The sequence below is a fragment of the Larus michahellis genome, chromosome 21 (assembly GCF_964199755.1).
Source record: "Larus michahellis chromosome 21, bLarMic1.1, whole genome shotgun sequence".
Classification (NCBI taxonomy): domain Eukaryota; kingdom Metazoa; phylum Chordata; class Aves; order Charadriiformes; family Laridae; genus Larus; species Larus michahellis.
In genome coordinates, this window is record NC_133916.1 from 2,535,392 (window position 1) to 2,650,262 (window position 114,871).

At 48.4% G+C, this 114,871-nt stretch overlaps 6 protein-coding genes across 16 annotated transcripts; 1 reads left to right on the forward strand and 5 right to left on the reverse strand.

The window, feature by feature from the left end:
- Window positions 1–25,772: 25,772 nt before the first annotated feature.
- PNPLA1 (patatin like domain 1, omega-hydroxyceramide transacylase) lies at window positions 25,773–38,662 on the reverse strand. The gene is made up of 9 exons (XM_074564151.1): window positions 37,971–38,662; window positions 34,334–34,566; window positions 33,183–33,248; window positions 31,640–31,852; window positions 31,248–31,308; window positions 30,992–31,132; window positions 30,584–30,683; window positions 29,980–30,090; window positions 25,773–29,419 (listed from the first exon to the last, which is right to left on the reverse strand). The coding sequence occupies exons 1-9, from the start codon at window positions 38,170–38,172 to the stop codon at window positions 29,416–29,418; spliced, it is 1,131 nt and encodes a 376-aa protein (XP_074420252.1). The 5' UTR covers window positions 38,173–38,662; the 3' UTR covers window positions 25,773–29,415.
- A 4,865-nt stretch (window positions 38,663–43,527) lies between these two features.
- On the reverse strand, window positions 43,528–46,463 carry LOC141733801 (uncharacterized). Its single transcript, XM_074564704.1, has 5 exons — window positions 45,745–46,463; window positions 44,903–45,037; window positions 44,463–44,524; window positions 43,934–44,197; window positions 43,528–43,575 (listed from the first exon to the last, which is right to left on the reverse strand). Exons 1-5 carry the CDS (start codon window positions 46,436–46,438, stop codon window positions 43,528–43,530), a joined length of 1,203 nt encoding a protein of 400 aa, XP_074420805.1. The 5' UTR covers window positions 46,439–46,463.
- A 6,695-nt stretch (window positions 46,464–53,158) lies between these two features.
- On the reverse strand, window positions 53,159–60,093 carry ETV7 (ETS variant transcription factor 7). Of its 3 annotated transcripts, XM_074564503.1 has the most exons (8): window positions 59,950–60,093; window positions 57,869–57,986; window positions 57,415–57,579; window positions 57,020–57,127; window positions 56,005–56,196; window positions 55,551–55,693; window positions 55,094–55,194; window positions 53,159–54,184 (listed from the first exon to the last, which is right to left on the reverse strand). In XM_074564503.1, exons 1-8 carry the CDS (start codon window positions 59,953–59,955, stop codon window positions 54,073–54,075), a joined length of 945 nt encoding a protein of 314 aa, XP_074420604.1. In that variant the 5' UTR covers window positions 59,956–60,093; the 3' UTR covers window positions 53,159–54,072. The 3 variants fall into 3 exon arrangements, with proteins under 3 accessions (XP_074420604.1, XP_074420605.1, XP_074420603.1); XM_074564504.1 differs by lacking the exon at window positions 57,415–57,579 and having other exon boundaries at window positions 59,950–60,079; XM_074564502.1 differs by lacking the exon at window positions 59,950–60,093 and having other exon boundaries at window positions 57,869–58,124.
- Window positions 60,094–60,690: 597 nt separating this feature from the next.
- Window positions 60,691–90,451, forward strand: KCTD20 (potassium channel tetramerization domain containing 20). Of its 8 annotated transcripts, none has more exons than XM_074564736.1 (9): window positions 60,707–60,767; window positions 68,719–68,993; window positions 81,861–82,060; window positions 82,777–83,056; window positions 83,956–84,058; window positions 84,601–84,721; window positions 85,681–85,878; window positions 86,392–86,502; window positions 87,099–90,451. In XM_074564736.1, exons 3-9 carry the CDS (start codon window positions 81,910–81,912, stop codon window positions 87,389–87,391), a joined length of 1,257 nt encoding a protein of 418 aa, XP_074420837.1. In that variant the 5' UTR covers window positions 60,707–60,767; window positions 68,719–68,993; window positions 81,861–81,909; the 3' UTR covers window positions 87,392–90,451. The 8 variants fall into 8 exon arrangements, with proteins under 8 accessions (XP_074420836.1, XP_074420837.1, XP_074420835.1 ...); XM_074564737.1 differs by having other exon boundaries at window positions 60,750–60,784; XM_074564740.1 differs by having other exon boundaries at window positions 60,750–60,784; window positions 68,719–68,871.
- Window positions 90,452–91,441: 990 nt separating this feature from the next.
- STK38 (serine/threonine kinase 38) lies at window positions 91,442–107,834 on the reverse strand. 2 transcript variants are annotated; one of them, XM_074564732.1, is made up of 15 exons: window positions 107,587–107,786; window positions 105,739–105,871; window positions 104,309–104,511; window positions 103,342–103,393; window positions 103,066–103,188; window positions 102,405–102,488; window positions 100,499–100,622; window positions 99,469–99,623; window positions 98,237–98,339; window positions 97,567–97,628; window positions 96,897–97,014; window positions 96,575–96,698; window positions 95,739–95,834; window positions 95,391–95,485; window positions 91,442–94,739 (listed from the first exon to the last, which is right to left on the reverse strand). In XM_074564732.1, the coding sequence occupies exons 4-15, from the start codon at window positions 103,372–103,374 to the stop codon at window positions 94,609–94,611; spliced, it is 1,248 nt and encodes a 415-aa protein (XP_074420833.1). In that variant the 5' UTR covers window positions 103,375–103,393; window positions 104,309–104,511; window positions 105,739–105,871; window positions 107,587–107,786; the 3' UTR covers window positions 91,442–94,608. The 2 variants fall into 2 exon arrangements, with proteins under 2 accessions (XP_074420833.1, XP_074420832.1); XM_074564731.1 differs by lacking the exon at window positions 104,309–104,511 and having other exon boundaries at window positions 107,587–107,834.
- Window positions 107,835–109,810: 1,976 nt separating this feature from the next.
- Window positions 109,811–110,991, reverse strand: LOC141733802 (parathyroid hormone 4-like). The gene is made up of 2 exons (XM_074564705.1): window positions 110,903–110,991; window positions 109,811–110,213 (listed from the first exon to the last, which is right to left on the reverse strand). The coding sequence occupies exons 1-2, from the start codon at window positions 110,989–110,991 to the stop codon at window positions 109,811–109,813; spliced, it is 492 nt and encodes a 163-aa protein (XP_074420806.1).
- Between the last annotated feature and the right edge of the window lie 3,880 nt (window positions 110,992–114,871).

Consider the following 114,871-nt stretch of genomic DNA (forward strand, 5'->3'; position numbering starts at 1 on the left):
CAGGGAGGCTGTGAAGACACACAGACACCCAGCCTGGTCCCCTTTAGACACCTCCCTACACGCACACACGATCCCCGTCTCCTTCTCCAAGGCAACACGCAGAGCCCCGACGCCTCCCGACTTCTGTTCGTGTGCCTGGGGGGTGTGCGCATGTGACAGGCACAGAGATGTTTTCCAGAAAGCAGAAAACCTCACAGATTTCCCTGAGTCTTCCCCCAGACGCCTTCAGCTCCCAACCAGACTCTCTTACAGAGCCACATGCATTAAAATCAGATGCAAATCTCCCCGCTGCAGAAACACCCGACTGATACGAGCCTTTGTTCCTTCCCAGGCATAATTGCAATGTGAGGAATGCTCTCCTCTAAGAGAAATGTCTATTTAACCTCCGCATTATCTAGAGGTGGTTAAACTCCATATGTCCATCTGCAGCAGCTGATAGGGAAACACTGAAGGAAGCTGATAGCATCTTTCATTTCTCATCGGTAACCCCACGGCTAGCCTGCTGCCAGCCGCCTTATTTTCCATTGTACAAGGCACCAGCTGCATCCTTCCGGGTCCTAACAGCCCACTTTTATATCTATTCAGAGCCTGTCGTTTCTACCAACATCATTAACGACAAGATTTGGGACAAAATGTTTTGCACCTTGGTTTTTTGTTCGTTTTATAGTCACAGCTGGGAGAAGGAGGTTTGTTTTTTGCTTTGCAGAGGAAGCTGCTAGGAGAATGACAAGCCTTTGTTCTTCCTAGGGTGCTCAGAGAATTGGCACTTCCAGAATTCAAGTCCTTGGGAGGCCATTCAGACCCAAGGCTGTTAAGAAAATTGATTATAAATTCCATTAAGCAAGTCGAGGCGAACCGAAGCTGGCAGCACTGACTGCCAGCCCTGCTTGCCTCGAACCGACACTCCCAAAAGCCTGAGAAATCCAGGCATCAGCTTTGAGAAAAACCCTTTCTGCAAAGTTCAGCCAGGCAGCAGAATAGTCCTGACCCAGAAACCCCGGGGCCAAGCCTTAGATTTGGCCCCTGCATCTGTGATACGTCCATGATAGTCGTGCAGCATGAGGCAGCCCAGCTGGGGCAGAGCCTCCACCCAAAGCCATTTATCCCTTCCCAGATTAACAAAACATCTTGCAAACTCTCTAGCAAGAGCTGGGAAATGAAGGGCAGCAAACAAGCAAAGCCACCACCCATGTCCTCAGTAGCGAGCCTGGCACTGGGATGAAGATGGGGCACTGAAATAGCACTGAAATCCACTGCATCGGATGCTCCACGCTCCTGCAAGGACCCCGTACCAAGGAGAAACTGTCCCTCCTTGCCACAGGTCCTGGCCCACCACGAGATGTGCCCATAACTCCTGGAGAGCTTTTCTGGAGAGCCTGAGAAGCACTGCATCACCACCAGCAGCCAACATGCATCCCTAGCATGGTAAGGAGACATCTCTGGGCCTTTCATCAGTCCTGCAAGCCATGGGACAATCTCTTCCTCTTTGGGCTGATGCTGGTAACCCCCACCACAGTAAGTGCAGAGTGTATCCATCCTCACTCAATACTCAAAAGCCCTCCACCAGGCTCTGCTGCCCACTCTGTCAGGTCTTGCCTGCACACCTACCGAAAGACCACTTTTGTTCCAAAAAGCTACAGTTGAAAGTGCTAACTTTGCTCCAGAGACAGGACACTGAGGCACAAGGTTTCCTGCAGTAGCCTCATCTCAGGAACTATGAGCAGATCTCTCACATCTGACCTCAACGTCCCTGCCACTAAACCACAGCCACCTCTCAGCCCAGCAAGGCACACGCTTACAGCTGCCGGGGGGAACCGAACAGCAGCATGTTTTGGTTACCTTTGCACAAGGGCGGCTGAATTCTCCCCATTTCCATTGCTTATGCTGCAGCAGGATCTATTCCCAACCCAAGCGCCTGGCCAACATCATCTCACCAGGTGAGATGTGATGGGGGATGTGTGACGCACCAGTACGCCTCTATTTTAAGGTGCTGCTGTGCGACTGCTGGAGAGGTGTTTTTCTTTTTCCAAATCTTCAGCGGTGTGAACATAGCGTCAGGGAGAAGGTGGAGACGGCCACTCCATCAGAGTGCAGTCACGCGTTTTGCTGTGCAATGGGAATAACACTCACATTTGCAACCCTGAGTCATCACAGACACACAGAATCATAGAATCACAGAATGGTCTGGATTGGAAGGGACCTTAAAGCCCACCCAGTGCCACCCCCTGCCCTGGGCAGGGACACCTCCCACCAGCCCAGGTTGCTCCAAGCCCCGTCCAACCTGGCCTTGAACCCCTCCAGGGATGGGGCAGCCACAGCTTCTCTGGGCAACCTGGGCCAGGGGCTCACATGGAGAAAGCAGCCATCCCATCCCATCCCTTCCCAGCCAGCCCGGGGCATGGAGGAGAGCTTGGGATGGGAGAGCTGATGATTTCTCAGGGATGAGAGAATCGAGTGCCCAGTAACATGCAAAACTCTATCACCCCTTGGTGTCACTGGTGCCTGACGACAGCATCTTCAACCACTTCCATCTGGCCACCTAGAGACCACCACCCAAACCCACTGGCTAGGCAAGAGCAGATCTCAGTTCCCAGCTCAGAGCTGACTGTTCTGTTCCCATCCCTATTCCAGCAGCTCCAGTTTTCTTTCTACCCATTCCGCCAACTTACACACCCGGGCACGCAGCTGAACTCCCGGAGGGGAAAGGTATGTGCCCCACCAGCCCTGCCATGAGAAGACACATTGTGCTCAGGTCCCTTCCTGGCCCACAGTTATTTGTCTTCTGGCGTTTGGGAGGGTTATTAATACAGAAGCAAAACTAAGCAGACAATAAACGCACAGTGTTAGAGCAGCAGCACATGTTGTTTCAGGAAACTAAAAAATCCTGTCAACAGGGACTTCAGCCCAGAGGTGGCTAACCCCGGTCTGTTCAGCGGGGTTGTATTTATTTTTAATAATAATTCTTCTATTAAATCTGCCGTCATTGGAGGTTGCAGAGACAGGCAAGTAAAAAAAGGGGATATTGAACCTGGAAGCCCAGGCAGGGACCTCCACTGTTTTCCTTGTCCTCATCAAAATAATCCTAAAAACAAGAAAAAGCTTGTCTCCCCAGCCTCCCGTCCTTCCATTTGCAGGGGGGGTCCACAAACCCTTTGGCAGACCCGGTACAGCAAAGGAGAGAGCCCTATACACTGACCTGCCTCTAATAACCGAGTAAAACCACGTTTATGGGATTAGCTCAGATAATCCCCGGTAAATGCAGTTTTGTTGCACCGTGTTTGGATTCAGAAAACAACCGAGCACAAAAACCAGGACAAAAAGCAGAGGTTTATATATTTGGAACCCAACAGGGAGAGGCTGGGAGGGCAGGTGATGGTAAATGCTAAAATCCAGCAAGCAACTAAAAATTGAGCCTAGGGGAGAATTTACGGCAGAGGAAGGTAGTTGAGGGAAGGTTTCAGGGTTGCTGCCATTACACCTGGCTGTACATTTCATGCTCAACCCTGTGACACCCTCACACAGCAAGAGAAATGGGTCTGAAGGTGTCATTTTAGCTCAGATTGGACCCAAAACCCACCCGAAATAGGCTCAGATGGGGCTGTTATACACAACAAGATGCTTCCCCACCTCTCCATGGCAAACTTCAATGGGGAGACCAGCAATGCCCAGTACCCCAGTGCAGCACTGCTGCTAGTGAGAATGGATTTAATAACTCGGCTGATGGACCAGACCCCCTGGGGATGCCTCCACTCCCCCTCTACATGCTCCAACATACCCTGCTCCCTGCTGTGCCCCAAGCTGCGCTTCCCCCGTCAGGAAACCCGCAGCAAGGGATGCTCCTTCCCATCCTGACGCTGAGGACCTCACAATGGAAAGAGCATGACGCCATCCAGCGCGTCTGCAGCCCCATGAAGAATGCAAATCCCTTCTGCAGGCACGGCTGGACGTGTTTCAAACCCCACGAGACCTCGCCCCAGACAGTGCTTTCCTTTCAGGCCTGCAGCAACCGATTCTCTTGCTCTAATGCGACTTGACATTATTTTTATTTTTTATTTTTTTTTTGCCAGGTACACTGATTGTCTTTTCCTCTCTCTTTCTGATTTCTTGATCGCTGCAAAGCTGTCAGCCTCATCCCGCTCTGCAGCAGGGGCTGGCCCAGCTGTTTGGAGAGGGCAGAGCTCTGCAATACCAGGGCATATGGGGGATTTTCAGAGGAGGGAGAGCTCGAGATGCTCGTTTCTTCCCTTTAATCGCAAGAGGAGAGTCAGCCCCTGCTCCCTTCTTTCCCACAGGGCCAGCTCTTCATGGGGACTATGCATTTCCATAGCACCTTGCACAAGGACACCATGAATCACAGCTAGACCCAAAAAAAATCCAGACCCTACATATTTTAATGCAAAATAGGGTGCTGAATAGCTGGAGGCCTGCGGTGCGCCGCTGTTGCAACTGCTGAGGTGTGGGGTTACACACAGCAGTTCAAGACTCACGACTTGTACGGCTGGAGATTTGCTTTGAAGAAGACAAATGCCTCTCCCAGCTCCCATCCCCTTTGCCTCGTCCCTTCTCAGCAGCAACAGCCTGGCGAGCTCAGACTCGGCGTGGCAGATGGAGGACCTTCAGGCGAGCAAGCATGGTTGGATTTAATGTGCTGAACAATCCCGCAGAAATCCCGGGCCCAGATCCTGCATCTGCTCTGGTAGCCCAACAGCACCTGCAGCCAGCCTCTGCGGGGTTCCCTGCGTGTAGGGAATCCCGGCACGACACCGATACCCAGGGTGGTGAGAGAAAACAAGGCTCAGGCAGGGAAATCAAGCTATTCCCATAAAAGCACCTTGGGGACGTACTATGGTAATCTTAGAGCTGACTTAAGAGGCACGTGGGGCCACCAGCCAACGTCAAGGCCATAAAACAGGGCTGGGTTGCCACTCTGTGACGCAGGTGATGCAGGCGGGCTCGGATAAGGCTGAAAAAGCCCCATTCTCTGCACCCAGCTTTATGGCAACGTGCTGCAGACCCCCCCAAACCACACCTGGGGGGCCAGCGGCCAGCGAGCACCCAAGCCACCACCATCGCCTGCGTTTTCAGGCTCTATGTATGTGTTTTGTAGTCCACTGCAGCAGGGCAGAAAAGTCCCGGGAACTCCAGGTCTGGCGTCCTTCCAGCACGCCGGGAGACCCGTCGCGAAGGGAGGGCAATGGAGTTGTTGTGGATGCCGAGTGAGGCAGGATCCTTGATGCAGGCTACAGCGTGCTATCTTTAGAAGGAACACATGCTATGCTCAATTCCTTCTGCTCTATTTCCTACATGAAACCCTTCGCCGTGCACGCTCGCAGGGGCGCGGAGGGAGGAGGGGGTTCTCCATGTCCCACAGCTAGTGCTAACAAGACCAGTCAACAAGCACCGAGCAGGTTGGTATTTCAGCTACGATACCGTAATGCATCTCCTCCCACTGAGGACTTTGTTGTCACTTTATCAAGAGCCACAGCAGCACGTCACTCCAGTGGGGCACGGAACGGAGCCGCCTTCTGCACAGCCACCCTTACCACCCATGCCCAGCTCCGGGGGCAGGAAGGCTGGTGTACGCCCTGGCGCAAAGAGTATATAGGTTCCATCCTCAAACTCCTAGTCCAGCATCCAGACTCACCCAAGGCTAGGAGCTGGTGACTTCCATCCTTTTTTATACTCATAAATGTCAACCCTTTAAGTGACAGCTATACAAGCGTGCCCTATGGAAGTCTATAGGGCCAGTAGGTCTCTGCATGAAAGAACTACCCAGAAAATCATATAATCTGCTTGGAGTGGGTGCTGTTAAGTGAAGCCCTGCCAGTAAGTTTCTCCATCCTTGGTAGAGATGAATTTCACCACCCTCGGGCTGGGGTCCAACCTCTGCTTCCTGGTGGAGTGTTTTCACTGTTAGACGTTGCTATAAATGGGACAAGATTGTATCGCCTGCCTTGCAGAGTCTGCAGGAAATGTGCTGATGGTTTTTGTGGGATCTGGGTGTGATTTCGGTCTTCTACCTCATGGTCCTCCTGAGACTGAGTCATACAGTGCCCCAGTCTGCAAACCCCAAAGAGGTCAACGCAATGGAGAAGCTCTCAGCTCAGGCCAGTGTTCTGGTTTGAGAAAACCCATAACAATTTATTGTCATTTAGACAATTATTCTATCACGTGGTGACCCCTCCCCACCCGGAAAGGGGAATCGGGGAAAGCAAGGACACATGAGCGTTGAAATATAAATAGATTTAATAGGATAAGACTAAATAATTAACAATAACACTATAGAACCAGTATTAATCCCGATACTAACATAAAATACACAAGGGCTGTACTCAGCCCATTCCATCGGCAGGAGCCATGCACTCCCAGCAGGGACAGCCAATGTGGGACACTGCGAGCACTGCGGTTTTGGGAGGAAGGGAAGGGCTCAGGGATCCAGCACTGGGGCAACAAGTTCTCTGGACCGCTGCCATCAAGGGAGAGAGAAACTACACAGCAAACTTTCTAATTTATATCCAATGTGGCGTTCATGGTACGAAATAATCCTGTTGGCAAGCCTGGGTCAAACGCCCCGGTCTTGCTTCTCCTCATCCCTGCACCTGGCAAGACCCTGAATCCCACGTAGCCTAGCTGGCTATAAAGCAAATATTTTCACAAATTCAGACACTAGAGTATTCTAAAAGTGCAGTTTTCCCCAGCGTTAGAAGAGAAAGTAGTCCTGTGTTGCTCAACCCAGGAAAACAAGACAGCTTCACCATTTCCTCTGGATTTCTGGGGCTTCTATGCTTTATGGGAGTCTGTCCCCAAAACTTGCGTCAGGAGTAAATGGCAAGCATTTGCACCACCTGGGAAGGGGGACAGGAGAAAGAAATTCCCCTCTCGGGGACACATTAAACCCTAGTGCAGCCCCAAAGGAGAAACAGGAGAGAAGAGACACCCAGACTGTCCCTGCCCGCACGCTCCCGTCTCTAAAAGTCTCCTCAGTTTGCCCCCAGCTCCGGGGGTTACAATCTAGCCAAACCACGTGAAGTAGAAAGAAAAATGTTTGGCAAGGAGTCGGAGACTGCTCTTCTGGGCTGCCAAACCTCATCAGAGCTGCCTGCGGGCAAAGCGGGGGCTCTGCCACCTCTGTGCAGCGTTGCACACAGACACCCACCAGCCCCACCGCGGCCCCAGGGCAGGAATAAAATATGCTGCCAGTCGAGGTGAGCACAAACTGCCCAATACACTTGGCTCCCGACAGACCCAAGGCAGGATTTTTAACAGCGAGACTATTCTCTCTATTTAAAAAACCCTAAATAGTGAGACGGGTCATTTATTGTCTTCAGTGAATTTAAGCACAATCGATACCGCACTGCTGCGTGATTTATCAGAGGGGTGACAAGGCTGTCACCCGTAATAACCTTGCCCGTTGTGTGCTGACAGTCACCCAAGGCGGGAGCTCAGGCAGGGCTGGCTGACCGGAGAGACAGCTCCGATGACTTCTGGGCCATTGCATCAGCAGAGGGGATGCAATCACGGGAGCTTATTGCGGTGAGAGCTACTCGGCAGAGTTTAAATTCCTCTTTTGCAAGACGTTGCTCATTGCGAGGTGCCAGCTCCTGTTTACTTTGCAGGGGTTAAGACAGAAGGAATGCGGGAATCTTGCAAATGATTCCAAACTGCCCCAGTCTGGGGAGGGAGCAGCGTCTACCCTCCGTCCTGGCAAAGAGGGAATCTGCCTCATCCACTGCCCAAAGCTGTCCATGTAGAAGGAGTTCAGGGGGTTTAGCGGTTCCCCTGCTCTCTGGGCATCTGAAGCACAAGTCCAGTACACCTCATTTCTCACTGAGCCCAGGAGGGATGGGGAAAAGCACAAGGCTCCTTGCAGGTATTTATTTTTCCTTTCTAAGAGGAACAAGAACAAAAAAGCCCCCGCGGTCTCCTGCAGCAAGCAGCCCAGCAGATCCGCTGGCCAGGCAAGCAATTAACACATTGTCAAGGAAGCAGGAGAACAGCTCTAATGACTGCAAGTGCAGAGCAGCCTCTGGCTTCTTCCCTTTTATTCTAGAGCCAAAAGGAAAACAGCGGAAGGAGTCGCTCGCCCTGTTGGCCAAAGGTCCAGTTCGACTTGATCACATCCACACAAAGCAGCCTGATGCACCCTGATCACCAAGCCGAAATGGATGTAAGATGGCTGTGGCCAGGCAGCCAGGGCGCGAAAAGGAGCTCTCCTCTGCCTCTGCCCTGCCAGGGGACCTTAGAAAAGGCCACTTAGTCATCCCAAAATGCTCAGCGATGCCTCCAGCCAAGCGGGGTTGCCCTGACATTTCTTGCGGCTTTCCTCCACCCACCACCAGAACTCCAAAGGGATAAAAACAAAGTCTGGAGGTAAGAGGAGAGGAATCATTTCTCGAGACACTTCTACTGAAAATGCCTTTGGGAGTTCTGGTTTCAAATCTCTCTGGCATGAGGAAAGCAGACAGCAGACCTGTTCTCCTGGGGGACACCCAGTGCTGGCTGAACCTCTTCTTGTGGAAGGCATCTTGACCCACTCTGTTGCTAGCTTTAATGCCACGATCCTGCTCCATCTGACACAGAAACCCAGGCTGCGAATAGCGCTTCAAACTGTGATTTTCAATCTCTGCAAGCATAAAGAGCTTTTGGATTCACAGACAACACCAGGAGCAAGGAGAGGGCCGGGCTCACACCAGAGCGGGTGCTCTGACCCTTTGCACATTGGCAATAATAAAAGCAAAAGAATTACAGAGGCACAAAGGGATGTGTTAAGCCCCTGAGATAAGGGAGGTCACAACCCTGGGATGGCTTTTTAGATGGCACAACAGTGAGTTTGGCTCCTCCTGCTCAGGAACACACTTGAACTCAGCCGAAAACAAGGAGGAAAAATTAAACAGGGGAAGGGGGGTGCTTGATTAAATATTCATATGAAAAAGCATTACCCTCCTTCATAAATAACAGAAATGCGTTCCTCCTCGATTAATATGCATCACTACTAACTTCCCTAACGAAGCCAAGCTCTGTCCCAGGAACCGAACACTAATGCTTTCTGTCAGCAACATGCAGCAGCACTCGGAGATTATTTTTTCGTTGTTTTTTGCCCTGATTCTCCTCCCAAGGTTCTCAGCTTGTGTCTGTCCTGAACATCACAACCTAAGGACTCGTAGCCACAATACGTAAGAAAGCATCACGCTAGAAACACAGCAATGGTCACGCTGCACCAGGCAGTGCTACCCGTCCCTGGTGGGTGGGGGTTTTTTTTCTTAACTAGGAGTAGAAGCAATCCCTCTTGCTAGCCTATATTTGGACTAGGATATTTAAAGACGTGGAAAGAGGAAGACACAGAAATCCCCCTGCGGGAAGAGGCTGATATCAGAAAAGACGAAGGCTGGGGCCGGGGCAATATGTACCCTGTATTTCCCATTTTGCCCTCCCCCCAGGTGGATGATTAGGGGATGATGATGCTGCGGTCCTTACCCACACACAGCGTAAACCACCTCCAGGCAGCGCTGAGCTCCACCTTGCACCACTCAAGACCCTCACAGAGGATATTCTGGGACATGCCAGGGCAGCTGTGGGCCCAAACCTGAATGCAGACGGATTATGGTTCAGCTGAGACTCTGCTTCACGTCTCACTACAGGTCCTTCAGAAAGGTCCTTGACCAGCTGCTTGCTTGAATCCTTGCCCTGCATCTTCCACATTAGCTACACTGCTTCTCCCAGAGTCCCTTCTGATTGCCTGGGTCTGTCCTTTCACAAAAGGACAGTACGCTGTACTTGTGGCTCCAGCAGCTCTCTGCCCCCACCACACAACGCAGCCAGCCGACACCACCGTCTCTCACCTCCCTCGCTGCCGTATGTCACTGCCTGACTTCAATCACTGTCATTTGCAGCTTGTGCTAACGGGGCAGGCTGTGAACCGTGGCAGCAGGACGCAGACACGTGTGAGCACTAAGCTATCCCTCCTGCAGGGACAGTCACCTCCAGGCAGCCGGAAAGGTAGCTCCTTCCAGAGCACCAGCAAGATTCAGCAGAGCTGGGCTGTCAAAGCCTTTAAGCCCTGGAGATCACACCTGCTCCACATAGGTTCACTGATGTCTCCTTAAACCACCCTGAAACCTCCGTGAGTGCAACTCACAGGGAAAACTCCAGCATCTGTCCTGCTGGTCACAAATTCTCATTTTTTTGGCTGCAGCGAGTTGGCTTTGACAGACATCAAGCCGGTAAGCCATGCCCAAGAGCACATCACCAGGGGTCCCTGCTCTCCACTTCCATAGCTGCTCTGTCCTTCCTCTCTAGAACCCCCAAAACCAATTGAGAGATGTGATTTTAATCCTGGCCCCTCTCTGTGTCCAACTGCAGGCAGGAGGCACGGCACCAAACGCCAGCAATCGCAATCCATCCTAAGGAGAAATTTGGGGGTATTGTAGTCAAAGAGCAGCTGAAGGACCCCATGCAGCCTCAAGTCCATGAGCAACTTCTGAAACTGCCGTGCTGGTACCATCCTCCTCTTCTCCCAACTCCTGCCCCAGGGAGGAGAGCCACAAAGAGGGAGCGAAGAGGAGTGCCGCAGCCAGACGAGCTCACAGCAGCTTTGGAGATGAGTATTTGAGTGAGTTTCCCCATTTAACCCCTTAAAATCAGGCTTGCATAGCCAACGAGTGAGGCATAAGTCTAATTCCTACTGACAGTTCACACTACACGGCATTTACGCCACCACAGTGCCAGAGATGGTACAAATAAACAAGAAATAGCCCCCGGTTTAAAACCTCCTTACACAGATCCCATTCAGGAGGACCTGGAATTGATGGATCCCAAATTTTCTTTCACCAGGCTGGCCAAAACCTTGTATCTGCTTGAGAGAGCACGCGATGTTACACAGTAGGAGAGCCAAGAGCAATACTTCTAATCCTGCATTAACAAACATGACTCACCCATTTATTTTCACTGGTATGTTCATGGTTATTTTAAGCTTTGTCTAAAGAATGCCAGCTACTGTATAATAACTGGAATGAAAGATGGCAGTGTTTTTATTTTGCTTTACAACTAAAGATTTATTTTTAGTACCTTAAAAAAAAAAAACAAAACTGAAAAGTGAAACCGGCCTGTAAATTATTTTAAACGCTTCGGCACTGATTTCCTAAAGCAGACCTACGTGAGCAAGTCCCACCTCCAGGCCAGAGTCGCCACTGGGGAAAACTGGTGGTCCAGGTGCCACCAGCCCTGGATCTGGCTCTGCGCTTCCCTGGGAGTCAGCCTGGCTGCCAGGACATCCCAGGCAAATCCCACTTCACAGATGAGGGTTGAAGACATAAGACTTTGCTTTGCAGGATGTTTAGTTCATGTCTAGGTCCAAACAGCCCTGCTGTGTTTCCCCAGCCTCCTCCCAGCACTTAAGCAGGCTAAGATTAATTCTTGGTGAGGTGGATCCGTCCTTGCTCTGCTCCCCATTGTGCCGGTTTGCAACCCGGAGCACTCCCCACCCAGGGACTGCCATGTGGGGTTACACCATAAGCTCATTTTGGGCAACTGTCTGCTCCGCACAGCTCACCATCTGCTCCTGCGGCGAGTGGGTGGCAGCTGTCTAGGGGTTATGGGCAGCAGGGAGGACACCAGTCAGGGCTCCTGGGCTCTGCTCCTATTGACAAATCAATGGAGGGGAGCAAGAATATCCAGAGCCCAAGGCGGTCGGTCTCCTCTGCTTCAAAAACAGGGAAAAAAGGAACACAAAGCAAAACATCCCAGCCCCAGAGAAACCCATTAGCAACTAGTTAGAGCACAAAGTGCAACGAACTTGTTAGAAAAAGAGGAGTGAAAAATCAGCACTCCCAACTTCCTTCTTGTCACAGTTCAAAGACAATCATTTGACCCTGGCGCTGGAAGAAGGGCTCCCTGAGGCTCAGTCACAGCCTGGAGGAAAGGACAAGCTGGGACTGCTGGCTGCTCCTCCCTGTGGCACCAGACTAAGGCCACAGCATCCCTCTGTGCCTCAGCTTCACCAGCAAGGCTTGCTGGATGGACGCCTCAAAACACCACGTAACCCCTGTCCGCCAGGTGCTGGAGAAATGGGGGTTAGGGGCTTGCTCGCACGGGTGATGACTTTTAGTTTCGCACATACAAATTCCTCTTACAGCTTCCTCAAGGCTTGCAAACGTGGAGCTCCCCAGGGCCAAGGCTGGTTGCTTTGACCTGTCCAGGGCAGGGTTTTCCCTCGGCCAGACCGAAGCAAAGCAAAGAGCAGCCGCCCTGAGGGCCCTGTGCACGCTCCAGGCAATGGGTGTCCCCGGACACTCCACCGTGCACATCTGGCAGTGGCTGGAGGGTTGCATGCACCAAGAAGAACGTACATCTTCTCCCTCCATCACACCAATTACCAGGCCAGTGCCTAGGTGTTAACCATGATTCCTGTTTGGGAACTACTGGAAACAGGAGAAACAGTGTGTTTGGGGCAACAGGGGCTGAACTTTAAGCTGAGCAAGGGAACAGCTTGCCACACGGCCACATCCAGCCATCCCTTCTCCAACCTCCCACAACCTTGAGTGAACATCCTCCCAGAGCTTCATTCCTCCTCCCTGTTTTCCCCATACTGGTATCTGGAATAAATCCCCTTTGCCCTCTCCAGGAGACAGAGGGACGAGGGTAGCTGTGACTCTGCTCATACGAAATGCACAACTGTTCACACAGGGTACTCACGGCAGGAATGCTTCTCTTGTTTTTGCTCTCTGCTACGTGTTTACGCCAGCTCTCCTGGCAAATCTGCAACACTCTCCTGCCTCCGAGCAGACCAGAGCATCCCTCAGAATTTTCCATCAGAAAGTCACTGTCAGGCTTCCACATGCGTTTCCGCAGCCGTTTTCTGCCCTCTTGTGAAGCTCTGCAGAAATCCATGATTACAGCTCTGCAAACCCACACTCTGGTGCCAGGCTTGTTTCCCATGCAGAGACATGAAGATATGATGACTGTCCCCAACTCACATCACTAGAGATTTCCTGTGGGTGAATGAAGGGCTTTAAGGACCACCACCTCTCCCAGAAAAAGAGCATTGCTACCAGTTCTGCAACAACCTGCACTGGGCTCAACCCTATTTTATCCTAGAATCAATCACTTTTTAAAGCCCTGAGCCAGGAGACTCGCCCTTGCACTGCTCAGGCAAAGCTCTCGCTCTCTCCATCCAGCCAAGCACAGGCCTTCACCAGGATCCCATGGGATTAAGGGTGATCAATCTATTGATTATAAAGAGTCTGAGCATGTCTGTGTGTTCTTTCTACCAACAACTCCCCAGGTGCGTCAGGCAGTTTGTTGCAGGGTTTGTCCCTTGCTCTCCTTTTTATGACCTTATTTTGGGTATTGCCTCCATGGGACACCAGGATTTTGTGGTTTATCCCATGGGATATGGCCAGGAAAGGGCAGCGATGCAGTAAGCAGCCTGGGGCTCAGCATGTTCCTGCCTGCTAAAGACAAAAGTTATTTGTCCGGAAGGAGCAGGAACCTTTGGCTCTAGTCCACCTTTGGTGCCAGTGTAGGCTGTACCAGCATGGCCCAAATTTCCACGTCAATCCCATGTCTCTCGTATTGGCTGCATGTAGGGACAGAAGGGATGTGACTCATTCAGAAATGGAGACAGACCAGGGACAGACGGGGAGGTCTGCTGCCTTGCTGTGCTCGCTACCCTCCAAGCACACCCCCTCCCCTCCACCTGAAACCCCGCCGCCCCGCCATCTGATCAACAAGTCATTTTCTCGTTCACACAAAACAGTACATCTCGCACCAACCCGGCCAGATGGGTCCCTCCGTAAATCCATAGCCGCAACTCCCCCTGTGCCTACAGACCTGCAGTGTCCCCTCCTTTACAACAGGGAAACTGAGGCACAAAAAGGGCTGTGACTTGACAATAGTTAGAGACCAGAGGATTCACTCACATGCCCTGGCTAGGAAAGCCACTCCAGGTTAATCTCTGCCCAGCAATCGGCATTTTCCTCCTTCATGGAAGTGTCAGTGACAGATGCCAAGGGCTCCCTGGGGTCTTCTTCATCTTCCTGAGGCATTTAATGCTCTCATATAGATAGTTACTGGTCCCATCAATTACTTGACTTTGGCATGATGACGCAATACTAAATACATGCTGCACAGCCTGCTGGCTTTTAAATGCCATGGACATAAGGACAACAAACTCCATTTGGTCTCCTCTAGTCATTTGTCACAGCCATTGCAGGACTGTTCCTTAAAATGTAGGGTTTTATTCTGGATTGTGTGATTGCATCTGACGGCACAACACCACCACGCCGATTCTTTTCCCTTCCAAGAGCCGCTTTTCATCGCTTGGGCTCTGAACCAGGCAGGTGCTGCCAGGGAGCTGCTTGTATTGACGCCGGATCCATCCCAAAAGCTGATGATCAGCATGATCCAGCACATCCGGAGCCACGCGCCAGATGGCACGGCCACCCCGCTCCGCTCCCAGACAAACACTCAGCGACTCACAGCCCAACCTGCTCTGACAAGTGACACAGGAGGAAGGTCAAACCATCTGTTTGCCGAGAGCTCAGTGCCATATTTAAGTACAAAGTGTTTAAAGATTGGAAAGCTGATCTTAGACTTCCCTATAATTGCTTTAGTGTTACTTCTTCCAAGTCTCCTGGAGCTTACAATCGCTTTGGGTGCTGAAGCTGAACAGCCAAAACAGGAATAGGAAAGAACCCAACACCTATAAGGAGCATCAGGACCGTTGTCCTCATCAAACTGATGCTCCCTCAGTGAAACACTGTGCCACAAGACAGAGCCAGACCTGACTGTACGCCCAGAACAGGAAAAAGACTCAGTTTTGGGTTGGTTGGTTGTTTTCTTTTTACTATTTAAGTTCCTAAAACCTTTATTGCTAAAATATTTTGAATTCTCCCTACAGTTTCCATCCCTTCCCAGTGCAAAGCAGCTGGTGCCTTTCATGGCAAGCAGCTGCATTTCATGAGACTGTGACTATTGCCAAGTGTTTGAGGGAGCCCTCAGACACATGGGCCCACCTACTGAGGCTTATTAATTCCTCCTGCAAACAAGGAGACCTTTCTTTTTGAAGCCTAGCACTCCTGCACACCTAAATCAGATCTTGGTTTGATCCTCCAGCTCACATTGCTTTGACCAGGAGAGCTGGACAACACAACCCTCCTCTGAGAACTCTCAGCCTTAATTTTCCTGTTATTTCAAACTTTAAATAGGAAAAACCCTAAGAAGCTACTTGAGGCCTACAAGTCTGTTTGTTCTTTTGCTTTCAAGGAAAGCAGCTACATACAGAGAAGTGTCAGGCAAAGCTCCCTTTGCTCCCCTAGGCCTCTTGATGACCCTGGGACCCTCCAAGACCTGGTGAACAGCCCTGGCCTTTATACCCAGGGTACCTTAGATTTTGATTTCAGCCCACCTACACTACGCACAGAGGAGCCTAAGAATTGAGCTGAACATACAAGAGACACCATAGAAACAAATGCGGTTCGGCCCACAACCACCACCGCTCACACCCCATCACCTCACTGAGGCCCAGCTGCCCCCGCCCGCCTTTTCTACCCGCGGCAGGGGGCGGGGCCTCCTGCCCTCACTCTTGCCCTTCTCCAACATGGCGGGCCCGGAAAGCGCCGGCCTTGCGCGCGCACGCGCGCACCGGGAGCCTTTAAAAATGCGAGAGCCGGGCATCTTGAGGTTTTTTTTTGCCGCGAGCGGATTCTTTTGGTGTCGTATTTAATTCTCTCTGTGGGGTGCTGTGGGGCTAGAAGAGGGAGGGAGAGGGGTGTAGTGGGATGGGATTGGTGTGACGTCAAGGCGGTGGGAGCGAGGCTGGGCGGGCGGTGTGTGAGGGAAAGGGCGGCGTGGGGCCGCCCGGTTCCCTGTGGGGCTGGTTGCGGCCGGGCCTGGCCCCACACACCGGGGCCGTTCCCGTCAGTGGTGCTGAGGTGGGGCCTTCACCCCTCCGTCGGCTCGTGCCGCTTGGCCTCCCCTGAGGGCTCCCTCAGCCCTTCTGGGGATTTAACAGACCCCTCAGTCAGGCCTGGTCTGGCTGCTCCGAGGCGCTGCAGGTGCTAGCCCCTTCCTATACTCTGAGCCAGATGTCAAAGGAAAAGGCTGGGTCTCGTCATTAACAATTATTATCACTATGCTTAGCAATATGGTTTAATGATGGTTTTTGTCAGTGTTGGGTTGACGGTTGGACTAGATGATCTAAAATGTCCCTTCCAACCCAGGCAGTTCTATGATTCTAATGCGCACTAGGTGTTGGTGCTCCCAAATCATGGAGAGGTTTGGGTGTCCTGGCTTCTTAAATGGCTGCATTATTGGTATAAAATGCTAAATACGCCCATAAAGATGAGGAGGGTTTTCTGCAAGTTGTGGTTTTTCTCTTCAGAGCATGAGCTAGCTCTTTTTCCTAAATTGCCCATGTGAGATGCTCAGGTTCCGCCTCAGGGCCGGTAGGTTTCTGCACCCTTGCGCTGCTGAAGGGTCTTAAAACTTTAAAGTCTACCTTTTCTGTGGGCTTTTCTTTTGCCAGAATGTGTGGTGTGATGTCCTGGGTGGCAACAGCAACCCTACAGCCAAGAGCATGGAAAAGCTCCTTAGAGGTGTGGGCATAAGCGCAGATGGGGAACAGCCAGAAAGGCAGAGTGTCTCTGGCTGCCTTTCGACAGGGAAGCAGCTTGTCCCACCTCTTCTCCCCTACCTAAAAAGAGGAGATGATGCAACTTTGCTCTCATATCATGTAACATCTACAACTAAGGTAGGTGATCTTAACAGGTCTGCTAAGGCTAAAGAATCTCAGCTAGTCTGACGTGAAGTCGTGCCTGCCCTAACTTCTTCAGACTGGAGGTGATTTGCTTTGACTATCTCCTTGTCCTCAAAGCCCTGCGTGCGCAGCTATCAGCAGGAAAGCACCTCCAGCAGAGAGCCCCAGTCTCATGGCAGTCGTCTGTCTGTCTGCGAGCACCATATGCTACAGCCTTTGCCTGCAGCCGTAGGACACCTGTGAAGTCAGTGGTTTTCATCACCTTCAGGACAGTTCATCGGGCTGCTGTAGACAGTGACATCATGTCATGTGCCTGGATGAGATACTTGTCACGTGAGCAGGGGAAGGGTTTCTATAACTAATGGTAAACATAGTACAGGCTGGAGGTTTCTATGCCACATTCCTGTTATAAGAAAAAAAAAAAAAAACAAACAGTATGTTGGGGTACATTCTGGGAGCTGCCAAAGTCACAGAAATACCAATTTATAAGGCAAGGTCTAGGATGGATCATGAATCCATTTTGTTTTCTCTTTCCTACTTATAATAAAGGTTGTCAGTGAAATCAGTGGCAAAAACATTGATAATGTTGTGAACTCTTTTAAAATCAGTGTTTTGGAAGGAGGGCAGGCAGATGGGAGCACGGTCCCTGAGACCAGTGTCAGCCTTTTCTGGTGAGGAGGCAGCAAGTGATTTGTTTCCAGATCAGTGCTGCGTGCTGATATAACACTAGAGCTGGCTGAGAGGCAGGCGAGGTGCACGGGGGGAACACGGCACGCATTGCCAAGCTGGGAGAAACAGCATTTCCCCCAGCACGGGCGAGTTCAGACCACTGTCAGAGCCACACCTTTGTTCACGCTCATGTTTCAGTGCGCTAAGCTGGGGAGGTGCCAAGGAAACTCCTTGATTAATCACTTTACAGACTGTTCAGACACAAATAAAAAATGTTCAGCTCCCATGAAGTGAAAAGAGAGACATAAACTGATTTTTGCTGAGATTAGGCTCTTACACAAGAAGATTTCAACCCAAAATAAGCTGTTATCTTGAATTTCTGCAGTGATTTGTTTCTCTCCCCCAATCCTTTACTTTTTTCCTCCTGCTGTAGCTGTAGGGAATGCCTGGTTTCCCTGTTTTGGACTCTAGGGTGTCACGGGTTGCTTCTGGTTATCCACAGAAGCGTCAGGGCAATGGAGGCTAGGTGTGTACGTGAGGAAGGAGGACATGGGCTGTAGGCAAGGCTGATGAAAGCTTTGGTGTTGTGACAGTCTGGCTAATCTAAATGTGAAGCCAAAGCCAGAACTTGCACCCTTTTGTTCTAGGACGTATGACAGAGGATACAGCCCAGACTAATACCTGTGGATCCCAGGAGATAGGAAGCAGACTCCTAACAGCAAGGGGCTATCTGTCTGTGTTCTGGAAGTCTCGCAGGAGCTTTGATTTTTCTGGCAAGCTGTGAGCCCTCTCCAGCTCAACATCCTGAAGTCAGTAACTTTTTTTTCCAAGAGTCTTGGACATCAGCAGCTTCAGGGTTTAAAATTCTTTCTGGTCCTGTGCAGGATTTGTCTCTGTCAGGGATCCTCCAGCTGTCATGGGGCTTTTAGATCAGTGTTGGGCACTGCTACAAGTATAGCTGGATTAGGAAATTTTGGGAGGTGACTCAGCACACAGCTTGGGTGAGCTCAGCCCCTCCTGACCTCTGCCTCTTGCCCTAAACATCCTGCCTAGCTGAAAGCTTTCTCATCCAGGGTCATGCATGTAGAGTAGCCAGACTCTGTCCAGGGGAACGTCTTTGTGTTATACATGGCTGAGTGAAAAAAACATTCAGTTTTTTCCTTTTTTCTCAGTCGCAGGAGGTGATATTTCTGATCATTCAGTGGTCTGTGTGGGAAGCAACGCACCTACAGCTCACAGCGAGTTAAATCCCACAAGGCACAGCAGTACCAGCTCATCCGCTGCCCATTTAATGTCTTTGTCGAGGTACATGCTGGTGCTTGAAGTCTGACAAACTGCACATCTGATTCAAAGCGGTGAGGTGATTCATTGTCCCACAGAAATTAATTCCTCAAAGTCTTTCTCTTGAAATGACTCGCACATCAGAAACCCGATGTGGGTTAGGAACCCTACTGGATTCCCAGAACAGTGCAGCCCTGAGGTCACAGCTTTGTCATTGCAGAAGATCTGTGAAAGAAACATTTTGGCCTGGCATCAGCTCAAGGCTGAAATATGCCACCTTGGGGAGCCAAGATAACCTCTTGGCATCTGTCAGCCTGCTCCCTGCTGCGTCCTCACTAGGCTGCTGGGTCGGCTTCTGCTTTATTTTAATGCCATAGGAGGAAAATCCTATCTTGGGTATTGCCCTGTATTATCAGTCATTTTGTGAATGCACGTGGATTCCTTTGTTTCATTTGGCTACCTGAAGTGGTGCTTCAAAGTGGCCCAGCCTGGATGGCCAGTTTGCTCAAGGCCAAGCTTGGCTTTGTCCCCAAAGCTGGGATGAAGAAATGAGAAACAAATGAGTAGGGTCCCTCCGTTAGGGGATGTTTCTGACCCGGTGATGGAGATGTGACGCGTGCCAAAGAGCATGAGGGCATTTGGCCTGGCAAAACAACAGACCTGAAACTCAGGGCATCACGCGGGGATGCGCATGGTCTGTGTCCCAACTTGGTGCAGGGCAGAGATAGGCCAAGAAGCAGCTTGTGCATTTCCACAGCAGGATTTCTCAATTCCTGTTTATGCCATCTGGGTCACTCCTTTTCAGATCACCTGCGTTTCTTCTGCATTACAGGCCCCACTGTTGAGGTCTGGCTGCCTCTCACTGACACAAAGCCCACCCAGGGCTGTGTAAACAGGTTTGCAGTGGTTTTTTTTCCACTCTCTGTTCCTTTTGAAAGACACCAGGGACAGCCCAAGGGTTTGAAAGACAGGGGAAGATGGCACTACCTGCTAGTGATGGAGTAAGCAGGTGGAGACCTGGCTTCCCTGAACTTTTCCACTGCAAACACTCTTTACTTGATGCTGCAAGATTGGGTAAGAAGCTATAACAAATGGATTTACAAACTATCTCAATAATACAAAGATGCAATTGAGAGTAAAACATGGCCTGTGCAGCCTGATCCATGGGTTTTGTTTGTGTTTTGAGTAATACCAGCTGTGTTTGGAAAGCGGTGCAAGAATGTGGCACACTTTTAGCTGCCTGCTCATGCTGCTGACTTAGGGGAGGAGGCTTGAACCTAAGGCTTGAAGCAATGGGAATGTTGTTGCTTCTGCAAGGCTGGCTCTGTTTTTTTGCCCTTGTCCTGGAGTTGGGCGTCAAAGTTTTCTTTAATCTCAAGAGCTTCCTTTGTGTGGCTCCCCAGTGGGTTTCAGTTCCCGCTTGGATCTGATAAACAGCATGGAGCAGCTTCTAGAATTGGCTCTTCCTCATTGCAGTTAATTCTTAGGGATTCCTTACACTAAAGAGTAAAGCATCTATTCTCTTGACTAGGCATGGAATATATTTATTCCTCTCTTCCTGAGTCTTCAGTTTTTCTTTGCTCTTTTTCCTTTGCAGTTCAGCAGTGGGATCTGCAATGTTCATACAAGGTGTGTGCAAGGAGCTTAGTGCCTTGGCTCCTGGGTGGAGCTGGGTGGTGACATAACACCACTCCCATGTGGAATTGTGGCTGGATTAACACTGCTGATGGTGTTTAAACAAGAGTTTGGGGTTTAGCGGAGACCACAACCCTGTAAGCACCAGCATGTCCAGCACAGCTGCTACATGATCATCAGGGTTGCTTTGCAGCCCCCTTACATAGATCAGAGCTGCATCCAGCCACAAAACTCACCCAGCACTGCCTCGGCTCACAGCAAGAGGCCTAGGAGGTTTTGGGAGCCTTTTTACCTGAAAACATTGGGTAGATTTCCATGAATCTGAGAAGTATGTCCAAGTTCTTGTTTGTCTTGGACAGCTGTTTCTGCTCTTGCCCAGCTTTCAGTGCTGTTTTCCCCTGTAGCATTTTCCCAATGTCTTGCCTAGTTGCAAGGCTAAGAAGGCTTTGCATTTCTGGATGGATAGTCAGTAGATCACTGTGTTTGTCAGACTTTTTCACCCTCTTTATTTCTTTATTGACCTGCTCTACTGAAACATCAGCCATTTAGGAGGCAGTTGAAGCCACAAGTTGTTACCTGGACTCTGTATTTTTACCCTTTTGTAAGCAAACTCAAACCCTGGAATTGTGAAACTAGGAGAACAACTTGGCTTGTGATTTCTTTAATAATCCGATCACCTTCTCCAATTTCTGCACTCCCTGGAATAGGGTTTGGTAACATGTTACAAATGGGGCAAGACAGTTTTGAGCAGCATCTTGCAAGACTCTTGTATACCAGGGAATATTTGCTGATTCCTACATCCCAAGAGGCCCCAGGATACCACTGAAGCAGTGCACCAGCTTGGGGAACCAGCTTTTCTCTCTGGAGTGCTCAATTCTGAGGCGCTGCTGACCACCCCTGGTCTCACCAGTGCGACATGTGGCCCTCCACGTCACCTGGGGCTTTTACCCAGCAGCTAAGCGCACGCCTTAGAAACATATTGTGGTGTAGTAATTTTATTTTAATGAGTGGCCTCAGGTATTAAGACATCGCGTCATCCTCTTCTGCCCGCTGCTAATGTTTCACTGAACATTCGGCTTAGAGATCTGTGTCCAACAGAGATATAAGACAGCAAGAGTGTGGTCAGAAACAGAATCAGGTTGGGAACAGCCACAGCTAAGTATTGGCTGGCTGTAGAAAAAAACCTCTGGACTTGTCCTGGGCAGCTGCTTTCTTGTAGCTTGAGTGCTTGGTGTTAGCAGAGGTGATGAAGATAAATGGAAATGAGGGAAGACCTTTCTCTATACTGTTCAGAGGCTGCAGTTTCTTGCTATTATACGAAGCTGGAGTGTTTGCCGCTTTGCGGGACCTGTCACCTGACATACTGAAGTCTGCATCCAGGATCTATGGGGCATCTTCAGGATCGATTGTAGCTACACTTGGATTGTGTGAGTGTGATATAGGTAAGGGCTTTGAGCTTCTATTTATTCTGTGTCTAAAAAGATTGAATGTCTGGAAATTTAGGAGCTGCAAAAGATCTGTTGTTTTTTTTTTTAATTATCCTTAATCAGTGGTTAATTCCTCAGAATTTTACTTCATTGGCTTCTTTAAGAGTGGAAAAGTGAGTAAATTAACCAGCACAGAGAAAATAGACTAGATATAGTTATTAAATAAGTCATTGCATCTTATTTATTTGAATTAATGGTAAGCATATCTAATACAAGAAATAGGAATGCCCTCTCTAATAAGGCATTTGGGGTTGTTGGTGCATTCCTAAAACACAGAGGGCAAAGAAAATATTGAATATGGAGAGGATCCTTATTGCTGTTGCGTGAAATAAAAAGAAAATTATAGTCACAGAGCTGAGAAATACATTAGGGGATATAGATGCAGAGCCAACAGGAGGAAATATTACACAAAGGCTTCCTGTCGATTTTCTTCCATATCTCCGAAAAGTTTTAAGATGTCTTTTGGAGGAAACGGAGGGAAATGGGGAAAGAGAACAAAATATTGAAGATCCTTGGAAAACCTAGGTCCCCTCATGAGAGGTTCAGCCCTAATAAAAATAATGGTTCTTTATGAGCATTTACCAGCATGGTAAAATGCCCCTTTAGCAGGTGGAAGTGCAGCTGAGAAAGTACGTAAACATAAGGGGTTTCGAATGTTTGCTTTGCTTTAGATGTGATCAAGCAGTCCTTCTTTGATACTCTGAAAAACTCTTACTGGATGTGTCTTACTGGAGGAAAAATCCTTAAAATCTTAAAGGATCTCTTAAACAAATATCTGCCTCCGAACGCCCACCAGCTGGTATCTGGGAAGCTGCACGTTATCCTCACCCGGGTGTACGACTGGAGAAGCGTGACAGTTTCAGAGTTTTCCTCCAGGGAGGACCTCATTCAGGTGAGAGCAGCCACAGCCACCCTGCGAGGGGAGGTGCTGCCTGAGATTTACTGCCTGTCCATGCCCCACAGCATCCGCGGGGGAAGCCTGGGCCATCGCGAGTATTCCATGCCATGATTTCTGTCCTTGCCACCCTCTGAAGCCAGACAGGGTCACAAGCTGAAAATAATACACAAAGGAAATCATCCCTTTTTATTGCCGGCTGAATTATCTTTAATTAGGACAAGAGGAAATGGCCTCAAGTTGTTCCAGGGGAGCTTTAGATTAGATATTAGGAAAAATTTTTACACTGAAAGGGTTGTCAAACATCGGAACAGGCTGGCCAGGGAAGTGGCGGAATCTCCGTCCCTGGAGGTATTTAGAAGACGGGTAGACGTGGTGCTTAGTGATACGGTTTAGTGATGTTTTTTATCCATGTTAGGTTGATGGTTGGACTCGATCTTAAAGGTCCCTTCCAACCTAGACAATTCTGTCTACAGGGCCTGAGTATGCAGGGAGCAAAATGAGGCATTTCACAGCTTGCCTTCCTGCTTCTGCAACCCTGGCTGTGGATTTCAGGCATGGTCTGGTCCATGGTAGTCAGTGGTGCACAACTCAGCTATGAGTCCCCATTTTGGCATTCACAGATGAGCCACCATTCCCAAAGGCAACGCGGTTTTGTGGCTCTTTGCTCACCTCCATGCTTCCCGTCTCACCCCCAGGCCATAATGTGCAGCTGCTTCGTCCCTGTGTGTTTTGGGATTTTACCTCCTACGTACCATGGAGTGGTGAGTAGCCTCGTGGTTTGGAGACCCCATCCCAAGTCAGCCAAGGGCCCATCTAGCCCATATGCTTTCTCCAGTGGTGGCATTAAGCATGTTTATACTTGTGTTTGCCACCAAAATTGCTTGGTGATGTGTTCATGCAGTGTCTGTGCAGGGAAAAACTGAACCTAGGTGCCCCACAATTTCACCTCACTGCAGACAGAACTGATCTTCTCACAAAAGCATCTCCCTCAGCCTGTCCATGGGCTTAACTCAACTCCTTTCTGCTGCGCTTTCCCTCAATTTTATTAAAGAGTAATTTTTTAGCTGGAAGGGAAGAGGTGGTGGGTGTAGACCTGGAGCACAGGGGACAGTGGTCAGGGCTGTTCCCTGGAAAGGGATCTCTGTAGCCCCAGTATGTCACTCTAGTTTGGGACTGGATCATGAAGAAACCCCAAATGCATGCACATGTGACACAGCACTCTTCTCTCTGAAAAGATGAAGTCTCAGGGTTTCTTGTTTTCTCTCCTAGCGTTACGTTGATGGGGAACTTGGCATGTGGCGGGCCAACTTTGTGTCCCGGACCACGATCACCGTGTCTGGTTTCGCTGGCGAATACGACATCTGTCCCAGAGATGGCCCATCTGCCTTCTTCACTTTCCAGCTCTCTGACTGTATTTTACAGATATCAAAAAGAAACATTTGCCGCTTGCAGTATGTTTTTCAGCTTCCCCCACGTCAAGTGAGCTGCTTCTACAGGTACCCAGAGCCTTGAGGCTGCTATAATTGGCTCATCTGCCCTGACTGCCACCTCCCCCCTGCAGGTTCTGGACCAGATTTTTATCCGTGGCTACCAGGACACAGTCTCCTTCTTTAAAAGACTGAGTAAGTGATTGGGAGTGAGGAGCAGGTAGGTCGGGTTCTTCTCTTGCAACACTGGTTTGCTGACAGAAGGTAAGAGTTGCTGCCAGTCCATCTAGAGTGACTGGTGCAGAGAGATGGGGTAGACGTAGTGCTTACAGATATGTTTTAGTGATGGTTTTTGTCAGAGTTAGGTCAACGGTTGGACTAGATGATCTGAAAGGTCCCGTCCAACCTAGGCAATTCGATGATTCTATGATTGCCAGGATTACTTGAGTCCCATACTCTCTGTGGCCTCTCCTGAAAGCTCCCTGTTCCCTCCTTCCCCTCTGATGATGTTAGGTCCCCTCTGCTCTGCCTCACTGGGCATGGTAGAGCTTTCCAGGGAACACAGGTCCCCAGGACCTAGGCAGAAGAAGTGTAGGCTCAGGTGCTTGGTGTGGTGTTAGACTGATAACCCACTGATGCACAAAGCAGCAGTGTTTGATGATCCCTGACCCAGAAACCCAACTCAGATTAGCCATGCACTGTGGTCACCAGTCCCCCTGTTTTCCAGTCAACGCTGGTCATGCCTCACATTGCTGGAGCCCTGGTAGTTGAGCAACAAACAGTGAGAACTGGATTCTCTTCCCACCAGGTGAATTTGGTATAAATTACCTTGATGAGGACTTTATGTTTTCATTGGCCAATGAATCGTGTCAGAAAGGTGAAGGGACCCTGCACTGTAAGCCAGAAACAAGAGTACTTCGCTACAGAGCCACAGACCCTGAGGAAGTCACCGAAGAGAATCAGGGGACCATCCGGGCAGCAGATGAAGAGGAAGCCCCACACCACCTTCTCCACCATCAGAAAGGTAGAGGACCAGCACTTCCTTCACCCCATCAGTTTTCATTAGCTAAGTGACATTTGCCCAGGGCTCTCGCTGCCAAAAGAGAATGTCTGGGGTTTTTGTGGGCTCCAGTAGGTGAGAACATCAGGAACGGGAGAGAGCCCCCTCTTGGGTCAGTGGCTGTTTAGTGAAGCCTCATGCTGAACTTGTTTTGGGTGAGGTTTGGGGACTTAGGTTATGGCCAGGTCAGAAGGGCTCTTTGGAGAAGGATCTCTCTTATGAAGAAAACCATTGCAAGGTAATAACAGGTTCTGCCCACGAGTCATTTCATTAAGGATGAGGGAAGGAGCAGAGTCTCGATGGTCAGAGCAGGGTTTGCTGTGCCAGTCAAATCAAAGTTTCTACTGGGTTACTCTGGTGTGCAGCCATGTGCAAATATTTCAGTGCAAAAAAAAAAAAAGCTTATTAGACCTACAGGTAAACCTCTACCTGTGTCATTTTTAAGCAACATAAGGCAGCTTTAAATCCAAAACTTCTAGTTTTCTGCAATCCTATGCAAAATAATGCCCTCTCCCATTTCAGTTTGGACACAGAAACCCGATGAACCCTCAGCATCTCGGACTCCAGTTTGTCTTATTGTTACTAGCAGAATACAAAGAAGTATCTGGTGGAGTGCAACATTTCTTTCAGTTTTATTATTTATTTTCTTTCTGAGTCTTTCAACATTTCAGAATTTGTCAGCTTAGGAAACATCATAATGGTTTAAAATGTCACCACATAAATTAAAGAAATAGTGAAAAATGACCTGTATGTTGTTCTGCTGTAGCTACAAGGAACATACCAAATGAGGAATATAAAGGGGAAAGAACAGGACCGTTACCATTCCAGATCTAAAAATAAAAGTTTGGAAAACGTAAAATAAAAGCAAAGATGACATTTCCATTGAAAACAAAACAACTCTACCTATGGAAAGAGACCCACTATAGAAATGCAGGACACAGCGTTGGGCTGTACAATTTGTTTCTATGCTTGTGCTTTTTTAAAGGCTTCATCAGTCTGAACTATATGGAGCTTTTGAAAGCAACATAGTTGGAACCAGGTTCCTTTGGAGGTTAGTCAGGCTTTGGGCTCTCAGGAGTCTCTTGGTTTCTGGTTTGCAGCTGGGCTGCAACATTTTTCACCAACCTAAGGTCACCCGTGGAAGGAATCAAGACTCATTTGTTAGGCCAGAGCAAGCAAGAGGTAAGTCAGGGCTCTCAGTCTCCAGGGGAGAACCACGGAGGATTTTTCAGGTCTGGGAAGGAAAAGCCCTGATGATCTAGGCCAGGAAAAGTCTATTTTACTGGTTATCTGCACAATACTGTAATATCATTCATGTTACCAAATAAACAAGGGTATAAACCTCCACACAGCTTGCACCCATTTTCCTGAATAAGTCAGAATATCTCCAAAGGGCTGCTGCTGCGGTAGGGCCTGCACACCAGCAAGGCTCGGGCTTGCTCAGGAGTAGCAGGTTAACCACAAACAGTTGCATTTTTATCCATGTGCCCACCAGGAGAGTCGCACAACGAATTGCACCCATGTTAGAATCGAGACTAGAAGCAGAGTCTGGCACAAAGTACCTGCATCCAACAGCCAGAGACGCAGCCAGGGTTGGGCACGCGTTGGTTTTCATTTGGCTTGGCTGCATGGATCAGGCCCCAGGACCCCCCTTCCCTCTAGCTCTGCAGTGGGGTCTAGCTTTAGAGAGCTCCTGCTGACTTGGGTTGTCTCCAGACTCGCATCCCATCCACCTCAGGCTTTACATCTCTGCTGAGTTCAACGCAGACCAGGGCAAGCAACGGGACAGTGGTATGAGGGCAATATTTTAAGGAGGCCAAAACCTGCTTATCCTATTACCCTTTAGAGAACAGGAGGGAGGGAAGCAGCCCTGATCAGGTGTTTGAGTCCATTTTGTCTCACAAGAACCGCCAGAAGTGTCTGTCAGACTGGCAATATGGTTTTACTCCCCTCAGGTCCATGACAGCCACAGAAGAGCATTTTTGACCCCGCTGCTGCCTTTACCCCCAGTTCACGTTTTAGAGAGAGAAAGAGCAACTTGCAGCCCAGCCTGCAGGCAGACCCCGAGGTGCACTGAAGAGCATACAGTGGCAGCAATGTCACCAGCACAGGCAGGGCCACGACACCCATCTTATCCCCCACAGCCCCCAGGTGACTCCCAAGACCAGGCATTTCAGGCTGAAGACAGGCTCTATTGCAGCTGGTTTGAACTGGGTGCAGCTGGCTTTCCCAGCTTGCTTCCCTAGGGGTGAAACAAGCTGATGTACAAGGTGATTCGAAGAGATTCCCAACTTTGTCTCTCTCCATTGCCTCTGGCAAAGCCTCCTTTTGCCGTTAGCTCCAAGCTCATGCAGAGGAGACAGCATCAAGTGTGCTTGCTTGAAAAGATGGGGGATTAATAAAGCAAAAGACAGCTGATTTCAATTATGAGTCATTAAATACTTACATCTTAGCATGTCTCTGCAGATTTGGAGCAAGAGGGCTCTGTGCTCTGACCATTATTGTTTTGGATGTTCCTTGTAGGCTGCTTTTTTGTTAAAGTTCTCAAAGTTTTACTAACTTTTTATGAACAAGCCGTGTAGGGGCAGGTGGGATGCACTGTCTAGTTCAAACCATGCTCGTGTTTGTGGCTGAGATTTGCAGACAAATTTTAGCGGATTTGGATGTCCAGTTCCTATATGAGAATTTTGTTTGGGGGATTTTAATTCCCATTTGAATAGGGATAATGTACCTGCCTGAGGCTGACTGAAATGGTTAGACCCTGCCTGCGGTGGTGCTCACTAGGAGGGCCAGGAGCCTGGTAGAAGGGCTGTTGCAGAAGTGGGACTGACCCCATTCCTGCCCAGGGAGCGGTGGGTGTCTCTGCGCCCTCTCCACTGCCATCGGTGGCAGGAACAGTCACAGTTCATGAGCCGGTTTTGAGCAGCCCAGCTTTGGCTGGGGGTTGAGAGATGCAAATCCATCCAGGATGGAAGGAGAGACAGGAGAAGGTTTTGATGGATCCAGTGTAAATAAGCATCCAAGTTTTTTTTAGTAAGCTCATTGCTTACTATTCCCAGGTGATTGATTGCAAGCAGAGATAGCAGAACATATTATATTAACCTTTCACTGAGCATTCATAGTTAACTTTGAACCTGTTTACATCAATGCAGCCTTCAGCTATTCCCCACGTTCATGCCTGCAGTCTCTAGGGCACTTTGGATGAAACTTCCCTCTGTGCCATTTCCCTTTTTGTGATTAAACAAGCTGTTTATTCAAATAAACAGCTTGTGCTGTTGTGATCCATTTGTTGCCCATCGGGAACCAACAAACGGGGGGAGATAGTTGGGGTACAGCCAATCCATCAGCCTCTGATGAGCAAAATGGATTTGGGATGATAAGTGCCAACTCATTCTACATACAGACCAGCAACACGAGATGTATTTGTCTGAACCATACACTGTTCACAGCAGCGAATTACAGAAAACTGCATGGAAAGAACTAATGTATTTGTGAAATGTGAGCTCTCCCGGTGCAATGGGAGATGCAGTCTGCAAGACTGTGGCCTTTGAATTAAGGGAAGTTTAATCCTTAGGTTTCTCCATCCCTCTCCACAGCTGCAAACTCAGAGGGGTCCGAATGTGTGCCTACCTCCACTGGCAGGAGAAGCAGGTCTCCGAGGGTGTATGAAGCTCAAGAATAGGTAATTGGTAAAATAACTTCAAGAAACTGGATAAAAATGAGTTCCTGCTCAGTGTGATGCTCCCTAAGGCTTTTCCCTCTCTCTGTTTTCTGTTTGATGAATCTCTCTTAGAGTTTTTGGGTGGGAGGAAAACACTTAAAATGTGACATTTCCAGGCAAATTCTGCCCTGTAATCTGCATTAAAGCAGGGGGAGGGATGCTGCTGGTGATCGGCAAGCGCAGTGGCTGGGGAAACCGGTGGCTGGGCTGTAGATGCAAGTAAAGCTGCCCAGTGTCCCCTGCGCAGACTGCGGTTCAGCCATCACGTTAGAGCAGGTCGGGCCCGGGCAGGGAGACTGCAGCAGCAGCAGCAGCACTGGGAACAAAATCAGCCAGTTTCCCCAAGGGAAAAAAACACCCCCAAAATGCTCCATAAAAGCCAGCAGCTGTGCCACTGTGTGAAATGAACTGCGGTGTTGCCCACTGCTTCCCGGGGCAGCAGGATCGCGTGGTGTCGGAGACCCCCAGCGCCCATCCGGGATGGTTACCTGAGGGGACAAACTGGCAGTTAGTTGAGTCAGGGTCACTGATCCAACAGGGACAAGTAGCCCCAGGGACGTTTGATACTGAAGGGCTTTTTTGTGGCTGAGGAATTGTGTAGCTGCCTGCAGTATGAAATCATTCTGTGCAAGACTCTCTGCCAGCTGCACATGAAGTAACTTGCCAGCAGGTTTTAGGGAGGTACGGCTTAAAAGCTATCTGTGTGAAACAATTAAATGCTTTGAATCCATGAGAGTTTAGTGACAAAACGCTTCTCAGGATCTTGGGGAACATGCCTGATGTCCTGCTAGGACAGAGCCCAGCAGATAAATGCTCTGGAACAAGAATATGTTGCCGTAGGGAAGCAGCACTAAGCTAATTCGTAGCTTCTTTCAGATGTCACTAAATAAATGATATCACAGGGACAAAAATTAGCTACTTTTAATGTGGGGGTACCCCAGATTTGGAAATTGTAGCCACCATCAGCATCGATGACCCATGGGTGAGGTTCCCCCGGGGTTACCCTGCTCTCCCCCTGCTGAGGGTTTGCATCCCCCGAGCACCTCACCTCCTGGCCACGGCTCTCGTAGGCAAACCAGGCACCATGGTTTGGAGGAGCTTCTGGCACCATTTTACCATGGAGCTGATACCTTCCAGCAGCCCCCACAGCTTCTTCAGCCTGCAAAACCAAAATAAACAGGCAGATTTTAATGACCGGTAAATGCAGGAAAAGGGGGAGAGTGTTAACAGTAAATGAACACTGTAACACTCTCTTTTCATAACCAAGCAATCCTATGGTCTTCCTGCTAGCCATGCCCGCTCTCCCTGAGAGCTTGCCTTCAGGGAACACCGAATCCTCCGGCAGAGGAAGGGGATGCCGCTAAGCCTATTTATGCAGTAGATGTGCATCAGCTTGCCCTGCCCCATAGAAAAGGAGGGACTTGCCGCCAGCCTGCGCTGCCCCAGAGGCTGCCCCGTGTGTTTCCCATGGAGCTGCCATCTGAAGGATGCTACAGCCCATTGCACACCCTGACACTGGGCTTTCGGAGACACCTTCGTGCCTCCTGCTGATCTCATACCGTGTCCCTTCAGCTGACTCGCCACTGCTGAAGGCACAGCCACTGGTTTCTGCATCACTCTCAGCTTCAATGCCTCTTTTAAGATGTTCTTACCCCTTCCTGGCATAGGCTGGCAGCCTGTATGGCTGCAACAGGAGCTTTGACAGTGGATCCTGAAGTCCAGTCACCTGTTCCTTCTTCCACAGAGCCAAGCCTGTGCCCGTGAATGACAACAGAGAAGAAAATAAATACCAGTAATTAGAAATAATCCAATAAATGCAATAATTCCTCTTGTCCAACAACTCTTGCTGCAGCTCAGCCTGTAGGTGCTGAAGCTCAGGCCAGGATCCAGCTTGAGCTGCTCCTACAAAGCCTCTTTGCAAACGGCTACTGCAGATATTGAAATATTTACTATAATAAATACCTCTCTTAAATATAGTACTTCTCCTCTCAAAGACTGCAGCAGCCCTCAGTGGCCCCAGCCACCCCCAAAACCCCAGATCAGTACCCTGAATCCTCTACCTGGCAGGAAGCAAGGAGCCAGACGCTGCGGTACCCTTTTGCATAGGCCGGTGAACATCCCGGTGGATTGTGCAGAGTCGTTCTTCCCACACATGCTGGCGAAGCGGAAATTGCCATCAAAGTAGTTAAAGCCAAAGGCATCTGTGAGACAGGAAAAGAAAGGGCTGATTTTTGGCCAGTTGCATCGGCCATGTGATGCTGAGGGGCAGTGGGTCACACTTCTAGGCTGCCCTTTGGGTCTTGGGCTAACACTTACTGTTCCTGTACAGGAAAAGGGCAGTGTCCTGGTACCCTTGGGAGAAAATGTCATTCAAGACCTGCAAGGAGAAACACTTGAGGTCACTAAAGAGCCCTCCATCCAGGCACCAGCATGATCTATCCAAGGCTGTTTGACCAGAGTGATGGGATGGCCTGTTTGGGAAGGCAGCAAGCACAGGCTGGTTTCCAACCACCAAAGCACTGGTGGTGCTGGTTGTCAAACCCATCCCAGTTGGCCACCCATCAACAGCGTCCACCAAAAAAAATGCATTGCTATTGAAATCTGATTAGTTAACAATGGAGACTGAGCTGAACCTTAAAGCTTGGGAAGGCAGGTCCAGCATTAATTTGTTTTAACTAAAAGCTGGGAAGAAGGCCTGGTGGGCTTACCATGGTGCTGGGTGGAAAGAGAGCATAGCTAATCCTGCAGAGGTTTTCTATCGAGATCTGAATGCTGCCGTTGAAGATCTGGAAGCAGAAGAAGATAGCGGGACAATCTCGTGGACAGATATCCAGCTCTCCCGTGAATGGGGACACAGTGATGACAGCTTCCTCCAGGCTGGAAACAGGCTGCAGGCCGGTGAATCCTCCATCGACGTATCGCTGAGGGGGAAGAGCAGAGGGAGGATTTGCATTGGGGATTGCTACAGCGTGTGTGTTAGGACAGTGTCACCAAGCAGAAAGCAAGTAGCTGCAAAGGCGACCTTTCCTGCCACAAGCCAGTCCCAGCACATCGTCTCTTCCCACTCGCAACAGCATCTCTTCCCAACCCTTGCTCTTTATCCTGGCTTTTCCCAGCTCCTTCTGCTGCCCTGCCTACGGCACCCAGCCAGCTTCTCAACCAGGTGCTGTAATCCACAGCGGTTATTAAAATAGAAATATAATTATTTTAATTCACAAAGCTTTGTCAAGTTGTTTTAGCAGTCATTAGCCAATTCAAACATCACTGAATTTACAGTGTTGTATAAATTTCAAGTCCTGAGCGCACGCAGTAGGGCTCCCGCATTTAATAATTGCCTGCAAATCCCCGGAGGATTACTCACTGGGCAAGGAAAATGTCATTTGCTGTATTCCAAAAGGAATCTGAATTTACCACCCACCTCAGTGGGATGTGAGGTTGCAAGGACTGCAGCTGATCAAATTAGATGTGAAATAACAGTGCAGGGGAGCCTCACACAGCAATGCTGCCGAGCTCTGGGTCCTGCAGACTCTATGGACTCTGTGGACAAGCCCTGGGGCAAGCTGGAGACCTGACCTGACAGCCAGGTACGGACGTCTGAGGACTCAATCAGTGCAGACCAACAAGAGTTAAGGGAAGTTCCTAGCTCTATCCCAGCCGCAAATCTGGTATCGTGGCTTTGTGAGTTTTGACACACAAGCGGGTGATGGTGCATCAGCTGCTCCGTGGTCCATCTGCACATGCTTCGTCGCCACGCTGCTGTGCTCCTCCTTCACTGAGGGTTAGCAACAAGCCAGCCCAAATTTGTTGACTTCGCTGCGGTGTTTCACAGAGTATGAATATGGACATGGTTGGGGGAGGATCCTCCCACAAACTTTTGATATTTCAGCCATGCAAGTCTGCACCTGAGCTAATGGAGACATCTGCACTGCAGACAGATCCTGCCCAGGATAACTGGATTGTGTGTCAAAGCCCTCGAGCGTGGGCGTCCTCTCCTCTCACTTTGGAGATCTGCAAGGCAAGATCTAGTCATCCAGGCTCTGTCCGTAGGCAAAGCAGGAGAGGGCTCTCCAGATGGCAGTTCCACCCGGCTACCATCTTAGGATGCGATGAAGGACAAGCTAAAAGGCTTTATCATCCTCCATTAACTACAGAAGCCTAGACATGTATATCCCTCTCTGCTCAAGGCAATGCGAAGTTTAAACACGTGGATGTACTGCTGGGAGTGTATGTTTTATGGGAAATATCACTCACCACACCCCGGTAGGACGGAGGGATGAATCCACAGTAGATAGGAAGAAAGCAGCTGCAGAGGAGAGCCTGGGGGAGGAGAGGGATTGCAAAAGTAAGTCTTCCTGTCAAAGTTTTCCTGGACAAGACCTGTCAACTCAGTACCTGCAAATTCAGGCCTGACAAATCATCTGGTGCCAGGCTGTCGGTACCACCTGGACTTTGCTCTTGACAGTGTCAAGAAGAAAGCTTTCAAGAAGGGGAAAACATCTCATTTCAATAAAGTTGAAACACTTCTCTTGAGAAGAACATAGCACTTTTATTTTCATAACTGCCAGCAATGTTAGAGTTGTATATCTATATGTCACTGTCCAAACACTGCCTTTTGATGGTGGCAAGGTGAAGCTTCGGGGTTATTTTTCATATTTGTGGGGGTTTGGACAAAAGCAAGACATCCTCACAATGCATTTCCATTCTGCTGGGATTTGTCAATGGCAAAGCCACTGCTGGGCCATTTGCAACCATTTCTCACCAACCTCATCAGCTGGGAATGCGCATCGCGGGCTCCTGGGTTGACCTAAGGCAGGTACCACAGGGTGAACTCCAGCATCTCCATGGACTTGCCATCCTTTATCATCTCCCCAGGACAAGCAAGCCCACGACCTCACGGTCAGCCTCATTAAAGTTTTACCCTGGGATTCCTTTCCCAGCAGCTAATTTACTGGTTAATCAGCTGCTTGTTGTTGGGCAGCACAGACGCCCAGGGAAGTGCTGAAGCAACAAGGACAATTACTGCCAACGGGACTTGGTCAAGAAGAGACCTGTCCAGAAAGCTGAGAGGTCATGTTAGCGTTAGCACAGCTCTCTGCAGAGAGTCATTAGCACTTCCTTGAGCTGGCCAACACACTGGCGTCTGCTTTTTGAGGCTAGAAACAAACGTTTTGCTTTTTTAGCATGATTTATTCCCAGATGGCTCTGGACCTAACAACACCTTCCTCCTTCCCTCCAAGCTGGATGAAGCTCACTGCGGTGGAACCACAGCTCTGGCAGAGCTTCCTGACACTGTCCCCATCTTGGGTAGAAAACAGGGCAGTTAAAGTCATCAACGCTTAGGTACCTCCACCCCAAGCAGTACGTAGAGATCTTCCTACGACATCAGAGGAAGATCCCTTTACCTGAATGAGCTCCTCTTTCGAGCTGAACTCAGAGGCCATGACGTTTTGGCCGTCCATCACCCGTGTGAGCGAGATGTGCAGCCGCCCTGAAGCCAGCTGGTAGGAGTCCTCTGGTAGCATCCGCTGCAAAACGGTCTTGATATTCGCCAGCAAACTGCACTTGGGGGAGAGAGGGCCCAGGATGGTTTTCCTGACCTCTGTTGCCATGGCAAAGAAAAATTCCTTTAGGTCATCTGACACGGAGCAGGGGGGAAAAAAGACAAGAGAGAAAGTCAATATCCCTGCTGCCCTAACAGTTATATTTTTAATCCTATTTTTAACACTCCCCACCAATAAAGCCTCTAGCAGCTCTGTGCATGACCCCAGGATGATACTGCTGCTATAATGGGGGACAGAAAGGGGGAGATCACCCCCAAGATGTCCTCAAAGGACAACATATTGCTGAGTGTGACTCCAGTGGTGAAATCCCCATCTGCACCGGAGATGGGTGCTCAAGACGTGCCTGGCCGGGGATTAGGGAAAGGCTCCAAAGAGCCCCAGGAAGGAGGATGCAGGTGCAGACACCAAGTTATCGATGCCAATGTGACTTGCACAACGTGTTCCTGCCTTCCACCTCCAATTTTGCACGTGGGCAGCCCCAGGCTTCCTGGGGGAGCTGGGAGGGCTCAAAGGTGATGAGGAGGGGCAGACCCCCACCTCCTCCACTTAAGGCTTTCCTGCAAGCCAGGAACCCCGGATGCACCATGCTGGGACTCCCCGCTCATCTGAGCTCCCCTGGTGACCTCCCACCCAGTGTTAATAGTCATTACATGTGTCTGCACACCCCAAAAACTGGATTAAAAGAAACAGAAATGGAGAGCCCCGGCCGAGGGCTCAGGAGGCACCAGGTTTTAAAGGCTGCACAGTGACGAGGGGGAGGAGGGGTACAGCAAACCCCACGGTCAGCCTGATCCTGGGGAGGGAGCTTGGTCCCTTTGCTGAAACGGGGAGCTCACCTGGGGCAATATCAAATGCTGGGAGGACTGGAGCCCCTCTGCTGTGGGGACAGGCTGAGAGAGCTGGGGGGGTTCAGCCTGGAGAAGAGAAGGCTCCGGGGAGACCTTCCAGCCCCTTCCAGTCCCTAAAGAGGCTCCAGGAAAGCTGGGGAGGGACTCTGGATCAGGGAGGAGAGCCATGGGATGAGGGGGAAGGGTTTTACACTGAAAGAGGGGAGATTTAGATGAGATCTGGGGAAGAAATTGTTTGCTGTGAAGGTGGTGAGCCCCTGGCCCAGGTTGCCCAGAGAAGCTGTGGCTGCCCCATCCCTGGAGGGGTTCAAGGCCAGGTTGGACGGGGCTTGGAGCAACCTGGGCTGGTGGGAGGTGTCCTTGCCCAGGGCAGGGGCGTGGAACTAGATGATCTTCAAGGTCCCTTCCAACCCAAACCATTCTATGGTTCTATGATTCTATGAATACCCCACCTTAACCAGTTAAACTCTTGCAGCAAAAAGCTTATCTGGCTCTTCAATGCTGCAAAAAGCCATCCTTGTGCCCAAGGGGGTTCCCCGGGACCCTGCACCGGCACAAAGTCATGGGTTTGCCTTAGCACCGTGTCTTTGCAGGGGCAGAAGTTCCTGAGCTGTCTCGTGAGATTGGTTTTAAAAGCACAGACAGACGGATTAGATGGAGCGTCCCGAAGGCAACTGGAGCAACACGGGCATTAAGAGGGGTTATAAATGTTTGAGCGGATGTTCAGGCCATGTGGTGTGATGATTAACACTTGATGGGTTCACGCAGGGTCCTCAGGGATGCCGAAAGAGCCGGAGACACCCCAGGCAGGTGTTGCCCCCGCCAGGCACTGTCTGGCTGCGCTGTGTCCTGGAAATGGGGGGAAGCCCGGAAAAACTGCCCGCACCCTGCCAGGTAGGAGGTGAGAGCTGACCCCGGCTTTGGGGGCTTTGGTTCTGGATGGGGCTTTGTCTCTGGGCGAGCAAGGGATGACCTTGGCATGCAGTACCGTGACTGTCCCCACCTACACCAGCTTGCTGGTGACAAGCATGTGCCTAGCAGGTCACCTGTGGGGTGGCAGGGGACAGCCTGGCTCAGAGGGCTCAGAGCTGCTCACCCAGCCCAGGTCAGGCTACACGACCGCAGCCACCCCACGGGACACCCCAGCAGCAGCCCAAGGCCACCTTTAACCCTCTTTTTGCCCTAATCCTCCCCAGTGTGAATTTGACAGAGTTTCTGCCACATTCATTTTCCTTATTAGAAAGCCAACCAGAGCCACCACTACCCAAAAGGTCTTTTCTTCCCCTGGGGAAGATGTTTTGGGCACAAGATCATCTCAGCGCCTCTAAGTGCATGGTCCCTACCACCCCCGGTGAAGCAGACCCCCATTTCAGCACTGGTGCCCACAGCAAGAGGAGTTACCAAACTGGTTTATGCCTGCAGGACAGCCCCAGCTCCATCCAATTACACCAGCATGAGGAATCAGAGAGGAAAGTTTTATGGCCCTTGCTGATTTGTAGAGGAATTCATTCCCACATGGGCAGAAAGGTACCATTCTGTTTTGTCTAAATATATTTACCAAAGTTTTGAATTATTTTTAGCTCCAGCAGAGTGGTTCTAGCTTCCACCAGAGGTTTCAAGAACTTCTTGTTTCCTCCCTGCTTCCCCTGTCATTATTTGGGCCCTAAAGCCACCCCCCTCCTAAATGTCCCCGTTGCTTGAGGCAGGGGTTGTATCAGCTTTTAAGGATTTAAGTCTTGTGTACGCTTGTTTACACATGGGCGCTAATTGGAAATATGGGAGGATGTGATTATTAAAAGTGGATTAACTGCTCTGAATTAATTCTACACATAGGTGATCTTTGCTGGGGCTGGGACTTTTTCCACAACGTCTAAAGAGGTTCAGACTAAAACCTCTTTTGCAGCAGTAAGAGAAACCCCAGCCCCAGGCTGGAGCAGGGACCGCTGTTCCCCCAGGCACATCCCGCAGGCGAGCCCTTGAGCTTTTGCCAAGGGAAAAGTTGCTCCGCAATCTGGAAACGGGAATCGTGCCACGTCTTCCCTTGTGCTGGAGAGGCTGAGTGGGACAAGCCAGAGCAACATGCAAACAGGGCTGTCAGCGCTGTAGAAACCTGTGTGTCCCTTAGGAGCTAAGGGTGCCGAGGGGACTGATCCACAGGGGACAAGGGGACTTTACTTTGGCATATGTGCCCACCGCAGTCACATAGACTTGCTTTGGGACACATCTCGGCACTTAGACCTCATAGCAGAAGAGAAGGAGATCTGCTCCTGCAGCAGGAGCAGGAAAATGGGCTAATAAAATACAGGTACATCCAGATTTAACCATGCAGTATCTACCCGACTATCTGAGATGATAGCGCTCAGGCAGTAATAACCAGCTTTTTCAGCTTACACCGCCCAAAATTGCTCCACGGTGGCTGCCGAAAGTGGCAACATCTGCAGAATTCTTTTATGTCTTGGGAGTGATAGGAGTTACACCAGTATCGCATCCCCACCGCTGCTTTAAGGCATTAGCTTCTCTATTTCTATTTTGAAATAAAAACAGCCCATTTTTCTATTTTGAAATTAAAAAAAAAAATCTATTTTGAAATACGCCCTACCGTAAGAAAACCCAGGCAGTAACTGTCTTACCAAGGCCGATGCCGCACACCACGGCGGCGGCGATGAGGGAGCCGGCAGAGGAGCCGTAGACCTTGCAGGCGGACTTGAGCACTTCGGGAGCCAGCTCCAGGAGGGACTGCACCACCCCGACCTGGTACAGGGCGAGAAAGCCACTGCCGGAAAAGGAGAGCGAGAAAGGGGTGCCGGAACCCCGGAGATCCTCCTCAGCCATCTCGAGATCAAATTGGCGTCTCCGGCTCGATGTCTCGGGTTGTCCTTTTTCACCAGGTGAACCTCAAGCTCTCGTCTCCTCTGCTTTCTCCAGGCTCATCTCTGGCTGCAGAAGAGTCCAGAAGATGGATTTTCTGCCTCCTTTTATGACAGCTCCCCGAGGTGTTTAGATTCACGAGCTATTTTAATTGCTGCCTGTGCTAAAAACAGAATTTTTCCCCTGATCAAAACAGCTCCCGTAATCCTCCACCACAGCCAGCTCAGATGCTCGGGGCTGAATCAAGGCTTCCCTTTTATCCCCAGGGATCTGGAGTGCCCCGGAACCCTCCTGGAGACGGTCCCTGCGTTACTGTGCCATCACACTTGGAGACATCGGTGCAAAATTTTCTCTTTGCTTCATGCTTTCTTCATCAAGGGTGTTTTCCTAAATTGGATTCTCCATCAATCCCAGCTTAGGCATAGCTCAGTACTGGGTGAGTAAAGGCTTGTATAAGACACTTAAAGCCAGAGGGTGTTACACAAGGGGTGGATGCAGGGCGTTACGCTGGGTTAGGTTTGGAAATTTCTTTTGTTTGCATATATTTGCTCCCTGTTGGAAGGGGTTTGTCCTTGCCTGCCTCTTGGATATCCTTTGGGAGGGATAAAACAGGGAGCTGGATTTGCTTTTCTCTTCCCCCCCAGCACTGGGCTCTATAAGGCCCCAGAAGGATGCCTGCAGCAGCACCATGTTTCCCAAATCTGGGGTTACTAATCCAAAATTGAACTGCCTTCGGGCTGTCTTCATTGGCTGGGTGATAGTTAAAAAAATAGGGAGAAATTCAGTAGATTTCTAGTGTCTTTTCCGCCTTAATAACCTAATCCTGCTGCCAACATGCAGAATAAAAATTGCCCTTTTAAACAGATGTATTTATTAAATATTACCAAATACTGTGCTGCTTATGTTGTCCAAATACATACAGCATGCACACTGTATAATGACTATTACATATGTTACATTCAGGGTTGTGTATACACACATAACATGGGCGTGCGTATAGTCACGGACAGGCTGAAGGCGAGAGATTTCACTCCCCGCGTTGGTGCACCAGGACAGTAGAAGAAAAGAGGGAAAGGTTCCAGCATCCTGACAGAACCTTTGCAATGCTGTTTCACCCCCGATTTTCATATGTTTTCCCTTGGCCTCTCCAACCATCGCTGGGTCACCGCGACGAGAGTTGTGTCCCCTGGGGGCAGAGACCCGCACCTCGATGGGCAAAATGTCCCTGGGTTGAGGTTTCACTGGTGGCTGCCCATCAGCCGGGGTACACTGCCCGCAAACCCCCCCAGAGAAATGTCACTTGTCATGGCCAAGGCTGTCCTCGATGGTACTGCCTGGACGACAGCACAAGCAGCAGCAAGCTGTCAGCTTGTAGATGTCTTGAAACGAGACCTCGACTATCCCGGAGTTGGACGACTGCTTGAATTAGGGCTTCTGCATGTGCCCACACCCTGCTGTAGGTACACGGCCTTACTGGATTTGGTCTTCTCATTTCTTGTCTTTCCAGTGTTTGATGTTGTTTTTACATTATACATTACGTTTACATTTACATTATCACGTGTGGGTGAGTCTCCCACACGTTCCAGCCTTTCTACCAGCCATCTGGTCATATCTGAGCTTTGATCTGTGTGATTCATGCCACTGTCTCCTCCAGGCCTTGGGAAAAAAAATCCTTTCATTTAAAGAATTTTCTTCCAGCACTGGGAAACATCTGCAGGTAGAACAAAGGCAAAAACTAGCATCTCTCACTGCGACTGATCCCAACACGCGAGTACATCGGAAGCACATGAGTGTTTGTGCACTGGAAGATATTGTTTCCGTGTTCCCCGTGCATTAACTCTGCCAATTACAGGCATCACGCCCCCGGGGAATTCAACAGGCACTGCACGGAAGAGGCATGGGATGCTCCTGCTTCACTCAGCACTTGCGTCTCCTTGGTGGAGCCCAGCCCCAGCCTCCAAGCTTGGGGAAAGCGATAAATGATCCCATGGGACCTGCGGGAACACGCTCCTCCATACAGTGTGTGGCAGGAGGACGGTTTCCTTGTAGGAGCTGGACTTGTCCAAAATGTGGTGCTCCGGGAGCACCTCGTGAGTGTAAACCCCAACTGAGCTGAGCCGGGAGATGTTCTCACCCCGGACTTTGGGCTTCTTGTAATAGTTTCTTCCCTTTGCAGCTGCCATGAAGTAACATGTTAAATGGGATTTTCCATTCCCAGAGCCAGATGATGAAGGATGGTGCGGTGGCCCTGAAGAAGCCGTTATCTCTGCAAGAAGACAAGTGAGCAGCTCCAGGGAGAGGTGCACGGTGAATGTGAGAAGGTCCCTGGGAAGGAGAAACCCCGTCAGACCGCACAGCCTCACGCCGAGGCAGGGCCAGCCCCGGGAGAGGGGCAGGGGACCAAGGCAGGACGGACAAGAGGATGAGTGTCCATGCACAGGGAAGGACAGGAGACGTCTGACCTGGCAAGGGGTGGGCAGCACCCCGAAAGTCGGCAGCTCAGACGTGCGAGGACTTCACGGCACACTCAGGTACCCTGGGCTCCCCTCGGGATCCTCAAAGCTCAAGAGGAGCAGGGCTTTGGGGGACACACCTGGGGGCTCTGCCAGCTGAGGGGGTGCAGAGCCACATCATAGCACTTCCCACAAATTGCCCTGTCCTGCAAGAGTTACGGGGGGCTTCTCAAGGCTGAAGGTGCAGGGGGGAGGGGATGCCCCACACCCTGTCCCACTCCAAGCACTGAGGCCCCGGGAGAGCATCCCAGGGGACAGCATCCTCCCTGGCCCGGTGCCACGCTCCCGTGAGATGAAACCTTGTCATCATCCTCTTACTGACAGCGAATTTTGCGTTAATTGGCTCATTAAGTGCTGGGCTGATTTTCTAAGCCGCCCTCCCCCACCTGGCGGTCAACAGAGCAGGATTAGTGGGGACTAACGACTTCAGAGATGCAAGATCCCAGCAGCAGCCTGAGATGCTTTCTGGAGGAGGCCCCTCGGCTCGCGCTGAGCTCTGGGCGGGCAGGGGGCTGTGCCCAGATGGCCGGTGTCCGTGGTCCCAGGGATTTTCGGGCGAGGTGATTGCCTGAGCTGTTTGAAGCCCCAGCAGGGTGTTTAGGGAAGGTAATGCCAAGAGTTGGAAATCGATCAAAACCCCGGGGCTAATAACTTGCACTTCTTTTAATACCTTCTTAATATCTTCAGTGGCCACAGGCAATCAGGGTCTCAAATTTATAACCAAAAGATTAATCTAAGACGCTGGAGTTGATCACGAGAAGGGACCTGGGCTCCAAGAGCCAACAGCCCCCAGGGTGCTGTGCCGACAGCAGCCACGGCTGCTCCCATCCTCATCCTCACCGTGCCAGGCTGGAGCAGCTGTGGGTTGGGTTGTTTGGGACCAGGAGCCCCTTGCACAAGGGGCTGCGCAGGTTTTGCTCCTTGTTTCCCCGGCGTCACTGCCCCGATGGGTGGGAAAAGGTCCAGCGACCACAGAAGGAGGATATTTGGTTCAGCCGTGATATTGGGAAAAACACAGGGAGAAGGGAATGGGAGAGACAGGTTGTTTTTCTCACTGGTGTTTTGCCTGGCAGGTGCATCCCACGTGCGGAGGGAAGATGATGTCCTCTGGGAAGTCAGTGAGGAGACAAAACCCTCTTCTGCTCCATGCAAATCCCAGCCCACACCCGGCGCCGCGTGAGCTCAGATGCAAAACAAGTAGGAACATCGCGTGATCCTCCTGCCAGGTCCCCACCGCATCCCTGACACCAGCTCGCCCTGCCCCGGTCACAGCCCCAGCACCGTCCCCCCACGCTCCGGGAAGGGACAGGAACGTCCTGATGACCGTAAAAAGGCGAAAGCGGTTTTGGTTTCTCCTGCAATAAGAGTCTCCCAGCTTGGTCCCCGGCCAAAAGGAAACACAGTGCTGGTGCTGCACTTGTTGCAGGCATTGTCAGGCAGGACCTAGGAGTGGGATTTGATGTTTTTCACAGTCCTAATTACCCTGGGCTAAATTAGAGGGAGCCCCTGCAAGGTGTGCCCCCTCCTTTTCAGCCCCAACGTGGTTCAACCAGTGGTTCAACCCTCTGCAGATCTATCAAACGTTTCCTTAAAGGCTTCACAATCAGGGGGCTGTTGGTCTGCGTGGGGAAGGGCTGCTGCCCTCCTAACGAGGGCTCTGCTTCCCCGTTTTGTTTTACTCGGGGGTTTTAAAAGGACTGAAAAGGTCAGATACTCCAGGAGAGGAGATGCTGGGCAGGCACAGGCTGTCACCAGTGGCCCCAGTGGACTGTCACCCCATGCATGGCACTGACCCACACCCCACTGGCTTGTTTGCCACCATCATCACCTTCAACCCACTACATCACCCCACCTCTTGCACACTGCAAGCCCCAAAACTTTGTCCCCTTCACCCCAGCCTGTCTCCGACCCTGGCAAGGGAGATGCTCCTGCTGGTGCCACCACGCCAAGCGCTGGCAAATCCCCCCCCGACCCCAAGCTGCCTTAATCCATGGTCCTACTTAGGGGTCTGGGCACAGATTAGCTGGGAACATTCCCAGCGATTAGGGTTTAATCGCTTTGACATTTCACATCTTCTTAGGCCTCGTAGGTGAGAGCCCAGCAGCTGTAAATCCCCTTGGTCCTCGAGGGAGCGACAGCGAGGGCAGCTCCTGCGCCACTCGGGAACAGGCTTTACCCGGTTCTTGGTGTCAGATCAAGCCTCTTTAGCTAATAAATCTCCTTCTGCTGGAAAGGGAATGGCTATAAATAGTAAAAAGTAGCGGGACCGTACCGCGTATCTGCTGTGAGACTCCCTTTGTGCCACTTTGCATCTGGCTTGAAAGGAGCCACCCACAGCACACGTTATTCCATGTAGAACGACTGTACACATCACCCATTAGACAAGCCTGGCTGTCATTTAGGAACCAATTTATTTGAGTTTTAGGGTTTTTTCCCTGAACCGGACACTTGGCTGACAGCAGAAGCTACAAAAATTATGTTTTACATTCACAGATACGTATAGAAAAGCAAGTAAATAAATACACATACACAAACACAAACAAACCATGAGGTTCAACACGTGCCCTTTGTAAGAGCTAAAATGCAAATGCAGGGTGAAATTCGGGCTTTGTTTGATTTACTCTTCACCCCCAGCCAGGTGGTTTTTAAGCATTTCGCGCTGCTGTGGCTCTCGCTGTGGTTTTCCTTAGATGATTTTAAATCCACAGCTCAGAAAATCACCCCACATCCAGGTCAGCAGCGGGGACTGTCCGCGCGTCAGTAAATCTGCATCCGTGGCTTCCCAGGCCCTTCGGAGCAGCCGACGTCAGTCTGGGCTCTCGCAGTTGTCTGTGCCGAACTTTTCTCTGTCCTGCTGAGATAGAAGGAAACATCCGTGAGGTCCCTTCCCAAACCGAGCTGGTGCTGATGGTCCTCTAAATGGGTTTAGGAAGAAATTCTCCCCGAGGAATTCTGTGGTTACAGCATGTTTCAGCAGTGCTGTGCACTGCAGGGCGTCTCCCGGCTGCACCTCTGCAGGCAGAGCGAGTCCTTCTCCTTGTGTGTGCAGAAGCTGCCCAAACAACACAGGGCAAGATCCAGCACCCCATCACCCCCCCAGTATAAGCCAGTATGCCTGCTACCCGCCCAGGTCTGTCCATCACCCTAAAAATACACCACTTGCCCTAACTTGCTGCTGGAAGCTCAGCCGCAGACTCTGTTCTCCTCCCTACCTGGAGAATTTTGCTGTAGGACAAGGGTGCAAACGAGTCTTCCAGGTAGCGGGTGCCGAAGCCCATGATCCTGTTCACTGCCTGGTTGCAGATGCCCGCCACCTTGGCGGTGAGGTGCACCGTGAAGGCAAACTGGATCTCTTGGGGATTAACGTCGGGTCTGCTGGCTGTCATTTCCTTGTGGACGTAGGCATCAGCCAGGTTCTTGAAGGAGCTGTAGGACATGTCTCTGAAGAACATCCGTAGCCGTGCGTCTTCCCTCACCTGGTTCGGAAATAGGTGAATAGACACGTTACAAGCGAATAACTCGGTGTGTCATCCTCGTGTCGATGCCTTCACTCCCCGCTAGGATTGCAGGGAGGGCAGACAGACAGACAACATCACACCCAGGCGGGGAATTAAAAGATACCATTTCCTTGATTTTACTCGGCGTTTCCCTGCCCCAGGGAAATCGATGCCGTTGCTCTATTGTACAGCAGTACAGAGCTTGGCCTAAATTCCCTCAACCCAACCGCAGCTCTCCTCTTACCTGCCTGTCCAGCTCATCTCCTACACTCTGGAGCAGGGCAACAATTCTCCTGATGTCTTCATCTGCAGAGAGAGATCCCGCGTTACCTCCAGCCCTTTCTTCAAGCCCCAGATGCTCTAAGGGGACAGCACTGCCTGTTTAACCCCCCCTAAAAAATTCCCCAGGCAACTTGCATCCACTTCCATCGCTCCAAACCCCATTTCAGCCTATTGCCAAGTGCCTTGTTATCCTCAGCCAGCAAAAACACCCTCCTGCCTTTGAATTTTGCTCTCCCAGATCAAGCCCTGATGCTGAAAATCTCCCCCAAAGTCTTCAAAAGCCCTTGGGTCAGGATGGAAGCAGGGTTTGGGTCCCACGCAGGCTCTGCGTGGGGACAAGTCTCATGCCCGTGTGTTTGCTATACCTGCCAGCGATGAAGCACTCGCAAGGGCAACACTCACCGGCCCCATTGGCACCAGATGGCTGTGGTGGCTCCTCACATCCACGTGCTCTGCTCCCCTGGCTCTCACTGCCCTGCACGATCAGCCCGATCTCTTCCGAGACTCGTGTGTAGTAACCATCGGGCTGCTCCACATCTGCAGGAAGAAAAACACGTATTCAAAGCGAGGGTTATTTTTTTGTTGGCCATTGATTGAAAGGGAAAAGCAGCCGCAGAGGTGACTGCATCCACGTGATGCTCGTGCCCAGCCTGGATTAGTGCATTCTGCTGGTGAACGATGGGGCTGCGCTGTCTGAACCGTAACCGAGCGGCTGTGACTTGCCCTGAATCTGCCAAAGCTTTGCAGAAATCCCCTCACCGGCTTTTCAGCAGGGGAAATGCTGGGGTGGGGACAACGGTGTCCCACAGACTCTGCCACTGTGCCACCACGGCCGGCTGCCTGCATCCTTCCCCACAGCAAATCGGAATCGGCTTAAACCCTTGAGTGGTTTAAGATTTAATCTCAGGTCTTGAATTCAGGTTTAAACTAAACCACTATGTCCCTCATTTGCCAGAGGGGGCAAAACCTGTGCCTAGATGGATGGTGCTTGGGGTAACTTGCTGCGCTCACAAGTCAGAGCAAAGACGTGCGCTCAAAGCATGGACACATTGACCCTTTCCTGGGGCAGCAGGTTGAGATCAGAATCTCCAAAACCTATACCAACCCCAGACAGCACCGGGAGGGTGATGCTTAGGGCTAGAAACCAGCACTAAACACTACTGCTTTCCCAAAGGAAGCCCAACGGAGGTCCCGTTGGCCGGAGGGTTGGGTTAGGGTCGGGTTGGGGGGGGTGGGAGTCCCACCTGGCGTGGCCGGCGCCTGGACGTGCCGCAGGGGAAGGCAGCTGGGTCGCTTGGCCCTCGCCCCAGCTGCTGCCTCTCCCCGCTCCTCCTCCGCATGCTTCTTGAAGGAGAAAACCTTCTTGAGGCTGGGTCTCTTCTTTAGGGCTCTGCCCAGCGGCGGGGACGTGCTCAATTCACCTCCGGATCTTTTAGCCCCTTCTGGTTTGGAGCTGTGAGGAGCTTTGGCATCTTTGTTCTTTGCTTTTTGCCCTGTGTTTTCTTTCTGGTCCTCAGGGCTCTTCTTGAAGAGAAAATTTATGAAACTTTTGAACCAGGTGCGTTGGGTTTTGCCCTGGGAAGAATTTTTTGTGCTTTTCCTCTTGGGCTCTGACTCCTCTTTAGGGACCTCCTCGGGAGCTTTGCTCTCATCATCCAGAGCTTCATCCAGGTCCGGCACTTTGGGTGCCTCCTCCTGGTCCTTCCTGGGGCTGAGTTTGGCACACGAGTACTTGCAGAAGTCACTTTTCGACCTTTGCAGGCCATCCGCCTTCCTCCCTCGCCTTCTGGATCCCTCCTGAGACCTCTTCTTGGCCAGCTCAGCTGAGCAGCAGCTCAGCGAGCGCCTGACGTAGATCTCCAGCACTTTCTTGGCCCCTTGCCTGTCCAGCGAGAGGATCTTGCCCGACGGCTGCCTTCCCGCATCCCACGGAGGCATCTCCGCAGCCAGAGCCCGCACGTTGCTGTGGAGGAAAACAACATTTTCAGCCTGATTTTTGCTTTCCCCAGGGTGCTGCATGGTCAGGTTGGGCACGATGGAAATCCCCCCCATTTTGGCTAACGCTGGAGCCCAAGGGTGCTTTGGGTGTCCGAGACTGTTTATGTTCCCAGTAAATGATCTACCCCTTTTATGGGTGTTATCTGAGTGCTCCTTACACAGGCTGCACACACAGGGTTTTATGATGGGCTATAGACACTGCTGATAAAGGAAGCGAAACTGCGGGAGGGGGAGATGAGCTGGGCACGTCTGAGGGGGGCGAACCTGGTTATCAGCCAGAGGGTTAGATCCTGCAAGGGTGTCATCCAGATACCGTGATCCTGCATCTTCCCATTGCAACGTATTCCCATACTACGATGAAAAACTACATGCCAGGAGCACCACCCCCGCAATGAATCGCACAACCCAGGTTTTTAGTATCTCCCCTTGAAGTATTGGCTGCTAAAAAAAAAACAAAAAAACATTCCATGGCAAGGCCGGGGGCTTCCAGCCCTCGGAGAAGCCAAGGGCAACGTGGGCTCTTGCAAATACCCTCAGTCATTGCCAATATTGGCTGAACACCGTGCAATGCTGCAGCCCCTCCACGAGCCGTCACCAGCGTAGGGCTGCGACTGGAGCGTGGAGCACTCGGTCCCTGCTTTTCCCATTGCCCTTTTCCTCTGTGTTTTCAAGCAAAATTGAACAGGAGATGCTACTATTGAAAAATCAGAGCTCTGTGCCTGTGCCTCGTGCTGACTCTACTTCTGAAACCAATTTCACCCTTCAGAAAACCAGACCCAAACCAAACTTCCTCCACCACTGAACAGCACACGGGAAGCCAACACCGAAACCCGGCACGCTCGGCTGTACACACCACCCTGGAGCCGGGCATCAGCCGCCGCTCAGTCTAGGTGAGCATCATCCCAACGCACAAGCAACCCGCCCACCCCAACTTGGCCTTTTTTTGGTCCAGAAGGCAAGTTTCCTTCATCCAAGCCAACACCAAGGCCACCCGACCACCTGATAATAAATCATTCGGTTGATAAATCACAGCAAAGCAACAACCCCCATCCTACTTCCATTGACTCCAGGACATTGGCCGCATCCTTCTTTCGGTGCTCTTTTGGTATTTACCTTTCCATCAGTATTTCTGCCCTTCTGGATATATGTCAAGACAAGGTCCTCGGCCACAGGTGCTAAGGGTTGTCAGGCTCTCCCGTGACGTGCCTTTTTTATACCCAAGGGGTGGCGACGGGCTGAGTTAAGTCCTATTTTTAGCAGCCATTCAGGTAAGAGAGCGGCCAGTGCTTCCGCCTGGGATCCCCACTATCACCTTCCTCGTGGCGGAAAACCAGCGGGCGTGAGTTTCACTGGAGGAGAAAGCAATTTCCTTATGACAAATAGCAGCAAAACAGCATAAAAATCACCTGTCACCTAGTGTAAGCACTGGCCTTTGAAACCAGCTATCTAAGCCAGGTCTTTGGCATGTGGTTTTGGTTGGTTGTTTTGAGGGTTTTTTTAATGGGTGTGATGCCATGTATGGGCTTTTCTGGGTTGTTTTTGTAAGGAGAAGTCATAACTTTGTCAGATAAATGGGTTTCAATGCAGCAAGCAGATCACCACGCTCACATTCCAGGAGCTTCCAGGAAAGTGGATATTGGGGGCTGCTGTGGGACCACAGACCCGCTGGGCACGGCGCTATCAGGCTGTTGCTTAACCCCGAGCACGGCTGGGCTGCAACGCCTTGGAAACCCACGCCGGGGTCCTTCAGACAGCCCACGCACCCACCCTAAAACATGAAACAGGACCAGCTTCATGACCCAAATCCTTTGTCCCCCCATGGCTCCCACTCAGCCTTGCCTCAGGGGCTGAGCATCTCCCAGGGCTGAACCCCCCCCATCACCCAACATCCCAACATCCGCAGCCTGCCAAACAAATCTTCAGCCTTTCTTCTTACGCCAGGGATCCAGTTGGCCCCACAGCCATCCCCTTGCACCCCCGTGCCTGTTGCACCCTCCCGCAGGCTGCTGCCTGCCATCCTCATTGCTATTTTGCCATCTGATGGCAATATTTCGCACTGCACCTTGCAGGGACGGTGCTGGATGCAGATGCATTTGCCAGGCGGCGGCTGCCGGCACACGGGCTTTGGAAAACCCTTTGGCAAGATTTCCATCTGAGCAGTGCTGCATTTTCTCCAGTTTTCAGCTGGGATGATGTTCTGCCCAGGTCCCTCCCGGCTGAAAATGGTCTTTTCCTGATAATGGTTCAGCTTGCAATTAAAACGGTCCAGGATTATTTTCCTTCTGTTTCTACAAACTTTCTGCGCTATAATTTCCTATAATTGGGAGAGATCCAGTCCATTTCCCTCCGTTTGTCCTGAGCCTACACCGATGAATCAGAGCCTGATATTGATTAGGAATTACCTGGCTTTGTTTTTCAGCTTCCCCATCTCCTTCTGATAAATAATTAAACCATCCATCAGGAGCTCCGTGCTGCTGACTAGCATGTGACCACGTCCTTTCATAAGCAGGTCGATTCCAGTGGGTGAGGAGTTTCACAATCAATTTTGTTTGTTTGTTTGTTTGTTTTCTCTGCAACATCCATATAACAAAAAACCCACATCCACTCTGGCCATGGGGTACAGTTTGGCCATCTCCAGTCCGGAGATCTTGCTACTAGAGATCATCCAAGGCTGAGTCCAAACGCCATCCCTGCTCAAGGAGGACTTCTCGTGATTATACTGGGAATCAGCATTGATTTATGGCCTCTTGCAGGCTTTTCCTCTGTGTAGGAGCATTTCTGGACACAGGGTGATGATGGGACACCCAGGTTGACCCAAATCTTGACCTGAGTTGTGATTCTGGATCCAAACCTTTATCCAAGTTCAGGTCCCTTCTGGGATTTAGGACATGATCAAACCTCATGGGAGAGAGATATATGAAAAACACATTTGTAAGAGACCCAAGACAAACCAAAAGCCCATTGCCAGAGTTGGGGAAAGAGGTCTAGATCCCAATTTGTCTGCTTTTCTTATCAATACCAATAGAGAATGAGGACGCTGGCTGGAAACCCAGTCATGCGGAGGGAGCACCCAATGTCGAGGTTGGTATCTTCAGGCCAGTGACGTTGGAGGGAAAAGCAGAACTAAAAGCACAGGGACACAGCAGCGGTAACTGGCCTAGTTATGGGAACTTGCTCCAGAAAGTGGAAAAAAACAAGGGAGAGGTATTCCTCCCACGGAGTTGTGAGGTGCGGGGGGTTTCAACAGGCTCAGAGGAAGACAGGAGTCAACACACCCAAATTTCTTGGGAACAAGACAGGCAGCCCACAGCTTGGGAGGTCGAGGTTGGACATCAGGAAAAGCCTCCTCTGCAGGAGGCCGGGACAGCATCAAATGAGTGTCCAGATGGTGGGGGATCACCATCCTTGGAGGCCTTCAAGATTTGGCTAGCCAAAGCCACAGTCAATCCAAGTGAGCTTTGGAGGCAGTTGTGTTTTAAGTGGACCACAAAGGTCCCTTCAAGCCAACACCAGCCACTTGGGCACAAAAATATCTGCAGTTTCAGATCTGAACCACGATGGGGGTGTTGAGGGCAGCCACTGCTCTGCGCACTGGCCATGGTTTGGACAGATGGCACAGCCAACACGTGGCCTTGATGGAAACGTCTCAGCCCACTTGCATGGTGCCTCTGATCCAAGAGGGTGGTGGGCACCAGCCCGGTGGCAGTGTGCTCCCCCCTTTTCCCCCTTTCGCCCCCTGCCGGCTCCTGCTCAAGCCATGACCATCAGCAGGAGTTGTTATGAGTTGCACTTGAACTATGGGGGATGGCTGGCAACACAGTCAAAACACTGTCTGGAGTGGGGACCTAGATAGAGTGTTCCTTTGTGAATACGACTATAGGTCAATTATCTTATTCTCTAAATAGCAGACAGCCCAAGAGCCCCTGGAGCTCTCCTGCACGGTAGCGGGCTACACGCTAGGATCTCCCCTTGAGTGGGGACACTTGCTTAAGGTTCTACTCCTCGAGGTTGAGAGACCCTGGCCTCTATGCAGTAAATAATTGAGTATACCCTGTCATCGAATCTCGTAAAACACTGTTGCATTCACTACTAACTTCTGCCCCTCTACTCTGCTCTGGTGAGACCCCACCTGGAGTACTGCATCCGGCTCTGGAGTCCTCACCACAAGAAGGACGTGGACCTGTTGGAGCGGGTCCAGAAGAGGTCCACAAAGATAATCAGAGGGCTGGAGCCCCTCTGCCGTGAGGACAGGCTGAGAGAGCTGGGGGGTTCAGCCTGGAGAAGAGAAGGCTCCGGGGAGACCTTCCAGCCCCTTCCAGTCCCTAAAGGGGCTCCAGGAAAGCTGGGGAGGGACTCTGGAGCAGGGAGTGTTATGATAGGACACGGGGTAATGGCCTCAAGTTGAGAGAGGGTAGATTTAGATTGGATATCAGGAAAAAATTCTCTATGATAAGGGTGGTGAGCCCCTGGCCCAGGTTGCCCAGAGAAGCTGTGGCTGCCCCATCCCTGGAGGGGTTCAAGGCCAGGCTGGATGAGGCTTGGAGCAACCTGGGCTGGTGGGAGGTGTCCCTGCCCAGGGCAGGGGGGTTGGGACTAGATGATCTTTAAGGTCCCTTCCAACCCAAACCATTCTGTGTTTCTGTGTGATTCTGTGAACTTTGTTAAATCACTGTTTTATGTTAATAAATATTTCACTATTTCTCTCTTACAAGTGAAGTTAATCACTCTGCCCGTGACGAGCCCGCAAAGCAAACCCTCTCTTCCTCCAGGGACAAGACTTTTAGCTGATTTTTAGCTGCTTCGCTCGGCAGATGAGCAGTGCGAGACAGCAGCGGCCGTGCACCGGCACTCGCTGCTGTGCACCACCATGCCCCAACCAGCGCCGGACCCAGGGCTGCCGAAGCGTGGGTGATGACCTCCAGGGAACGAAGCACCTGCAAACCCTCGGGAAAGCCCGCATGAGGCACCCACCTGCGTGGCACCGCCCCTGGACTTCAGCCATGGCAAAAGTCACCAACTGCCGGGTGCTCTCCCTCCCCACACACCCACGCCAAACACCCCGGCACAAGCGGCAGTTCCTTGGCTGTTTACCGAAAGGGCTGGGTCCCCGTTCCAGGAAAGCAGCAGGTTTCCAGCCCTCCTGCCTCAGTTTACCACAGGGAAGAGAGACACAATGACCCAGGAAGGAGAGGAGGACTTCCTGGGAGCATGGAAAGAGTTTGTCATTGCAGCTCATCCTTGCAAAGGTGCCCTTTGATTTTCACCCTCCAAGACCTCTCCGGAGCCACGGTGGCACGGCACAAGGAGGGTTGAGTGCTTTTGGCAGCTTCCCAACCAGGAGAGAAAATCCCCGTCCAAGTCCAGCGGGATCCTTAGTCATCGCTGGAAAAACAGGTGAAGGGCATCTCGCATGCTCCCTGCGAGCACGGCACAAGCACCGTGGTCACCAACTGTCACCTGCTCCAACAAAACAAACCGTGCAGGCTGGAGAAGTGATGAGGTGCTCAGGAGTCATCAGGGCTGCTTCCACAGCAAGAAAGTGGAGGGGATGTCTTGTTAGGAGAAGGTCAGGAAAAATGCACCCATGGGTGTGTATCCCAAGAGTGACACAGGGCCAGGATGGGACAGTTGCCGAGGAAGGAGGTCTGCTTTCCCACCAAGGCTGTCCCTCGGGGCTGGGCAGGACTTACACTGACTCTCTGCTGGATTTCACCTCAGGGAAGATCTGGCTTTAGTCTTCTCTGGGACAAAAATAGCCCTTTGTGGAAGGAAGGATGAGGTCTGGGTGCTTCACTGCACCTTCCTGGTATGGTGCATCCCCAGGCTGCAGCTTGGCTGGGTGCTGGGTAACCTCCAGCCCCTCTCCTAACAGAGATGTTGACCTCCCTTCCTAGCTAGGATGTCCCAAAGGCAGTGACACTATGCTCTTTTACCCCACTACAGCTTCTTGTTTCCTTCTCCTCCATCACTTGACTCAACAAGCACTTGTGTTTTGCCAACGAGCTGGTGATTTTTTCTGGAAGCGAAACTTCTCAGCCAGTGTTTCCGGAGATGTTGTACTGTTGACGTTTTGCCAACCAGCCACCACGTGTCTCACCACCGTCCTTTGCTGCGTACGGTCCACCACCATCTTCAGGCTCCAGCTAATGGGTGTAAAGTGGTTTTGGAGGAGCAACACCAGTTACAGCCAAAGGGACTGTAGTTTCAGGTTGGCAACAACCGGTTTTGGTGGAAACCTCAGTCACCGCCCCTTGCTAAAGTTTTTCACAAGACGGACATTTCCCAGACCCATTCACAGCATCGCTGCCCCAAAAGCCGATGCAGCTCTGAGACGGCACTTTGGGCTTGGGAAAGGGTCCAGAGCAAAAATACAAGGCAGCAGGAGAAGTTCTACAGTGGTTGGAATGAACTCACCTTGTCCTATCAGCCACGAAACACGACGTTGCCTCACGAGCTCTCTCTGTGCTTGTCCACGGAGCAAAAAACCACCGTGTCTTTGCGCTATGTTCACCCATCTGTGAGCAGCTCCGACTGTCGCACTCTGGTTTAGGGGCTGCCGAGCTTGGGGACAAGCTCTGTGCGCTCACAGGAACTGGTTTTAAATGAGGAAGGCTCGGATTTCCCAGTTTCAGACCTTCAACCAGCAAGAAGTGGGATTTTCAACTGTACAGAGTCACAGAATTTTATTTCCTCAATAAAAAGCAATCTGAAAATATTAGTGGATATTTTTGAATTTAAAAAAAAAAAAAACACCAACAACACAACGTACATTTTTCCTTCCAGGTCACTTACAGTGCCTGGGGTTGCAGGAATTCCTGCTTCGGGCTCCAAGCAAATACCCACGTGTCTGACGAGGAGCTTGCTCATATTCATTACTGGCTTTGTTTCTTTTCACATTATTTAGTCTGCTAATTACAAAAAGCACTACATGGAGGGAAAGGAGTTAAAACGAGACCCAGCTTAGGGCATCCGTGCAGCCCGGAGCTCCAACCAGGCCTGATCCAGGCGGATATTTCAGCACACTCCCACCCTTAATCACAGTTGCAACCCCAAAGGAGACAGTGAGATTACAGCGTAGGGCACATCTGCAGCGTAAATCCGGTCTCAAATCGGGGAAATGGCTCAGATTCAGAGCAGCGCGTTCACGCTTAGGGCCACCGCTTGCTCCTACAGCGCTTCGGGAGATGTTTGACCAGGAGCACGTGCTCCGCTGCTCTCCGCTCCGCACATCTCGCTGCAAGAACGGAGCAGTCTTTACCAGCAAGTTCAAACCTTGAAGACAAGCATCAAAATTTACAGAGCAAAAATGTCACGCTCCCTCCCCGAGCACCAAAGAGAAGCGAGCAGAAGCCCGGCCCACAGGTTTCGCCTGCGCTTTCGGGGCTGGGGGACGGTTTCTGGGTGTGTTTTGCTAATGAAGCCCCAGAGATGTCACAGCTTTGGCTCAGGGCAGGTTTTGAAATCCAGGACCAGCTCTGGGGCCTTCTGTCCAGGAGACGGAAGAGACACCAGCACTTCCCAGCAGAGCAGAAATCTGTCTGCGATGCGCTGAAACTGCCGCTTTCAAAGACTTCCTATGGTGAAACCTCCAATGGGTCTTCTTTCAAATCCTCATGGTCCTCGTTCTCCAGCTGCTCCAGTTTGCTGGATTTCTCATGGATGATCTCCCCAGGTGTCTTCAAAAATCTGCAATACGTATTTTTAAGGGCATGTCCAAGCCCAGCCCCAAACCAGGCTGTAAATGCTGCAGCCCTTGCCCTCATCAGCTGAGCTCTGGAGCTTGGCAGAGGGTATCTGCCATCCCTGGGCTCTGCTGGGGATCCCAGCTCTGGCTTTGCACCCAGGGTGCCCCAAGCCCGGGGAGACAAAGCTCGGCACTCATCGGCCCAGAGAAGGGGCTTTAAATCCAAACTAGCCCCAGGGAAGCAGCCAGCGCCGAAAACAGGAGGCTCACAACTTATTTCCACCCCTTCTTCTGTCTGGAGATGGACTTCAGACCTGGTGTCACTGGGGAACAGGAGGGAAGTTTCCAGCTCAGCTGGGCTTGGGGACAGGAGAGCGGCTGGATGCTGGCCCTGGGGCAGGCTGCTGGCCCACAGCCCTGGTGGGACCCAGAGCCGTGGTGGGACCTGGAGCCCTGGTGTCCCAGCTCCTGGCTGTCACAGGAGAGCAGCTGGACACAAACTCAGCGGGGTGCTGTGTTTGCAGGGAAGGATAAAAAGAAACAAGCCAAAATGCAACCACCGAGGTGTTGCAAAACTAAAACCAGCTCAGGCTTTTATACCTCAACACAAAGGCTGGTTCCAGCTCCGAGACACACACAGCCGCTGCGGGACACCTGGGTCACTGGGCCAGGCTGGGACCAGCCCCTGATCTCTTTTTGCAGCACCACAAACCCAGAAGACAGACCACGTCCCCAAGCTTTACCCCAACATACAGCAAAGATGCTGCAGCTGGACCAGCTCAGTCTGGACCATCGAGGAACCAGCAAGATGAAGCAGCTGCCAACATCTGGAGGCCACCAAAGCCACCACCTTCCTGTGCCCCATCCCCACTGTCCCAGGCAGCTCGTTTCTCTAATCTGCTTCATCTCACCTGAACAGCAGCTTCTGCCCTGGCTCCTTTTTGATGATGTTGAGTTTGTAGTAATGTCTGAGCGCTCGCGACATCTTTTCGTATGTCATGTTCATCCGGTTCTGGAAGAAGAAAAGAACTGGGGGGGAATCTGAGTAAAAGCAAGTGCCAACACCTGGCTTGGGGCTGTCTGCAGGAGGACCATGTGTGGGACATTCAAGGTGGGTCTTGGGCGTTGCAGGCTGTGGTGTGGGTCTCTAACCCAGACATGCTTCTGGGTCCACAGCTGTCATGGTTGGCTTTCCAGAGGATGAGAAAGCCTTCCTCTTTAATCACCCGGAGGTTGGCACCTCTCAGTAGCTCTGTGCCCACTCCGTCTCACCCTTTCCAGTCCCTGTGCCACCAGCTCTGGGGAACACATCATGAAGGCGACATGCAGAAGCCCAGGAATGACGAATTTGTTCTCAACTGCAATTACCTTGTGGTTCCCCCAGAGCTGGGCAAGTCCGTTTGGGTTAACGACCCGGAAGACCTTGGCTTCCTTGTCTTCCCATTTGATGTAAGGCTCATAGCGGCTGTCGGAGAGGAGCTGGTACACGTAATCCCACAGCAACCTGCAGTCTGAGCGTTAGTGGAGAATAAATGGTCACAGAGCTCCCACTAAGGCACCTATGCTCCAGTAAGGGTCAATCAGCAACAGGACTGCACGCGTTAGCGCTGATAATAAATGTAAGAAGAGCCCAGAGCTCACGCACAGCACGTCCACCGCTAAATCTCAAAACACCAGCAGGAACTACAGTTTTTCAGGTAGGGAAACTGAGGCAGGGAAGCACCCACTGATGCATGGAATAAATGGAAGGGAGACGGATGGGCAGACAGGACAAAGCACAATCTCCTTTCCCCAAGGAACCCGGCTATAAATTCAGATTTACCTGCAATTTTCCCATCCACCGGGGCTGACAGGGTCATCGGAAAAGAGCAGATGGCCTCTGCCCTGCCGCTGCCCTCCCAGCTGTGATGGGAGAGGTTCAGCGGCTCCGGGTAGCTGCAGGACACAGGCTGTTCCGCACAACCCAGGCGGGAGGAAACAGCAACTGGGGCAGCCTCAGCTCTACAGTCTGTGCCTGGGAAGAGGAAAAAAAACAACTCTATAGTGCACTATGGCAGGTCCCAGGAGACCCAAAGCCCTGAAACACATGGGGAGGGACAGCCCAGGTTGGCTGTCAGCCCAGAACCCGCCCAGCCAGAGGAGGCAGGTGCTGAGGAGAGCCCAGGATCTTCCTAAGGCAGGAGCAGCAGAAGGGTCAGAGGAGATGCCAAGTAAGGTGAGGGTCAGATACAGAAACGCTGGAACAGGAGAAGGCAGCAGAGTACAGGCACTCCCTTGTAAACCATTGTGGAAGCTTAAGATGTTCATCACCCTACACCTGAGCCAGCAGAAGAGCCCAGGAAAGCAGTCCCAGAGCCACCACACTGCAAAGCCAGACCTAAGCCCGCCAAGGCCTCACCTGGGACCTCTTCCCACCCCATCCATTGGCCCAGAAGCTCTATTTAAACTCAGCTCTGGCCTCTCAGCCCTTTCCCACCAGTGCTGCAGGAGGACTGCTCTCCAGCCATGGTCATGCCTCTGCCTGGCTATTAACCCCCCCATCCAGATCTCAACTCACAAATAGACTTCCTAGTGTAGCCCATGGCCCTGCTTGGTCACCGTGGACACACCTGGTGATCCCTAGACCTGATTCTGACCAGACCTGCTTCATCACTACAAGCTTTCTTGATGCCCTGGACTTTGTTGGACCTGGCAGCCATCTTCAGGACCATCCTGCTTGCCTTGCTGAGGTACTGTGGGATGGGTTCAGCTGGCTGAGCTTCAAGCCCTGGATGTGTGCGGCCCAGCGTAGCTGAGGGCAGGACAGCTTGATGGAGAGCTGCCATTCTCCATCATACCTTCCTCTGTGCTCCTGGCCTCCCTGAAGGGTGAGCTCAGCAGAGGGCTGCACACGAGAGCTCTTCTTTGAGTCTTAATGTACTGAAGTATTTCATACAAAACATCACCTGCAGGGAAGGAAAGTCTGCTGAGATGATTCTGTGTTATAGTGGAGACTCTCAGTTGATGTTGTTGCTTACATTTCTGGGCTACACAGCAAGAGGTTACTCCCCATCCCAAAGCATGTGCAGTCCAGGTGGACTAAAGGAAGGAAGAGGGTTGTCCCTGTTTCCAGCACCCAACTGGCCAGGTAGGGCTGAAGCCTGGTCTGCTGGGACCCATCCAGCCCCACTGAGCAGGGCACAGCTTGTGCCGTACTTGGATGGTCCTCAAACACCCTTGCACTCGGTCTAACCTGAGCTGGGAGCTCGGTATCTGAAGTCATCCTTGGTGAGGATGCACAGGGCTTTGCCGTTCATTTCAAACTTGCTTTCGTCCGTTTGCCGAAGGGAATACTCTTTCTCAGCCCATCTTAGCCAGTGGATCACGTCGTCCTTGCTCCACAGCGAGGGCTGGATTCCTGAAACCAGGGGCAGCCTCTGAAACAACTGTCTCCATCTTCAAAACTGCGGAGGGGCAGGGGGGGATACTGGTCTTCTCCATCACCAAAGTTTCCCTCTATATTAAGTACTCACAGGTCAAAACCCCAGAGAGAGAAAATGGACCCCGACGACTGGTCCGTCTTGTGCCCCTCGACAGCAGGGAACGGTCCCTGGGTGGGACACCACAGCTGTACCCACCACGTCCCACTCTGTGGGAGCTCCTTTTTTTTTTTTTAAGCAGCGTTGACTTGCTCAACATCTACTCACTCAGCCTGCCGGGAAGCGTGAAGATCTCCCCCTCGCTGATGGGAGTGTGCCTGGCCTGGGACGGGGCCGGTAACGAAGCTGCGACAACGGGGCTGGAAGAGCTGACTGCCACTTTACCCTGGGGAAAAGAGGTCAAACACATCAGTGGGGGAAAATTCCCAACTCCAGACCTGCCTTTGCTTTGGAGATGCCCCCACCGCAGTGGACACTGCTCAGATAGTTTCTAACTGGTTTCTCGGAGCAGCGTCTGCAGCTCTTCCACACTGGCTCTGGATCCTTTACCAGCTCCAGGATGAACCTCTGGTTGCCCAAGACAGTGTTAGTGGCCAGATCCTCCTCTCTTTATCCAGTTCTTTTCTTTAGCGGAGGTACCTGCCCTCATCCAGGCTCTAGATGAGGGTTATCCATCCCCACCACCCCATGGCCACAGGGAAGCAGAAGATGGAGCCAAGACTGGCAGAGCCCGCAGTGCCCGTGCTGGCTCTCGCTTCCTGCAGGGTCCTCAGATGCTCGTTGGACATCCAGGGGTTTAGGACAGCACTTCAGTTCTTCAGAGTTGTGAAAATACAGACAAAATTAGATTTTGTCTTAGAAAACTCTGTATGAAGGGATATCTCTAACTTTTCCCCTAGGGATCATTTGGGCATTGGTGGAAATGGCCATCCCCGGGTCCAGAGAGATGTCCACTCGTCTTGCTCTCCTGCCAGTAAGTCCCAGCTCTTCAAGAATTATCCTCCCTCTCAGTTGCTCATTAAGGACCCCCTCCAGCCCCACCGAACGGGTGAGATGGTCAGTGCCGGGAGGAGAGGCAGCCCCAGCACCTCGGCTGGCCTTGGGGCGGGGGGGGGGGGGGGTCAGCATCACCCCTGCTCTGGTCCCGGGCTCTCGACCAGAGCTCCCGCGCCAGATCCTGCTGTCAGCCCCATCTCGATCTTGAAACATTACTGGCAGCCAAGCGGGTAATGTTTCCCCTTAAAAATCTATTAAGGCGAATGCCAGCAATTTCTCAGCTTCGTTCTCTGGAAAATTAACAATTTTGCCTACAAATAGTATTTTCCGAAGCGCTTGCCACCTCCGGGCGCTTTGATACACCCTCAGGCAGACTTTCAGGGGTGGTTTGAGGATGGGGGGGGGGTGGGGGTGTCAAGGAGCCGAGAGCCCTGAAAATCAGGGGGTGAAGAAAAATCACAAGTGTGCAGGTGGTGGTTGGGCACATCTTAAATGCAAAGCTGGTGTCCCCAAAACCGGGAGCAGGGGAGATGGGAGCAAAACGCTCCGTCCCCCCTCCCAGAAAAACACTTCCCTGCGATGTGGGTAAGTTCTAGCGGGAGAAAGGGGGCATTTTGGTGATGGGCGAGGGGTTTTCTTCAGCCGGATGAGTGCTAATTTTGCTGCGGGTGGGGTAACGACTGCTGGCTCTCTGGGGGTTGGTGGCTTCAGCAGAACGAGGGGCCGTGTAATAGCGTGTGAGGGAAAGCAGAGAAACTCCAGTACAAACTCTGCGCGGGCTTGGTGGGCAAGGCGAACTCTTTCAGACTCGCTCTAAGCGATAAGCTACGGGAAAAATAAAAGTGAAAGAAATTAGCAGTGGATTTTGCCTAGAACTCCTCCAAAAGGTGTTTTGGTTTTCTCCCCTGGGCGTGACTCCCTTACAACGAGATTTAGATTAAAAGCAGACCAAATGTTTGATATTTTTCTTGCTTCTGCAGATTTCTAGGGCATGAGGCGCATTCTTAATTTGTATTACTTTGTACCAATTTTGTGTTCTTGCTTTTTTTTTTTTCCCTTCTTAGCTGCTTTCCCACCGTTCCGAGACGGCGCTTCCTTGCTTCACGGGGAAATATTGTCCTTGGAGGGTTCGAGTGGGAAAGCGAGAAAAGGGGGGTAAAAAGGGACCCCCCCAGACGTGCAGGAGCAGCTTTCGGCTCAGTCCCAAATGGGGGGGACGGAGCCCCCCAGTCCGCTCCCGGCTCCGTGAGGCGGATGGAGGGGTCACACACACACACACACACCCCCCGGGTCATTAACTTCCAGCCGCTAATTGAGAGCGGGGGGGACGGGACCGGGCGGGCGGCTCTTACCTGCATCCCCGGTGGCGGCGGGCGACCGCTCCCCGCAGCGGTGCTCGGCGCTGCCCCCGGCCCGCTGAGACCCGCGGCTCGGCGCTGCCCCGGGGCGGGCGGGTCCCGGCGCTGAGGAGCGATCCTTCCGAGAAACGAAATCGAAACGAACCGGAGCCCCGGGAGGCAGGAAAGCGGAGGGGGGCAGTGCCCGGGAACGTGTTGTTCCCTTCCCCTCCCGGTGCCGTAGCCCCGCGTCCCCTCCCGCACGGCCGCCGCCTCCGCCTCGGGGGGCCCGCCCGCTGCTGGGATCGGGACGGCGCCGGTAGCCGCAGCCGGCCCGGGGGTCCCGGTGTCCCTGGGGGTCCTGTTCTCAGACGCGCTGCCGGAGGACGGAGGGATCCCGGGATACGCCGGGATGGGCAGTTGGAATATTTGCTTTTATCCCATTTCTCCACCGGGAACGGCCGGGACCGGACAGCGCTGTTGCCAGCGGGGCCGCAGAGCCCGGGGAAGCACGGGGGGGCCCCGGGGACAAGGGGGAGCCGGCGGGGTAGGTGCACACCAGCCCGTGAGCACCGGGCCATGAGCACCAGGAGGCGCGCCACGGCGCGCGCGCACCGGGACACGCACGCCCACTGCCACAGCGCGCGCTCCGGTACGCACACGCCGCTCCGCGCGCGCACCGGTACGCCCCGCCCCCTCCCGCTCCCTCGGCTTCCCATTGGTCAGACGCCTCCCAGCTCGGGGCCAATCGGGTAGCGGCATGGTAGGGGGCGGGGCCTAGCGGCAGGACCCCGCCTCCGCCTGCCTGAGGGAGCGGCCTCGGCGGGGACGCGGTGAGTGAGGCCTAAAGGTGAGGGGGGGGGCAGCCAGGGCCCCTTCTTCCCCCTCCGTGGGGCCTGGGGTGGCCTATGCGGCCTTCCTGGCCCGTGCGTGGAGTTTGTGGGGGGCTTTAGGGGCCTTCCCCGCCCTCTGTGGGGCTTGGGGGGCCCTTTCCGGCCCTCTGTGAGCCTTGGGGGCGGGGGGGGCTTTAGGGGCCTTCCGGGCCCTCCCTGTGCTTTGAGGGCGGCTTATGGGGCTGGGGGCGCCCGTTGTGTGCTCGGGGGAAGGCGGGGGGCGCTCAGGGTTCGGGGGCAGGCCTTCCTTGTCCCCTGCCGGAGTTGAGGAGGATGTCGGTGGGGCCGAGGGAATGTCTGTGGGGTGCCAGTGGGCTCCGTTGTTCTGTACGGGCTTCTGCGGGGCTGCCCTTCCCTCCGTTTGGGACGGCGGGTGTGGGGCCTTCCTTGCGTGGACTGAGGGAGGGCCGTCTGTGGGGCTGGGGATGCCTCCCCCTGCCCCGCGTTTACTTGGAGAAGGGGCCTCCTCCCCCGTCCCTGTGTTTGGTGGGGGGGTGGGACTGTTATCCCTTGAGTTGGTGCTGCGTCCCTGCATCTTTGGCACCTTACCCCTTTTCCCTGTGCTGTGTGGGAGGCCTCGGGGCCTGCTCTGTGCCCAGTGCCCTTTGGTGAGGCTGCTACTTGTGACCACCACCCCTGGCACAGGAAACGTCCTTCTCTAAGGGTCCTGGTTGGTCACACTGCCCTCCTACGCGCCTTCTGGGGTTGTAGGCTGGTGCATTACTATTCTTAAGCATATTTTTAGTTTATCTTCCCTTTCCTCCCTCCTTTCTGGCCCCACTGTGCTTTGAAAGGGAGCAGGAGTTTCTAAGGAGTTTTCCCCTAAACAAGTGTAGTAGGTGAGACCTCAGCCTGCGTCTGTTTGTAGGCACCTTTTTGTGTCCTGACTTTTCCTGTCTCTGATTCTGCTCTCTCTGTACTGCCTTCTCAGTGACCTTAGGCTTTTCAGGGAATGGGTAATAATAATGCGAACAATCTTTGGGCATAAACCTGGGAGGCTGAGAACACACCTCTGTAGGGAGAGTGTTTTGGATTACTTTGTCAGGGTTGCTACAAACGCAAATCCTGTTGAAGCAGTAGGTTTATGGCTTTAAGGCAGAAAAGTCACTTGTGCTCCCTGTGCCTGTCTTATCCTCACCACAAAATCACAGTCCTTCCTGCTGGCATTAGCAGCAATCGCAAACTGTTAATCAGAAGGAGACTGTGTCCTAGGAATCAACAGAAAGGCTCAGCTCTCCCTTTTGAGGTGTGTCCTTGTTTACCCCCATGCCTGGACTGTGAGAGACAATCACCTGGATTTAAGGGTTATGAATACTTCTGCCCTCAGTTTGTAGAAGCATTTTTTGTGATGTAAGCATCAAAACAGTGAATTATTTGGCTCAAAAACCGTGGGCAAAGTTTTTGAGCCAAAAACTGGCAAAGCTGCTTGTAAGAGTTGGTAGTTATTATTCTTCAGACTGGATTTACACATACCTTTATTACAGTGGAGCAATTTTATTTAGTGAAACAGTCAATTTTTACTAAAATAAATAGACTGGTACCACATACAACCTCTGTGTCACTAAAAAAATGCTCACTTGCAAAGCAGCCTGTACAACGATTGCTTATACTGGCACAATTGTCTTTATTTTCTATAGCATCCACATTAGAGGGTCTTCTGTGGTCTGATCTTATGGTTGAAATGGAGCAGTTTATGTACACTAATCGTAAGTGAAACCTGTGCAGAAGATTGTGTCCAGACTTATTTCAGCTCCTCTTAAAGCAATTAAGAACAGGTTGAAGTAAGTTATGCTTTCAAGGAAATAAGTGTGTGCCAAGTTAGCTAAATAAGTGTTTGTTTTAAGATAGACTTATTTGCAGGACATGAAATGCTTTTTGATCTCTTTCAGTACTGTCTTTTGTTGCTAGGGTTGAAGGGCATGAGTTTTCTGTTTGATTTGGGCTTAAAAGGAATGATCTTTCTGGTAGGAGTTAATCACATAATTTTATTTTTGGGGAGCTTTCTGTTTTGTACTTATTCTGTATGTAGTTGAGTGGACTTCAGTGGGCCCAGTCAAACTGCAGGTGTCTACCTGGAAGAAGTTGTAGTTGAAAGGACCAAACTGGTTATTTATATACTTCTCAACAGTGGTGAGACACAAGTTACAGCAAAGACACTTGAGGTAGATTGCATGCACCTACAGGCAGTGAAGCTGGTTGGATTTTGGGGGTTTTGTTGATGGATTTGGTTGGGGTTTTGTTTGGGATTTTTTTTTTCTGAAAGGTTTTATGACAGTTCTTTGGGTGGAAGGTAAGATCGTAGTTCCAGAGCCTCAAAAATAGGAACCCTCCTCACTGGTCATAATTGTGCTAACAGAAATGTATCATCTAAGATCCACGTGAATGTGGTCAACTTTGTTGGATGTGTCCAGTATAAAATTACTTTATTTTTCTGTGCTCCAGAGGTAGCCTTACCTGAGCTATACACGACAGTAATCTTTGTTTCCTTCCCCAAGTATTTTCAACCATCAGAATAGAGAAACCTTCTTCTTTTAGCTGATTTGATCATAAATCTGATCTTGCCTCAGTCTTTTTGATGTGCCTTCATATCCTGGCATGTTCAGTCTTGCCTTCTCTGAGTCCAAGAGGTTTCATAACCACCTGCTTTGAGTTTTCTCTTCAGTATATTGTGACATTTTTTTGTGTGGCGATGCAGTCTGTCTTTACAGGTCATAAGAAGTGAGAGTCACGTCTGGTTTTATGAGTTGATGCTTTCAGCACAAAGTTTGGGGCATGCTAGGATGTGTTTGTCACTCGTTCCATGTGCCCGTGACAGGCAGCCAAGTGTTTAGTTCTCAGTGTAGTCAAAGGAAGCAGAGTATAATACTGTTTAAAAGTAATGCTATTAACTCCACTTTAAATACCTGAAAACCCTTAAGTAGAAAATTTGGGTGTAGAGAAAGGTAAGTAATACTTCACCCTTTGTAATGAATTTGCTCTAAGACTTTAGTGCTGTATAGCAATTAACAACACCTTTGTCCCCTTTTGCCAAAAGCTGTGATCATAAAGGAATACTGGCCAAGCAGTAGGTAGTAGTGGTATTGTATTAATAATTGCATCACAAAGTTGCAGTCCTGTTATGAAAGTCACTGCGTGATGACGAGCCGACTCAGCAGGAGAGTAACTTGTGAAGGGAGACTTGCAGAGCTACCTGAAGCAGCACGTACCCGCGCAGCCTCTCTGCGTTACGTGTTCTTGCCAAAGACGGTGTCAGAAACTCTTCCTCCTACTAGAAAGCAAAATCCTGTTTAGTAAGTGCAAAGTGAGCCTCCCTAAAACTTTAGCTTGGGAACAGGCTCTGGGACTGCTGCTTTCTGCATAAAGATCCCAGAGGACTGTGTGGATAATGAGCTCTTTCTTTACAGGAAAAATGCTGAATTGGTGCTTGCTGATAAAGGCCACTTCAGCTGTCTAAAGGATCTCCTGATTTTTAAATGAATTGCTTAATAGAAAGTAAATTTAGCTGGAGGATCAGTTTTTTGGAGGACTTGGCCAGGCTGCTGATGAAACCCTCTTTGATTTCAGGTTTCTGATCCCAGCATCCCCTCCAATTCCAACATTCCCAAATTTTCGCTTCTGTCCCATAGCCCAGACTGATCCCATCTGTGTTCTGAGGAGCTGAATGGCCTTCCAGTGCTTGTTTCTTACCAGTGTCTGTATAGAGGAGCTGGGACTCATAATCCAGGCAGCTCAGGTGAGATGGATCCAACCCCCTGTGCTCCAGGGTAAATAGGGAGTTCTTAAGTATGCCCTGTGCAGCCCTGCTTTATCTGGGGAGATAAAGCTGCTGCTTGGGGGGGGAACACCTAAAGGAGAGACTCCATCCAGCCTGCAGCGTGGAGGAAGGCAGATTAGCAGCGTGAATATCAGAACTGCAGTTTTTTGAGATGGGAATGGCTAGTGGCTGATCTCTTCTGTGGAGCCTGACATCCCGATTTTGGTGCCACATGTTCCTCGGAGAGGCTCGGGCAACTCACAGCTAAGATGGAGCCCTGGTTGTGTCTGTGCATGGTGAGAGGAGAGGCCAAGGAGCAATGGTTTTGAGGGTCGAAGGATATCCAGCTTTCCAGAGAAGGGGGTTATAACAGAAGGGCAGAGGTGAGGAATGTGTCCTGTAGTCTCGAGTCTAGAAGCAGCGGAGAGAAATTTTTTATCAAGGCCTTGTTAGCTTGTACCCGTGGAACTGGTGACTGGAATTCCTTTGCAGCAGGTTGGTGACCGAACTAGGCTGCGTTGTGTCGTAGCGGAACCACAAAGGCAGAGCAAAGTGGGCTTTCACACGGCTATGTTTCAGGAGTCTGTTACAGGGAAATAACTGCAGACCCTGTAGGTAACTTAAGTCCTGGGACTTGCCTTCCCTATGTCTCGTTTCATCAGCTTTCATGGCAGTTTCTCCTCCTGTCTCTTGTTCAAGTTCTAATTTGCAGTCGTGATGTGTCCTCTAACCTGAGCACAGACCATATGCTGACCTGTATGTTTTTTGGCTCTGCTTGTCAGAGCACAAAAGAGGGCTAGGACTTTTGAAGGGCAGCTGTTTGTGAGCACAGGCCTGAAACTGAGAAGTAAAATCAATGGCTGTTTGTCTTAGAAGGGGCATTTCACCATGGGCTGTAGTCACTGAAGTTCAACGTTCAGTAACTTTTTCTGCAATGGCTGGAATTGCTTTTTCCCTGGCTTCTGCCCTCAGAACAACCTCAAATATGTTATGTGCAGCTATTAAAATTAGTGTTAATCCACAGATTGCTCCTTAGCGTGGGAATGCTCAGTTACTGCATCAGTTTTGCTTCTGAACACGCAAATATAGTAATATCCTTGTGAACTGTAAATTGGAATAGGTCGTATGTATCCCCCTGTCAGAGTGACTGGAGAACTAGTCAGCAATTTACTCTGAGAATAAAAAAACTGCCTGGGATCCAATACTGAAATAGCCAAAAGAAGCAAAAAAAAATGGAACGAGGAAAATCGAATAAAGATAGAGAAATGAGAACACAGCTCTGTGTGTGTCAAGTCTGCCTCTGCAATTTGCAGACAAATAATATGGATTAAAACTTATTAGCCAGACTTTCAGTGTCAAAAGCATGTGTTCCAAGAACTGGGAAATGAATGCAGCTACCAACTAGCACTCGTAGAATAGTGCTACGTCCCTGACCCCCGTGTTGGGACGTAATAGTTTAGTCCCTTGAATCGGAGAGTTTTCAGAAGGAAGTAGAGCTTGGCAGCCATAAAAATAGCAGATCTGGACCTTGTGCCTAATGCTCGTCACAACGGAGCCGTGCGAGGACGTGCAAGTCTGGTGGCAGCCTGCTCTTGTGACAGCAGTAAGAAACGGTGTACACTAATTAGTGATCACTGCTGCCTGATAATGCTTCTTGTACGTAAAGTTTTGACAACATCGCTTGGAAAAACAGATTAGGCAGGCAGAAATAGCAAGGCCACATTTAATAAGAGAAGGATTTCCTTAATAAGTAGAATTCTGAGTCTAGAAAGTGTAGCTGGGTCTCTTGGAGCCCAGCCCTGTGGCTCATTCTACTAGGGCAACAAATGGTCACCTCTCCTCAAATTAATCTGTGAGATCCCATGATGCTGTAGGACGTCCTGTTAGCTGTCTTGATTAAGCACGTACCCCAACTTCAGTGATTTTCTCAGTTTAATAATAATTAACATTATCTTTCTCTAAGTGGTATCTGGTTTATAGCTTGAATGCCTGCAGTTCTTGCTTGGGGTGTTCTGATAGCCTGGAGGAACTGGAGTGAAAGGTCCACAAAGGAGGTGAGTGGGGAAAAGGCAGGGAGAGAGGAACTGTTTGTAGCCACTGGGTTACAGCAGCTGCAGCAACAGAGTTTCTGGTAGGGCTGGAAATTAGCTGGGTGGATTTTCCAAGCCTCCCAGTTTGCGTGTGGTTCATATCGTCTGCTAGCTCAACATAACTGGAACCAGTAATGGAAGAAAACATCATAAGGAAGCTTTAACGTATGTGAAAGCTAGCTAACTTCTTCCTCTGAGTTGAGTGGATTAAAAATCATGACGTTGCATAATCTCTAGCCATGGAAAAGGTTACGTCTGTCTGGAACGTTATCTGCCGTAGCAGTTGGTAGTTATGAATGAGTACCCTAATCCATTGATATAAATGTTCTGGCAGGCGCTTGCAAACCACCTCATACTCTAGTGCTTTTGGAGAAGAGTGCCCTTCATCAGGTGTTAGTGACTGATACAGGCTCAGGAGATGGAAGTTTACGATAGCAAAGGCCTTTTATACAAAAAAATAGTCTTTTTAGAAAAAGACTTTACGGCATTTGTTGGGAAAGAGTCTTTGGAGATTTTTCAAAACATTTGCCTTATTTTTTGTAACCGTATTCAGGAGGTCAACCAAGGAATAGAAAAGAAATAGAGATTATTTAATTTTTAGTGAATGCCAATTTGCAGTTACAATTTGACTTGTTACATCTGTGGAGTTTCTCTAATATACATGAGCACAATCTTTTTTCTTCTACAGTCTGTTTTTTATAGGATCTACTTTGTTCTTTTTCCTTTCAGACAGACTGAGTTGCAAATAAGAAAAACTAAGATTACTCAGTGATCTTCAAATCAGATGATTCAGGTGTATTTGTGAAATGGTTTAGCTTTAATATAAAGCACCTCAAAACCTGATTTTTTTTCTAATCTCCATAGTTTCTGTGAGATCCATTCTTACGGTGTGTAAATTAGCTGATGTTTGAGTCATTTTGGACTAGACAGGTTTTAGCTTTTACCCTTAATGCTGCTCATCTCTGGATTAAGCTGTACGGCACAGCAATTTAAAACCTTTTTGAGTATGATTGAAAGCCATCGATTTGGATGCTGCGCTAATGGAGAAAAATATTGATCGCCTGCATTTCTTGGGCGTGTGCGAGCAGCAGGTGGGAGAGGAGCTTTCTCGTTACCACCTTCCAGAATAGTCCCGTTTCCCATCCTCTAACGGGGCCTGAGCGTGTGTTGGCCACCCCTCCCTGCAGCAACCTGTCCCTTTGCAAACCTAGGGGTGAGCTGTGGTCAGACGGGCTCTTCTGGCTGCTGTTTAGGGGTACAAAAAGGTTGCTGTGACTCAGCTCTGCGTCATTTCTCCCAGCCTGCTTGGGATGGTCGTCCCCTCGCAGGGCCGCGTGATGGGGCTCTCTCGGAAAGACCTAAATGAACATATTCGATAGTGAGGAAATGCGTTGACGTGCAGTTTTGCTGTCAAGCTTGAGGAGTGGTGATAAACAGCTGGGTTTGAATGTGCTGCGCAAGATACTGAAGTGAAACCAGTCTAATTACGTCTGTTACCTAGTGTTGGGTGAGGAAGGGGGAAACTGGATTTCTGTTTACTGGTAATTATAAAGCCGTGAAGAGCTTAGTGCATTAGGGCTGTGCTATATTTAAATGGTACCCTGTTTGTCAAATGTCACTATTACAAAATGTCCTTTGCCAAGATCATGGGGTGAGCCTCTCCTTTTAAAAGCTGTTTTTGAAACTCTCAATTGTTTTCAGAAAATTGGTTAATATGCCATGGCTGTGGCATCTGTATCTGTCTTCACTTTGTGCTCTAAAGTCATTCCAAGACCATTTTAAAGGTGTTGTGGACATTTATGGGAAATGCCATTTCACCACTTGCAGAGTGGAATTATTACATTTCTGAGAGATGAAACTATTATTAATGCAGAAAATAGACTCTCCTCCAGTCTCTCACCCTGTGTGTTGCAGACACTTAGCGCTATCTTTAATTAGGAGACTGTCACAGCTGAATTAAAAATAACAATTCAAAACAAAACCTCCTGTGAACTCGGGCCAGCCAGATTGACAGCCGTGAGACTTACAAAGCTTTACTTATCCCCAGAGCGGCTGGAGCCCTGACAATGAGCATCCCAGCACCCTCGTGCTGGAAGAAGATTCACCCGCTGGTGTTGAGTGTGCTGAGGCTCCTGCCCATGAGAGGTTTGGTCCAGGTTTACCACCAAGCGGTTCACTGAGGGACGGCGGTTTCTGGGAAGTATCTCGTCGCGTTGACTGCCGTGTTGAAAATAGCAAACTCGGCTCACGCAGGCCACGTTAAGAGCTCTAAAATGTCACGGTTTTGGTCATGCCTGATCAGGATTGAGTTGAAATCCTAAGGTTAGAGAGAGCTTCTTGGTATATTAATAAGCCCTTTAATTAGCAGGCTATGCAGTAAGACCTATCTTGTTAAGGATTCATTAAAATCAGGCATAAGCTCCACTACTGGAATATGCTAATTTCTTTGTGAATCTCTTGCATTATTCAGCAGAAGAGATGAATATACCTCACAAGGACAGGCTTTGAAGGCTGTTTCCTTGAAAGAAGTAAATTTTTAAAAATCCTAGCCTTTCTTTTGCTTGCTGTCTTTGAGATAAACACTCACAAAGCCAGCTGCAATTTTGGCTAGAATATTGATGGGTTGCTTGCTTGTCAAATTAAAAATGAGCCGGAGTGGACTGGTCTGGAATACATTGCAATTTTAGAACTTTCCACTTTCAAGAGCGACCTTGTTCCGTGCCCAAACGGGCACCTTTCCTCTGCACGAACACCTCATTATGTGTTTTGAAATAGGCATTGCTCTCTGCTTTTTCGATTTTGTATTATTCTTAGTGGTGTTTTCCCCTTTTTAAAGTTACACAAAATACAGCTACAGTTGCTGGCTAATTTAGCTGAAACATGACACCAGCCAAATATTTTTGTGAAAGAATTATTAGTCATATAAGAAAGAATGTCACAGAATATTCTTAGAAAGTGTTATAACTATGCTTGACATGTAAAATATTTATCCAGACATGTAAACAAAGTAAGAGGTGTCTTGCCAAGGTACCATTGTAAACCTTAGCTATTTTGAAATCTTGAGCAAGATGTTTTTCAGTTCTTGAAAACAGGGTATGGAGTTCTCTGCTGACATAAATTGACAGAGTGCTAATGGTTGGCTTTACCCAGCTGAAATTTTAGCCCCTGCTCTTGCCTCCCTAAAAATAAATCAAGATGTGCTTTCCTGAAGAGCTGCAATTGTGCTAAATAAAACTCTGTTTATTTTGGTTTCGGATTACTGTACTATTACTTGCAGAGTTTACTAACGTGGCTGCCCTCTAAAAGTTAGGCCTTACGTTTGTTTTGCTTTCTGTTATTGTCTGTATCTTAATGTGAATTAAACAACCTGCTTGATTTGGAGAACTCCCTTGTCTCTACAGACAATACTGATAGTCTTCCCTCTGCTGGTGCCCCTGCCCGTAGGGAGCATGCCAGCCCTGTGGCCAGACGGGACGGCTGGAGCTTTGCTGCCTTTATCTGAACTGGTTTCCAGCAACTTGCCCCACTGACTGCTGGGATGAGATACGGCAATGCCCCGTGGGGATGCCAGATAGCTGCCCTGGCAGGAAGCCCGTGCCAGCCCGGCTCCTTCCAGAGTTAGGTAAAGCTCTCCTGAGCTGGGTTGTGACACTTGAGTTTTGCCAAGCCTGGTCCTGCTCTTACAGGCTGGTCGCAAACTGCTGCTGGACCTTAAATTGCTGACAGCAGTGCCTGGCCCCCAGCAGCCGGGCCCTGTGCTGCGGGTGGAGGGGCTGGTTTGCTGCCCTGTGCCCTCCTCCCATGCCCGGCCCCCTCGCACAGCCCTCCAGGCCCTGAAACAGGCAGAGGGGTGTAGGTCATCAGAGCTTATTTGGGTCCATCAGTAAGCCCTGAGCTCCTCCTGACTGTAGTGCAGTTGAACTGGAATATTTACTTTCAAATTTAATTGCATTTCATTAATCGGTATGCAGCTTTCCTGGTGGTTTGTTTTTTTTTTTTTAATGCTGTATGCTCTGTTATTCTGAAATCTCTTTGGCGAATAGCTACTCTAACTGCATTCAACTTTCAAAAATCTGCCATCTATTGTTAGTTTTTCAAGTTGCTGCTATGTAATTGGTTAAAAATGAATGGCAGTTGGAGTTGTAGCAGATGAGCTGGGAATGAGTTAGCAGTTACTTGTTGGGATCCCTTCCAGAGAAGGAAGGTGGAGTTTTAAGCAGCTCGCAGCCTCTCTAAAATAAGAGTCAAAGCAAGTAGCTGCTTTTTGCTATGGGTGAAACATCAGCTAACTTTTTGTAGGAAGCTAAAAGCTCAGTAAGTGAGGAGAGGAATTTTTATTTTTTTTTAGTCTGCGTATTCTCTCAACCAATGTTCTGCTGTAAAATAATCCACTCATATTAAAATTGTGTATTTCAGTATACACTGATTTTTTTAATATGTAGATCTGCATCTCAAGAGGGTCCACACTGGATAGCTGCTATGCCAAAAGCAAATAGGGTAGTTTATCCTTTACAAGGATATCCTTTACAAGCTGCAGGCTGGGTGGTGGTGGTGGGACCCTGCGTGGCAGGTCAAAATTGCAGGTGATGGTGGCAGCAGCTCCAGGTCCTGGGCTTCAGACACTGTCTGCGGTTTCTGGCTTTCCTGGGGCCGCTGTGGTGAAGGACGCAGGGGGGTTATGGTGTGTTCAGTCCCTCAGGTGTGAGCTGGAGTGTTAATTTGTACCCTCCTGTCTCGTCCTTGCTGATTTTGGGGGTGAATGCTCTACTGCGTGCTTGAAAGCGCAACGAGCTGCCTTGACCTCGAGCATCACGTGCTCTGTGTGGAGTCTTTATAGTCCTGAATGAAGGCAGCCCGCCTCACCTTGTGTGGGACAGTACGCCTCGGTGATGAGAGGCCGTTGTTCCTCCTTTTCATCCCCCCAACCTCCTTAGCAGGTTACAGGTGATTTATTGCACCTGTATCTGGACAGATAATTGGGTATTAAAGAATTAAAAACTTTTCCCCAAACCAAAAGTAATAACAAGTGCTTGCAATACCTTATATGTATGTACGGTACAATCATGAGTTAGTAAATCAGTGACAACTTGTTTTTATTATGTTGGATCTGTTGGTTTGTTTTTAAGATACCTTGTAAGGCATCGTTCCTTAATCAGGTGCTCTGTAATGATCAGACTTTAAAACTTGACAGTACACACACATGCTTTATCACTGGCGTGAGTCAGGATGGAAATAGTTTCCTACCTCTTCAGCTTCTGTTTGCAATAAAAATGATGTATTATTGATGATATGGGATATATTTAATTCTGTTGTTCTGTGAAATGGTGTTTGGAGCAGTCTCTGAGCAATCCGGATCTATCTTAGGGCAAAGCATTAAGAACAGTGGAGCAGACCGAATAGAGGGAAATATTCCCAGGTGACATAAATGCATAACGCCTCTGCAGTGCTGTGCACAGGCACCCAAGCTCCGAGGGAAGAAAGTATCTATTTGGGCTCGTTAGCAATGCATCTTGAGGGGAATTAACATATCAAAATAACTGATTTTATCCTCCATTACCGTAAATTTGTTTGGGCCCAAGTCCAAGGTCTTCTGGACTCAGGAGCCTGTGTGCACGTGGTTGGGTACGTATTCAGAAATTCTCGTAGTTAATTCCCCTCTGCCTGCATGAGGGCTGTGTGGCAGGAGTGTATTTAACCGTACGGCATGCAGGGTTTAATAAAACTGTGCCTTTTCTACCACGCGTTTCCTGCGAAAACAGGCAGACCCAGGCAGCTGGGGAGAGAGACTGGGGAGGGCGGGGGGGGCTTTGCTGAAAACAGGAGGCTTAAAATAAAGCTATTTGTTGCCATACAGATTTTTCTGTTTATGAATCAGTTCGGGGGGGGGGGGGGGGGGAGGACTTTTAAACTGAAATATTTACGTGAATCAGACATCTGGGCTTTGGGGGAGTGACCGTCGCTGCACAAACAGTTTAAACTCTGAAGCTCTGCTGGGACTCTAGTGCTTCCCGCTAGTAAAGCAGGATTTGGGGATACTGGTACCGGTAGCGCTGAGAACACATGAGCCGCCAGTAAGTAAGGAGCAGTGGCGTCTGCGAGGGGCTGCTTGCCAGGGGGGTTGCTCCAGAGTTACCGTAGGAAATGCGGGTGATTATTTCTCTTCAGAAGTTCTGATCGCGGCAGGTACATCGGATTTGGGGTTAGAGCCTTCTCAGAAATACTGTTGTCCTGCTGCTTTTTTTCCTATAGCTTGTCATCGGGAAGCTTGGCTTCTTCTAGTGCAGATGTAGGAATTGGTGTGAATTTGAAACCAAGTTAGATTTAACTGCCTAAGAAGAAAAATTGAGGGGGGGAAAAAAAAAAAAAGAAAATAGCATTTTAAAATCTAAAGGCTTATGGTACGTCTTTTATGCTTTGTTAAAACATGGCTTTTCTTCTGAAAGCTTTGTAGGTGGTTTTGTAGAAAATGGTGGGATAGAGCATACAGGGCAAAGCTCTTGTCTGCTGCTGTTGCTTCCGTGGATTTTTATGCAAGTATTTGTAGCTTAGTCTAACACAGGTGAAGACAAAGTGTAACTCGTAGCTGTCACCTGGCTTAAAGCTTTATTTAGCCTAGTATTCTGTATTTTAGCAGGGGTGCATTTGTTTTACCTGTCTCTAGAGAGGAAGACCCTGCTTATATTTGCAACAGCTCATCTTTCACCGGGGTTTTTCCCCTTACCCTGGTGAGATCTGCATGCTCCATCCTCTGCCTTGAAAAGGAGGTATATATTGTGTGTTGGCGTGGCCAGCTTTATTTAAATTGCTGGTATTTAATTTAATCAGATAGCACTAGCAAAGATGCCATTACTATAGTGTTAAGCTCTTTATGAGGATTAAATATAAGAACTATAATTTTTCAGGTGACTGTCTTAAACTCAATAGCGTGAATAGTGGAAATAGCCTTTACAGGTTGCTTGTTCGTGCTCTTTAGCACTAGTACCTTTGAGCCCCATGGGGCGGAAATAGCCCTAGAAAAGCATTAACCTGTTGCCTTATTCAGAAATTTTGTTCCCTTCTGAGACAACCAGTGACAGGACAGTATTGGATTCACTTCATCTATTTTGGTTGACGAGGCTGCCACGGTATAACTTGCCTATTTTGGAAAAGTCACTTCAAGTTAATAAATCTCAAGAAGTTTTCGGCGTGTATTAGTCTCGGTGATTACAGGTTGGCAAAAGAACTGATGCTGTCGGTGTGGGGCGCTGATGTGGGTCAGCGCCATCAGCAACGATGTGAGCTTTTTGGTGTGTAAACCAGGCGCTGGAAGAACCTGGCGAACCCCGGGTCTGAAATCACGGTGTGGATGTGCAGCGTTAAACCATTAAAACCGTATTGCAGACCGTAGTTTTGAATTGCATTTGAAGAAACAGTGGATTTTTGTTAAGACTCAAGTGAACGAGTAAGTCTGTAAACTTTGCTAACAGTGAAGCACTATGCGCAGAATAGGGGAAAACAATCAAGCATTTCATCAGCCTTCTTGCTGTCTCTTGCCAGAATTTGTAGGCCGTCCTGCATTGCATCAGTCCTGCTGGACATTATTTTCCATCTATATTTCGAAGCCAGATGGAAAATGAATCCTCTGTATATTGATAGTTATTTCATAACAAGGGAAGAGCCTTTTGTAATGTGCCTGTGCTAGTTCAACCTATAAATCACCCTTCTATTGTCTGGTTTGTTCATGTTTATAGCAAAAAACGAAGCGAGGATCGTATGAGGTATGAGAAAAGCGTATTAAAGGCTCCAGGTAGATTTTTTTATCTGATGCAATTTGGGTGAATGCACTCTTACCTTGTTCTCCTGTGGTACAGGCTTATCTACAGGTGGCAGTGCGTGACCGACCTCAGACCTGCCGAATCTCCCATTGCCTTGAGCATCCCTTGTTTGAGCCACACAGGACAGTGCCTGGGGCTCAGGCCCTTGTGCCAGGAGGTCCACTTGCCCAGGGCAGCCTGGTGACACCAACTTCCCTGCCCGTGGGAGACTTCACATGTGGCCCTTCACCTTCTGGAAGAGAATAAAAACTCATCTCCTAGACAAGTCTTATGCTTAAAAGAGAAATAGTAAGCGAGGAACCACATTTGTACTTGACTACTGAAAAAATTATTTAAAAAAAACCAAACAAACAAAAGAACAAACCGCCTGCTAATGACTGAGAGACAGACCCTCTGAATCTTAAAATGTTCAAAGACTGTAGAATTTGGCCGAAAGCAGGGAGTAGGATTTAAAAGCAGGATGTGTCATTGCTTCAGAAATGCCTTTCTTCCATTATGAACTGTGCAGTACTGACAATGTGGGCCCATCGCTCACTTTTATTTTTGAGTAAATAACGAATTGCGATAGGCTTGTGTTTACTCCAAGCAACTTGTAAAAGGAAAGGCAGCTTTTTGCACTCTAAACTCTAGGCGAGTTTTATACAATTTATACTGAAGATTTGTTTTAATAGGCAGTTTTAATACTTATTTTGTGTTTTCCAATTTCCTAATGGTGCTGGTTTTTCCTCTTCCAGAAGGGAACAAAGCAGAGCATAAGATGGGAAGCTCAGTCGAGACTAGAGCAGACGCAGCCTGGCAGGGTTTTTTCCAGTGCCCTTCTTCTGTTTCCTTTCCGTACTTTTTCCATTTTATTTTTTAAAATCTTCAGGGACTCCCAAGTTACAGGTGCGGGAATGAACAGGAGCTGGGGCCAAAATTCCTAGGGTTTGACTCCAGACTCACTCATGCAAATTCAAACCTGCTGTTTTCAGTGGATTTCCTTCATATTTACAGAATGAGACCCCAGATCTGTTCTCAATCTTTAATAGACATGAAAGTTTTACTTTTTGCCTTTCTTTTTAACGGTTGGATTGCTCTCATTCTGCACAGCCCTCTGGAATGCTTCCCTGCAACCCGGGAATTTTTATTGCTGCTGAGCTGACAAGCAGTATGTTTTTTCTTTCTCTTCCTCCCTCTTTCCGGGAAAGTATGCATCTGATGATGAACAGCGAATAGTTTTTATGAAAAGTAGAAAGTTGCATTGCTGCCTACTTGCCAATATGATATTTTTTTCATAGCAAGTTTAATCCAAATTCCAAAATTGCGCAGGGTGCACGAGAGCAGAGCCAGTGGGAGGGGATGAGTGTGAGTGGTGAGTAGTGCATGAGAGGGGCTGGGTTTACTAGCCCAGCGCGGCACAGGACTGACGCAACTGGGCATCGACTGGCCTCCAGTGGGCAAATCCACACGTTGTGCGTGGCACAGCAAAGCCTTGGCCAGCGGATCTCTCCTGGCTTGGGTATCTCTGTGCTGCACTCCCTGGTGTGGTTCAGACGTACCCCGTACTGATTCGCTAATCCTTATGTACAGGAAACGCTTCTCGTGATGTATCTTAAGCCCGTGAGATTTCCCGTCGTCTCTCCAGAGGAGGAATTCAATCACTACTAACTTATTTTTCTATTTTTATGTTCCAAGGAGATGTTTTAAGAAATTAAAGCAAGGCTAAACTTCTTTTTTTGAAAGGTGTGCAATTATATTAGAAACACGTCTTGTTCCAAAGTAGTAGACTGTAGAATTAGGTCAGGCACACCCTGCATGTGCGTGTTTCCTGCTTGCTCATATTTCTGAGAATAATTGTACATGGGAATGTTTTTGTAGATTTAAAGGAGTGTTGTCACCTTAAAAATGAGTTGTTTGGAGTTTTATTTAAGTCATTGTGGTTACGCTGTGGTTTAGGAAGAGAGGAAGATTGCTAACCATCTGATTCACTCGCTCGACGTGCTGGTCGTTATTTGCCGTTGGCAGACTGAATGGTGAAGTAAGGTTACTCACTTCTACTATTTTTACTCTCTTCGGACTTCCTTCTTGTCATGCCAGATGACAGTGAAGCAGTGCATAAGCTCTCAGATGTTACACTAAAGGGCTTTACTCTTAAATGGATTTTGACAGCTCAGCTTTTCGTGATTTTTCCTTTGAAGTTTCTGTGAATTTCTGCAAACTTGATACCTAAACTATTCTATAATGGCTCTTTAAAAACAAAAAAAAAATCCCAATGGTAAGGATAAGGAACAAGTAATATGATAAAAAGCTAGAAACCAGCAAGTCACTACTGATGTGTTCGTTATCTTTTGCTTAATAAAATGTCCTGCATCTAAATGGGTTTTCTCTGCTGGCCATGTTACTGTATTTGAGTTTTGTTTCCTTGCACACCTACGTACTGTTTATGTTGGTCTGCACAAGTTAAGCCATTCAGCTCCTTCCAGTAGCTGGGTGAGAACTGTGTACCTTGGGAAGTGGGTTTGGATGTGCCTCAGATTCGTTAGGAGGGGGAAGGATAACGTGATGAAGATCGTTCCAGCCTTTTCACGTTCCAGTAAGCTTCCTTCTTTCTCAAGAATTACATACAACAAGGATCAGCCTCTTTATCCCTGAAAAAGCTCTGTAACATGAATTGTTTGTGCCAAAGATGCATGGCTAAATAAAACTTTGTTTCCCATGTTTAGACAAAAACACCACTTAAATATCACTTCTATATTTTGCTCACAACAAAAGTGTTGGCTCTGAACAAGTTCAAATACAGATGAGTTCACTGTGACCATCAGCACGTGGTTTGGAGAACAGAGATGCCTGTTCGGTTGCAGAGTTCATTCTTAACTGTTGTGCTCTGGAGGGAGGAGGGACCCACACGCTCCCAGCTAGGCAAAACCAACGGCCGGAGTCAGGTGTGGAGTTTGATTTTTGACTGTAAGACTGAAAAATAAATCGCAGCCTACTTAAGAGCTCTTTCTCTGATATCTAGTGCTGAACGTGACACTGGGCTTTTGATATTCATGAGTTCCCAGCTCCTAAAATCCAGCTGTCCACAAGCTGTGAGCCTTCAGCTCCTCTGCAGGCTGGTCCTTACCTGGTCCTTCAGGCTCCGAGCGTGCAAACGAGTTACTGAGAAATGAGCTAAGAAATCCGGGTGTTTGTTTTGCTCCTCGTGATCAATTCTGCGGTCCCAGCCAATTTATGCTCGCCACGGGGTAGAAACGTGCACGGAAACAGACCTCAAAAGAAGATGGTAACCTGCTAGTATTTGTGCTGCTAACCGCGGGGTAACTGCCGGTGCGCGGCCAGGGAGCTCGAGCTGTGAACGTGCTAAAAGTCAGCGTAACACCTAGTTAGGGCGGCTGGCCCTGAAGATTAGGTCTCTTTTTCCATGTCCCTGTTTTCTTTCATAAAAGACTTCCCTGCAGTGCTTCCCTGCAGTGCTTCCCAGGGCTGTTAGGAGCAATGAGCAGTTAATATTTGTAAAAAGCTTTGAAGATGAATGGTGCTAATTATTATTTATAGGTATTCATTCTCACCACGGGTAGTTCACCTTGATCCTAGGCATGAAAGGAAACTAGGACATTTGTAAGCTGGTCAGGCGCGAGTATGGCTTTCTGAAGTCTTTATGTACTAGTTTCCCTACTGAGTTGTACGCGTGATTGCAATATATTTGTCATGTTAAATGACTAGTTTGGGTATTTATTGTACCAGGCAGATGTGCTAAAGGAATCCTTGTTCATTTGCTTTGTGCATAATGTGTAGGATTTGGGCATGCCAAGAGGGGACAGAAGACACGAAAATAATGTTAGCCTGGCTTAACTCTGATTATCAGCAGGGCTGGACGTTTGGCTTCCTGTCGATTTAATGAGGAAAATCAGATCTGATGCTTGTAGGAGCCACCACGATTGCAAAGAGCATCTGTTTCTGGATTTTCCCATCTCTGCAGTTTTTAGCACCTTTCACTGGTGCTAAACCTAGTATAATAGAAAAGAATGAGAAGAAAGATGTCAACAGCTGGGGCTTTCTTTTCCTAAAAATCCTGCGTAGCAGGTTAAGCAGAAAAGGGTGGGGAAACGATCGAGGAAAATTAATGTAATGTAGTTCCTGCATATCTGATGATATTTCTATGAATAGTTTCTGAGATACTGCAGCGGAGGGCTCTGCTGAATGGCGTGCAGGGTCTCCTGAACTGTCTGTGCATTTAGCTCAAATCTTTGGGTGACCATGAAGTTACAGGTTGCTGCCTTCATCAAAGGCAATGTTATTGTTGTGATAATCCAGTCTGTAGGCATTTCATGCTGTTTGACATCGCTTAAATATGGCTTATAAAGCAAGCCTCTTGCGAAGTTGTGGAATGTAAGTGTCCCTTGATAAAGCTGCTGTTTGCCTGGATATAAACTGCTTATTGATCTGACTCCCTGCCTAAATTCTCCTTTCTGCTAACTAACGTATTAAATAGTTAAGAGATTGTTCAGCCAGCGCAAGGGGAGCTTATTGGCAGAACCACGGCGATGGAGCGCTCTTGAAAGAAGGAGGCCTAAGAAGTAAATTTTATGCTTATCAAGTTTTCTTAATGGGGTTCTTGTCAGCTCAGAGAGCAAGATCTGTTCCCAGGTGAGCGTGTGAGCATCTCCGTTTTAGCAGGGAGCTTGTTTCTATGCAGAAAAGTTTGAGGGGCACAAAGATTTCCTGAGACACAACCCAGTATGTTGTTTGTGTTCCTCCCAGTCTCAAGAATGACTCCTCTTAAGGGCTGTCCCAAGGTGATTACGTCCACTCGACAAGGACTTTTTTTCCCCATCTCAAAACACTTTTGCCTACAGAAATCAAACTGCAGCTTTAAAAAAAATACATTTTGGCTTTCTGTGCAGTTACCAAATTTTAAAGCATTTTGGTCAAAAAGTATATAGCATAATTATAATGTTTGGAATTCAGTAAATATGTTTGAAACCACAGAATTAGTTGTATAAATAGTTTAAGATTTGCTGTCTGGAAAACTCAATTTCCTCGCAATAATTACAATAGGCTGTATGAAATAGGGAGATGGTTGAATTTTTGTTGCTACCTTTGAAATTGGCAATTCTGGAATTGATTTAAAGGCGCTTTTTTTTTTTTTTTGGATGGGGTGTAGTACACTGTGTGGGTTTGCGTATTTGAGTTTACTTCAGACAGCGGTTTTCTGCATGTTCTGTATGTTTACTCGTTTATGTGGCTCGTTCCTGTCCCAGTGGGTTTGTCCCGCAGTTGTGTGAGCGGGGCGGTTTGTGCAGTGCATTGGTATGTTCTGCTGCGATACTGGGGACTCCAGACACCCGTGTCCCGCTGCCCAGCAGACTCCTGGCCCTCCTAACTGCCGCTCTGCTGGGCTGGCGCACGAGGGAAGAGGGCAAAAGATTGCAGAGGTTTATTCATGGGGAGTTTGTGGTCAAATCGGCCAACGAGGGTGGTGAGACGCTTGCACAGGTTGCCGAGGGAGGTGGTGGACGTCCCATCCCTGGAGACGCTCAAGGCCAGGCTTGATGAGGCTCTGAGCAGCCTCATCTAGTTGAAGATGTCCCTGCTCACTGCAGGGGGGTTGGACTAGGTGACCTTTAAAGGTCCCTTCCAACCCAGCACATTCTATGATTTGTTCATGTGTGACCATGTGCAAGGCAGCATTCCCTTGGGTTTCTGATGGGACTGATGAGGGGGTTCTCTGCTGCGGGGTCCAGGCAGCAGGTGCAATGGGTCCCGGGGAAACAGCCGGGAAAGTGCCGGGAGAGGGAGTTTTCTGGGGTTGTGATAACGGCCCCGGCCAACGCTGGGTGGCTGGGGAGAGGAGAGGCGCATAGTGATGCGCCGTTAAGTTTACTGGAAGCAAGATGACCCTCGTAGGCTCCTGGTTGCTGTTCCTACCAGCCAGCCAGAGCCTTTAAAAAAGGAAAGAACACAGGAGCTTTTCACATGGTTTTGCTGTCGCCAAAAATCTTCCTCCTGATGAACATCACATGATGCGTAAGCAGCAGTTTTTCTAAAAATATACAGATCTAATAACACTGGCAACTTGGTTTCGGTTTTACAGATGAAGGAATTGTTATTCCTTTTTTAAATTTCTCATTAAGAATGAAATGCTTACGCTGACTGCCAGTAACGACAGGCTTGAAGCCCAGCACTGAACTGCTCATTAAGGCCTTCATCCTCAGCAGGTCCTGACCAGAAAACTCGCCAACTCTTATTTGGCATTTTGTTGTTTTATTAGTGCTCTATTTTGTCTGGTTTGTATCTAGCCATGTCAGTGTTCTGCCATGCTTTATGGATGGCACCCGCAGGCCCCAGAGTCTTAATTCTGCCAAGAAAAAGACACAGGACAATTGTTCTGCAGGGGGGAAATTGGGAAAATTCATTAATGAGGAAATTGGTGTTTTATGCTTGAGAGAGTGAAAGGAAAACACTTAAGGCCAAGAAAAGGAGAGCTGTTTCTTGTCCAAGGCAATAGCAGGACAAAATACATGCCAACGAGAGTGAGGGAAAGACGCAGCAGAAGAGATCTGTTAGAAGATATAAAGGAGTGGAGTGAAGCGAGTCTTAAAGATAGGAACAGGGGAAAAGAATTTCACTTAAGAGTGAAATGGCCAAAGTGCAAAAATGGAAGGTGTCTCTCTGTGTGTGCTGAAAGAACATTTAAGGTTTGAAGGGCATTGGTTAAAGCAGTGTGTGTCGGGCTGGGCCAGGGTGGGATGGATGTAAGGCCGCTGCAGTCGAGGCTGTTCTACGTGATATGGGGGTGTGTGTAGGACTGTATTGGGTTAAATGCTGGGGTGAGCACTATGTGGCAGGAGGTGATAAGTCAAGAAGGAGGAAGACCAAAAAAAAAAAAAAAGCAATCACTGGGAGCAGGGAACCTCCTAGTCAAACCTCAGAGTGGTTAAGAGGCAATGCCTGAGCTGTTAACTGGGAAAAGGTTGTATTTCGGGCTATAGCCACGTTCCCGAGCTCATTTTGCCAGTGCTGGGAATCAAGAGGTACATAAACATTTTTAAAGGGCTGGAGTGGTCTGGAGGTCAGGCAACTGCGTGGAGGGTTTTTGCAGGAACACACACGTGATCTAAAGACATTGGCAGCTTTAGACTTACTTTTAAAAAAGAAAAGGTTTATAGATTAAGTAGACCCCTGGTTACTTAATACCTCCCCTCCCCCCCCACCCCTTCCTAGGTTAGTGTAGGGGCATAACTGGCATCATAAGCGTCTCTGAAGCCCAGTGAAGTATCTGAAGAAAAGCCTTTGGAGCCTGAGGGACTTTGCTTGTGGTACCAGATACAGGGATTTGAGCTTCATTGCTTGGGAGTTTCTTCCAAAATTAACAACCTGGTATTTTCTCTCCCAGCTCTTCTCTTAGGAAACGCAACCAACTCCTGACATCACGGAGGCCCAGCATGAATGTTAACTGTGCTGGTGGGACAGACTGGTCAAGAAATCCAGAGTCCAGTTGCTCTGTGGAAAACAGAAGTGTAGCAGTCCATGAGTCAGAAGAAAGTAATGTGGTGCTAGGAGGTCACAGCCCTGCTGCAGTTCCCAGGACTGAGGGTAAGGATAATGTAGCTTTAGAGTAGCCTTTAAGGGAGATGTTTATTTTTTTTGAAGGGTGTTATGTTTTGGAAAAATTCCAGTGTCCCGAGGCAGTTTGTACTGGGGAGTGCAGAATGTTCATACCCTGCCTTTGCCGGGCTGGTGTAAAGGACAGAGGTCCACAGCAGAGTTCAGGGTCTTGCTGTCTTGGCAACATCATCACATGGGTATGCCCTGGACGGCCAACGTGCAGCTCCTCCTGAGGCTGTCCCCAGGCAGATAAACCGAAAGCAGCGTGACAGTCCTGCCGAGCTGTGTGCCCACCAGGACCGGGCGTTGAGCATTGCTGGCTTAAACCTCCTCTAGTGTGGTGTGTGCTTCTGCTCCAGCCTTCTCGCGAGAGTAGGTGTCAGTGCTCGGCATCAGTGTCTGTATTTCTGGCCTTCTCTAATTCCTGTGCTCCTGCTCTTTTCCCCACTGAATCCATCTTATTTTAACAAGGAGTATTAAGCATCATAGTTTGTACAAAATTTTTTATCTAAAATCCAACCTCTAGCTCAATTTGAAAATGCAGTCTGGTTCCATGTCATGATGCTACCCTGACAATTATGTATATTGACATCGTTTGTTATTGTATGACTCAGTTCTCTCATTACAGTAGAAAGTGTTACTATGAAATTATGTTTTTCAATAAATTATGTCTTACCCTTGCCATATTTGTTTGTCTCTCTCAGCTTTAGATTCTGAATGCCGACACGCCGCTTGTCCAGTAACTCCCCAGATCACTAGCATGTTGTCTGCTCCTGAAGACACACACAACTGTCATTTCCAAGATGGAAGTAAGAGACAGTCAGAGTATTTTAATACCCAGGAACGCCATGGATGCTGCGCTCTGTCTTCAAGCATCAATTCACAAACAGTGGCTCCAGAGAAAGTGACGCTTGTGGTAGATGGCACTCGCTTTGCAGTGAATCCACAGATTTTCACAGCTCATCCTGATACTATGCTGGGAAGGTGGGTGATTTCCACCATTTTCAGGATACCTCAAGGGGGTCAAATGTTTGCTGAAATGGAACAAACCCTTAATTTTTGTTTTGTGATCTCATCTGCACGCACAAGCGAAGTGAGGTTGACCTCATTCAGAACTTGGCTGTTTGTGAGGCCTTGAAGATAAGACCAGATGTAGAGAGAGTTGGTAGTTTTCTAGATAACATTCTCCCTTCAGTCCACTTCCTTCAAACAATGTGCACTTTCAGCTAGACACAGTGCGCTTTTGCCTTCTCTCTGAGTATTTGCCTTGTTTGTAAGTAGTACATCTGTTCACAGCTGATAAATTCCCTTCCAAAATGGGGAAAATGATAATGCTCCATCCCCCTTCTGCTGTTATCTTATGATACTCTCCCACAAGAGAAGTTACTCGGCTCCCTGGAACGTGGCTTAGAGGTTGTAGCCTATTGATGCAACAAGAAACACTCATTTGTTGTATTGCCACCAGCGCTTTGACCCCTCTCTGGCCAAAGGGAGACGGGTGCTGTGGGGTTAATAACCCTTGCACGGGTCTTTGTGTAAAACAAGGGATCGGAAGGCAGGCGGGGGGTTATCTTGCATAGCCTCAGTGAAAGGGCTTTATTGCCAGGGTATTTCCTGACCCAGGGTGGAATGAGCTGTTCCTTTAAACTGTGGTTGTTCCATACAATACAGTAGCTGTAGCGACAGACAGAGTCCAGCTGTAGGAGGACTTAGCCGAGACAGCTCTTGTGCTTATTTACTGCGTAAGCGATTGGAGTATAGGTTTCGAGTTACTGTATATACGTATCGCTGCTGGTTTTGTTTAACCTCAGTGCACCTATTGGCCTCTAGAATTAGTGTGTTTAAGCATACTTGTGCACTTACATAGGTTTTTATCTATTCAGAATGTTTGGACCAGGAAGAGAATATAATTTCACCAGGCCAAATGAAAAGGGAGAATACGAAATTGCGGAAGGAATTAGCTCGGCTGTGTTCCGGACTGTGCTGGTAAGGAGATCTTTGCAGATTGGGGGGCGGGGGGAACACAAACCAAAAAACAAAACAATCTGCTTGTCACATGTGTAAAACCGAGCCATCTCCCAGGCAGCTGCACACCCCCTGGGGACATATTCTTTTATTACTGTTTTGCTTTGCGATATAAAAAGAAGGAAATATAATAGGCCTTGGTATGAGTCATCATTTCAGGTACTTGTTCCTGTTGCCTTTTACCTTTCTTGTGTCATGCCGTTGTAGTTCCTGAGCTGTGTCCTGTCCTTGTGGTTGCACAGAAACACGTATTGCATATGAGATGTTATGAAACCCTGTGTCATGGGAAAACTGTTAACTGGAGCTCACCGTTTATCAGACCCAAGAGAATCTGCAGAGACGTAGATTCTCGGACCAGCATGGCTGTTTTGACTGTTCACAGAGCTATATATAACCTCTGTAACTCCCAAATGTTGGTTAACAGACCAAAGAACTAATTAAAAACTATCAGAGGCCAAGCTATTCTTAATTTTTCTCTCCAAAAATTGTCCTTTTATTTGCAGGATTATTACAAAACCGGAATCATTAACTGCCCTGATGGGATTTCCATCCCAGACCTTCGAGACACATGTGATTACCTCTGCATAAACTTTGATTTCAACACAATCAAATGTCAAGATTTAAGTAAGTATGGAGAGAAATCAGCTCTTAGGAGGTCACCTGCATGGTGTTGAGCAGTCTGATCCCGGTTCGGTGCATTTCTTAATTGTGTGCTTTAAGCATGAAGGTATGGACTCCACTAGGACTCATGTATGTGTTGCATTTAAACAGCTTCCTTTTTTGCTGCATCAGTCCAACGTGAAGTGATTGAATCCTGCCGAACGCAGACACCTTGCTCAAAAAAGCAAACTGAAATTGTCAAAATTCCAGTCTCCTCTCGTAACAGAGGCTGAGAAGAAGAGCTTGCCGTTACAGCCAAATAAAATGAAAGCTAAGAGCAGGGTTATGACTTCTATCTAAAATGTACCAGAGAATCATGAATAACTTAAGCTGATGGATGAGGAGCAGAGCAGGAACCAAAGACACCAAAGTTGGAAAGTAGTAGAGAGTTCCTAGTCATGAAGGGATCTGATTTGGAGCAGTTTTTTGTGGGTATGCTGGCAAAAAAAAAAAAGTACTTTCAAGATAAGCAAATCTGTGAAAGGCACTATACTGAAATGGGGCATACGGTATCGTGGCACAGGCCGTGGATGGAATTCGCTGCCCTGTCCTCTGATGAGCGATCACAGACAAGGCAGAAAATGTGCTTTCAAGGACAGAGGTTGTTGCTGGAAATTTAAGTATCATAATGAATTAGTTGTTTAGTCTGTTACTGTTTTGCTGTATTGATTGGACCTTGGTGTTGTTTCAATGGTAATGTAATGGTTCCATGGTGTAATTTGCATCCCATTTGAAATGCAGTCTCAGGTATCTGATTGTGCCAGTTCTGGAGCTGGAGACAGTTGATGCATCTGAACATACGTTAAGGAGTTTGGCTAAAGAAGAATGCAGGCTGTGCTGTGGAATGTATCTGGAAAGTGTAGAGCTGAGACACATTTTCATACTGTGTGAAAAAGCTCATCATATGATTTTTGTCTCATTAGGCGCTCTGTTACATGAGCTCTCCAATGACGGTGCTCACAAGCAGTTTGACAGCTACCTGGAGGAGCTGATTCTGCCTATAATGGTGGATAGCGCAAGGAAAGGGGAACGTGAATGCCATATCGTCGTGCTGACGGATGAAGACACTGTGGACTGGGATGAAGATCATCCACCTCCGATGGGAGAGGAGTACTCGCAAAGTAAGGGCACCACGTCGGAGCTCCTGGCGCTGTGTTTAGTGTACACCCAGACGTGCGGCCATAAGAAAAGAACCTGTTGCCCAAACAGCAGTCTTCCTCCAGGAAGAGGTGCTGGCACATGGAGTCCTGTTTCATACGTTCCTTCTGAACTGGCTGCTGTTAGAGGCAGGATGCCTGGCTAGTTAGAGCTGTGCTCTGGCTACCTGTGTTGGTCTGACGCCACGCACTGCACCTTTTCCTTTTGTTTACTGCCGCCCCCTCAGCCTTTTCCTGGCTCCCCAGTGAGTGAATGCTCTTTGCTTTAAAACCCATCACCACCCATTCTATCCAGGCTGTAACGCGCATCCCGGCCCTCCCACCAGGGAAGTGCAGACAATCCCGGTGATGAGAACGGATGCCTGAAGTAGTTCTTGGAAACCAGACCTGGTTTTTGGCATCCCCACAGCTGAGCATGTCATAAATGGGGAGAAGGTCCCTCCTCGTAGATTCTAATCACCCTTTTTTTTTCTCAAGTCCTTTACAGTTCCAAGCTGTACAGATTCTTCAAGTACATTGAGAACCGCGATGTTGCAAAAGCTGTATTAAAGGAGCGGGGCCTGAAAAATATTCGCATTGGCATTGAAGGTAAAGTATTTCTTCAACAAAGGAAATCGTAAAACAGGTGACTCCATGGTCAGTAAAGCCTGGTTTCCTCTGGACTCTAGGCGTTTCCTGTTTTGCTCCGTGTTTTACTAGGCATTTATTTTTATGAAACTAGTAGAAGCTGGGCATGTTCCTTCACCTCTAGCATGTTACACTGAAATTGGCCGGGATGCTTAAAAGTTAAGGGAAAACGAAAGATATGCAGCATGTACCAGCAAGCTTTGTCTCTTTAGGACCGAGTAAACAGGAAACAGGAGTCAAATGCTTCCACCTGCCGATCCCTTACGGATCTTAGAGAATGCTGTGCTCTGTCCTGGGAGACTCGGATTTTCCTAGTAGCTGTTAGTACACCAAATGGCTAATGCTGCGCAGCCGTTGGTCATACGGTTGCACACAGGGCTGCACCGTCTTTTCAGGGGAAAAGGAAGCAAGCCAATAACGTGGAATGTGAGCATTTGTCCGCAAGTCCCCCCTGCCCCTGTAATTATTCCTGCCTGGCTGTTCTTCTGCGATCCTGTTGTCCCTTTGCGCAAGTCAAAGGTGTGTGGTGCCAACTGACTGGCTGTCTGTGTTTTCAGGATATCCCACCTGTAAAGAGAAGGTGAAGAGGAGGCCCGGTGGCCGGTCAGAAGTGATATACAACTATGTTCAACGGCCGTTCATCCAGATGTCATGGGAAAAGGAAGAAGGCAAAAGCCGTCACGTTGATTTCCAGTGTGTTCGGAGCAAATCTCTAACAAACCTAGTCACTGTGGGTGATGACGTTTCAGAGGACCATGAGGTTGTAATGCATCACCCCCCACAAGTAGATGAACTCGACAGGCTAAACGCGCCCTTCTCCCAGATGGCTGTTAACGATCTACCAGATTAGTCGTGGCTCAGGGTGGAAAGTCCTGCTTGATGTGGGAACATCTCAGCATAGTTTCATCCCAGGCGATGGAACACAGACTCCTGCGAGGTGCTTTATCCTCGTTCGTGCTCTTACTACATTGTCATATTTCAAGCATGTTAATAAAGAGCCACACTCCATAGTCTAATTGTGCAATCAAAAGCAACATCTCCTCAAACAAAAAGAAATTATGCTGTTTGTTTCTACTACAAAGGCTTTCAGACTGGTGGGTGCTGAATATTTTACCTAAACTTCTAAAAAGAGAAGCAGCAGTATTTAGAAACGTCTTGTTTGACGTGAGAGAGGCAATTCTGGACCTGTCAAGACAAAGCTTTCCTTTACCATTAGGCACTTAGCTTTGCTTTTGTGATAATCAGTTACAAAGGACGCAACATCAAAGCAGGACAGATGATGCTCTTTCATCAACCAGCAGAAATGTAGCACAGTTGTGACAGCAAAATCCTGAGTTTGGAGGAATCTGTTTACACTGCCACCTGGCTTTGCATCCAGCATGTTGTACTGCTGTTCTAGGGAAGGACGAACTAGTTCAAGTAGGAAGCATATGCCTGTTTGCAGGAATTTCCCATGTATACTTCTCCAAAAGTTGGAATCACTGTTTTTAGGGATGTTGTCTGTTAAGTTCAGTAAAGCAAGTAGATCGCGCTGAAGGAAAAAGCAAATAAGAAGAGGTTGTAGTTGATATTTTACCACCAAAGTAAATCTGTTTAGTAGCCTAATAGATGTAAGAAGCTTTCTAGAGGTGACTGTGCATGCTAAAGACTTTCAGTTGTCTCCATCCCCCTGCTAAGGCAAAAAAAAGCCGGTGGAGGAGCTCCCAGTACAGCCAGTTTACTACCTGAGTAAAATCCTTGATCCTCCTCAACCTTAGCCAGCCAAAATTCCTGTAGACTCTCCAAGGAGCACTCCGCTGTTGCAGCGTTAAAAGCTACTTTCTTCCCAGTTTAGAGCTGACTTGGACCATTTTGCTGTCAGGCAGGTAAGAAATATCAATAGCAAACAAAGCATTCAGTAGCGAAAAATACACATACCTGGGAACTACTCTCCTTTGCTGCTCTGAATATATTATCCTAGTCTGTGGTTAAGGCTCTGTTCAGTTTGGATTCGGGGCCAACAAAGCTGTGACTGTAAGTATAGACTTACAGTTTAGCTCGGTTATATTAGAGCCTTGCTGGTCCCGTTCCTGCAGCATGGAGTTACCCGTGGGCTTCCTTAACCCCCTGAACAGCTCACGCTCCTGATGGCTGTGTAGAGATATTACGTACCCAAAGCAGAGTACTTAAACGTGGTGCTGGTGCAAAGAAAAGCTGAATCCCATTCAAAAAGAAACAGGGGGAGAGAGCTCCTTTGCAAAGTTAAGTTCAGGTCAGTTCTTCTCTTGCAATTGCCTGCTGTTGAAACCTGTAACACTTAGGCATTGAGTTACCTGGTTATCCTTGGCAAAATAGAGGTAGGTATCAGTCTGCTCCTAAAAAGTTTAATCCTTTGTTGTCAGGGTTGCATCATCAAACCAATTATTATTCTCCATCTGTCTGCAAAGTACGTGGTAGACTTAGCACGGAAGATTGCTGTTACTGTTTTGCTGCTAATGAGGCGGGTTTTCTTCCTCAGTGTAAGGAACGTGACAACATCAATCACAAATTTTCCTGGAGGTTTATGGGTGTCGTTTTAGTGAAGAGTAACAAAATCTCTGCCAAGGCATATACTTGCTGATATATTTAGTTCCCATTTGTATGGATGCAGGTTCCATTATTTGCAGTGTTTCTGTTCTTAGCTTCTTTCCTAAGTGCAGCAAATAGATTTCTTCTTTTATAAGTGCCTATGGGAAGATTTCCAAAAGTGCTCCAGGACTTCCTGAGAGTTTGGGTGCCCAAGTCCACCTGATTACTTTTGAAAATTCCTCCCTGCGTGCCATTGGATCGGTTTAGAGAAGTGTCCTTCAGTATCTGCACAGAGGTGGTGTGCAATCACTTTCCATTATTGCTCTAGATGAATTTCTATTTTTGTAGTAGAGAAAGGAAGACATATGGACCATTAACCTTCCAGCCGAGGGCCAGACCAAACCCATCACCTGCCTTGGTAACGAGCCATTCCCACAAGTCAAGCAAAGGCACTGGTGAGACTGTCCCCCAGCAATGATGGAACTTGCCCCACAGCCCTATGGATTTTTGTGTGTGTGTGTATTTATTTTTACAGCACTGTAAGTTTTAAGTAAATGTGTATGGGTATCGACCAGCTGACTTGGAATCGGAGTATACGCATGTTCGGCTCTAAGGACTAGAACGTGCATGTTGTTGAGCACTGCCCTGCAGGACTGCGTCAAGGCATCAGATGCCGAACATCTGACATTATCATCGAATCGCAGAATGGTTCGGGTTGGAAGGGACCTCAAAGATCATCTAGTTCCAGCCCCCCTGGCCTGGGCAGGGACACCTCCCACTAGACCAGGTTGCTCAAAGTCCCGTCCAGCCTGGATTGATGCCACCTTACAGGACCTGACAGCTAAGTACCACCTTCAGCCAAAACAAATCCCACCAGAGCCCGTCCCTGAGCCCAGTGTTAGCGGGGCCTCTTGAAGGATTTAGCCAGTTTATTAGAAATGGTGACCCCAGGCACTTCACTGCAACCAGCCATTGCCTGAGGGTTACAGACTGTCAATGCCTTGGAGGAGCTTGTTGGTGCTCTGTGTAATCAGTTGGACCTTCAGCGTGGGCTGGAGGTATCTGGCTTCCATGATTTCCACACAGTTTTTATTAGTCCAAAAAGCCATTGTAGTTTGTTGGCTTTCCCAAGTAATTAAAGATGAATTCTAGATTATTTTCTTGGTAGTGTGAGTTCCCTTAGAACACTAAATGAAATTGAAAAAGTATGTGTTTGCTTTTCCTCCTTCTCTCATTGTCACCCACTGTTCAGGTACGAGATCCAGTTTTGTCTTATTCTAGAAATACTGGAGTGTTCCCTGTGGTGTGTACGAACTACAGATGTATGGTTTCTTTTCTGTATTAAAGTATAAGTTATATGTGGCTTGTTTGGCTCTTTTAAAAATTGTTTTAATTGTGGACTAGAGGAATGGGCAGGGGATGGATGGCTCAAAGGCTGTGTCCTTGCTTCATAAAGTGACCCCGAAGTCTTAGAAGTAGTTTTGCATCAGACAGAGCCTGGTTGATTTGGAGCAGCCGCGCAGAAGCGTCACTACCCCTTGTGCTGGGAGGACCTCGATGTTCAGCAGCTGAGCGCAGTGATGTTCTAAAAGCAGCACATAACCCAGGTATGAGACGACACGACTTGACCCACAAGCTATGTGGCACCTCTAACAGGCCCTTCTGCTATTTTTGGTTAGATACTGTGAAAGATGCTCTCCACTTCTACCTACTTCCATCTTTGGAAGAAAACATTTCCATCTGCAGTGTTGGATGTATTTCAAAGGTTTTCTTGATGAATCTTGAGAAAAGCGTTAAGAGTTTGAACAAAGCTGGAATTTAGTGGAATTACTGAAGTGCTAAAAGGAGCTTGTACTCACAAGTGGAGCTGTCACAAATGTGAAGCAATTAAATAAGAACTGCAAGTTGATTTTGGCGTGTAACAGACTGGTAGAAAAAAAAGGAAGGGTCATGGCTTTGCTTCCAATGCCACTTGCTCACTGCTTATTATCCCTTTTAAAAATAGAAAGAGGAAAAGATTAAAAACAACTTGCCCTGAAGTTGGTAAACTGAAGCGACATTTACCCAATGCAGACACCCAGGCATGAGTAAGGCCAGGGTTGTCCACCCCTGCCAGGCACGTTCTGCCCAGGAAGGCTCCATTTTTCTGAAGCTCAGCCCTGTCTTTCATCGTTAGTGATGCTCATTTCTTCATGTCTGCTGCACCTCTTTTGGAACTGCAGTCTTCAACCCACGAGTTACCCCTACCCAAGCCCTTAGTTCTAAAATCTAAACTATAAAGTCTGAAAAAAAAAAAAAAGAAAAAAAGCCCTGAGAGATTCCAGTTTGTAAAAACAAAACCTGCTAGCAAGAGTGTGTTTACTAAGAGGATTTTATTTACACAATGCAATGTAAAGATCATTCCATAAAAAGTTGGCTCCCCCCGCCCCCCAGCAACACACAATACACCTGCCAGATTTTACAGTGCAATTTAGTAACGGCTTTTAAATATTTACAGAAAACTTTTTCAACTTAGGGGTTAAGGCAGAGTCAGGGTACAGTGATAAGAAACACTTAGTGCAGTTTTGTGCTAGGCATGATAGAGAGATGAACTGGCAGCATAACTCACGTTCAGACCCATTGGAAATTCAGATTGGAATTACTCCTGGAAGTCCAGGAACTGCTTGCAGCTTTAAAAAAAAAAAAAAAAAAAAAAAAAAGAGCTGAAACATACATCCAACCTCAATATACAAGCCAGCAGCTAAGAAAAATGCTTGGCTAGCATGGGAGATGGAACCGGCCTACAAAAATCGTGACGCTTAGCGGTGAAGTATGGATCCTGGAAAGAAGATGCTGTATTTTTTTTCCTGGTGTTGGTAAACAGCCGTGATAGGAAACAGGCTCAGGGTGGAACTGTCACACGCAACCCACCGTGGGGAAGGGGCGGCCAAGAGGACTATGGTCAAAGACATCCAACTTCTACTGAAAGACAAGAGGAGTGAGGTACCCAACTGCTCCTTGTGCCTCTGAAATCTTCACCTTTAGCTCAAAAAGTGAACAATCTGAGGTCTCAGAAGACTTTAAAACGCATGCACTAAAAATGTGTAATACGTATTACTATATAGGCATTTTCACAGCAAGTTATCACAACTTGTAATTGTGTAGCTTCTTCATCTTTGGTATTTATGAATAAAAATGCCAGTCCCTTTTAGTAAAGGGATAATAATGCAGCTACTGAAAATCATTTATTCCTAATCCACAGCAGCTTTAAAGGATTTTTTTTAATTTTAAGGCAGTATCTAAGCTGTCAGGAATTTTTAAAAATGTTTTGACAATACCTCTTAGTTTTCTGATGGTTTATAAGGCAACATTTTCAAATGGCTAGAAGAAACTGCAGGATAAGGAGGTGGAGCAATCTGAGAAGTTGGTTATCAGTCCTTTGTAAAAAACAAAAAGGGAGCAGAAGGTGTTATTCCTGACTAGTTGATAAAAAGCCTGATCCTATAAATCGTTACTTCGGTTAGCCCTTATTCATCTGAGTAAGCCCTATTGACTACAGTGATCCTGGTACTTCTAATTAAGGCTATTTTTGCATTTCAGCTTTACGGGATCCACCTGGTATCTCAACTGGTTATGGCAATTCATTAAACTCCTAGGACACATACAAAAAGCCCAAGGGCTGGTTAGGGAGAGGATGCTAACGAGTTATCACCCAGTTTTAGCTCTGTACGGTACTCCCAATCCCCCCACCAGTCCTTCAGGATGGCACTCAGTTCAAAAGACGTCTAGGTAAAAATTCCCTAAAAGCACCTATTAAAAAAAAGTTTCGCTACAAACATAATTTTCTTTCATTTCGTATTCTAGAAAATTAGGACTAAACATAACTGAAAGCCTGCCTTTTGCTTTGAAACACCGCTCTAGTTTTGTTTCTAAACAGCTTTTTTTTTTTTTATCTGTGGTATGTAATTAGTGTTCAGCACCAATAAAAGTTTGCAAGAATCCAAGACAATTCAAATTGATCCGTGCTTTCAGAAACCTCATTACATTTATATTTTTTTTAAAAAAATCGAATTGCAAATTAAAGACTGGATCCAGGCAGGCCCAAAGGTTAATGCCACCTGCCCCTGGCAGTGCAGAGTTACCTACAAAAAACGGGTGCAAAGTGGAGCTCGTGATTATAAAAAAAAGAATTACCAAAAGCTCAACTGAGGCAAAATCCTCCTTCCCAAAGTGCAGTCACGTTCCAAGAGATGCCTAGGCAAGGAAAGGCACTTTGGGGCTCTCCTGGAGAACCTCCTTCATCATAATTGAACGTACTTTTATAAATGATGCTAGGCAGTAATCAAAGAGCGGAGGTGGTGGGTTCTACTGCCCCAAAAGCGACCTCCTGAGGCACCGTCTTTTTGGAAGACCCCAGGGACAGACGGTTCAGCCACGCCAGCAAGAGGAGCTCTGCGAGGAAAAGCCAGGGAGGGCTCCGTCATCAAGACTCGGAAGAATCTGATTCTGCTCTGGGGAAAGCCATGAGCAGAAAGGCCAGCGGAGAGTTTCGTCTTTAACCCGATGAACGTGCAGCAGATCTTCAAAGCGGCCAAAGGGTGGCAGCAGCAGGACCGGGAAGGCTCAGGGCTGACCCGATGCCCACCGAGGATCGGGTTAAATGAATTTCCCTCCCTCTCTGCCCTAATTCCAGATTCCCTTGTGTTATCAGCTGTAGCTTTTATTATCTGCATTGGTTTATAGATCCATCTTTTCATACAGTAACTGAAAACTGTTGGCGTTTGGTGGAGGAAGTGGCCCCGTTTCTCCTATCACTGGCTAGAAAGGAAAACAAAAAAAAGTGTCGCACAATTTTTTAATTTAGAAAAAAAATATTAAATGGCTTGAGGGTCACTGTCTTAGTACCAAAAGTAAAGTGCACCGCAGCTGGAGGCCACTGCGACAGAGTTGAGAAATGCTATTAAAGAGGCTTCCAAGTAGCATTATAAAAAACAGCACTACAACCTAAGGTTAAGGCAATACACGTTGTGTCCTTCTACTAGATAGTTGACGGGAGAGTTGTCTATCTCAAGCTTTAATTATTGCTTTGGTTCCTCTGTACTGAAGTCCTTCGCCATTGGGGAAACAGCGCCGGCAGAATTGGCAGGTTGGGTTTGTCACTTGAGGCAGGACTGGCAGAACAGTCCATACGCACGTCCCGTGCTCAGCCATGTCCGAGGGAAGGCTTGCTCTCATCTCCCGAGGGACTGTACAATCTGGCAAAGAATTTAAAAAGAAAACAAAACTCTTGCTCCTGAAGCAGCAAAACGTGCTGGCAGCAGAGATGACGCAAACATTTTTGTGGAATTTTTCAATGGCGCAGAAAGAAAAAATCCTTAGTAACAACCAGGGTGTGTAACAAAACAGGGTCCTGAAATCTTCTCCAAGAGTTGATAGCCCTCAAGTTTTCTTTAAAAAAAAGAAAAAGTCCTTTTGTGGGTATAAACCCAAAGTACAGCAATAGAATTCCACGGCTCAGAGGAAGTCCCAGGTACAGATTTATTACTTTCCCGCTTTCATGTAGGATGGTATCGCTCCTCGGGCTGTCAGACCTTCAAAACGCTTGTAGGTGTAATTGATAAAAACCCAGTCTTTGTTCTTGTAGTCAGTCTCTGGATGGTTGCTTGTTGCCACTGATAAGACATAGAAAAAATAAAATCACCCTTTGAAGACTGCAAAGTTTATTTTCATACAAAACACTGGATGTGGAGTAGGGGAGAATACTTCTCAAGAAAGAAATACCATAAATCCAGGCATCCAGTTGCATTCTTCAAGCCCAGTCAAGAACCGCCGTAATGTGTTTGTTAAACACATGGAGCAAATGTGTGACGGCGCTTTGACACTTAAATACGAAGATCCTTCAGAGATTTACACCAAAGCTTATCCTCCCCTTCTGTCCCACCCTCTCCCCAGCTCTATACGAAGCATTACCCAGTACCAAGGGTTACTGGCCGTGTTGGGCTCACAGGTCCTGCTGAGACTGGAACTTCTGGGAGCTCTGTTGTCTCTTAGAGATGCCCTTTCTCAGGCGGCTCCCGCATCATTCACATTCTGCATCCCATTTCCCAAAATCCAAACTACAGCTTGCACACCCCCGTACCACCAGACTACCAGCTAACAATTTGATTGTGATAAAAGGAAAAAAAAAAAAAAAGAAAAACCAAAACAAACCAAAAAAACCCCCTCTAGCATCTGGTAAGATCCTTTCTCTGATTAAGAGGAAAGTTACATTATTCAGCCAGAGAAGAGGAAGGATTGTTTACATGCAGAATCAAAGTATTTACCTGTTGGTTTAAGGATATCAGATTCGGGAAATTCATCAAAGTTTGAGGTATCATCAATGCTTTTAATTTCTATTGAAATTGCAGCAGGTCTCTCTCTGCCAAGAAGAGCAGTTTCAGCATTAAGATTTCAAAGGCAGAAAAAAAGCAGGATTCAGCCACTTTCCATTTCTTTACAGAATCAAAGACTGAAAGTACTTAAATCTTAGCAAGCTTCAGATACGGAACAAAATACTCTCACCCACACCTAGATACAAGAAATGCCAGCGAAGCTGCTCCCTTCTGTTGAACAGGACGAGCTTGGAAGGGAGCAGAGAGAAGAGCAGCTTGCTTTTCTGCAAAGCATCTTACCTGATGTGCTCCCAATCTACCCCTTCAAAGAATGGGTTACTCTTTATTTCCTCCACACCAGATGCACCAATTCTGTGCTCCCATTCACAGCAAAATCTGGGATGAAAGGAAGAATGAAAATGAAGGAAGAATGAAAACGAAAGCATTCCATGCAGAAATGGAACGGCTTTCTGAACTGATTCTACTACGGTTTCTTAACACGTAAATGGAGCAGGTTAAGAACTCCCACCGCAAAACCAACACACAAAGTTATGCTTAGGGATGTCATGTCAAATGCTACGATTAAGATGTGGTATTCTTTCCCAACAGCGTAACGGGCCCTTTCTATTTCAGGACCGGTGTAGAGCAGGAGAACATATAAAGCCTAAAAAGCTAGACATTTATATTTCTGTCCTGAGAATAGATACATGATTGAAAATACAAATGAAAGAGCAAGAGTCAGCATGCACTGGGATCCGTTTGCACCCTCCAGGGCATACAATGGCAAAACCGTTGCTGTTGTAAGACACCAGCTCTGGCAAAAAGATTAAGTTGCTTCCACGAGAAGCCCACAGACAGATATAAAGAGCAGAAACATTCCTATTTTGCCAGGCTTGCAGCATTTACGTGGGAGCTCCTTTTTAGTATAGTTCAGTCAGGGCTCCACTAAATGACCTCTGAGACACAAATGTATTTGACAAGGGAGTTCAGCATTTGATGCAGCTACATAACAGAGTATGTAGCGGTCACAAGCATCAAGTTTTTTGGATGTGGAACAACCTATGAGAGGTACATAATACAGTTTGCAAGACAAGAAAATTAGTATTATATTAACTGGCAAACCATATGGTTGGCACCTTAAAATAAGATCCTTTGCTTTATCAGATATTGGAACCTCTGGAGGAAATGTGAGAGTCTCTTTCCAATTCATTACTTTCTTATATGTTTCTTGAGGAGTCTCAGAACAGAACGGTGGATAACCTGAAAAGAAAGAAAAATACAATCTTGTAGAAAGGAAAAATAGTTCCTGTGATTACCAAAGTCTACAGTGCAGCAGAACAAACCTCACAGACCACGCACGGAGCGGACACTTTGAGACCCTGACCCCAAGCACGTAAACGCAGCCGATGTCCTATAGCACAATTCCTGCTTAAAACTTGTGCGTTGCCAGTTTCTTACCAATCAACATCTCATACATGATGACCCCAAGCGACCACCAGTCGCACAGCTTGTTATATCCAGTCTGCATGAAAACTTCAGGGGCAATGTAATCCGGAGTGCCCACCGTAGAGAAAGCCTGGAACAAATACCATCGATTATGCATCTTTAGAGAGAACTGCCTGATATGGAAGTGGGAACTTATGCAACAACGGTTATTTTGAGGAAGACACCAGATTGTCTCCAAGATCCTTTAGCAAAGTTATTTAAAGCCTTTATTTCAAGATATGTAGAAAAAAAAAAAAAATCAACACGTTCATGTGAAAGAGTCTTAAAATACCGTCAGGGAAATGGGAAAAGGTACCGCTGTCTATATGCGCCTTGGAATGGGTCGTTAGCCCTTTGTTATATTGAAAGTGGCAAGAACTGTTAGTTTTAGCTGGGAAGCATCAGATATTAATGTAAATAATCACGGCAGCACTATCTCAGGCACATATGTCACCAGCTGTTCAGCAGATGGATGAAGGACAAACTAGAGTCACTCCTCCTTTTAAAAGAACAGGCATGAATCTTCCTTTTTCAGCATTGTTCAGAACTCTGAAATGGATTGATGCCCGTCATTTAAATAAATGTGCCGTTTGAATGCAAGAGCTCAGCAGAGAACATTTCCAAGCAGGTAAAACGTACTTACCAACTGCCGTCTATTTCTCTTCCATGTCTCTGCTTTCCTTTTGGAATTCATGTTCTGGAAAGCTAAAGGAGATTGGAATATATGTGACTGCATCCTCCTGGTCACCCAACGTACATTTTTACCCCCAAACCATTACACTAAAAATCTCCTTTACGACATCAGAAAAGGTAGCCAGGGCTTGGACAAACAGCCCGTTTTGTGTTCAGCTGTGCTGGTAAGAGGTTCCAGACCCCAGGTGCTCAGCACCGGTCCCTACAGCCAAAGTTTTACACCCCATCAAAGCTGAAGCTATTTATGGAAGCCCACCTTAATTCACAGAATCCCAGAGTGGTCGGGGTTGGAAGGGACCTCTGGAGATCACCCCCTCCAACCCCCTGCCAGAGCAGGGTCACCCAGAGCAGGTGGCACAGGAACGCGTCCAGGCGGGTTTGGGATGTCTCCAGAGACGGAGACTCCCCCACCGCTCTGGGCAGCCTGTGCCAGGGCTCTGCCACCCTCACAGCAAAGAAGTTCCTCCTCATGTTGAGATGGAATTTCCCGTGTTCCAGTTTGTGCCCGTTGCCCCTTGTCCTGTCCCCGGGCACCACTGAGAAGAGCCTGGCCCCATCCTCCTGACAGCCAGGCACCAACAGCAAGTACGCAGACACGCTGCTGAGGGCGGGTAACTTACTGAAGTCACTAGGAAGACTGTGGTTCAAGTTCCTGTAAAATTCTGTTCTGTGGGCTTTCTTTAGTCCAGTACACAGCCCAAAATCTGAGAGTTTTACGTGGCCCTAGGGAAAAAAAAAAAAGGCAAAATATAAAACCATTATGAGACATTATCATAGCAGGTAAAGTTTTCTACTTCTTCCCCTCCCTTTCTTTTGTATAATGAATAGATGCACTCTTTTTGCACTCCTTGTTTTAGCCTAAGACTAGACGTGTACATAAAATCAAGCTATTGGTGTTTATCAAGCTATTAATACTTTCATCACTGCTACACAGAGAAAGCTCAGGAATTATTTCCTTCCAGAAGCCTCCGCTCCTGGACGCTGCTGACAGCTTCAGAGCGAAAACGAACGTCTCCAGAGGGAGCTCTAGTCCCTGGATCGTACATTGATGCCAACAGATAAGGCGAAACACCTTAAAATTCATGTATTGGATCTCTCCTAGCGCAGAACATGCGACCACAACGACTAGGTGCAATTTTTAGATGTATATCTAAAATATACATCATTCTCAAGGCCCTGAATTTCTCTACATCTAGATGTAGACATACTGAATTACGTCAGTAATTCCAACAGCGCATTATTAGCTGGATGGTGGTAAAGTATAATTGTTTACTGTGGGCAGACTTTTTTTTCCAAACAAGCTAAATTTTAAGCAAACTGATAGTGAGCGATAGGAGGGCAGTGAAACAATGGAGCTTTCTGCAAAGTGCCCCCAGTAACCCCCTGGAAGCAATGGGGGAGCCCTGGGAAATACATCCCGACGCTGAGGGAGATGCCATCTCCGTCATCAGCCTCGCTAATGGGACGGCTCCATCCTGCGCATCTGCCACAGTCATCTGCCCGGTGGTTGGCAAGCGGGAACCTAACGGATGTGAGACCAAAAGGAAACATCTTGGACCGAGGGGAGAACTGAAACTGTGTGTTTTAAATTGCAGCTGAAATAACCAAAAATAACTTGAACAACTGTCAGAAGAGGGCTCAAAAGCGAGGTATGAAAACAGCTGGAGGGGGAGGACAGGTCCTTCTTGGCTTGGTTTTTTCCCCCCAGCAACACGGCAGGTATGCCCTCAAAGCTAGAAGGAACAGGGCTAAGAAAGAAGCACCGTCATCCTTCACAACTGTCACTGGTTCAGGTCAAAATTAAAAATGACAAGACCTATTTACTACTCCCCAGCCAGTGGTTGGTGCATACCTTGCTGTCCAGAAGAAGGTTGTCTGGTTTTATGTCCCGATGGATAAAACCCAGCTGATGAATTGAATCGATGGCCAGCACGGTCTCGGCGATATAGAACTGCGTCTCTTCTTCTGTCAGAGTGTCTTTTTTCATCAACAGCGTCATCATATCGCCTGGAACCCCCCCCAAACAGCAAAGGTAAATACAAGCAAACACGCAAACTCCACCCTCGCTAATTTCGAAGACATTTGCAAAGAGAAGAACTAAGCTGTTTAAAACCTCAGGAAATCTGAACTGATTTTGCGTGAAGTAGTACAGTTCGCCGGCACCTCTGTGACAAACTCCTGTATTTCCCCTTGAATCGCTGTATGGAAAGGCGTCTACTGTAACTGCACTAAACTTAGCGAGACGGCTCCATGGCAGAGAGATGGAAAAGCACTACAGAAGCATCCCTTAAGCAAGAGGCAGCTCTGGGCTGCCGCTCTTCGCTACACCGCTGAATCACAGCTTAAAATAGACACTTTCAGCTACAGAGCTGTTACAAAAACCAGATTGCGTTTGTGCAGTGTCATCTCCCAAAGAATTCTTGTGGTTTCATTAGGCAAATGTATTACAGGCTTTCGGTATAACTTTCTTCTTAGGTCAATTACAGTAGCATTATCATCCAAGGACAAACATCATCATCCTCGGAAAAAAAGACCTTAGAAGTTATTCTTGCTGCAAGCCAGCTAAAAGTGAAAGGTTAGAAAAATCCGAAGTTGGTTACGTTCTGGTTCTGTAGAACCCAGTGAGGATAAGAACAAGCAGAACATTAAGGGCAAGTTTCAAAGATCTGCAGCCACAAGAGCCAAGCAGACACCTCCAGCCTGACCCAAAGACCTCCGCACCCTAACGCCTACAAGAAGAAAGCTTTACGATAGCTTTTTATTTCACGAAGCAAGGTCCAGTACAAACACCACTCCATGGTAACCACATACGCTCTCGCCCCAGACTACATTTGTCATTAAAAAGTTAGAAATCCAGCAGTCTCTTGATTTCAGGTAGTTACCTCCGGGCAGGAACTCCATGATAAGGTAGAGGTTCAGCTTGTCCTGAAAACTATAGAACATTTTCACCACCCACAAACTGTCTGCCTCCACTAGGATGTCCCGCTCCGCACGAATATGGCCAACCTGGAGAGACACGTATGCATTTGCTTAACTACAGGTCTGTGTTTTATGGCGTGCGTTTATTTCACAGACAATCCAAGTATTATGTTGAGAAGCATCAAATATTGAAAAGACAGCAGTCAAACTTCTGCATGAGGGCACAAACACCATCAAAACTTCAACAGTTTCACCCCTCAATGTTTTCAGGTAATAAAATAGCATAACACATTCAAAAACAAATCCAAAAGTCATGCTCCTGACAGCAAAAAGGTGAGAAGCTTTCATTAGACTGCGCTATTTTTCCAGAAGATTTCTTTTCTTTTTTTTTTTTTCCCCCCTGTCTAATAAATCCCACTGAACACCAACTCCCATTTTACTCCTCAGCGTGAAGATCTGAAAGACCCTTTTACATTCAAAAGTTTCCACTGGAAAGTTTATGGGGATTTTTGCCTTTGGACATTTACACTTGAGTAACATTTATACTTACTGTGTGACTTTTGCTGCCATAAATTGAGACGTACGTAGGAAGGCAAGAGAGCGCTAACCTCATTCTTTTAAGCAAAAACTCAAGCTTTAAACCACCCTCCTGAACAACAAGGTTCCGTACAGAGAAATAATCCACGTTTATGTTTTTATTCTTTTGGGTTTCAGGGCATTTGGGTCCCCTTCAAATCTGAACGCTACAGATGATATGGGACACTCTGAAAACACCTTAAAACCACTCAGATAACAAACCAGAGTTTACCATGGGAAGACTGAGGAGGGCAGATGTATGGCTGATTACAGAAACAGGTTAATCCTATATACAAAAATATCTCATTTTTTTTACAAAAATATCTAACACTTAGACCTCTAAAAACCTAGCTCTTCTCTAAACAGTTCACGTGTCCTTCAGGTATGGCTTCGGCCCATTCCCCCAGATTTAGACCAAAGCACTGATTTAGCAGCGCTGCATAAAACCCGTGTTTTTTAAACAAATTTCCGTTTCAAAAATGGAAACCAGATCCTGATTTTATGAACACACACAAACACACATGCAGTGCTTCCTCGATTCATCCCAGGGCTGAACAAAAATGACTGTCTCGGACCGTTAGATTCCCAGAAGTACTAGCAGAGAAAAGCCTTAAAAATGTTAAAAGCTGCTACTTTCTGTCTCCCCGTCAGAATTCCAGTATCGTATCACTTTGATATTTATGTCCGTTGCCATAAATCAGAAATGCAGTAAAACACTCATCTTGACATCTATGCTGAATCATTTGCGCCTGTAACATACATCATCGTCAAAGGAGGAGGAGGAACATAAATCAGATACATCAGATCCTTCATTTTCACCGGAGAAAGACAAACCTATTCCTTAGGAAAACGCTCTGCTTCCCCAGGTTTCCCAGCAGAAAGTGAGTTCGCTCCTGCCTTGATTCAGGGACAATTGTTACAAGTGCAGCTTCCATGAAGACCAAGCAAGGTATTAGATTTGTTTGAAACCCTGTTCTGAGCATTCAGTTACATCCAATAGCCGGTAACTACTACTGTAACCCCAAATATATTCCTTAAACTTCTGCATTGTTACAAGGAATGTTAAAATAAATAAGGACTTGAAAGAGCCTGCTACAAGACAGGTCCTTATGAATTGATACGAGATTTTGCTGACCTATTTCTTCCATAAAAAATGAGGAAAACCACCTGCATAATTTTTTAGCTAGTAAACCTAGAACACAGATGCCTCTTCTTCCTCTCCACACATCACAGCTACCTCCCAAAGTCATCTAGCACACGGACGGTAGCATTGCTCTCACGGTACCTGCTCACCTGCTCTTTTTCCAGCATATCAGCTTTACGTAGTATTTTCATGGCATAAACATGTCCCGTATCTTTCTTCTGGACGAGTCGCACCTAGGAAATATGCAACAATTTGAGTCAAATGCAGCATTATCGCTACAGCTCTTGACAAATTTGGGTATAAAGCCCTTGGCTTCCATTTAATGAAATCATATCAGATTATAAAACCAAAAAGCATTACACAGTGCACAGTAATGGCAAATAAGTTCTGTTAATTCTAAGAGATGAAATCCTGTTAGGAGAGGTGACACACTGAGCAATCAAAGACCTAAAGCAGCTGGTCCAAAGCCACCTTCTCTGAAGGAGGCCACCAGAAGAGCCTGCTGCGAGCGGCCTCCGGCTCTCCCTGGCTGCCAGGCCAGTCCCGGGAGGGCAGAATTAAAGTATGCGGCCAAACTTGGATTTAGCTTGCCCATCAACTCCTTTTCAACAGCATTAATGCTCCTTTAAAGCACATAATGTTTTTAAACCAGCCTTTATTAGGCGTAAAGACAGATGCACGTGACTGTTAAGCTAAAAATCAACCTGCGGTTGTTACAACATTTATCCTTCACTTGTGTAAACCATGCAAGTCTTTAGCAAATACCAGTGACATTTAAAAATGCTTTTAGTCATCTGGTCTGGGACTTACCTCTCCAAATGCTCCTCTGCCTATTACTTTTAAAGACTCAAAGTCTTCCAGACCAAGCCTTGTTCTCTTTAGGCGAAGAAACTCTGTTTCCTTCTGTGCGTGTGCTGACCTCCTGATTCTTTTCTAGAGGATTTTAGGAAAAATAACCCGCAGTGAGAATTCTGCAGGAGGGCTCCATAGAGATCACAGCAATTCCAAATAAAGATCCCAGACCTCCATTTATAAAAGAAAATCGCTCATATTTAAGCATTAAGGTAATTTTCCCACATTCGTTACCTCTTCATCTTTTAAGCCTTCTTCTTCCATCATTTGTTCTAGCTTCTTTTGTCTGTAGCAGAGACAAATTAGAAAAATAAAGGTTAACCTTGTTTCTTAATCGCATGCACATATCCAACACCTCTGCTCTGCGCTCGCTGTGAACGCGGGATGCAATGCCAGCACATAACAAGCGTAAATGAGATATACGGGAAAATCAGACGTGAGATTAATTTTGAAGAATCTAGTATTACAGCTTTACCATTCTAGCCTTGTCCTCTTCAATTTTGACGACCTAAACCTGGCTTCAGCTTCACATCTTATTCAAGTGTACGTTTTCGTTGTCTAGGAACGCAGATTAAGGAGATCTGGGTTCAATTCTTGTCTCTCTCTTTGACAGCTGGGCAAGTCGCTTAAGGCTGGAGCCACAATAAATATTTAAGTACCAAAGTCTCACTTATTCCAGGGAGAATTGGCTTTCTAAACATCTCTGGGGATCTGTACTGTAATTTCTCTGCATCTCATATTCATCACAGGCAAAATGAGAAGTTACTCTCTATTTCCTAATACCTGAGATACTTAAAATATTTGGGAAGAGGAAACACGTCTGTACACATTGTACCTCCTTAAAGAATCAGAAATATTTACGGCCTTAGCAGAAAATGATTATTTGGGAGCAAAGAAAGAAAGGAAACAAGACTTCGGCTGCAGGGGACATTTGTTATGATTACCCCGAGGAACTTTTCCCTAGCACTGATCACATTAATAGCTGGCGGAACTGAGACTGGTGCTGCCCTCTCCATGTGTGGTTTTTTGGTATTATATTACAAATGTACTAAAAAATTCCTTCTCTTTATGCAAGTCATTCTTCGCAAGATCCTCTTCCTGCCTCCTGGGCCACTACGCAGCTGCTGCGACCTGATAATATTTTTGGGTTATCGCTTCCACGATCGGGGACATTTAAATCGCTTTGCCCTTATTCAAGTACCTGCCGAGCACCGTCCCGTCGTCTCTTTTCACTCCCAAAGCAGCGACTCCAGCAGCGAGAGGCGGCTGCTGCAGAATTCAACAGCTCGGCACCACCGAGCGATGCTGACATTCCCCCAAATATCCTTAATACGTCCTATCTGCACTTCAGCGTACATTCTGTCAGCACCATTTAAACTCCAAATTGCACATCCACAGACACATCTATTGTTAAAAAAAAATATAACTTATAAAATCCAGCGTGTTTGTTCAGACAAAGTCTTGATCCTAAGCAGAAAAAAAACCCTGTCATTGAGGTTTGGGGAGCAGACAATAGCGCTCATAATAAAAAGCAAGAGCTATGCAAAGAGAAAGAAAGGAATTAAATCAGCGATATTTTCTGTTGGGATTAGACCTCAGTCTCTCCTTACTAATTTGAAGCTTTGAAGAAAATATGTATGCAAGTTAGTATTTATTTCTAAATTGCTTCCTCATTTCTGCAGTTATTGTAGTTCGCAGGCAGCCCTCTTGGATGCAGTTGGGGTTTTGGCAGCAAGTCTGCAAGCGAACGAAGGCTGAACCGTTCTGAAAATTCTGATTAGAGACTACGCGGCAAGTTGGGAGAACATCAGAAGTCCCAGTGCTCCAACTTCAGGGTATTCAGCAAATTAGAGGGTTAAAGCCAAAGGAAAGTAAAAGCAATACTTCTCAGTTAAATCGCTTGGTATATTTTGACCGATATATTTAAAGAGACGCCGTGGGTTCAGCTAACTCGGAGAGAATTTAGCATTAAGAGACAGCCCTTACAGCAATCCCTCGTCGTCTTTGAAAAGATTATCTCCCTTCATCAGCCGACTCCATCACACATTATAGAACCACAGAAGGGTTTGGGTTGGAAGGGACCTTAAAGCCCAGCCAGTGCCACCCCCTGCCCTGGGCAGGGACACCTCCCACCAGCCCAGGTTGCTCCAAGCCCCGTCCAACCTGGCATTATAACCCAAAGCCAAACTGATGCTCTAGAATGAGTTTTAAATATTACAACTGGGGACATAAAACGGGGAGAGGCGACAGATCAGACACAGGCAGGATAAACATTGGCAAACATGACGTCAGAATTGTACTCGAATGATGCCAAGCACATCCCAAAGTGAGTTTCTACTTAGTCACCTAATCAAATACACATTTTTCTTTTAAAAACTTGGTAACAGTCATATCCCTTTTGCATTTGCAAACTTCATTTCAGAAGAAACTCAAAAGTTCTTCTTTCAGAAGAAACCTGGGAGCTGCCTGCGGCTGCTTGTGCCAGGCCCCCCCTGGCGCCCATCGCCGGAGCTCAGGTCCCCGCTCCGCAAAAACCCTCTATTTGTGCTTTGGCTCCAGAAAGCCAGACACGGTTAATATGTATTTTTTGGCTTTTACCCAGTTTGGAAAGGATGCAAGAAAGATTTTTACCTCATCTCGCGTTCTTCGTGCTGCGCGATGAGGTTGCTGTAGAAGTTTTCTAATGTCACCTTTGTCATCGTAACTCGCTCCTTGGTGTGATTACTCATGGAGGAGCATGGAGTCGGGCCTGTCATTGCCATGGCTATTAGGAAAGAAAAAGGGAGGGAATATTTAGCATTATAAATGACCAATAACCTTCAAACAAGAGCTGCAATCAATTAAGTGATGATGAATCACGGAGTTCAGATTTTAACAACAAACGCCAACACCCCGGTTGCCTCAACTAAAACTAAGTAGGGAAAAGTCTTACAAAATAAAAGGTACAAGTCAAACTTCCTGTTTTGAACATTTTTGATCTGAAAATAAGAGGGAAGGAAGCTTAAGAAACACGATGCCTCAAAAACCACAATTTCAGGCAGTAGCGCAAGTGTTTGTTTCTCCCAATACGTATTTTCTCTTGAATAAATGTTAAAAATTCAGAAACGCCACACTGAAACATCTAATCCCAAAGTTCCTCTTCCTTTGACCCTTGCAGAAATAAACCCCCCGGTCGCCCGCTGTCTCCTCTCCGTGACACTTATCAAAATCCTCAGAGCCATCTGATAACGGAGCAATTGAGGAAGGAGAAAAAAGGCATTTCATTGCCTTTAAGCACTCTCGCTTTTAGTGGACGCTTTCACACAGGAATCTGGCAAAATCCAGAGGACCGCTGCCTTTGAACAAATCATCGTTTAAGAAAAAAAACCCTCTAGTTAAGTATCCCACATTTCCATACTGGATTATGTGTCGGAATATGCCACTTCCAACCGGTAGCACAGTTTCAGGGCAGATTTGATAACCCAGCTGTACTTTCTAAAAATGCATTAAAAATCCATTTGCTTCAAGTGTAAAACTACCTCTGAGCCTAGTCCTCCCGGTGCCACCGCGACTCGCAGTAGGGCAACCGAGTTTTGCAATTATTACTCGAAATTGCAGCCCGGTATAGGTTAGAGACAAACTTCCCATTTTCACAATGCCCAGGCGCTGGTGACATTTTATGAGTTATTCTATTTCTGTTTACTTTTTGCAGGTCTTTACGAGGCATCATTTTATTGAGCCTTTGCCAATTGCGTCCTTTACAGACACCAGCTATTTTGTTGGCTGCGTTCGCCGGCTCGCTCTGGCAGCAACGATAACGCGGGAGCCGGTGGGAACCCCCCGGCTGTGTGTTTTTTGGGGATGGAGCTATGTATGTCCTTCCGGAGGAGCGGCGCCCAGTGACACCACGCGAGTGGCGGGTCACCTTCTCCGGGCACAGGAGATGGCACGTAACGTCCCATCCCTCTGCTTGTCACTTCCTAGGGAACAGAACAGGAAAATTATCTGGCAGAAGAGGGTGGCAGGGGGGAAAAAAAAAGGGGGAAGAAAAGAGAAAGTAGCCGGCTGGAAGGCAACAGTGCCAAACTACCCGTTGGTGCTCGGTGCCCTCTCTACGGGAACCCACCGCGGCGACGGGGAGGATGCTCCCGGTACCCGGGCTCCACCGGAGCCGCTCGGGGGCCGGGCAGCCCCCGGGGGAGGCCGTTCCGCGGCCCTTCCTGCGGCCCGAGCCGGCAGCATCAGCGGGAGCGGACAAAAGGGGCCCAACTCCCCCCCCAGACCGAGGGGGAGCGGGGTTTCCCGGCCGCCCCCGGGACCGCGCCGTGGAGGGACCCCGCTGCCAGCCCCGCCGCACCGGGGGGCTGCGGGGGGGCCTGCTCCCCCCCACCGGGAGCGGCAAAGGGCCCCGGGGGGAGGGAGAAGGGGGGGGAGGCGATGCGGAGCACCAGGCGGGGGATCGCCATGGCAACGCGGGGTGGGGGGGGGGCAGCGGCTTACCGGAGCCCCCCGGGAGGGGGGCGGCGAGGAGCTGAAGGCGACGGCGGAGTCCCAGACGAAGCGGCGGGGGGAGGAGGAGTTGGTGGGTGATGAGGCGGGGGGGGGGACCCGGGACGGAACCGGGGCCGGAGCAACCGGAGCCCCCGCGCCGCTACAGCCGCCCCCCGCACCGACAGCGACCCGGCCGGGACGGGCGCCCCGGGACCGCTAGGGCAGCGCGCATGCGCCACCATCCCGCCGCCCCGCCCACGGCCCGCCGCGCCCCGCCCGCTCCCCCCCCCCCCCCCTCCCGCCGCCGCGCATGCGCTCGGGGGCTCCGCGCCGGCCCGGCAGGGCGGGGGGCGGCCTGGCGCATGCGCGGGGCGGCGGGGACGCACCTGAGGGGAGCGGGGCTGGCTCGGGTGTGAGGAAGGCGGCGACATCCGCCCTCTTTAATTCAAATTAGTCCTTTTTCTCCGCTGGGCCCGGCCTGAGGTACCAGCGCTTCAAGCCGCAGGGTGCCAGTTTGCCTGCGGTGCTTCCGCAGGCCTGGGGAGCCATTGTGGGGAGGAGGCCTTCCCTCCCTCTCTTTTCCCCACAAAGGCCTGCAGCTTCACAGCTCGCCCCGTCACCTCCCCGCCTAGTCCGCAGTGGACGGCAGGTTGGTTTTTCCCCATCCCCACAGGATATCGGTGCGTTGGGTCACCGTGTGGTGGTGAGACATGCCCAGGGACAAGTCCCACCGAGGTCACCTCAGCCTCCCAGGGCTCGGGAAACGGTCCCTCAGGCCAGGAGGAGGCCACATCCACGTGTGGACTGATCCACAGGGGGTTCCGAGAGGTTTGAGCCTGTCACTGTCAGGTCCCCTGGCTTTTGTCCCCGGCTCTGAGGTCTGGCACAGCCCAGAGATGGGTTTTTGGGAGGAAGGGCTCCCACATCCCAGCAAACTCCTGGCCTGGGCAGTGTGACCCATTCACATCCTGGCCCTCTTCTGCTCCTCAGGGACATCTGAAACCATCTGGGTCACAAATGGTCTGTTTGGCCTTGGGAATCTAATGGGGAGCTCTGAGGAACAGCCCGACAAATGAAATGGCATCCCAGAGGTGTGGAGATAATAGCAAAAGAGGATTTTACTTCTTCTTTTTTTTACATTTCTACAAAAAAAAAAAAGGCAATTCAGAGGGTGAAAAGGGTTTTTATTGTTAACAACGTCGAGGACTTGTTGGGATTTAATCACTGAGAAACACCTTCTGCACATGCAGTTGAAGTCTATGAGCAACAGAGGAATTTCAGGATTTAAAACGGCGTGCGTAGTCCCTACGTGACAGAAATGCTGATGTATTTGTAACACACATGACATTTAGTTTCTGAAAGACTAATTTTGCAATTAAACTGGACCTTGCTTTGCTTTGGCAGGGCTGGTCAGTTTGACATTAAAGGTGAATAGCAAAATCCTGTGCTGCCTCTTTCAGGAAACACAGATGGCCTTGTGAAGCTGGTTTTCTGCCGAGAAAACCTGATGCGCTGTGGGAGCTCTTGGAGAGGATTTCACATGAACAAAGAAAAGGTAGGGAGCCTTGAAACAAAAGGCTCAAACAGGGACCCTGGAAGCTGATTCTCATCTTTTCCACCAGCGTGTCTTGGGTTTTGGCTGGGAGGGTGGGGATCGCTGCCAGCTTCTACCTCTGTGGCAAAAGTTTGCCACCTTGAAGGAAATCCTGAGAGATGAGAGGCTTAAAACACTCTATGTGCTGAAGAAGCAGGAAAAAAACCAAACTTTTGGACCTAAAGTACAAGGAAAGTCATTACTGCTGCAGAGCAGGGCAGAACTGCAGGCAGGTGTGAAACAAGAGAATCTGTATGAGGAGGTAACTGCTTCTTCATGAGTCAAAACATTAGGCTGCAACTCAGCCTGTGAATATGCAGATTAATGAACCAAACTTCCTGCTATGTGTGGGCCGCAGGAGCTACAGAGAGCTGCCACAGCCCTACGATATCAGGGAGGGCCCTGCCATGGGGAGGGATATTTCTGGCCTGTGACAAATGCGCCCGTCTCCCAGTCGCAGTACGCAGGCTGCCTGCTGGGGGGAGAACCCGGCTCCTTACAAGGGGCTTTATTCAACGTCTAGGAGTGGTTAGTGGAACAAATGGACATTATTTTTCTTTTGCGGTTCACCTTTGCACTAGAGCTTTTCCGTACAACATCACACGTCTAAAGCAATGGGCGGACTGAGCTGGACTGAGGCTAGTGGGAAATGTTCTGTGGCAGGGCGCTGGGATTCCTCTTGCTGCCCAACTCTTTGATTTGAAGGAGGTTGAAAAGGTCTTGTGGGTTCCAGTTACCCTTTGGGCTCTTTGCGTACTGCAGCAAATCCAGCTGCTTTAACGGGGGGAGGCCCTGCTCTTTTTCCTTCAGTTCCAGCAGCTGCTTCGTCAGGCTTGAAGTCTCGTCTCCGCTGACGCTGTTGTAGAGATCCGAGGCATCTGGGCTCTTCTGTGAATCCCACATGGCATTTGAGAGCGAAATATCCCTGCTGCTGGCTGTGTGCACGCTACCCAGGGCGTTGTGGAGCCACATCAGGCGCTTCAGCCCTTGAAATGCCCTCCCTTTGTCATGCATGAGCTGATGCTCTGTCACCGCTCTCTTACTGCAAGGGGAAGAAGGAGTTAGTTAGGAAGCAAGCACAGCCGGATCCAAGCTGATTTGCATCCATCAATCTTAGATCCTTCTCCAAGCTGGTGGTGTCTCCATGCCCCGAGGTGAGGCTGGTAATTTCGTAACCCTAGTGTTCTAGGATTTGGGGGGTTGTTTCTTTCCTTCCAGAGCTGTACACCAGGAGTTAATTTAACTGAAATCAGTGATGTCCATGAAATGAAACCAAATCCTTATTTTCTTCATATATACCAAAAATTTTAAACCAAAGATGACTGGGGAGGGCAGGCTAATTCTGGGATGCAAATATTTCTGGGTTTCAGGCTGTTTAGATACCAGATAACTGCAGCTCTAGGCTCCCACTGCAAATGCGGATCTGAATGGAAACCTAAGTATGGAATTTTAGCGTGTGCCACGTTCGTGGCTTGCGTTGAACACCCTCACATGGTTTGCTGCCATGTTTAAAAGCATCAGCTGAAATGTGGTATAAGTTATGCATCTAAAAATGCAATTGTTCTAATTTTATACTCCACAGAGGGCAATGTAAAATGTTGCTGTATCGAATGTATAGAATTTTCCTTCCACCATGCCCTGGAGTAAATGACAGCAGTGGAGAATACAGGCCATTAAATCAAAGGCAAGCAGTCTTCTAATGATATTAAGTAAAAGGATGATGTTGCTTACTTTTCAGTGTCTTGACATGTTGCAAAACAGGCAAAAAAAAGAACTGCGAAAAATGTAACCATCTGCAGAGATCTCTGGGGCAGGAACATTTTCTCTCTTCTTTAAATCTGCTCCACGGGAGGAGAAGCTGACAGTATGATCAAAAATCTTTTTTTCCTCTGTTCTTTCTTTCACCTGACAAAATGAATTTCAGCCTTTAAGCACCGGTAAAAGTGGAATGTTGTACTATGGTACATCATTCCAGGAACTCCCAGAACATCAGACGTGTGGATTTGTAACATACGTCAGTAAAAAATCAATAGATTTCATAGCATATTTTCTACATTTCCTTGCTAAGAGTCCTAATCGCCTTTTCCGCTCTTGCCTCTCAGTATGCTACTTCCCGCTCTTAAGCATTTGCAAGCACAAGAGATTATTTCATTTAGACCTGGCAAGAGACCTTCCTGATAAAAAACTTAGCAGAAATCTAACCAAAAGATCAGGGTTGCTGCCTAAGAAATCTGTCACGAAACTCAAAAATCGTTTAAGACTAGACCATGCAGTTTGTGTTAAAAGGTGCGCACAGCCCTGGGATTCGGACCTTTAATAATGCAGCCTTGTCCACGAGCAGTACAAGTGCTGACATCCATCTGCCACTGCACGAGCATGATATTAGACTGACATTGGGTTTCTTTTCTGTAAAAAAAAAAAAAAAAAAGTGGATGTCTGGCTTAAGGAAGTGACAACTAGAAAATGTAATTGTGCAAGGATTATTTCCATCTAAGTTATAACTGCACGCAGTTCTATACCTGCTCCTGGCGTTGGTACACCTCTGTCTGCCCATCCTTTCAAGCCCACTGCTCCTTTAATGCCAGGTCTATCCTTAAAATTTCTGCAATTTTTTTACACTAATGACTGTACCCTGCTTTTAGGATTGGCTCGTTCCCGTTATTTATTTAGCCTGTCCTGTTATTTATTTACTAGCAAATCCTGTATTAATTATTGTTACATCCAAACCTAGATGGACAACAAAACAAAAGTTACAGCATTTAAATTGTATTGTAAGAATAGTAAACATACGTACCCATATAATGAGGCTACTAATTTTTTTTAATATATACTTCTTTTCGTGCAGAAGCAGTTTGGCTTAACGAAAAATTACTTTTCTTTATACTAACTTGAATATTGACTTGTCAATGACTGGATAGAAAGGCAAATTATACATTTGGTTGTAAAAATTAAGCTTGTTCTTAATGTAAGTCTGCTCCACTAATTTGTGAGTAATTTCCTTGGACAATATGTTCAAATTAAACTTGACATGAAAGAACAAGTAGGTACTAGTTCCAATTTTAAATTTTCTCCATTAAATATAGCTATATAAACGTAAATATAGACATATGTGTATTTACATGCTATGTGATAGTCTAGGTTATGCTAATGTAGAACTTGTGCTCATATGTAACGGATAAGCTATACTTTCCTATTGTGATCAACAATAAACTATGTATTAATTAAAAAGCATCTTCCAGTTACAAAAGTAACATTATCTACTTACTGATGGTCTTGTAGAGATCACGGTGAAGTTCTGATCTGCACAGATGTGTCTCCTTGCCAGTCTTCTCGTGACGTTCCAGTTGCAATGACAACGGCTGCCTTTCACCTTCTTTTATACCTGCCCAGAAACCACAGAAACAATAGAAATGATCTCTACAGCACTTTGTGACTAAGACCTTTCCTCTCGTGTCACTGAAATGAGACAGCTCCCTGGTTCCAGCGATAATAAATCTCGGATTCTAAAATGTTCCCTTCAGCTGTGACTAAGGAAAAGATCACAAGTTTGGGGACAGTATCTTACTCCTTTGCTGGCTCTCCTCTTCCATGAGAACTTTTTATTCTAACACAACGTTCCTGTGCCCCGAGTTGATGGCAAAAGGAAATTCAAACCTGTAGTTCCAGGGTTGATCAGGAAAACTGTCTCTGGTAAAGAGGTCTCTCTCCTTCGCTGTCCTCACGGACCCCCATATAGGACGCTAACATTGTGTAGGAGGAATCTAAATAATAGCGATGAACTCTGTAATGCCAGTTATCAGACAATCAGCAAAACGGGACAGTTACTCACAGAGAATCTGGTAAATAAGATCCCAGTGGATTTTAATGTTCAGGACAGATTTCATTTAAACCCGTTGATTGTACAATAAACGTACTTGTTTTAAATCTTGGAAACTGGGGAGATACAGAAAAGACTTATCAACGGACTAAACAATAAAAAGGCAAGTAGCAGCTCAGGCAAAAAGCCGAATTCTGATACGCTTTGAAACCATACGACTTGATGCCGTGTGAGGTTTGATACTCAGTTTATGATCTCTGTGCAGGTAATTTCAATAGAATTTGGATACTCAGGGTGCGGCTGGACCACTAGGCTGCAACACCAGGCTATTTAAGAGGACCGGTTCCTATTTCTCAAAGTGAAAGAAAGTGAATGTATTTATCACCTCTGAGAAAAAATTCCCTGGAAGGACTGAAAAGATAATTTGCTTAGTGTTATCAGGAGCTACCGATTCCTTTCACATAGGCACAGCCATACCTTCCCCTTAAAGCCAGTCTCAGGTGAACAAAAGCACGTTGTCCTAACGGAGACAGGCCCCATTAGCAATGCTCGCACAACCATCTCTTCTCGCAGCTTCTCTGGACATCAAATTGCTTTTTATTATATTCCTCATGACAGCTTGTTTTAAGCCCCTCTATTTCAGAGCAATCAAATAAGCGTTCCTGATTTCATTACGCGAGTCCCAATTGTTAAGGAGAGTGTCACTCATTAAAGCGAACAAAGTGTATCACCAATTAAAGATGACATTTGTTAAATATTGGTAAAACAGGGGCCTGTGTCGCATCTTAGTTGCCAGGGTAGCGGTTACGCTGCAGTTACACTGAATTATCTGCCTGTGAAACCCAGGTTTCTTAGTTACATTTTCAAGGGCTAATAAGCGTCCAAAGTCATGTCCCATAAGCTAATAAGTCATGTCCAAAACATCTGGTCTAATTCATCCTTGAACTTTTCGAGTCTCCGTTATATATAATGGGTTTTCACTGAATGCAGTTACTGCATCTCCAGCGGAAGAACTAATATCGCATTAATCCGAGGGACTGTGGGCCAGCCGGACACGCTGACATGGAATCGGTAAATGGGCACTTGAAGCATTCCGTGATGGCCAAACCGCATTGCCATGGCTACGCTCTTCCACTGCGTATTTCTTTCCACCTAAGGACTGAGAAGAAGTCAAAATAACCTTGGATGTGACTTTGTACCATCTCCCTGAGGGGTGTACCTGAGGACGGACCGCGCTGAAGTTACGATATATCTTTGAGGAGCACCCGGCGCAAGGACTTATTGGCACTAGCAGCGCTGTGGGGAAGAGACGCTTGCAGGGATTGATTTCTATGTTTTGCAGTATTGCTAAAGAAAATATAAAAAGTGTTCATTGCACAGCTTATACCACAGCCACACACATGGTAGGTGATACTTCTAACTGTGATGGGAACGTTGCTCATTTCACAAGGAGACATCGTACAAACAGCGCTCCCAGGTGACTTTTTTAGTGGGAATATTTTTAGCTCTCTGCAAGAGCCCTGGGCAGCATGGCACTGCCAAAGAGCCCATTTTGCCAGGGAAGTAGCCAGCAAAGCCAGCTGACTGGAGTTTGGTGACCTCGGAGCCTTCCTCCAAGCAGACTTGGAGCCATCAAAGGTTTTAGCCTTGGCTTCGGAGCCCTCCCTCCCACCCTCCAGCTTTTCCTGGCCTGACTCCACGTTAGAGGGTGCCTTTGCTGTTCCATCACCTTTTCCAGTGGGAGGGTTTGAGCGAGGAGGGCTGGGCAAATTACAGTTTCCCAGTGAGTGATTCTTTTGTTTTGCTTTCCAGTCCACTCCCCGGCGAGCCAGGTGGGGGAGGATGGAATATGGCTTGCTGCAGAGCATGAGAGAAAAAGGAAA

Coding starts and splice junctions, on each gene's coding strand:
- KCTD20 (XM_074564733.1), top strand. Junction 82,061..82,776: donor TGCAGTTCCCAGGACTGAGG/GTAAGGATAATG, acceptor TGTCTCTCTCAG/CTTTAGATTCTGAATGCCGA. Junction 83,057..83,955: donor CCTGATACTATGCTGGGAAG/GTGGGTGATTTC, acceptor TTATCTATTCAG/AATGTTTGGACCAGGAAGAG.
- LOC141733801 (XM_074564704.1), bottom strand. CDS start 46,438: ATGCCTCCGTGGGATGCGGGAAGGCAGCCGTCGGGCAAGATCCTCTCG. Junction 44,525..44,902: donor ATCTGGTGCCAATGGGGCCG/GTGAGTGTTGCC, acceptor CTCTCTCTGCAG/ATGAAGACATCAGGAGAATT. Junction 44,198..44,462: donor GAGATGAGCTGGACAGGCAG/GTAAGAGGAGAG, acceptor TTTCCGAACCAG/GTGAGGGAAGACGCACGGCT.
- LOC141733802 (XM_074564705.1), bottom strand. CDS start 110,991: ATGTTCCTGCCCCAGAGATCTCTGCAGATGGTTACATTTTTCGCAGTT. Junction 110,214..110,902: donor ACATGTCAAGACACTGAAAA/GTAAGCAACATC, acceptor TTCCCCTTGCAG/TAAGAGAGCGGTGACAGAGC.
- STK38 (XM_074564731.1), bottom strand. CDS start 105,869: ATGGCAATGACAGGCCCGACTCCATGCTCCTCCATGAGTAATCACACC. Junction 100,623..102,404: donor ATATGCTGGAAAAAGAGCAG/GTGAGCAGGTAC, acceptor GTGTCTCTCCAG/GTTGGCCATATTCGTGCGGA. Junction 99,624..100,498: donor CATGGAGTTCCTGCCCGGAG/GTAACTACCTGA, acceptor GGGGGGTTCCAG/GCGATATGATGACGCTGTTG.
- ETV7 (XM_074564502.1), bottom strand. CDS start 58,010: ATGTGTTTGACCTCTTTTCCCCAGGGTAAAGTGGCAGTCAGCTCTTCC. Junction 57,128..57,414: donor ATACCGAGCTCCCAGCTCAG/GTTAGACCGAGT, acceptor CCTTCCCTGCAG/GTGATGTTTTGTATGAAATA. Junction 54,185..55,093: donor GGGCAGAAGCTGCTGTTCAG/GTGAGATGAAGC, acceptor TACGTATTGCAG/ATTTTTGAAGACACCTGGGG.
- PNPLA1 (XM_074564151.1), bottom strand. CDS start 38,172: ATGGCTGAGGAGGATCTCCGGGGTTCCGGCACCCCTTTCTCGCTCTCC. Junction 34,567..37,970: donor GGTGTGCGGCATCGGCCTTG/GTAAGACAGTTA, acceptor GCTCCGTGTCAG/ATGACCTAAAGGAATTTTTC. Junction 31,853..33,182: donor CTCCGTCCTACCGGGGTGTG/GTGAGTGATATT, acceptor CTTCCCCCTCAG/CGATACGTCGATGGAGGATT.